Raw genomic sequence first — 144,179 nt, 5'->3', positions numbered from 1 at the left:
TTTTCTTAAAAACAAGGTACGGAGTGTAGTAAAGTGAGGATGATCATTATGCAAAGGGTACTTAAGTTGACCTTTGAAAGACAATAGCCATTTGGATCTCTGTTCTCAGCAGAAATTTATCTAATTATATCCTTCACTTTTGCAGCCAGTAGTAGGCAGTTTTGCTCACTTTGTTTTAAAATCATAAGACTGTAAGTGAATCAAGAAGTACTTCTGTTTCCTGGCACAATCTTTTCCCATGTTAATTGTTCTCCGTTCTCATAGCCGCATAGGGTAAGACAGATCCCCTAGCTATTTCCTAAAGAAGCATTTCAAAACTGTCATTTCTTCCATGAGACATGAAAGGCCTAAATTTGTTAGACAACTAAATAACATCTCACAAGATAAGCTCAGTTACTTAAAATGTAAAATTAAATATGTTAGCAAACTAAAAATTTTGCTAAAAAGATACTTGTTTTTAAACTTCCAAAGGAGTCCCTTATGCCTAAGTCAGCACATGCGAGGCTTATGATTATGTTTGTATCTACATAAGTGCAAACAGCTTCATCTTCTGCCTGAACTGACTGATGAATGTGTCTCCACCATTTGAAGAGAATTTCAGTAAATAAATTGGCCTATTGCTCAATTACCTCAACTGTTCCCTGGACCAGATTGATTAATTATTTATAGCAAAAAGAGTCAAACAAATTGAATAAGTGGACACAGCTCAGATAAGACAAGTAATTGTCCAGTCTCCATGTAAACACTCCGTACATGGCCATGAACCATGAAGGCCAGCAGCAGCTTCATGTCTGTTGTGTACACGCTGACAGTTCTTTTTGACTTGTGGTTTGAACAATATCCTTTTGACTCTTTGTCCCAAGTAGTGTAAAGGCTCAAAAGGCGACCTTTCTCTCTCTATATAACCATTCACCAAGATTCACTTTCATTTATGTGCTGAGAAATATCATTTTCACTTTCTGAAGTTTCACAGTGCTATTCTTGAATATATTTTCTTTGTCTATGACATTAACTCAACTAGAGGGAGATTACCATCATCAAGAATAGAAATTCTTGCCTGGTTTTTATGAAATGACCTATTCAACACACTTGTTCATGGCATTCCGAATGTGTAGTTTTAAAGTTTCAATATTCTAGAATGTCAAGATTTATAGTTGGGTTGCTTTAATAAATGAATTTTATGCTCTATAAGCTTTGAACCACTTTTTTAAAAAGCATAAGAACCTCTTCCTCTTCTTTTCCAAATCAGACCTTATGGGGAAACCTACAATAGGAAGCAGACAAAATAGTACTTCTGATTGGAATGTCAATGCTACAACACATTCCTTGCCCTGCCCCCCCACACCCCAGGACGCTTCTGATACCCCTCAATGAAACACCGGGAGGTCCAGACTCTGATTTCTAGATGCAAATCCTCCATCAGACTTGTATCTCACCAGAGTAGCCTCTTCATAGCATTCATTCATTGTGACTTATACTGTTAGGTTGAACCATATGAATTTGAATTTTTGTCAGTCAAAACCAGTCAAATAGCAATAATTTCATGTTTTAACCTAATAGGTTTGGCCTAACAGAATCAAGGTAAGATGATGGCTCTTGCTAATTCGGCTATGCCATTTTTGTGATTTGTTATTAGGTTGTGTTAGCCAACACATGTTTGTACTTTCTGTGCTCCTAGGTTCTACTGTTAAATCTACCCTTGGTTCTTTCATTTACACCTATTTTTCCAAAGGATGCCAGACTTTGTAGTGAAAGGAGGGATTTGCCCATATACCAGGCATGACATTGCAGCTATTTCCCCATTTATTCTCACCTTTCTCAAGACCATCATGGCTATCTTTGTGACCAGCCAGCTCACTTCTCATACCCACTCCAAGCCCTTCTGAAGTCTACCTCTTCATTAAAACTGAATGGCTGGAATAATTTGCCCACAAACAATTCTTGATGGCTATTCAAGGATACTTTAGAATTAAAACTATGACTTCTAACTCAATTTAAAATAAATAGTCAACTCTCAGTTACACCAATATAGGGGAGTTGAGTTCAGGATATTCTCTAACACCAAGTGATCAACAAATTATTTGGTTTACTGAGAAATACTTTTGGTAATTAGAGAGGAAAGTGTATTTGAAGTTTAAAGCATTTATTTCAGACCAAGTGTTGGTGCAACAATGTGAGTATGAGACTCAGTTGTAGCTATACAAATCCCATCCCTTCTGCATATGCCACTCTCACTGGTTTGGAACCTGTTAATAGCTTTCTTCATTGATAATGACACTGCCCCCTCGTGGTGGGAGGCCTTGGTAAAGAGGAGAAACTATCCACTATGAGACCTAGTGGCAATTTTCCCCCAGCTTAGAAAAAGCCTGGGTTGGATCATAAGTTCAATTTCTTGTGCCTCCTGTGTGCACTTAGCGACGACTGTGTAATATGTGTACACATGTAGCCCCGGATGGTTACAATTTGACAGTAACATCTGGTCCTTATAGTGTAAAAGAGATTTTGTAGTTCTCTGTACAAAGTCTCCTAAGAAGTGATAAATCCATGGGGAGTTTTGGCAAAATCAATAGAACTTCTGCTTGGTATTGGAAGGAAGGTGAGGTGTTCTTTATTTTCTACTCTATTTGGCTTTAATCTTAGACTTTAATGCAAAAGACAAAAGTAAGCATCATTTCAAAAGTATTTATTGGCTTATTAGAGCAAAGTGCCCTCACTGAGGCTGGCCCCATTTCATCTGTTTAAGGATGAGAATAGTTACGATCTGCTCTAGTTAGTGTTTGTTAACATCAGGCTGCATGTGTATGACTGCAAGCCACAGGAAAGCAGTTCTCGTGAAAACAGATTTTGGGGTTAATACTTCGGAGTCTTTGCCTTTCTCAGGTGCCTTTCAGACACCTTTGGAATGAAGGGGAAAGATCAATGAGGAATCCTTTAATATATGAGTGCCCTGATTAGTTTCAAAAGCCAGCCTTCTTATAATCTGACCTAAGGGCTCATCAAAGTCTAGCTGATACCTGATAAACTATACATGAGACAGGCATTGAATATAAAAATGAATAAGAAATGTTTCCTGATCTCAAGGAGCCTAGAGCCTAATGGGGGGAGACAAACAAGGAAAGAGATATGTGTAATTTTAGATGATTTTTCCCATGTCCAATATAATCTCTTATGTCCAAGGTAATCTTAAGAGTAGAGAGGCATTAACATGGAATACAGAGAATAATCATGGACAAGAAGACATGACTATTTTCCTTCTAATAGGGAAAATGAGAAAGTAGAGATAAGTTAATTGAAGGAAAAAATACAAGAAGAAATTTGAAGACTTGATGATGCAGGGGAAAAGTATCACTTCCCTTTCACACAAAAAAATAGAGGTAGAAAAAAAATTTTAGTTTTCATTTTGAAAGTTAAAGATTATAATTAAGTTTTAAAAAAATCAGAAAGCAAAACAAAACAAAACAAAAAGAAGATGCAGCTTGGGGGTAATATTGTCAAAACCATGGTTAGATTTAAAATGATACTTTGGTGTGTTCTCAAGTGACTGCATTTAATAGGCATTTTAATTTTATGGACAATGACTGTACTTTGGGGATATAAAGCATTCTGAAGTGAACAGTTACACACAGGTGGGGATAAAGAAATACATAGTTTCATGAGTTGACTTTCCATCTCAATTTTTATGATTTCCCACAATTTGGGAAAAATTTCACCCTTAGGCAAAGAAGCTGAATAAAAAATGTAAGATTAATGATACTTCATAGAAAAAAAATCAATCTGTTTCAGTCCTGTTTCCTTATCCTACAAGTTTTTAAACAGAAACACTACATGTTTTTTAAAGGCTCAGATTATTTATTCTCTACCTATTTCTTTTTCTTGGTATGTAGCCATTCACAAAGCTGGTTCACTTTGTATATGCACACATGGTTACCAGCATCAAAGTAAAATGAATAAATATTTGAAACACCATGTTGCCTGGCTTCAACAAATCAAACACACGTGCATAGATGCTGTGGACTAAGTTGAAACTTTAGCTAAGGTTAACTTTAGCCAGATAGAAATAATAATGTTCAATAATAGATTAAAGTAGACATCTATAATATAATGAAAATGAAATTACATACTATTGGAGATGAGCAATAATTAATACTCCAAGTTTGTTGGTGATATGCTTGAAAGTCCATTTAAGACATACATCTTAACATTAGATCTATTATTTAGGTAGTGGTTATATTAAATTGGATTTGGACTTGAACTATATAAAGACAATTTTTCACATAATATTTATATCTTTTTTGGTGTGCTTGCCCATATGCTTATGATAGAGATAATATGATTTTAGAAGTAGTTCTAATTAGTTTTATTTTGATGAAAGAGATTTAAAATCAATACTTAGTAAATTTCTTTTAGTTCCAAGAACATTTGTTTGGGTATAAGACTATAACATTTAAAAACAGCTTTACAAAATGATTGAGGATCCAGTATTTCCCAGGAGCTAAAATAGTTACTCATGGAACTGAATTTAAAAAGCTGAAACATTGTTTTAGTCATTTCCTTTCCTCAAGGAAAGAGTGGTAAATTTATTTGTAATCTATTATGTTCTCAAGGACTACAAAAAGATCGTTTGTGTGTTGAGAGCTCTGTGATAGGTGACTGAGTCATCTCTATCTTAGCACCCTAACTTCGCAGTATTTTCTTGGCACCAGTTTAGGGCTGACTTTAGCAGTTGAGTTGTTTTCCTTGGAGTAAGTTTAATATTCAATCCGAGAAATGTTAACTGTTTCTGAACATTGGCTTATATCCTCTAACTTTTGAAACAGTTATGGAAGTGAGTTCTCTTTCTCCCACATTCTCACATCTTCAGAGAATACTTTCTTCCTGCACCTTCCCTCAAGCTTTTCTTGGGATTAGTGTCCCTTTCTGCAGAATCCATAAATTAAAATGCCTCCATTCCTTCTTCAGAAAACCAAGCATTTCATTCAGCTTGTCTCCAAAATCTCTACTTCAAACTCAAGTGGAGTTTCAGGCAACCCACTGAACTACCTAAGTCAGCCAACTGCTCTAAAAATTGATGTTTCTGAGATCGGTATACTGTCATCTTAAAAACTATTTATGTTTGTGTAGGCTACTCCAGAAACATCTCTGTGAACTCTGCTTTATTACCATATCTATTGAATCAAACATTCTTTAATTACAATTCAGGATAAGATGATATGAGTCTTTATTTTATATTTACAGTTGTTTCCACTGATAAGCAAGAAACTGCAGATCCTGAATCCTATATAAACTATGTTTCTACACGTACATACCGATGATAAAGTTTAATTTATAAATTAGACACAATAAGAGATTAATAATAACTACTAATAAAATAGAACAATTATTACAATATATTGTAATAAAAGTTATGTAGACATGGTCTCTTTCTCCTCTCTCTGAAAACTGATCTGATAATCCAGTTGGCTACTAAGTGACTAATGGGTGGGGAGTGCATACAGCATGGACATTCGAGACAAAGGGATGATTCATGTCCCGGGCAGGATGGAGTAGAACAGTGAGATTTCACCCCACTACTCAGAACACTGTGCAATTTAAAACTTAGGATTTGTGTTTTTCAGGAATTTTTCATTTAATATTTTTAAACTGTGGTTGAGTATGGGTAACTGAAACCGTTGAAAATGGGGACCACCGTATATTGATTATATGATAATATAGCAATATAAAGTTTACAAAGTGATTTAACATGTACTGTCCGGTTTACCTCACTACAGCCATCCAAAGGAAGTATTGCCATTCGGATTTAGTACGAAGAAACAAAATGCTAAAGACAGTAAATGATTTGTGTGTACTGACCAGTGTGCACTGAAGCTACAACTTCAACCCAGCTTGTCCGGCTCTACAGCTTTTGCCATTTCCATTAGACCACACTGTTGCACAATTGCTTATTCTGTGCTTATTTGTGTATGAAATATCAGTGCTCTGTGGTCCACCTTCTCTCATCAATAAAAATAGCACCTGCAAAAAATAATAAAAATCCAGCTTTCTAGGATTACGATTTCACTAAGAAGAAAAATGACCAAATAAGAAAAACTACATTTTAATGTAACAATTTTAAAGATCCTAGTTCAAAAGAATGTTTCTAATACATTTAAAGGACAAATCAGTATTAGAAAACACTTTTGATACAGACAGCTTTGCTCTGAAAAAAGTTTTCTTGTCAAAAAGTTCAAGATGCCTTAGGAATATAAATAGCATCTTGTTCCTCACTTAATTTCTATAAAAACAGAAACCTCATTTTGCTATTCTTATCTTTGTATTATATATATATTATATATTTCCCTCCATCCTTTAATTTCTTTTATTCTCTTCAAAAAGTCTATGGGAAAAAATCCAGGCAAGACTGTGAAAGCTAATGAATCTCAAGTATTTCATCAAAGAAAATTTCTGTGATAAATGCTAATGAATTATTTTTGCTTTCCCCCTCCTCTTGTTTATCACTTGTTCTAATGTGTGATTCTGTTAAAAATGTTAGCTATAAATTCTGTAGGGTCTACAACATAGGAGATATATGGACACAGTTTCTATATCTATGTTGTTTAGAACTGCATGTGTTATATATTATCGTCTGTGAGCAAAATGTGAGGAAGTGAAGAGATGCCTGCTTCCCATACGGGCTCCTTGTCCACATCAGAAAACTCCCCTTCACATTCCCTGCACTTTTCTACTTGGGAAATCTGTAGGTCTCTTGCTTTTAAGCCCTGGTTCGGTATGGTGGCTGCATTCACTGGTTGTTGCTTTTGTGAAGTGTTCATATCTTTGGAATATGACCACCCATTACACTTATTTTTACCCCTGATATATGTAAATACACAGCGCCACAGAGATGGAGTCATTTAGAGCCTGCACATATATGTATATTTATATATATTTACATTAAGGCACAATTACTAGTCAAAGCTATTGACGCTGACCACTTCATGCTCCCACCTTGTGGAAGCTGTCTTCACAGACCCTGAGCGCACCGCATCACCAATGGAAAATCCCCAGGCAGATTCTTCACAAACAGGGCAATTAGTCATCCACCTGACTCAGACGCTAACACATGTCCTATCTTCTGCAAGAAGTAAATTTTCAAAAGAGGTTTTTGACTGATTTTTAAACTCCCTCATTGCCTGGAAGGAGTCTTGTTCCTCTTCTAGCTCCTCTACCTCAATGGTGGTGATACCCTTTCACAGATCTCATAAAAGGGTGTTGGTTGCAAATGCAGATTCCTGACTCCATTCCTAGATTTAGGAGGAACCCCGTAGCCTGCCTTAAAAATAAACAACCGAGACTTCTGGCCAAGATGGAGGTGTAAACACATACGCTGCATCTCCTCACAACTAAGAAGGAATTTACAATCACTTCAAAACAAACAAGAACAACAAAAACAAAACCCCAGAAAATTGAAATTACACGGAAGTTTAGCAAATAAATAAAGAAGAAATAATCAACCAGAAAGGTAGGAGGGGCAGAGCCGGGATGGAGAGGAAGAGGAGCCGAGCAGTGGCTGCAGGGGTGGTGCTTGGCAGGCACCAGTAGCTGGCAGGCATGGCTGGCGGGCACAGCTAGCAGTATAGCGACTGTAGCCATGGTGAAAAACACACTCATACAGTTTAAACCCAAGAAGTAATCCCAGCCCCAAACCAGAAGGATCCCAGCCCCAGACCAGACTGTGTGGTTCCAGCACCAGGGAAAATAGAGCTGCATTGCTTCTGACTGTTAAAGCCAGTGGGGGTTGGGGTGGAGGAAGAAACTACCAGTCTTGAAAAGTTGGCAGCTTGCTTAGTATGGGAAGGGGGAGAAATGCCTGGAAAAGCGGCGGCAACTGGTACTGTTCCCTCTCAGAACCCTCCCCCACATTCAGCGCCAAAACGCTGTGAAACAGGTCGCCAGAACTAACGAATACCTAAGGCTCCACTCCCTGTAACATAACAGGCACTATAGCCCTACCCAAATCACAGGGGCAAACACAGAAAGCTGTCAAGATGGGGAGACAGAGAAGTATGGCCCAGAAGTGGGGGGGCAGATCAAGGTTACAGTGACACAACTAAGCCACGAGGAGACAGCGAACCTAACAGATAAGGAGACAGTGAACCTAAGAGATGCACAGTTTAAGGCACTGGTGATAAAGATGCTCATAGACTTGACAGAAAAGGTTAAGCAGGACGAGGGAAAAATGAAGGCTATCTTAAGTGAAATTAAGGAAAATCCAAATAAAACTAGTGGTGGAAGGAAAGGAAACCAGGGTTCAAACCAACAAATTGGAATATAAGGAAGAAATAAACAGTCAACCAGTACAGAAGGAGGACATGAGAACTGAAAAAAATGAGAAGAGGCTTAGAAACCTCTGGGACAGCTTTACATATGCCAGCATCCAAATCACAGGGTTGTCAGAAGGTGAAGAGGGAGAGCAAGAAATTGAAAAATTATGTGTAAAAATAATGAAGGAAAACTTCCTTAATTTGGGGAAGGAAATGGACATACGGGTCCAGGAAGTACAGAGTCCCAAACAAACTAGACCCAGGAAGGACCACACCAAGACACATCATAATCAAAATGCCACAGGTTAAGGATAAAGAGAGAATATTAAAAGCAGCAAGAGAGAAGAGGAAAATTACCTATAAAGGGATGCCTATACGACTGTCAGCTGACTTCTCAAAACAAACTTTGCAGGTAAGAAGCGACTGGCAGGAAATATTCTAAGTGATGAAAAGCAAGGACTTACAACCAAGACTATTCTAACCAACAAAGCTATCATTCAGAATGGAAGAGCAGAGAAAGTGGTTCCCAGACAAGGTAAAGCTGAAGGAGTTCACCATCCACCAAGCCATTATTACATGAAATGTTAAAGGGACTTATTTAAGAAAAAGAAGGCAAAACTATGAACATTAAAGTGAAAACAGTATCACAACTATCAACAACAGAAGCTAGGGAATGAAAACAAAGGCAAACTGAGCAGACAAGCAGAGTGGGAACAGAATCATAGGTATGGGGAACATATGGAGGGTTATCAGTTGGGAGAGGGAAGTGGGGAGAAGGAAGGAAATGGCACAGAAATTAAGAAGCATAGTAGGAGGGTACAGAATACACAGGGTGATGCTGAGAAGATCTTACATGCATGACCCATGGACATGGACTAAGGGGGGGGGACTGCTGGATAGAGGGGGGTTGCTGGGTAGAGGGGAGGAAAGGGAAAAGAAATTGGGACAATTGTAACAGCATAATCAATAAAACATACAAAAATAAATAAACAATTGATCCTGTGGATGGCACTCTGAGAAGCACTGTGTCATGAGAAAACAATGCTTACATAATTACAATTCTCCCCTCCAAGACTGTGGTTGACACAAGAGAGCTACTTTTTTTGGAGATCCAAAAGTTGGGAAATGAAAATGAGTGAGAAAACATATTATATATGACTTTATTTCCCGTAGATCAGTGTATATGGGGATGGGGATCGACATTGAACAGATTTATGAAAATGTAGGTAATAAATTCCGATGAATCTCAACTGTCCCAAAGAAAACCCTTCTTGTGTGCTTTTGGGTACAATAGGGAACCCCAACTCAAATGGGCTCAATAAGGATATTATGTAATGTAACAAAAAGCCTGGAGATGATGAACCTCCAGAATTGGTTAACTCATCAGGTTAAGTCCTCAGGGGTTCAGATTACTTCGATCTTTTTGCTCTGTCATTTTAGATTTACTCTCAGTCTACCTCCCTCAGAGTCACAGAATTAGTACAGCCCTTCCTGGTGGAACTTCCAGGAATGTCAATGTCCAAAAGAAGGAGAGACGGTCTCTTCCAATGGTCCCAAGGAGACTGCCCTGCTCTCTTCAACAGGCCAGATCTGCCCTGCAAGGAGAAAGGGACTGCCTCTAAGAAATCAGATGGACCCCCCTGCTAAGCAAGGGCCACTTTCTGTGAATAAAGGAAGATGGGGAACAAATGCAGAATAGCAACCACTTTGGCTTTGAGTAATTTAATAGTCCCTGAACTGGTCTGTCTTTCAGAGCTGGTAAGAAATGTCCTCTTGACTCTGAAATCAGCTGCACAAGATTTTTCCTTGCATAATTTGTCCTGAGCTAGTACATAAAGCTTTTGTTTTTGTCTAGCTGTTTCAGAGGAGGTAGAAGAAGAGGCCTCTTTGTAGAATGAACACATTTCAGTTTTATAGTTATTAGGAGATGATGTTGGTGGTTTTCGCTTTCGTAGTCTGTTTGGAATTTTACCCCAGTGAATCTAGACTTGAGTTCATTTCATCGTGGACAGAAGGGCGTAGCTGTTCCCGACAGCTAGATAATGAGTATGCCATGCTGCCTAAAACCCAGCTGTAACTCACCAGTCACATCCAAAAGGAATTCCAGGGGCGGATAGTAAATAATTTATATGAGCTTCTGCTCACATTTTGGAAGTCAACTAAATGTCTACTGACTTTTAATAGGAGTCCATCAGAGTTCTGCTTGGTTAAACTGAACAGTGAACCTGAGGGTGTGTCTGGGGCCTTCGCTGCCTGGTAATAACTGCTCTCTTTGTTTTATGCTGCCCTTCTGACTCTCTGTCACTGCAGCAGGGGAGTGTCCCTACTCTGAGAATGAGTTGTCTGTTTAGATAAGATGTTTGTCTGCAGATGCACTGGGATTCAATTCTTGGCTCTAGATAATACATGTTTTAGTATGTCTGGGCTTATTGCCAGATACGTGTAGGTATCTGATCTTAGAAGGGTCTTTTGGTGGAAGTAGTTTTTCTTTTTAATTTTTTTTTAATAAAGGAAGGATGTTTGTAAGGAGCTATCTTTGATTGTAGTTGCTGTTTCCAGGATATGGAAGCTGCTTTGGAGTATTACAGAGGCAGCTTTTTGGCTTTGAGGAAATTCTCCCCCAAAGAACCCAATGTACTTGGTAAGGGCGAAGGTGACATCTTAATACCTGCAGAGGTCCATTTCCTTCATTGGAAAGTAAAGGAAGTTTTTGACATAATGGTGAAGAACAGGGCTTTGGAGCCAGAAAGGCCAAATAAGCATAAACTCTGACTCCAAAAAACCTCCGCTGCCTTGCGGCATACCTCTTCAGGGGAAAGGCTAAGGGAGTAAACCCCGACAGAAAATCCGGAGCCGGAGTCCCTAAGGCGGTTTGACGTTGTAGTCAACACCGGCAACTCCTGCGGCGCACCTGAAGCCAAGCTGTATTGACTCAGTCTTTCCCTTGGACCCTTCAGCTGCGAAGAGAGGGGGGTCTGCTGCATGGGCAACAGCAGACCCTCCATATCACCCTGCCCAGGCTCTGTAGCTTCAGCTTCACTGGAGAGGACACTCCAGCGTCATCGCAAGATGTCGATTCAACACGGGAGGAGACAGATACCGTGTCACTCCCGAGTCGGACTGCACAGCCATTCTCGGCGGTGCAGATAGACTCTTAAGAAGCTACACCATCGTCTCTCGAGACAGACGGCTGCCGACGATGTGAGTTTGTAGCGATTTAAAGCTCAATTTCATCATTTGTATAATGTAGGTATTTCAGGGGGTTGTTGGGGTTATTAAAAATAATGAAGGCCTCTAAAATATATGGCACAGTTGCTGACTATTAGAACTTATTAAACATTATTTAATGGCACTAAGGAGGGTGGTGGTGGTGGTGTATTAGTAACAGTAGTAGTAGTAATAGAAGTCGTGGTAATAGCACTAATAGCAGCAGTAGTAATAGCAGTAGTAGCAGCAGCAATAGTAACAGCAGTAATAGTAAAGGTAGGAGTAACAATAGCAGTAGAATAGGAATAGTAGTAGTAATGGCAGCAATGATTGCAGTAGTGGTTCCAATAGCAGTAGTAACTGCAGTAGTGTGGTAATGGTGGTAGTAGTAACAGCAGCAGCAGTAGCATTTCCAATTGTTTATGAATTGCATTGTTCGTTATCAAGCAACTGAGTATCACTGGTGAATGATTACCAGACTTTCTGCAAAATAAAATTAAATCCACCCCCTCTCACTGGCCAATGTGTCACTTAAAGCCTTGCCATTTCTGTGGCCTTTAAGATTCCAGTTTTGTCTGTACAGGCATGTGCATGGCAACGAGAACAAGGTTTTTTATGTGACTAGTTCACCTAACGTGCACAGCACAATGGCAATTTCCTTTGTATTGTGTGATGGTGTGATGTAGAGTTCATAGGCACACACTTTACAAAGATGTTATCTAGCCTGATTTCCTTCATTCAGCTCTAGTCCGGCTATTTAAAGCACTTGATTTGTGGATAGGGATGTCCTCCCTGCACATTCTTGTAAGGTAAAAAAAAAAAAAAAAAAAAGAAAAGAAAAGAAAAAGAAAGAAAAGATTTACAGAGAGCAAAGAACACACACATTCATAATATTAACAAGGCACCATGCCTTAATTGTAGAATGACTTAATGATAGTAGCTTGCAAACATCATCTGACCCACAGATCCCACCTGTTGAATGGTCCAGCCATGCAAACATTAAAGCTACATGTATTAGGCAAGTAGGAAGAGTCCCTGTAGCTTTTTTTTCAGAATATTCCTGTAATATGATTCTGCATCAAGCATGCAGAACCTGAAGCACTCAACAGGAACCCTGCAAGACTTCACAGCTTAAAGTACTTCCCTTGTTCTCCTGTCTTTAAAATACCCTGGGCTGCTGGAAAAGGGAACCAGCCTTTAAAATGTACTATTGTCAGGGATTTCTTTTGAAAAAACACAACAACAACAACAAACACCTTATATATTATTAAATAGAATTAAAAGATTACCAATTAGGTTCCAGGATTTTTTAAAAGACCCTCTTTATTTTCTTCAAAAAGAAAAATAAAACAAACAAACAGAAAACCTCTCTCCAAAAATAACTTTCAGGAAGTATGAAATTACTATTTCAATAAAAGCAATTTAAAACTGTCAAAATTATTTGTTGCTTGCAAACTACATCTGGGATGCTTAGGCAGTTAAAAGTGAAGAGAATATACTTTTTTAAAGATAATAGCAGTAAGTATTTACATTATGATGTCTTTACGCTATAAAAAAGCATGTATAACACACAGCAATTATGCAAACATTTCTGTCAAAGAGGTTTTATTTACTTAACAAATTTTGGAGTAGCTTCTTTGTGCTGAGAGGATTAACAGACTATTCTTGAACAACAGCTGTTAAGCTGCCATCCAGTAAAAGATGACATTCGACTGTAAGGTTATTATATAACTGGTAATACTCCTTGTATAAATATAATTTTAAAATTGAGCTAAATTTCCAGCCTATCATTTGACCTTAATAGAGCTAATGTGAAAGCTTGGCTATCTGAGCAATATAATTTTTCCATTGTTTCCCCAAAAGACGGAACAAGTACAGTATCTTCAGGATGCTAAGCCTTCCACACTGTAAGTTCCCTTCTCCTGGAAGGCAATACAACCACTACATCTAGCTATGGTGACAGGGGTAGAGGAAGGAAGAAAGAAGACAGTTTGGTTGCTACTCAGTTCAGACACCACCTTTTCATCTCGGCTGAAACCTGTAGCTTGCTCTTCTTTCTCTGTTCTGACCACGAGTGAGAGGAAGCACTCCTTCCTTCTCTTGTTCTCAAGTGCCTCCAAGTCCTGCAAGGTAACACCTGCTTGGCTGACAGAGAAGTGCCCAAGACAGGGTCTCTGAATGCCTTTATAGATGCTTACCACTCATTCAAGGTCTTCAGGGAAAAGATGAGGAAACTAGGAGACAATAGCATGAATAAAGAATGCAGATTTCCATTCCCAGTCCCTCAGCCTATTTGTAGATCACTCTCAACTTGTGAACTTTCGCTCATACCCATGAAGGTAAGCATCCAAACAAAAGCTTCTCAGTTCTGCTCATCACTAAAGGATGTTGCGCTCCAATAGTTTTTGAGGAGAAAATGGAAGTACAATGAACACTGATCTGGCAGAAAACATGAGGTCAGATTTTGCATCCTCCAGTTATAGCCACAACACGTTAAGTAGTGAAATCACAGGTATGTAAGGGCACAGTGGGCTCGGGCTTAAAAGAAACCATACCACATCATGAATTCCAGTACTCTTCAAAATATTAAAGCATAAAAAGATGCTACTGTTATTCAAGAACACCGTCATTGCCGTCCAAGTGGAAGGAGTGAGCACAGGAAATGCCATTGGACTGATGCCACACTGATTTATCTACCTTGTATTTAAAGTTCCTGTTGAAAATCTGTATAAGTTCTTGATTACTCATACTGTATGGCATAATATCTCACAATGTACCCATCTGAATGTGAACCAGAGCACTTACCCCATAGTATCTTCAAGTGTCTCTTCTTAAAGAGATGTGAGAATTCCCTTACCTCTGAGGGCTACTTGTCCAGACAACACACAAACAAATGTGAACATTTTACTGAGGAATTCAAATGGTTGGCAGAGAGTTGTATATCTTACAAAGAGAGACAATGCCATTGCGAACTGAGGCAGAAAGGAAGATATGGTCGATTCGAGAGATCAGAAAAGATTTCTGTGACTGCTCCTCAGAACTCCTTCCTGTGCATACTCTATGCCCAGGACAATTTTCTAATGTAAGTGAATCGTGTCCCTCTCAGTATAAGCAGATGAAGGACAGGTTACCTCTTCTTAGAGATGGTAAATCAAAATCTGGTGATTAGAAAATATCCTGCCCTAGTTGAGTGGCCATCCTGTACACCAAAAGGTTGCAGGTCTGATCCCCGGTCAGGGTACACGGGGGGAAGGAATGGATCGATGTTTTTCTCTCACGTGGATGTTTCTCTTCCTCTCTCTCCCTATCCCTCTCTCTCTTACCCTCCCCTCTTCCTCTCTCTCTAAAATCAGTCTAAAAATCAATAAACACCTTAAGGTGAGAATTAAAAGAAAAAGAAAATATCCTTGCTTTTCTTATTGTTTATTTCTTATTTATTATTTAAAAGGATAAAGGCATTTTGATGGTTAGTCCCTACCATTTTCTATATTTATTCTTTCAGTAAACAATCACTTCCAAACAACAGACTAACCTGTGAGTGGCTACTTGAGGAAGCAGGGCATAGTTGTGTGATCCTTTTATCTCCTTGCATTAATTACCTCTGATTCACTGTATGGACATTCAGTATATAAAATGTTATTAAAAGAGGATTTCATGAGAAATCCAATCTATCTTACAGACTTTATAGAGATTGTTTAGATGGGATAAATGAAAGGTGCACTCTGCTATATTGCTTACACTTAAAGGATGAATATTAATGAAAGTTACATAAAATAAAATAAAAAACCTTTAAGGCTGGTGTGTCCAGTCAGGTGTAGGTCATCTTCTGATAAAGGTGACAATAATAAAAATGACAAGCTTTCACGAAGCTCTGCAAAGTTTTCTATATATCACCAAGTTTATGAGGGCAGACGGGACACTGAGGCTCCCCAAGGTTACCCAAGGAGCTAATCATGGATGAAGCAGACATTCAAACCTATGCTTGTCCATCCCCAAGGCCACACTTTCCCTCCATATTATGCTGAACAGGAGTGTAATGATGATGAAGTATTTGTATGAATGCAATTAATTCACCCTCCAAATATCCTAGCCCAAATTCTCAAAGTGGTGAGGAATGTTTCTCTGCCACAGCCCAAGAATAAACCTAGTGCATGTGGGTCAGAGGCATGGCAAGGAAACCGGCAAGTTGGTATCTGTCATGTATGCTCAGGATGCCAAAATCATGGGTGTATTGAATGGCTGTGGCAAGGAAAAGTTCATGGACTGGTGTCATCACAACTATAGCTTTTGAGAAAGTGGGGAAATCCTTTGGGGAGAGGGTTGCTTTAGCTTTTGACTTGAACATGCATTTTGCAGGCAGTGGCCTTGTCATATGCCCAGTCTTGCAGCAGCACATGTTTCTTTCAATTTCATGAGCAAGTGGCCAAAAACCAAAAAGACACTCTAATGTTTGGAGTACTTTTCAAGGAGGGGCAGGGCACTGCTGGCCTGCTGATGAACATATTCATGACCATATAGCTCTATCTATAGTTTCAGCTAGCACTGTGCCTAGTCCTACACACAAACTCATTGAGCTTGTTTATTCATTCATTTCTTCAACATACATTCTTGGAGTGCATTCTCTCATATGGTAAGTACCCAAGAAATGAGAAAAGAAGAAAGGATAAAACAATATGATCTCTGCCACTTGACAAATCTAGTGATGCTCATGCCAAGGACCGAACATCATCAAGGAACACATAAAATTTCATTCAGAATGAATGAAATGTAGCCAGAGACACATGAACCATATACATTAGTGATATATTCATATACAGTAACAAAATTTAAAGTTAACATTTGAAGGTGTTAGTATTCAACTCTCTGGAAAATTAATATTTTCAACATTAGCTGAACTTTCTCTGTATCTGGTTTTGAATCCAGCTCTCACATTCCCTTTTCTCTGGGAAGAAGAGATGCAATGACACTAAATGTGAACCTTAAGTGAAATATAAGTATCTTACTTTATACATCGTAGGATAAAAATGTACATTATTTTGCACTTGAAAACCTGGACTTGAAGCCAAATTTGTGCTAAAAAACAATTAAAGAATGAAGATAACTATTTAAACTCATCAACAGTTTAAACTAAGTCAACTTTAAATTACTCAAACAATACCAATTTCTTGAATTTGGTCAATATTTTAATCTTCCATTGGTTGTGGCCATCTGACCCCTGGCAACTAATAGGTCTGCACACTCAGAATCTTTAGAGGTAAAAAACTATGGGTCCCTAATCAGCGATTAGTATATTAAAAATACTGTGTATATTTGGACACATGGAGCTTTGAATATATACAACACAGACATATATACACATGTGCATGCACACACACACTTCTATATATAAACTGTTAGCTCCTAAGCTCCATTTGTGTTGCCCTTGATAAACATGGTAGTTATAATCATAGAAAAGACTTTTATAGAATTAAAAATTTCTTAAGTCTTTCAACATTGGATCGCTTTACATGGTTGTGAGATGATGGTTTTGAGAGGAAGTAAAAAAGGAAATTCCAAAATGTGAGTGGTATTTAAACCTCTTAAATTTTTTCTTCAAAGGAAGAGGAAAAGAATAAAATTATATTTTCTTTATTCAACAAGATGGCATGCAGAAGGGCTGTTGGTCAGAAAAGTAACTAAAAAGAATACAAAGACTCTGTGATTTGAGTCCCTTTTATGAAATATGTGAGTTAAAAAATCCAATAACCATAAAACAAGTTTTTCTTTGATGCTGAACAAAAAACAAGCTTGAAATTTAGTGCTGCTGAGAAAATGAATAAAATATACAGATGTCTTTACCTCCAGCTCAACTCAGATTTGCCATCTGAACAGTTCCATGTTTAACTCTTTGTACAACTCACTAAATGTATCAAAGCATCAGATAACAGCAAAGGTTTAAAGGAAAACTTTGAAATACATAGTTTTTTTCTACTTTTTTCTCTCTCTCTCAAGGAACTAGGAAATTCGGCTGTGCATACTCCATTTTCTTGTCCTGCATAAATTACAAACCTTAGAATAACACATAAAAGTAAAATTTGTTATGTCTTTTCCTGGTGTAGTACTCCATTCAAATGTTTTCAAATTAACTAAGATATTGACTGTTCTATTTAAAATGTAGGGTCTTGGTGCTATTTTAATTTTCCAAAGTCAGCTCATGATACCAGTTTCCCCAAAAGTCAAAAACAATATATTAAGGAAACACCACCTGCTACTTAGAGCTTCCACAGGAAATTTGCATTTCCAACTTTGTAATGCATTATTTGGGGGAGGAAATGACAACCTACTTCATTATCTTGAAACACAGCATCGCAACAGCTCCAAAGCAGCAGAGCAAAAGAAAGAATGCCAGTGTCCATTTTCCCACTGACATTTTATGGAAATAAAAGATTCAGTAGAAGGCAAAAGGCATGCATTGAAAGGTGCCAGGCTCACCCAAACTCTATTGTTTTCGTTAGAGACAGGCTTGCTTGCCAACTCACTTGAGTGGGGCTAGTTCCAAAGAGGGGCAGGATGGGCCCTGGGCACATTTTTCAATCTTTTGTAAACAATCCCTTTAGGATTAAGGTGCTGGTCATGGTAGTGCCCTTCAACCGACCTCCAAGAGTGAGAGAGAGTGCACATGGAGACAGCCTTTCCAAAGTTCAACAGACCTTTTCTACAGTGTTATTTACAAACTAAACAAGGTCAAAGATAGATTACTTCCTACTGTCCAGCTCACAGGAAAGAAGCATTATGCTCAGGTGTAGTATACACATTAGGGAACAAAGGAGCTGCTGAAAGCATCTCCTCTTATAAGCATTCAGCTATATTGGATTTATATTTTATACAATATACTTTACTCTGGAATCCCTTTTGATTCAACTTTTGAGTGTATCATTTCCTTTCTCCTTTCTCATTCTTTTCCATCTTTCGTGGATTTTCTTTCTCCACAGTTCTTATTACTAAATACATAAAAACCACCAGCTATTCCCTGCCATATATCCCATACTTAGTATGTACGGTAGTTAAAGCAACCTATAAAACCAATTCAGTCAATCAGTGATTTTATCTGGCTAACAGCAAACAATGAGTTCAATCAATTGTTTCTCCTCCCCGAGTTGACTGACTATCCTGTTTAAAGTATAGAGGTATTCTTTCATTGAATTTTATTTAAAATTGAGTAGAAATGGGTATTTGTTGAAATACTTGATGTAAGGTACTTGAAGAACTGATCTTAGGTTTATTTTGTTATCTACCAGTATAAATAAACTGCATAAATATGCATATCTTCAGGAAAGATCAAGTTGGTAAGACTTTTCAAATTTTTAAAGCAAGGGTGAATTACAGGTCTTTAAAATTAATAATAGCTTCCATTTTCATCTAAATTTTGTATTCATGATGCACTAAAGCTAGCAAAAGAAGACACTGCTTTAAAAATCAAACGTGTTAAATATTCAACACTGAAATACAGGAGTTAAAAACATGAGGCAGTTTTGCTATTGAGAGACATGGTCCAACAAACTGATCAAAGAATGCCAGTATTTATCTGGGAAGCAGCTCTAAGACCAGAGAAATGCATAATTTGTCTACACAACAACCAAAGATCTATATAAAAACTTGGTCAATTTCATGAATGTTTTGGTTCAGATTCTAAAAGTTCTACTGTGCACTGACCAAGTTAAAAAGAGTAAAGAGATTGGAAAATAGAAATCCCAAAGTAAATGAAAAAGAATCGGACCATTTAGTTTGAAGAAGGTGAGAATACTGGCAACTTAAGAGCTGTCTTGGAGATGTAATATATATCAACACTCTGACTTCAAACCCAGCTATAAGATCTTGGGCAAGTTTTTTGAACACTCTAGGTAGTTTCCATTTCACAATCTCAAATGGAGATCACTATCTAATGTCACCGTTCTATAAGACACCAAGAGCTGTTGGTCCTTGCCTTCTTCAAAACTGAGAAAGTTACCCAATTTGTCTATAGCCTGGCCACTTTAAAGTACAAGATTGTCTTTTCCAGTGTGGTTTATGCATTTGGCAGTAAAAAGGAACACTCAACAGAGGTAGAATAAGAAATTAAAAATCAAAAAACTGTTTGTGGTAAAGTAGCAATTTATCTTTTCAGAAAGTTGTGAACTCTTCCTAGTGCCTGATGTGACCATGAATTATAGCTCATCAAATTAAATTTCAGAAAATGCTCTTGCTTTTCCTACCATGAAGGAAAATTCCTACAGGTAGAGCAATTAATAGGCACCCGATTCATCTGATCTGAGGGAAAAGGGACCATTTTGTAAAAACAACCCAGGGCTGGAACTCAGGCTTGCTGGAAATGGTGTTAAGTTGTATTTTTAAAATGAGTGATAAAACCTTCCATGTTTTGAAAGATGGCCATAAAATACAGCAACTCCTCCTTCCTTGATATAAAAGGAACATCCAGGCCTTCTGCCTAGGAGTCTTCAATGACACACTCTCCCTAATTCCACTTCAGCAGAAGACGACTCTGCTTATTTCATAGTTAATAATGATCAGCCTGGCCGTGCAAAGATTAAGTGCAAGAACACATTTTTTTTTCTTTCCTTGAATGAACACAGGGCTGCTTCTGGAATTAGAGTTTGATTTTTCTCACTACATCCCTCCCCCAGAGCAGAGTGTGAGTTGGGAGAGAGCCGAAGGAGCCTCTAGCTGGATGTTTCATGTGACAACGGGGGTGTTTCAGAGCTTCCTGCTGGTAGTGGTAATCCTGCTAACCTTTCCTCTGCAATCTTTGCAGTTAAGGAGACTGTAAAAAACCAGCATCCAAGCTGACTGAATACAGGTTTAAAGGGAAAAAGAAAATGACGGTTGTTTAATGATTAAGTGACCTTTTTTATTGCCGAACATTGAAATTTTTTTATTTTAATGTTTAAATCAATGTACATGAAGGATGCAAACTCAATTCGGGTTGAAAAAGAACTTTACCACACTCTTGTGCTTGGGGTGGGCAGTGGGGATTGCTACTATTACTTGAAAAACTCAAATTTGTGAACTAGTCTTGAAAATCTCCCCTCCATCACCGCTGCCTGCCTCACAGGAATTAATTTTAGAGACAAAGTTAAACAAGTAACTTGCAAAACTATTGAGAAGTAAACTTCTTGTTCCACAGCAACCAATGTAGTTGCCAAGTGCAAACAAATCTTCACCCCAGGTAGGAAGCTCCACACTGTTTTGAAAAACAATTCCTGGACTTCTCGGCTATTGAAACTGACTGAATGCTCAAACCACATGTCATCTCACTGTTCTTGCTCTCACTTACTGCCTTTAGGGGTGGAGTTGACACTTTTCAAAACCAGCAGCTTCCCTAATAAATAGCATGATTTAATGGAGATTTTGATTGTCTTGGGTATGCTTGAGAACAGAAGGTTTTATTTATTTTGCTCTAAGCAGGTATGTAATGAGAATAGAGGCAGTGTTGATAAGAGATCCCTGGGAGCTGGTAATATATTATCCTCGTAATTTCTTCCCAAAATAGACTTAATGGATGCATAATATAGCCCTTTTCAAAGGAAGCATTCCCTAATACAACAGAAGCAGTCATTCTAAAAACAGCTTTATGGCTCTTCAGTCAATAGCTCTATTTTCTCCGCTTTCACAACTTCCTTCCTTCTACTACGTAAGACTGAATGTATGGAAAGGCACACAGACATTCACATCTCAACAGAAAATGCCAAGATTGAATCCAGCCCCCCCCCCCGAAAGTTCAGTCATTATTTGATGTGATTTAACCTGAGTACTTTATAGTGCTCTTCCTTTAATTTCATTTTTCCTCCAAATATGATGGTGAAGAACCATTATTTAGCCTTGGGTTACATTCAGTTTAGGAAGCAATTACTAAGTGCCCTGCTCTGTGGCCCTGGATTAGACACAAAGACAAATAAGAGACAGTGTTCACGAAACATGGTGAGCTGCATGCAGATGCGTCCCTAAAAATAACAATGGTCTCAGGAGCAGCTGGAACTCTGCTCACTATTAATCCTCATCACACACATAAATTGCAAGTTGGGTTACTTTCCAAGGTCTCAGAAATAAATGTCCTTGCTATCCCTACAATGTCTTCCTTTAGCTGTATTTCTCAAGAGAGAAGAATATTTCCTCTTGCACAGGGCCAAACAAATCATCATTAGAATAGAAAGGACCCAAAAGTTGAATTGGGTGTCCATTTTTTCAAATTTGGAAGATGTTTTCCCCAGAGTGAGAAAAAGGTATAAATGGTGGTTAGAGTCTCAGGCTGGGTGACAAACATCTATAACCTAGAATGTAGCACATTTATAATAGAAATTATAGAAAAAAAATACTTTTGAGCTATTCATAGTTAATTAAAATAGTTAAACATTTGCAAGAAATATTTTAAAAATTCATCTTCGAATTTGACATTTGAGAAATACCAGTGTTTAATAAAAGACAGTGGATGGAAACTTTTAAGGAGGGTCTGAATAGGAGCTTCTGGGCATTTTCAAGGGCTGGAGATTAATGGCATTCTTTCTTTATTCTATTAAATCTTACCTCAAAACATATGGTTTCTCTCCTCTCTAATATGTATTTCTAGGGCCACTCTAGCAATATGACCAAATGTTAGATAAAAGTGGCATAGGAGAAAATCATAAGACTTGTTCCAAAAGAACTGGAGAGACCTGGAAGAAAGAAGGAAAAGGGAAGTAAACTAGTATTTGTGTGTATAAAAATATATGTGAGACCATTATCTTGGGGAGATGTAAAGGGAGGAAGAATCTCTGAGCCATGTAACACTATTTGGTCCACAGCAAAGTATCCTCTGCCAAAGAAAAGACCTCATAGTTACCACTATCTAGAATGACTTCCAAGGGTGTGTGTGTGTGTGTGGTGTGAGGCTGAGCTAAGATAAAGGGCAACTGTGATTTGTAATCCCAGGGTATTTACAAAACTTGAGTGCCTGTCTTATATTCAATTTACAGCCCAGAAATTAACATATTGAAAAAGTCAGAGACCACCCTCTGGCACAGCAAAAAGAGAAATGGGATTAAAGCAGGTCAGATGAAGGTGTATTAAAATATATTTTTACTCAACTTGGGTAGGTTCGCTTAAAAACTAGCTCCAATACATGAAGGAGAACAGGACATGGGTGAGGCTTCCACTGCCCGAAATAAACCAAAAACAAAATAGATATTAGTTACAGCAAAAGAAATTTCAGTTAGTATTAGGAAGTATCCTTTCCATGGCAGGCTAGAGATGAGTTTCTTTACGGCATAAAAGTTTAGCACCTCTTATCAGATAAACCCTAGAGCTCCCATTTGAAGGCATAAAATGGCACCTGTATCAGCATCCTAACATAATATTCTGGGCTTCCACTGTGTATAGGAACCTACGGGAACTTTAAGTATTCACTGAGCAAGTGAGGGAGTTGTTTTATCTTGAGCATCATGACAAATTTTGTTCCATTTAGTGCTCAAACTGGCAAGGGGAACCCACTACCATTCCAGCTTATTCCCTGAAAACCTGGGAACTGACAGTGACCTGTATGGAATACAAGGAAGCTCATAGTGGATGACAAGTGTTCCTTCATCAAAGAATCCTCCACTAGAATCCCCCTAGTCTTCCAGACACCAGTTTATGTGAATGATAAAAACAGAGCTGCTCTGGTTTGAGAGTGGGAAAGGACCCAAAATCTTGTCCTCTTATTCCCTGAGGAATGTTTTTATAAGTATGGACATAGGGATTTTTTGTTTGTTTCTTTGCTTCTCTATTACTTGACCAGAGGAGAAAGTGATCCTTCTTTGGGGCATGTAAGTTAGGGAGGAGGAGTAGTTTCACCTCGTTTCCTTGGCAACACCAAAGAAATTGTCAGACAGACTGTTCCCGAGACCACGTGGTTAGTAGTAGGAGAACTGGATCTAAAACACACATTTTACATAAATTGTTTATATTTTCCTTGTCTTTTTTCTTTTCTCTATAATTTCCTATTATATTTTAATAGTCCCTTGATGATTTTGAGGATTTGGCAAACCCCCAAATTCACAGTCTCTAAATTTGGGGATCCAGGAAACATTTCGCTCAGGTTTGGAGATTTCTCCTGAAATGATTACTATTTAGAGGCAAATGTTTCCTGTGCACATCCTCCGACCAAGGTTAACTCCTTCTCCAACTTGTACCAAGGATTCATTTCCTACTTGATGGCTATTTTCACAAAGAAACTAAAGCAATTGTTTAGTCTCTTAAAGAGAGTTACCATCTACACCCAAGTTAGGAAACAACGAGGTCACATTGGGATGTGACTACTGGTAAAGTGTTGGCTCACTTCATTCACAAACTTAATGATTTTTCTCCCAAATATCAACTTCCAGGAGCCAGAATTCAATTCTGTGCCTGAGAAAAATGACAAACTACTAAATGTCATGGACCTCAGAGTCCATCTTTGGTCACTGAAAACTCAAGGTTGCCTGAGGTCCACTGGGTTCTTTATATATAGCCTTGATTCTCTTATGGATTGACATTAAACAAGAAAATACTAAATAAGGCCACATACACACAGACGGCAGATGTGAACACCAACCACCTGGTGAAATTTTTTTTTTTGTTATATAATACTTTATCATTTAAATACATATTCTACTGCCTATTTGATTCTGTGGCACATCTTTCAGTGGTGTTGATGGACTCACAGACATTTTAATTCTCAAGAACTTAATGAAAAGTAGTAGAATGCCTCACGTTTCCACATTGTTTCTGTCTTCCCAGAGTTGGGAAAATGGCAGATTTGTATGAATTATTTTATTTACCTTTGAAATAATGTTCAGTTTCTGTTACTTAAATTCTATTTCATCTGCAAAGGTCTGACCTGGAAATACCTGTTCATATTAAATAAAATATCTCCTAGGTTGTCAATTCATTCACTCTTGCTTCTAAATTAACTGACTATAGGGACCCGCCTCTTACAATCATACACAAGTTTCCTCTGCAGCACTAACCCATTTTTAAGAAAATTAGACAAAGGTGGAAATAGAAAAGTGGATCAGTATCCATATGGTTTTCCATTAGGACTAGTGCCATTTTTTTATTAAATATCTTGCCTAATTCATTTTAGTTTTTTAGCTTTCTTTGGGGCCAGGAGCTCATGGCCTACTGCTGTGCTATTATTAGGGGTACCATCTGATGTATCATTTAACAAGCGCACCAAAATGTCTAATGTAAAGATCGGTATCAATACTAAAGACTGGCTATTGTTCTTCACAGGGCACCGATCTATATTTTTACAGTGTTTCCCATCTTCCATGTTGGAATTAGCAAGTCTACATTGCATAATGTACCTGAAGAGATGTGCCTGTAATATCTGTGAGGTCTGATAAACATTTTTATCTGATATTTGTTCTTTTTTTGTGGGAAGGTCCTCGCAGATGAAACAAGACTGTCTGGACCTTCCTTTCCTTTTTCATCCTGCTGAGAGATTTACCAGAGCAGTACCCCTTCCCTCCCACAGAAACCCTTTTTTACTTCTAAAGGTAATTTGAAACGTATGGTCAATCCACTGGTATCTCTTGCTCGACAGTATCATTAACAGCACTTCTAAAAATAGAAACTACTGCCAGGAAATAGATACAAACAACCCTTATACATTTAATGAAATAAGTAACATCATTGCCTTTTTCATCTTTCTCTTCGTTGCCTTTATGGAAGCACTTGTGACAGAACATTATAAAGTCATATACAGATTATTTTCAGAGTCTCCAGCTTCCTGACATTTGTCAACACTTTCCTCTTGATCTCCACTAAAAGATGAATTTCATTTTCTTAAAAGTTTGAGAAAAATGTGTTCAGTTTTTTAAATCATAAGAAGTTGAAAATTATATTTTTTAAGCTTCCAAAGCTATTTTTCATATTCAGATCATTACTTCCAGGTATTCTTATGAAAATAGAATAAAAATGGAGTAAGAGACAGAAGTATGGTTCACATCTTTTAGGCCCATTTCTTCATTTTGCTAAGATTAGGAAGGATGTTTGAATAGCTGGCTCTGAAGGAAATTTCACAAGCAATGCATCTAGACAGAGGTGGGGCTTTGAGTAAATTATTTAGAAAATCCAAGTTAAAAAGCCTCCTCTGAGTGGAGAAGGGATGTTTTAGTTTGATTTATCAAAACTGAACATTATCTGTGACTATATTTCTGGACATTTATACACAAGAGTAGTGCCTGTCTTTGCCAAGAAGCTTGACGTTCCAGCAGAGGGACAAAATGAATGTTGGAGAAGTGGCTGGAGAGTCAAGCAAATTAAAGGCCAAACTTATAAACTTAGGTTGTTCACCTCTCTGACTTCACACTTCAGGAAACCCTTGGCCTTCTTCGCTCACTACTCCTGTCTCCTCTCTTCCCAGGCTTTGCCGTCTCTCTTTTTTTTTTTCTCAAGTCCTTTTCTCCTTTCTGACTGTCTTAACTGTTAGGTCTATTAGTGATATTTATAGGTACCGTTCATTACTATGTTATTACGTATCTTCTCTCTCAGGGAAAAAATAATCATGATTACCTATATCTGCTTATTTGACTAATTCATTTGCCCATTCACTCACTCATCCATTCAGTAAACAAATGTTGTCTCACAAAGCACTGCGCTAGGCAATGTGGAGGGACAAGATGATCAGACCTAGAATCTGTCTCAGTTTGACCCTTTCTCTGCAATCCTCGCTTTTGTTCGATGCTTTTCTGAGAGCCATCAAACGCTGCAGTTCTTTACTGAACTTCTTGGTGGCTTCCCCATTCTAGGGGTCTGGGCCACCTTCCACAATGCAACGTGCTTCCCAACATCCTAAAGACCTCAGTGGCATGGGACTTAGGCCATGGGAATTCTCAAATAATTTCCACCTGCTTTTTCCTTTCTTCTTCAGCTCCTCCCCCTTCCCTCCAGGCAGTATCAGTTAGTGCCCTGGGGCTCAGCCTAGAGGGCCTTGCTCCTCTTTTCCCTGTTTATTCACTTCCTTAGTGGACCCACATGGAGTCAATTAGCACCTATGCCCAGATGAGCCCCAGATCTCTATCTCCTGCCCTAAACTTTCACCCTCTCTTCAGTCACATATTTTTCAATGCCTATAAAATATATAGACTTGATATTTTACTGCCATCGAAAGCAAACATGTCAAAACCAGATTTTATTATCTCTCCCCTAAAGCCGCCTCTGCTCACTACCTCCCCATAAGCAGCGGAAGTGCTGGCGCTACTGCCCCAGACCCCCAGGTCTGCCTTCCCCCAGTCTCCTCTCCCCACTCACTGTGCTCTTTGCCTGCACCCTTCCTTCAACTAAGCCCTGTTTACTCTTTATCTGCATTATTTCCTCAGACCTAAACTTTTCCCCAGCCTAAGGACTATTCCAGAATATTAAATATCTCAAAGCAATATGTATACATGCACTCAAAGAAGTAATAAAACGGAAAGCTTTCTTGGGGTACCCTGAACATCCTAAAACAGATCAGGAATGGTTCCTGTCACGTGGCTTCTAGTGATTTATAGAGTGTGAAAGAAATAATTCAAGCTGGATTCATATGCATATTTATTAGCTTTTGCGATTTACTTAACTCCATAGTTGTTTTATTGTTATGTTCCCAAGGAGGCTCTGGCCTACCAGGCACATTAGAAATGAAGAAAAATGAAGACAAGGCAAATTTAATAATGGCATTCCAACCATATCCATTATCAAGACTTTGCTGCTGCCCAGTACATCATGATGTCAGGAAATTTTGCCTCTGGGTGATCTTCATGTCTCTCATTTCTTAATTTCATGCCTTTTTACACAAACTTTTTTTCTGTATAAGATGAATTTGAGCTTAACTATCAGTCACTGGACATGAGAACAAACTGGCTGAGGCTTGTAACTCCATCGATCACCAGAAGGGATTTGGCTGAACTTTGGAAAATCTCACTGTTCACTGCACCCCCATTATTGTCCTATGTGGGATTTGTTCAAACTGTGAGCTTAGTACAAAAGGATCTTCTTGCCTGTTAAGGACGAGAACACCCACCGTACTCCTCTTACAACCTCCAAACTCTCACTTCCTGTTAAAGTCAGCGTGTGGATTGTCTAATCCCCCAGCAATCCCTCTCCCTTTTCCGTTACCTCGGGGTTTAGGCAATTTTAAATACTTATTGACATCATCTCCAGAAGAAAAGTAGAGGAGAAGGGAAGCAACACTGGAATGAATTAATTATATAAATTTTGTCAATTTGCTTTTAATAATAATCTGTTAATAGAATGTTGAGGGGAAAAGAAGGAGAAGGGTTTAGTCAAGGAACTAGTATAAATGACCCATGGACATAGACATAGACATAGACAATGGGGAGGGGATTGACTGTGGGAGAAAAAGTGGGACAACTGTAATAGAAAAAACAATAAATAAATAAAAAAAAAAAGAATGTTGAAATTTTTAGGAAAATCTGTTCGGCTTGATCCCAAATGGCCCAAAGTCGAAACATAAAGAGTAACGCCACAAAAAATATAAGTCAAGGCAGGTATTAAAAGGTGCATGTAAAGAAACAGCTAGAACAAGTAGAAGTAATAGGAGCAAATCTGAAGCAGAGAGTAAAATGTTACTCATAAATTATATGAGGGGTAACAGGTACAGAAAGAGGAGGAGGCCAATGGAAAGAGAAAGTAAGGTTGATATTAGATGACACCAAAGAGACAAAGACTGAGAATACTTCTATTTTATGAAATTAAACCACATTAAAGGCAAACATTGCGGCTTCTCCAAAAAGGTTAATGCCGTACAAGGGTGTCTGCAGTTCAGCCCAGCCACTCCCCATATTATCCTGCGACTGCTGAGAGTGGTGCCTTTTTCTAATTTGCACAGAGGTGCCACAGGGGGCAGCAGTGAGACAGCATCTGGGATTCATCTAGATCGGAGGCAGAAACCTTGGAACGAGTAACTCAGTGTTTTGCAATGATCTCAAGCACATCTGATGGGTCCTATATTGGAGAGAGTCACAGCTACAACCACATAGAGATAACTTGGAAAATTCCTCAGGGTGCAAATAAGGTTAAGAGCCATCCTGGACTCCTCCAATGCCAATTGACTCCTCAGAGTCAGCTCTTCTCAGGGCTGGTTCTTCAAAGTCGCTTGTTCCTGTGGACATAATGTCATAAGGTGTATGGAAATGGCATGAATACCTCAGAAGAGCTCCAGTATAATGGAGGGGGAGGCATGTTTGGGGGATGAGTAAGCTGCATTATTTAAAATTTTTAACACTGTGTTCCAAGTCTAGGTTCCATAACTAGTAGGAAACGGTGGCCTGATGCAGAGGAGACAGAGGGAGACAGAAAGAGAACTAACATTTATCAAAGCATTGGTTATACGCCAGGAACATTACATGCATCACCAATTCTGACAAGGACCCTGTAAGACAGGACCTATTAACCCCACTTGATAGATGAAGAAACTGCAGTTCAGAGAAGTTAGGCTCTTGGACTGAGGTCAAACAGCTAGTAAGTTCCGTGGCTCAGATTCAATCCCAGGTCTAACTACAAAGCCCATATTCTTTCAATTACACCACGCTGCTTATTAAAGGGCTGAACAATCGGCCCGACAAGAAAAAGCTAAAGGAAGTTCTATAACTCATGCTTGACAAAAAAGACTGAAAAGTGACATAATGGTTTTGAAGTACTGTCGAGGAAGGACAAACCTAAAGGATGGCAACCAGCTGTTTCTGAAACTCGTTCTGAAGAAATCAGAATAGGAAATGGGCTTCAACTGCAACATGAAGGAAAGCTTCCTTACCAGGGGGGTTGCATGTATTGGAGTGAGTGGCTGAGGAACACTGTGGAATCTTCTTCCTGTGCAGAAGTTAAGACAAATGACCCCCATAAGGGGATGAAAAGTGGAATTTGTTTAAAATGGTGGGAATCACTGAAGGAGTTGCTTAGAGTGAAAGGAAAAAAAAAAGGAAAACTACCACAGAATGGCATGCTACAAAATGGCACCACGTGGCAGCAGGAATGGAGCAATAGAAGGAAGGCTGAATGGGGAAAGAAATATAAAACAAGAAGATTGTGGCAATAAATAATTGATGAAAACACCTTGTTTTAATGTCTCCTGTAACTATCTTTGTGGAACAAAGTTCTATAGCATCTCGTTCTCTGGAAGGTATAGTCAAGCAATATAGACCTTTATCCGAATGGAAGAATTTAAGTGTGGTCCTGCCTCACTTCAGGAATACACAAATGCTAAAGAACCATTAGGGGCTTTTGTAATCCTCCAAGCAGCTTATTTCTTAACTTTACATTTGTATAGGTTCATAGATCTCAATTAAAAACATAATGCTACATTTAATTCTCATATTGCCCTATATGCTGGGCATTATCTTCCTATGACAATTTCCATTTTAGACTTATGAAAATTGAGGCTTAGAGAGACTAAGGGACTTATCCAGTTAATGACTGACAGAGCTAAGACTTAACATTAAGTCCTTGAACAAATCCCGAACCTAGGATGCTTTCCAGAGTCTTAACCTGCATGTCAGACACATTCTGAGAGTTGGCAATCTGTCAGCCATACCACCTTAGGTTCTCCGCTGAACTTTGATGTGAATCACGTGCAAACTCTAGAAACTGCTTGCAAGGGTGGAAAAGAACTGCTAAGTAAAACTGATAATTTGGAGTAAGAGAACATGAAAAAAACAAAAAAAACAAAAACAAGTCTCTAAAACACCCACGTCACTCCAGACATTGATGAAACTAGTTTTATAATGGTTGCAGTCAATGGGAAGCAGTGTCTAAAAACTTCTGTTCTTTATGTTGTTGAAGACTGCATTCAGAACATTCTTTCTTTCATTTGTGTATTCATTCATTTACTCAAATTTACAAGTGAGGTCACAGCTTTTTGTATATTTTTGCAGCTCTGAAAAATTTTAAAGGTGTGTATCCTATAGAAAAATAAATGCCAAAATATAAAAAAATCAAATTCATTTTAACATTTAAAAAAGTTTTAATTATTCAGCTTACCAAAATAATATGCATCAATTTAAAGAAAATTTTAAATACTTATAATAATTTACCTTAAGATCCATTCTGGGAAATGGGGTAAGGATTGCAACAGTTGGGTGTTTGGCAATTGTAAAGAGAACATAAACAGAAAAACTAATAGAAAGAAAGTATAGTTATATATAATAAGTGATAAAGAAGTTACAGTGCCTAAATAGGGAGCACCAGTCTAAAAACCCTGATTTAGACACTAGAGATTCCATGTGATGTATTATCTATAAGTGTAGGTACTCCCAGATCTATTGAGAGCAGAATTTAGTATAGAAATGGCACTATAACAGCCTAATTCCTGTTTGGACATGCTTATAAAATAATTTCAGGCCCCAAACTGTTGATAAACATAGAGCTCAATGTGGTAAATCCCAACATTGGAAATCTAATATCACTGGGCCTTCACCATGGTAAGATATCATTTCTGTACGAGTAGTCTGACCTTTGAGGGGGTGAGGAGAGGCTACAGTGTAAGGGATCACAGCGACAGAGTATGACAAAGAAGATGGACAGGGGTCTCAAATGAAATTGTCTGATACCATGGGAATTCAAATGATGAGTAGTTTATTAGGAGACTTTAGGGATAATCCATGTTAGTAGAATCAACCATGCTAAAGGAATAGGAGAAATCGACAACTGAGAGCATATGACCCAGCCCTGCTTCCTGCATCCCAATCTTGCTGTCATCACACAGCTTTCCTTGGAGCTCTGCCAAGCAATGTGCCAGCAGAGAAGCTGCTCCATTGGGCAGAGGATGTGGACGCTAACTATTCTGTCACCTGCTTCCGGGGAAAGCTGAAAGCATATTAAGGTTTTTAGCAGCCTGATCCTCCCAACAACAAGCCCTATTATTAAGCTATCTTTTGTATCTAAAATTAACCTTAAAGTCAAGTGATAGAGATAGCGTGTCTGCTATCCCCACCTTTGAAAATCTGTTTTTCTAACAATAAAACTAACTTTTTCTCAGACACAACACTCAAGCACAGTGGCATCTTCTAAACTTGCTTGTGCTTTTCATCTTGCTTATAGAAGTTACTGAAGTATTCCAAGTGATTTGGATATACAGGGTCTTGTCTGAAAATACAAGAATTGAGTTTCTATTAGATATATATCAGTTTTTAGGACCAGAAAATATTCCTTGTGCTTATGAAGCCTTATTTCTTAACATGAGTGCTCACAAAGATCTTGATCATTGCTGCAATCTTTGGGGGCTCCAATGCTAAAAGGAATAAACTTGAGTGGGGGATGGAGACAAGAGAAGGATAAAAACCAGGTCTCCTACCTACTGACGTTTAGTGACTACTAATTGCTACTTCTTAGTCGGTACAGTTAAAAAACCTAAGAGTTGAATTTGGGCCTTTGAATTCAGTCAAAACTTAGAACAAAGGGGGACTTAGCCTTTTTAAGAAAAAAAAGAAGCATATAAGAAAGCAAAAGAAAACCATAGGGGTGTGTGTTTCAGTTTAATTTGGACAGCACTCTAAGAACTAATAAGGAGTTACAGTAGTCCCTCTCTATATCATGGTTCACTTACCACGGCCTCATCATATCGCAGGATTTTTAAAAATATTATATTTAATTATTTATCACGGATTTTTCGCGATATTGCAGGATTTTGCGGTACTGTATACATATGTTGTTAAAGTTATGTAGGTTTAAGAGTGTAGAATATGTTAAAGAACATAAGTAGTGTTTATAAAAGTGTGGAAAAGGTTCATAAGGGAGTGGGAAAGGTTAATAAGGGACTGGGAACAGTTTATAAGTGTGTGGGAAGGGTTTATAAAGCCTTAAAATATATATAAATACCAAAATAAATGTAAGGTTCCTACTTCATGGATTTTCACCTATCATGGGGGAGGGGGTGTCTAGAACATAATACCCGTGATAAGTGAGGGAATACTGTATTTTAAAAAGAAAGAAAAAAGGAGGAAACTGTAAAAAGTGGCCCAGGATCCAATATCCAAAGTTTCTATGTGAAGATATCCATGGAAATCAGGGAACACAGAAGGGAGACAGACAGAAATGCATACGGGAGTAAAGGGAAAACAGTAAGGTCTGGTGTAGAATTATCACTATATGTGTTTATATTCATGGCTAACATCACATAACATATTGCTCAATAATTTGTAAAACTGGGACAATCTAACAGGAATGAGGCTTGAGTGAAATGTAAAGACTTTTTAAGCAAGAGATAAAATATTTAACACAGTGCTTCAGTAAGTGGTAATATTTCAGTAAGATTTTAGTATTTGTCTTTCAGAGAATATTTAGATTACTGGACTTAAAAAAAATATTCCAAGAAAGTATCTGTTCCTGGTGATGGGGACCTATCTTAGAAGAATGATAAGACAATGACTAAATTAAAAGATTGAGTAGCGGCCCTTTCCTTCCCCTGGGAGCAGGGAAAAAAGTATTTTTTCAGCTGTGGCCTGAACATGACAGAATGTAAGATTCATCAAGAACTCAAAGAGGGAGATGGTCATTGATTACTTTTATTGTTTTGGTCTTAACTCCTTTAGTTTCCTTCCTTCTCTCCCTCTCTGTTTCTCTCTTTCCCTCCTTTGTTCCTCTCTACTTTTTCCCTATATATTCTCTTTTGTACACATTCAACGCCCAAGATAATATGTACGTAGCAGTCTTGTATCCTAGGACCCCAAAGGCTGCAGGGGCTGACCACAGGGCATCAGGGATGTCAGCTGGGAGACCTGAGTCACCGAGGGTGTGACTACATGTGGAAGGCTGGAGTGCTCCATCTGAATACTTGAGCTGGCATGAGTTTCTGCCACATGTTGAAAGTCTCGCATCTTGGTCCCATCAGCAGGGTATAAAATTGTGTCCAATGGATTTAAAGACATGAGATTTATGTCTCCATATTCCTGCCCATGGATATTCTATTCCTCCATTAATGTTTACATAGGAAAAACAAAGGCATGACATTGGGTTTGATACATGATTATCTGGTTAAATTAGGTCAAAGCCCCCTATTTTTCCTCATTATTCTTTTCTAGGGGTTGGGAGGAGCTCTGTTTCTAAATAGACTTATTAAGATAATGGCAACTCTTTCCCACATCACCACAGTCAGGTAAAGCCTTCACATCCCTAGCTTTAGATAGTTTTAATTCTCAGTCCAGCTTAAAAGAATAACTGAATTTTTGAACATGTCTTACATATGAATTAAAAATTCAAAATATGCCTGTAAAAAGATTAAACAGAAATTAGGTATGTTAAAAATTCCATATTACAGGGACAAACCAAATTTTTTTTTGCGTGTGTATGTATGTGTTTTTTTAAAGTAAACCATAGTTTAAATTTCCTGTCTGCAGGGCTTGCCACACCTTGCATCCTCTTAAATTCCACAGGTAATATAATTTATATTAAATGGGACAGGTCCCAGCAGAAATTTGTACTGGTGCCAGGCAAAACAATTACTTTGATGTGCTGTTTTGAAAGTATTACAGCTCCCAGGTAGAGGTTTTATATGCAGACAAACAGTAGAAGATGAAGATGTATATTCTGCTATTAAAATTATTAAATTTCTAAGATGTAATTATTGAATATAATATACAAACAAAACTAATCTATTTACTTGTTTTTTTTAATAATCGACAGTTAAAAAAATAAGAAGAATTAGTCAGACAGTCTGATAATGTGCTAAGCTCCAGTTTCCTAGAAAAGAAAGCAAAACAAATCCTCTGCCAGCAGATGTGTTCAGAACTAAACCTTTTTAACATGATGGCAGGATATGTTGTAAAGGCAATTACAGTGGAATTCAGGTGGGACCAAAGTCCATCACGATTACAGTTCTGTAACACAAAGCCTTTTGCTATAGTTTGTGTTATAGGAAGTCCTTAACCTACACAGGAGTTGGGTTCCACAATTCTGTTTGTAAACTGACTATCTAGAAACCAGAATAAACTTTCTTACTGAAATTATGATGGTTAAAAAGAGACGCATTTATTAGGTCCCCATTAGATGACAGAAAAGTTCCTTCAAGGCAGAGACAGATGCGTAACCAAATAACTACAACGTGATGACCTTGTGCCTTCAGAGAGGTGCTGTGGATGAATGAAGAGAGGAATGTCTGACTCTGCTTCTCAGTAACAATTGCGGCCAGATTTACCTCTCACTGAGAATGCAAAGAGGGAAAGAATAAAGAGAAAGACAAAGGAAGGGAAAAGGGAAGGGATGTGGAGAAGAGAAATACAGAGAAGACAGTGAACAAGACTTGAATGAGATGAAAAAAAGGTCTAAAGAAACACGTTGGAATGTCTGAGTAAGAAACTGCACAAAATAGGAGAGGAGACAGACTGAAGCATAGAACTACAATGTGTGTGTGAGATTTTTCATGTTAGGGCTAATGGCTCACATCTCATGCCTGTGCCTATTCCTGAGGGGGAAGAGGAAGCCTGGGCCCTACGTGGGCTATGCCTTTGTAGTACGTAATGTCTGTTACAGAGTCCAGTACAAGTAATCCAGAGTGCCTTTTATACCATACCATAATGCACCTTAAAAATAAGGTAAGCTCCTGCAAATTTATACCAAATCTTAGGAAAATTTTTGGTTCATTTGATTGCCTAACCTGGTCTTTTACACCACAAGTAGAGTATTTAGTTTCCTCTAAATGCTTAATTGGCAGACTCCATAGATATTGCTATGGTCTGAATACATGTTTCCCCCACCTCCAAATTCATTTGAAATCCTAACCCCCAGAGTGATGGTATTAGGAGGTGGGGCCTTCGGGAGTTAGGAGGCAGAGCCCTCATAAATGGGATTAGTACCTTATAAAAGAAAACCCAGAGAGCTTGCTTCCCCCTCCACATGTCAAGATACAGGTCTGCAACCCGAAAGAGGGCCTTCACCCATCCACACTAGTGCTCTGATCTCAGTTTCCAGTTTCTGGATTTGTGAAAAATAAATCTCTGTTGATTATAAGCGCCCCAGTTTGTTGTACCGTGTTACAGCAGCTCAAACAGACTAAGCTGGTGTAGTGTCGATTTTATGTAAATGAGTATAAATTGAGTAATTTAGTGTAAAGAGATAGACAGCCAAGCTGCCCTTGCAAAGACTGGAAAGCAGTGGTAGAAGGTGAAATGGAACTTAGGTCACAGTAGTAGTTGATACCACCCCAGAAGCAGAAGGACTGGAAATGATGTTGGAAGCACAATTACATTGTAATTGTCTAGTGCAGCTGTGTAATTCCACATCTACCACATCCCAGAGTCACTTAGCCACAAAAGGACTGTTAACCTAGAAACATCCTTACTGGAAAAATTAAACGTTTGTCTGATAATTTCCCATTAATGACCAATTTCCCTAAATGTTGGCTTGTGTACCTCTTAAGCGGCCACTCCATCTTTCTGCTCCCTATTCTCAATGTTGTCATCAATGAAGAATCCCCCAAAAGAATAGACCTTCCAGGTGCTTCCAAAGAGGGGCATAGATGCACTTTTTAAATTGTCCATCATTTTAGATCATCTCTTAACTTAGGACAAATGTTGTGAGGCTCAGAACTCTTGGCACAGGACTCCACCAAGTGCTTATCCCTTTTTATTAGAGTTAACAGTTCACAAATTTGGTTGCCACTTGTCTTAAGCTCCAGGGACTGCCCATTCACCTTTGGAATGAGGTGCCAGCCTCACAAAGATCTGACACGTTTGTATAGGATCAGTAGCTGTGAATGAAACCCAATTTAACAAGGTCTTGATCTTTAATGTTGGTAGCAATGACATATTGGATATAGAGCCCCTGGAAAAACCATTAAGACTCTAACAGGCAGCTCCTAAGCATGTGATACCTTATAATCATGGTTTTCTATTCTCAGAAAATTTCCAATGTAAACAAAAAAATAACAAAAGAAAATTCAAAATCCTTATGCTATATGACTTACTGTTCAGCATAATTTTTTAGCCTCTTTCATTTTGACTCTCTTCTCTGATGTTCTTGCCCTTTTCGTTTCCACCCCGCTAACCAATACCATCAACTCTAATCAGAGTCAAACAAAAATATCCCGAAGACACATTTTGTAAGCTGAACCAACTCATTTCCAAATTCTAAGCATTGTCGGTGGGGAATGCTATAGAGTCGTCTTCTTGCTCAAGTATGGGAAGCAAAACCACACACCATTGAGACTTCTGCTTAGCTTTTTTCATCTAAAGCCACATAACCCATTAATAAACACAAAGATGTGTATAAACACTTACTAGTGAATGTTGCCAGGGTACTGCACACCCACTTCTGTAGGAATCAACCTTCAAGGGCTCACATGAAATGGCACCCAATCTGTATGCCTATAAGATGCTATCACCAGAGGCACTGACCCCACCACCACCAGTGACCCCTTACAGTCCCCCTCACCTCTCTCACAAGACTTCCAAAGGAACTCCCCCGCCAGCCCGTGTTATATGTGACCTCACGGCAACTTCCCGACATGAGTTTCGCTGCAGGCTGATGTCTAAAGGTTCAGGCACTATAAAAACAGGTTTATTGGATGCAAAAGAGAATCAGGACTTCAAAGACTCTTACTCTGTCAAATTAAATTAACATATGGAACAGCAACTAAGCTATGATTGGTATTCATAGCATCAGCTCTCTGGTAAGGCTCTGGCTGGTCTTTAATGCAGCTTGTTCACTGTTTTAAGTGAACTGATGCCAATCTATTCTGGTTACTTAGAAGAATAATTAATGACATGGGAAATGCTGACAATATATTGTACAGTGCAAAAAGCTGAACAGAAATTATATGTAAGGTATAAGCCAAATTTTCTAAAATGGGCTCTATATTATATTCAGTTTTTAAAAAGTTTACTTCATATCTTAAAGAATTAAACCAAAATATCAATGCTGACTTCCTCTGAATAGGATGAAGGGAACAATTTTATTTTATGAATTTTCCAAAATTGCTGAAGAGACTATTACTTTAATAACTAGAAAAAGAATATGTGTTTTTAAGGAAAATGCATTTTTAAAGGAAAAGATTCCTTATATAAGTAGAAACTTGCAAAAAATAATGGGCATAAACAGAGACAAGGACTTCTGTGGATTTTATTGGTAATGTGTGGCTATTTTCAGAGTAAGTGTAGTGGAGGGCTTATATGCCTGTTTAATATAGGCAGTATCCACATACAGGACAGATTTTGATATGAAGTATTTTATTTAGATTTTTTGTTCATTTTTCATTCTATTCCTCAACCTGGGAAACTAATTGAAGAACCAGAGTTTTAGAATAGTAGTAATATATTTTCCTTTGGAAGAGGAATCAATTTCAAAATCTAGTGGAAAACGTGATGAAGATTTAAAATCAGGAAGGCTGAAGCATATGATGTGGAAAATATTCAATAGATTTTGTTTTACAAAAATAGCAATTTCATTTGGTTTAACTGAATATGTATCAATATTACAAATTATATATAACAAATAATATTGATTTTAGTATTTAACCTTATTCCCTTGTCATAGGTATATATTTCAGTGACCAAGTCCATTTGATGTACCTACTCCCAAAATAATCAGAAAGGCAAACCTCTGAGAAAAAAGAAAATGAGGACATGCGTTTCAAAGTCTGACATAACAGATTTTCTATTTATCTGCAGGTTTTTGAATTTTTTAAACAGTTTCACTTCACAATTCACCTAATTAAAAGCAGACTTGGGAGGCAGTTTAATTCCCCAATATATCAAAATAATTGTTTGAGTTAATTAATAGATAACATCCTTCAGAATCATCGCAGCAACCAACTGCGGATATCAAAACATTCTGGCCCTGGTCGGTGTGGCTCAGTTGGTTGAAGTGTTATCCCATAGACCGAAAGGTTGAGGGTTTGATTCCCGGTCAGAGCACATACCCAGGTTGCAGGTTCGATCCCCGGTCGGGGTGCGTGTGAGAGGGCAGCCAGTCGATGTTTCTCTCTGGCATCGATGTTTCTCTCTCTCTCTCCCTCTCCCTTTCTCTCTTTCTAAAGGCAATGAAAAAATGTCCTTGGGTAAGGGAAAAAAAAAAAAGCCATTCTGTATGCACCTTGCTTTATTAATTTACGAAAGGCAATATTTTACTTGTAAACTGCTACAAAAAATTAGTTAAGAAACAACTGCTAAGGAGTTGGGAGTGGGGTGGCTTGCACTGGCATTTTGATTCTGGGTGTTTTCTATCGTAGAAAAATAGTACATGTTACAATTACATCTTGAAAGACATTACCTGATAATTGTACAGTGTTTGATACTAGAATTTTAAAATAAATTGCTCCGTAACTTGAAATTATTAGACAAATTTATAACCTAAAAGCAGATATAGTGACTTCAATGCTTTGATCACTTAGCAGATTGCTTGAGTCAAAGGACAACACTGGGTGGAAACAGTAAATCCAGATTCCAGTTCTAGCTTCTCAAACTATGAATTCTATCACCTTGGACAAATCTCCCAAACCTTCCTGGCCTGGGAGCCTCTGGAAAATGAAGCAGATGATTTGTGTGTTGAACTAGGTGGTGTTTTTTAAATTAGTCTACAAATTCAAGATATTATAATTACTACTCATGATAATAACTACGTGATGTGTTTGGTTTTGTTATTTCCTACAATTGGCAAATATAACTACACCCCCCCCCTCTTTATTTCCACCAGGAAATCGAGCTGCTCCAGGCAGTTACCATGAATGTGAACTTGTCAGTGTTGAGCCTTGTTTCATTCCAGCAACAAAAATGAATGTTATCTGTTATCTGCTAGTTGTCCACAAAAGCTCCTATCTCACTGATCAGGTAATCAGCAGATGTGACATATAACTATGGGTTCAGATATTCTGTGATTTAATCCAAATTAATTTTCAAGATGAAGGAGCACTGCCTTTGGAACACAAATAGCCTCTCCTCAGCCCACCGAGGCAGTGTTTGACAGGTCTGTCAGAAACATTTTGCTAACATTTGACTAAATAAATATTCACTGTGACACTTGGAACCCTTAATATTCGATGCTTTTCACAGTGGCGCTGGCTGACCAGGGACTTTGCTCTGCCCCGACCACCCTATGAGGTCTCAGTCTGCTTGGTCTGCTCTTGTGACTGCAGTCTTTTCAGTTTTCCCCAAAGCTATTTCCCCCCTCAGATCATTTTACTGTGCATTTCGGCATTTCTCCAAAATTTCCTAATAGACTGCAATTTATATTACCTCAAACTGATGACTTAAAATAAACTGATTAATTTTTTTTAAGTCCTGTTTTTCCCTTCATTTTTTAGTGTACATTGGCCATTTGTATATTTAACTTTGCAGCATGACTTTTCAGGCACTACTTTAGTAAAGTGTCCCAAGTTTCAGTCTTTTTTACCAGCAAAGCCACTAGTTCCAAACGGTGCGTTTTGTGGAAAACTTATATATATTCTAAATCAACTTACCTCATGCTCCAGTGCTTAAAAAAAAAATTTACATGTATATGTAATTGGACCAATATTTATAACATATTTTCTCTTCCTTCTTTTCTGTCTCACTTCAGCTTGTTTTATTTTCTTTCTAATCACAGCACCTCTTTTATATGTACACAATTGAAATATAAAATTTTGAATTAATACCCATAAGTAGCACACTGCAATTTTGTATGGGACAAGAGGACAGTGAGGAAGTTGGAGTTACACTAGACCTCACTGTGAATTTAAGAATTAACCTTATGGCAAGATCGAGTAAAAAACCTGGTTGTATCAGAGATGACCAACAAGATCACAGTCTCAGTCTTCCCTCTGAATGTAAAAGATGGACTAAAACACCCTGTTGTCGGTTTCATTCCCTGATTTCTGAACAGCTGTTTTCTCATCCCGTGCTATCTACTGCCGGAACAGATTGGGTCATTCAGAAGTCTCTTGGTTTTGTTCTCACACGTAATAGAAAAGCAATTCCCCAGACTCAGTGTGTTCGGTAATGATGTACAAAAGAATATAATTTATACTTGTTTGTTTTACTTCACTTTTTAGGGACTCTTGGGGTGAAAAATCTTTTTAAAGAAGAGAATTTTTTAATCAGAAAGACCTGAACTCAAATCCCTTCTCCATCATTTATTACCAGAATGATCCTAATTTCATATAAAATGTCTCATTTTGTGTAAAAATGGAGACAACAAAACCTAGCTCACAGAGTTCTTTATAAGATTAGTTTACAGAAATATGCCTGACATAAAATGTTGTATATATGTGATGTTCAATATTGTTGGTTCAGTACTACCATTTTACAGAAAACAAACTCAGATTATCATCAACCTTCACAAATTTATGCCAATTCTTCTTAAGAAACTGAGATTGGTTCTTAAATTTACTACTTATTGGGAATGGAAAACAAATCTTTAAAGTGGGATGATCCATATTGTGAGCAAACATTTGAACTTAACCTGGAAAACAGGCACCAAGTCTTATTTAGCTCTGTGTAGAGCCAGGTACAAAGTTTGGCACATAGCTGGTTCTCACAAAATAAACAGATTTTTTTTTAAGTTAATCAACATCATCTTTTTTTTTTTTGATTGTGTCTTCAGAAGTTTTATTTTTTATTTGTATTAAGAATATTTTATTGGTTATGCTATTACAGTAGTCCCAATTTTTCCCTTTGCCTCCCTCTTCCCTCCAGCAATCCCTCCCTTAGTTCATGTCCGTGGGTCATGCATATAAATTCTTTGGTTCTCCATTTCCTATACTATTCTTAACATCCCCCTGTCTATTTTGTACCTACCAATTATGCTTCTTAATCACTGCACCTTTTTCCCCTTTCTCCCCTTCCTCCTTCCAGCTGATAACCTTCCAAATGATCTCCATACCTATGATTCTGTTCCTGTTCTTGTTTTGTTTTTTGTTTTTTGGATTCAGTTGCTGATAGTTGTGAGTTTGTTGCATTTTAATGTCCATAGTTTTGATCTTTTTCTTAAATAAGTCCCTTTGACATTTCATATAATAATGGTTTGGTGATGATGAACTCCTTTAGCTTTACCTTGTCTGGAAAGCACTTTATCTGCCCTTCCATTCTAAATGATAGCTTTGCTGGATAGACTAATCTTGGTTGTAAGTCCTTGCTTTTCATCACTTTGACTACTTCTTGCCAGTCCCTTCTTGCCTGCAAAGTTTCTTTTGAGAAATCAGCTGATAGACTCATAGGCACCCCTTTGTAGGTAACTATCTGCTTTTCTCTGGCTGCTTTTAAGATTCTCTCTTTATCTTGAACGTTTGGCATTTTAATTATGGTGTGTTTTGTTGTGGGCCTCTTTGAGTCCATCTTGTTTGGGACTCTCTGTGCCTCCTGGACTTGTATGTCTATTTCCTTCACCAAATTTGGGAAGTTTTCCTTCATTATTTTTTCAAATAAGCTTTCAATTTCTTGCTGTTCCTCTTCTCCTTCTGACATCCCTAGGATTCAGCTGTTGGCACTTTTGGAATGTCCCAGAGTCTTCTTATACTATCCTCATTTTTATTGAATTCTTGTTTCTTCTTTTTGTAAAAAAAAAAAAACACGCTTTATTGATTATGCTGTTACAGTTGTCCCCATTTCTTTTCCCTTTGTTGTCCAGTGACGCCTCTCCCTCCAGTTGTTCCCCACCCGCTTAGTCCATGCCCATTGGTTGTGCATATAATTCTTCTCAACATCTTCCTATCTACTCCACTTCCTCCTACTATGCTTCTTAATCCCTGTACCATCTCCCTCCATTTCCCCCCTTCCCCTTCCCAGCTGACCTCCCCCCAATATGTTCCCCATACCTATAATTCTTTTCCCACTCTTGTTGCCTACTTAGTTTGCCTTTGTTTCGGTTCCCTAGCTTCTGTTCTTAGTTGTTGTGATACAGTTTTCATTTTAATGTTCATAGTTTTGATCCTCTTTCTCCTAAACAAGTCACTTTAACATTTCATATAACAGTGGTTTAGATCTGATGAACTCCTTCAGTTTTACTTTGTCCTGGAAGCACTTTCTCTGCCCTTCTATTCTGAATGACAGCTTTGCTGGGTAGAGTAATCATGGTTGTAGGTTTTTGCTTTTCCTTACTTTGAATATTTCTTGCCAGTCCCTTCTTGCCTGCAGAGTTTCTTTTGAGAAATCAGCTGAAAGTCTTATTGGGACCCCTTTGTACATAATTCTCTTCTTCTCTCTTGCTTTTAAGATTCTCTCTTTATCCTTAATTTTTGACATTTTGATTATAATGTGTCTTGGTGTGGTTGGTTCTCCCTGGGTCCAGTTTTTCTGGAACTCTCTGTGCTTCCTGGACCTGTAATTCTATTTCTTTCCCCAAGTTAGGGAAATTCTGCTTCATTATTTTTTCACATAATTTTTCAATTTCTAGTTCTTCTCCTTCATTTTCTGGCAACCCTGTGATTAGGATGTTGGCCTGTTTATAGCTCTCCCATAGGTTTCTGGGCCTCTCCTCATTTTCTTCACTTTTTGTTTCCTCTTTCTGCACTGGTTGACTGTTTATTCCTTCCCTATGTTCCAATTTGTTGACTTGATCCCTGGTTTTCCTTCACTCACCACTAGTTTCATATGTGTTTTCATTAATTTCAGCAGGACCAGCTTTCATTCCTTCCTCATCTTGTTTAAGATCTACTGTCAGGTCTGTATGCATTCTTATAACCAAAGCTCTGAACTGTGCCTCAGAAAGATTTGCTATCTGCTGATCTGTTAGATCAGATATTTGCTGACTGGTCAGCTGTGTGACTGGGATCTCTACATGATCTGTGCCATCCTGACAGTTTTGTGTTTACCTTTGCTTCCTAGGCAGGGCTGTCACAATTCCTATGCTATAGGGGGGTGGAGCCCTGTGCACTTGTCACTACCAGGCTACCCATCTCACCACGCTGTGTCATTTTTTGTGTGGGGGCAGAGGTCCAAGATGGATTCTTGCCGTTTACTCTCCACTGAGAGACCGGGAGCATCTTCCTCCATCCCCACCCTCTCCGGCCTTCACAGTCTGAGGCAATGGAGGTCTGTCTTCCCCGGCATTGGAATTGCGAGCTGACGGGTCTGGTCTGCAGCTGGGAGTGCTCCCCAGGTGCTTCTCGACTCTTTTTAAATAAGGGTGTCTGTGCTTACCACTGTCCCACCGCTGTCGTCGCAGCTGTCGCCACAGCTGCCGCTGCCAGCACAGCTTGACCTCTCCGCCCTGGCTTCACCCCTCCTACCAGTCTGGATGAGCACCACTTGTTTATAACTTCATACAATGGACTTCCTGTAGCTTTATTTTCTGGAACTTCTGGTTATTTCTGGTTTTGCGGTAGATGTATTTGTTCTTAGTTGTGGAGGGAGACGGAGTGTGTCAGTCTAGGCCTCCATCTTGCCCAGAAGTCTTGTTTCTTCTTTCTGTTCTGGTTAATTGTTTATTTCTTCCTATGTTCCAAATCATCGATTTGAATTCTGGCTTCCTTCCTTTCACGGTTGGATCCCTGTGGATTTTTCTTTATTTCACTTAGTGTAGACTTCATTTCTTCCTTTGTGTTCTTGCCATATTCAATGAGTTCTCTGAGCATCCTGATCATCAGTGTTTTGAATTCTGCACCTGATAAGTTGGCTATCTTCATTTCATTTAGTTCTTTTTCTGGGGTTTTGTTCTGTTCCTTCATTTGGGCCATATTTATTTGCCTCCTCAATTTGGCAGCCTCCCAGTTATTGTTTCTGTGTATTAGGTAGAGCTTCTTTGACTCCCTGTCTTAGTGCACCTGTTAAGTTATATGGGGCAGAGCCTTAGGTATTTGCCAGGGTGGGACAACCCGCGTCACCATTTTGTGGCTCTGTGTGGCGGGAGGGCTCAGAGGGGACAATGCCTCTGCCTGGCTTGTGGAGGTTTGCCTGGCACTAACCCTGTTTCCAGTCACTTCATCCACTTCCTGGTTGCAACTGGTGCCCTTCCAGCTGTTGCCCTTGTGGTGAATCCCAGAGTGCATGGTTTTGCATATGTTCTAAGCCTGTGTGGGTCCTTTAAATGGACTCTCCTGAGAAACTGGCAGTTTCTTCTGCATCTACAACTCCCACTGTTTTTTACAGCCAGAAGTTTTGGGGCTTTATTGCCCCAGTGCTTGGCTGTGTGGTCTGGCCTGGGGCTGGGATTGCTCACTCAGGTATCCCTCCTGATTTGTATTCACCACATGTGAATCAGGACTGCCTGTCCCACTGCTGCTACTGCCTCTCCATGCTGCACCTTGTCTCTTCACCTCTCCACCCCAACTTTGCATCTCCACTCCTCCTACCCATCTGGATGAATGTGACTTCTTTAAATCTTTGTTGTCGGACCTCCATACAACCCGATTTTCTGACAGTTCTGGGTGTTATTTGTTTTGAGGTTACTTGTATTTCTTCTTGTGGTTGTGTGAGGAGGTGAAGCGGGTCCACCTACACCTCCATCTTGACTGGAAGTCAACATCATAATTTTTTACTATACTTGAAGCACAGTTCTATAGGTCTAATGTAAAAGACTTCATTTTCTGATATACTTCAGTAAATATCAGATATAAGTATTTCAATTAGATTTTCAAAGACAAAATAGGTTAGTAGTGATGGCTTTTCTTAGACGCGTGCGTGCGCGCATGTGTGTGTGCATGAGCATGTGTGAGTTTTCATGCTGTTGAAAAGTTCTGCTGGTATCCTTGGAATAAAGACTAAAAACAGGACTCAACAGAAATTTGTGGAGATTTTATAGATTGGAGTTATAGGGTTTCCTTTGTCTTCTATTATCTATTAAATGATTAACACTGGCCTCTCTGGGTAAAAAAAGGTATATGCAAACAATGCGTGAATAATGTCAAATAATAATAAATATACAACTCTATTTGTAAATTCAAAACATCTATAACTTCCACTTGACTTGCTTTTTTGAAAAATTCACTATCAGTTATTTATAATTCTATCACCAAATATAGGTCCACAAAATAAGACTACAAATCAATGCTTGATTATTATTCAATTCAGCAAAGAAGTAGCTAGGTTGGTAAGAAATGAGTACAGTGCCAACATGAACTCTATATTAATAAGTAAGACCAAAGTGAAACAATGAAGTCAAAACTTTACTCATTCACCAGTACTGTGAGTGATTACTTTGCTGAATTGGATAATAGTTTTTGAATACTCAAAGAATATTTCCTCAAAATTGTTATGCTAATCACTGTGTAAAGGCTATAAACAAAACATTGTTAGGTTTAACCTGAAATTTTTAAATGTCTTCAGTAACTTCCTTAAGTCTGGACAGTCATCAGAACAATATGTTAAGCTCTATTTGTAGTATGCCAATTTCTGTGACATATATGCTCCTTCTACCATGGTTGATTTCAAGCCACTGATATGTCATCAGTGAACAAAGAGTTAGAAATGGAGGCACAGTGGCACACATTATATTCTGTTTTCTCCACACAGTTGCAATAAACATAAACTTCAAGAGTATAAATAATAGCAAAATCTAGCAAAATAATTTGGAAATCATTAGCTTTGTTTTTAACAATTTAATTATTAATTTATATACCTTAATTTTTAATAATTGCTATGTTTAACAACCAGCTCACAAAATTTCTGAAAATACAATAATCCACTCCAAATGGCCCCTAAGCACCACAAAATCTCCTTTAATAATGCTGGCTACTTTGGGCCTATATAGATTCATCCATAAACAGATGAATTTAGTGAGTCTTCACAAATGACTAGTGCTTCTACTACAAAAATTGGGCTACTTTTGTTTTTAGTCATTGTCTTAGTTGTCTTTCCAGGAACAGGAACCATAAAATTCTTACTGTGGTCTCTGTACCTTGCTCTGTGCATTTCTCACTGTCCACAGAATTGGTCACTCTGACAGAATTGGTTCTTGACCAGAGGCTAACGTGTGCTCACCATGGAAAAGTTAATCTCACTTGTCTGGTTCTACCTGAATTATGCACCAGACTGCAGTCTGATAAGCTCTGCTGCTCTCTGGTACTCAGCTATGTTCTGAACTAGGAACCAATTCTTAGCTTGAGAATTCCCAGAAATGAATCTTGGGAAGAAAAGCCCAACTACACCCTGGGGGGTGAGGACAAAAATGAGTCCTTGGGATAGTGGTGTGGGAAATGCTCAGCCATTTGGTAACTTAAGACCTAGTACTTTCGTAACGAAGTCTCATCGTACAGAAATTTAGAGTCTAGTAAGGCCCTAATACAGAATGTAGAAACTGATAATTCCTGTGCTTTCTCTCTGATTGACAGGTGGCTATGACTAAAATAATCCAAAGGGATGTCAATTCAAACAAGTCATTTTCATTGTCAACAGAGTAAACATACCTAACTAGCTACTAGTAATTAGCAAAATAATCTAAACTGCTTAAACAAAATAACCTAAAAGAGTGAAGTAATTATCCTATAAGTCAAGGTTTTGGAAAATACAAAACATTCAATAACTGAGACAAAAGTTTTTTCACCCTCATTTGATTTTATTATTTATTTGTTATTTCATTAAATTCCCTACATATCTGCCTCCATGTCTGCCTCTGTGAGAAGTAGAACAACCTGAGCATCAGGAAGCTAATTATGTAGATGGTAAAAGTCGTCGTCGGCAGCCGTCCGTCTCGAGAGACGATGGTGTAGCTTCTTAAGAGTCTATCTGCACCGCCGAGAATGGCTGTGCAGTCCGACTCGGGAGTGACATGGTATCTGTCTCCTCCCGTGTTGAATCGACATCTTGTGATGACGCTGAAGCTACAGAGCCTGGGCAGGGTAATATGGAGGGTCTGCTGTTGCCCATGCAGCAGACCCCCCCTCTCTTCGCAGCTGAAGGGTCCAAGGGAAAGACGGAGTCGATACAGCTTGGGTTCAGGTGCGCCGCAGGAGTTGCCGGTGTTGACTACAACGTCAAACCGCCTTAGGGACTCCGGCTCCGGATTTTCTGTCGGGGTTTACTCCCTTAGCCTTTCCCTGAAGAGGTATGCCGCAAGGCAGCGGAGGTTTTTTGGAGTCAGAGTTTTCCTTCTCTGATGTACCCTGACTGGAAGATCGAACCAGCGACACTTAGCTCGCAGGCCGACGCTCAATCCACTGAGCTAAACCAGCCAGGGCAAAGATGGTAAAAGTATTGACAGGTAAAATGTGATGGTGCATTCCATGATGGAATTAGAAATTTCAGCTTTCTAAAGATGCAGCGAGATATTTGTAAATTAAAATAAAAACTATCCAGAGATAAAAATTCTTCAGTTCTCATCATAAAAATAACACAATCTGGAAAATCACTTCCTTTCTCAGAATAGAAAATCCTAAAGGGTACAGACTGTGGTAAAATGTCAAGAACACAGGGAACAGTCTAGAGTGAATTAAGCTTTTCCTCAATGGGCATTCAAAAACTTGGCCGGAATTCTTCTCATTCAGAGATAAACTTGATTCAATCCCTTGTTTCTCTCTACTGAAACCTTTTGCAATTCAGAAAATATCTTGAGATGATCACATTATAAGACAGATTTTCTAAAGTGTGTATGTCCTGTGATGATAAGTAAGAAAGCCAATGAAATAATGGAGTGAATTTGGAAGCAGGGCAAAGTAGGATCAGAAAGCATGGGGTGGAGGGGGGGATTAAATGCATGTACTATAGTGAATAAATAAACATTGAAAAGCACTTGGTCCCAAATGTGCCATAAAAGCACAATCTATGAAATATAAGGATATTTGGAAACAGTTGGAAACCTTTAAGTTTTCGTTTGTTTCAAAGCATGACATAATCAGACAAGGGGCAGGATAGGAAGAATACAACTATTACAATTTCCCCATCATAGTTGGAACCTCCGTGAACCTCAGTTTCCTCATATGCAAAATGGGAAGAATCATAATACAATTGTAAAGGGCTTCTAGGAGAATTAAAGATAGTGTGAGTCAAGTGCATGAGAGAGTTGGTGCTAGATGTTTAGTTCTTATCACTGAGATCATGGTAGATAGAAATAAAATTTAGTCCTGAAAAGATGTCAAATATAGTTGGTAACCATATATAGGAAACACAAGAATATTATATAACATAGATATTTAAAAACCTTCTTAATGAAGCCTTCTTAATAGAAAAACAGTGATGCGTGGGTAGCAGCTTTTCGAGACTCATGTAACGGGGTTTTGCAGGAAACGCTGGCTGTTGCAGGTTTCTCTTGAGATTGGGAAGCTCTTGCCTTCTCAAGTTGGGTTGTGTGAGGTCATTGAAAAGATCTGAACACCAGCTCATGATTTACAACAGATTATACTAAACTGATTATAACAAATAGCACAAATCAAAAAACAAAACCTGAAAGAAAATTAATAAAACACAGCTCTGTCAAAGACAATGATTTTCTACCTGTTGTGCTAGCTGTCAAACTTTTCCCCCACCTGAATGATAGTACTTTTATATTTAAAAACTTACTGAGGTAGGCATCTTTGGGGACTATTAAACAGCATCACCACATCTTAGCTAGAAAGCAGTCTGGTATCATCATATTAAGTTTGTTATGTAATGGGGAATGAAGCCCATATTGAAACACCCATGTGAAACCAGGCCACATCAAAATGAAAATTAAGAATTAACATCAATGGCTTCTGGGCACATGAAACCATTGTGCTATTCTTCCCCATGGATGAATCATTAAACTTTCCTATTTCTCCAGGAGCAATGATAATAATTGCCCCATACCTACCATCACTCGCCTTGATATTCCTTTTGAACTCTAAAACACTGTTCTGCACCCTTTCTCACTTTACACTCATCTTGACCAGTCCTTTTTTGTCCTTTTCCCTGCCACCCCCTGTATTAAAATGGAACGTAAGAGAATGAGTGGAGACTAAGTAGAATATTGGTTGCCTTCCGTAGATGCCCCCACCAAGGATTGAACTCACAACCTAGGTATGTACTCTGACCAGGAATCAAACCTGCATTCTTTTGGTGTATGGGATGATGCCCCAACCAACTGAACCACCTGGTCAGGGCAAATATTTCCATTTAAAGTAAGATTTTTTCCTTTAATTTCCCCTGAAACTTATAAAATGATATAGATAACACAACTGCATGGTCTCTAGCTTGTATGACAGTTTCTTTTCATCCAAAACTGATGTTATGTTACCTAAGATAATTCTGAACTGTATGTTTCATTTTGCTCTTGCAGGGATCAGATTCTGGCTAATCAATTCTACATTCTCCTCAGACACACATAGGAAACAACAGTGACTGAAGCTGCCCTATTGAGTCTGACACTGACGACACAGATGCACCAGGCAGAGCAGCCACATGAAGCTGAGTTCTTATGTTAAGTGACAGTTTCCACAGACTCACCACAACTACCAGATATTTCTGGTAATTAAATGCCAGCATGTAAGAAAGCTTATTCACACAGTGTTCCTCTCATGTTTTATCAATTAGGAAAACACGGACCTCCCCACAGTCTGCAAAACTACTGTAGATCAGTTTATAGAATCATCTTAGTTCCAACAAAGGCCTGCAATTGGCCATTGACTTTCGAACAGCAGCCAAGGTCAGAAGACCTGCTTCTAGAAATGGCTGTGCTACACACACAGAGAAATGTACATTCACAACAAGAAAGGAGAGGAAAATCCTCAGAGGAAGGAGGGAAAAGGAGATGGAGAAAGAAAAAGAGAGAAAGCACTACACCTCTGAGAGCAGCAGCTTTGTGACCCCACTGGTAACATTACCCAGTTTTGTTTATCATGAAAAGATCCCATTAATGTCTCAGCCCCATCAAACAGCAGACCAAGTTTATGAATGGCACCTATCAGAGCCCAGGGTAAATCCAATGATTAGAGGGAATTCGCCAAAGGGCCTTTGTAGCTGAGAAAAATGCCTACTCCAGAGAGGAATGCAGAAAATTCCTGGGAGCACAGGCTCTCCTTTGTTGGCAGTCTGGCGGTATTCTGGAGCAAATAAAGGGACAAAAATGGGATCTTAGATGCAATGAACATTTGAAGAAAATGTTTTTCAAAGACCTCCTTGAAACAGTCCTTTTAAAAAAAATCCAAAAAGCTATTACTCTGATAAAGATAAACTACAGAACTTTTACCCAAACCAACATTTCATAGTATTGCATAACCTTGTAGATTTCTCAATAGGGATATAGTTTTAGTTAGATCTCCTTTGTCCTGCTAGGTTTCCTGGTTAAATATTAAGCTGAAGTTAAAACTTTACAGATAAGAAAACACACACACATTCACTTACCTCAAATGTACTGAAAGAATCAACTGAGATTTAGCATAACATAAAAGCATCAGTCAAGGCAATAGGATAGCATATAATACTGAATTGAGTATATTAACCACACTCAGACCAGAACAGAGCATAAAGAATATGCTGAGCTCTCACCATTATTAAAACATGCATACAACTGAAAAGAAAGCAAATTTGTCAGACAGACTAAACGGAATACAAAAGGGAAGTTAAGGCATAAAGACCCCGGGCATCAGTAAGTATTGCTCTCACCTCTTCTGTACACAAGAGTATCTGTTTACTGAGAACCCCTACCTAAATAATGGCAGAAATAACATGCCTTATATTGTTTTAATATTCAATAGTCTGGGTCTACCAATACATGCAAAAGGAATGCTAGGCCTAATATACTTCTTTTGGTAATTTTTTCTGGAGAAAACAGAATCATTCAATTTCATTTGGTGAAAAGAAGTTAACATGATAGAATATGAATCAGAACCTTCAGCCTTAAACCTTAGGTAGTGGTCAGGCATTTGGTAGATCTGAATTCTTCATTTTTCTAAAAAGGTGTCCCACCCCTTTCTAAGGCCCAAAAAATTTTAATGACTTTTCTGCCCAACGTGCACCCAAGTATAATACCTTTCCTCATGAATCTTTTTACAGACTTATTTTATGTTCCATTTTAATGTCTGCTGGGTTGAGAGAGGAGCAAAGTAATAATCATGTAATTCTAGTTGAAGGTTTTCCTCCCTTTTCTCTTGGGCTGAAATCTAATAAAATATTATTTATTTGCATCTTTGGAGAGCTATCCACTAACATTTTTCAAAACTGAAGTAAAGTAGTTGCAGAGGTGATATCTTTATTGCTTTGCAAATGTTGTTCCTTTTATTATTTGCTTTAAATGCCATTTTACTGATACCAGCAGATTTACATTATAATGCTGCATTAGGATATTATTTGGGGAATACACAAAGAATGTAAATCTCTGGACTGTGCTTCTCCATACTCACTTCTGTTTGCCCATGTAACCATATAAAACACTTCTCCTAGACATCAGTCCAAATAATTGAGCATACATAATTGTGGGGTTATGGAACCACTGTTTATGACCAACCCTGCCCTTTCTAAGAGCTATTTCAATATGTTTTCTACCTTGGGGTGTACTCCCATTAAACATATACATCTGTGCACCAAAAGGGAGAGGTCAATATTACTTTTGCATCATTTAATATATAGCTATGCAAACACTAATAAATACAATACTTTTCAACATATATGATGGCTTGAAAAACAACTGACATACTTTATGGATGCATTTTTGCAAATTTTCTCCTATGTCTGGACTGAAAAAGCTCTTATATGAATAAAATGCTTAGTTTTGCCAATGTAAAAAAAATAAATAAATAAAAAAGGAAGCATTTGAAAGAAATGTTCAGAGCAGAAATAAATTTAAGCACAGTGAAAAATAAACGTTCTCAGTGACCCTGATTCAGGATTCCCTATAAATGGAGTGTACCTCTCCACCAATGTCGAGTTCTCTGAAATCTTGCCAAATGCATAAATCCTGGAAACATCTTCTAAAAGATAAGAATGAGCTTGCAAAATAGATCATCAAAGAAATATGCAGTGCCTATAAAATAAACCACACACATACACACACTATTTCCATTTACCAGATCCTCTTTCAAAAATATAACAGATGGTAGTTTTAAAACTAAGCTTTTCAAACTGAAATTTTATTTTCTATTTAAACCAGAATCCTGAGCATGTTAAAGAGAACATGTAGTGGATATATTGTAACACAAACATCAGGGACGTAAAACCATGCTCATGTTAAAGTGGCCAATGAAAGAGGAAAAAATTAATAAAAACTGAATTAAAAAACATGACACTAATTTTTAGCTATGTAACTTTTCACTCACCCATATTATTTCTTTGTAGTACTACAATCTAAAAAAAAGGGTAAATTAAAAAATACCATCACAAGCATTCTACTTCAGCTAATGACATGTTTGGGTGCACTAAGCAAAAACAAACACAATAAAGGAATAGCTATCCCGTGTAGACTGGACTCTTAAGCAGAGTCAGAAAGTGAGACATCAGTCTTGCTTCTTCTCCTCTTGGAAGACTCAAACCATTCCAACATCTTTGATTTCGATCCCTGTCCCCCCCAAATTAGATGAATTAAACAGTTTGTCACTTAGTTGCTTTACAACAGCTCTAGTTTACTACAGCTCTGATTTGGCTCTCAGGCCAGCTATGAACCATGAAGGTGGAGTCCATACAGAAGAGGTTTCTAACCAGCCCTTGCTCTGGAACACTACAGTGTTCACTAAGGATGAACAACTTGAAGAAGGAAGTGGTTGCAAAAACAACTTTGGCCCAGCATCCATTTCCAAATACTAATATGCAAAACCTCTAACTGGACTCAAGGCTACTCTTTTCTTTTATAAGATTTTATTTATTTATTTTTAGAGAGAGGGCACGGAAGGGAGAAAGAGAGGGAGAGAAACATCACTGTGAAAGAGAAGCATCAATCGGTTGCCTCTCCTATGCACCCCAACTGCAAACCGAACCCACAACTCAGGCATGTGTCCTGACTGGAAATCAATTGGCGACCCTTCACTTTGCAGGGTGAAGCCCAACCCATTGAGTCACACTGGTCAGGGCAAGGCTACTCTTCTTTTTCACATTTTAAATTTGTGCTCTCTGGAAGAAAAAAAAAATCACATTGAGGATATAAAACCTATAATAAAATCGGTTATTTGTTCTTTTCGAATGTATACAACATCGAATTCTGGAGTGCACTGTCATGGAAGGTCTCGTCCTGAGACCAAGTGCCTGGGACCTTGGCTGTAGCCACACCAATGTGAATTGACAGTAGATGTTGCTGTGGCCCTTAAATGTCCTCCTGTACTAACGGCAATCCGAGAGCTGAGCTACTTCACCCCTCCTTGTGCAGGACCTCGTCTCCCCTTGTACAGGAAATGGGGGCTGAGTCAGTGGGGCATGACTAGAGTGGGAATCTGTGACTGTGGAGCAGTACAGCCATCAGTGTAAATCTGTCATAGACACACTCACAGAGGAAGAGGGACTTCCATGCACTGCAGTCTGTACACTTTTTGATGCAGATACAGATTTATGGCACACGGGAAACTGAGAGCCTTTGAGCCAAAGGGGCCCTGTGAATCAAGGCCATTTTGTAGGTTTCCGCTGCTCCAAAGAGCTACACATTTATAATTGTGCTTGAAGTCAGCCCCCTTCCAGCCCCAGGAGGCAGCACCATTTGGTTAAAATAAAACTGAGGACTTTTCCCAACAGCTGGTCAGCTCTAGTTTTAAGTTTTAACAACAGGATGAATGGATTGAGGACTGCTAGAAGGGATCAAAAAGCATTATGCCAGACTTGGAGAGACCCTTCCCTGACTCCACTATTCCCATGGATCAGATTCATTCAGAGATGACGAACCCACTTTGAAGCGTTCCCTTGTGTTGTTCACCCAACACAGATGACTCTTTCACCAAGATACTTAAAAATGATCCAAATGAAACTTTGAGGAAATGTCTAAAATGATTTCAGACAAGAAAAGAAAAAAAAAAAAGTCAGCTGAAAGTCAATTAAACACTGGTCCAGAATTGGTGTTAATTAATTGAAAACAATTTCAAAGCATCTCTAATAGAAAACTTCCTCTACGCAGCCAGTATCTGATTCAGTGAGTGACTCAAGCAATAAAATCACAGTTGGGATGACTCTCATGGTGCTGGCCGGCCAAGTTCAATATTTTCCCTATGAGGCATGCTTGTACTATAAAAAGAATGTGATGTTTGAAAATGAGTGTCTCTGCTCTCTGTGTACTGGTATTAAAAGCCTCTGGTAGCCCTCCTGCCACACTTGGAGAATACAGTGTGAGTCACAGTCATGTGGCGAGCACCTCCTTGCCAAATTCTTTCATGCCGCTACCATGGTGCATTCCCTCTCAGGCTTCTGCCAGCAGCCTCTGTCCCCAAGCCAAGCCCATCAGTGTGAGTGAGCATCGGTGGTCAGGCAGAGCTCTCAGCTCCACATTCACCAACATGGGAACAAGGAGGCACATTATCATAAAACTGTAATCACTGAATGGACTGAGTGGGCAGAAGGGTAAATGTCAGCTGAGAGATGAGCGGAGAGGCTGGACAGAAAGGATGAGACTCACAAAAAAGGGACTGCGACTTTTGGAGGATAGCCTCAGTGCCGGTCACGGGACTGGGCTCTTTAAATTCATGCCCCTGAGAAATGATCACCGATATTATGGGTGAGGAAACTGAGACCCATATTAGAGAACTGGCTGGTTGCATTACATAGTGCAGGCTGGAACCCAACCCAGTGTCCTGGTCACTGCCCGCTCCTTACCCTGCCACCTCGGATTCTGCAGCTCAAACTTGGAGAAGACAGAAACTGCTCTTTTGCTCTTTGGGGCTTTTTAATATTTAAGCCACTCTCTTAGCTACCACTATCCCCTAAATGCACATAATGCCAATTTAACAAGGCATGTTTATTAAAATATCTGTCAGCCAGATTAACTTCCATAGGACCCACCTTCCACAGTCATGACCACAGAACCCACCGTAAGCCTAATAGTCATCACCAAATGCTGCTTGGGCCAGAAAGGGAACTGTGAGAGTGTATGGAGAGAAATATCATTGCAGTTCAACATCGTGAATCACTACTGATGGAACCACTCAAGGTTTATCCCCTACTTACATCTACATTTCCTTTGTGTTCATTTATGGCTGTGGTTAACTACAGATTAATCGACTTGCCAGTTTTCTGGCTGAGTCTCCCATAAGCCTAGTATTGTCTGGCCCTTGAGAGGCAGAAATGGATCATGAAATCAGGAAACTCCCTGGAATCACAATGTTTGTTTATCCCCCTGCTGTAAATGGCCTGTTGTACATAAGGGTTTGGAATTTAAAAAAAAAAAAAACTGTGTGGGTGGGGCTACACTGTTTCTATGCTTCACAAGAAAAAGACAACTTGTTCCAATATCTGGCAAGAGGAAGACATGGAAAAGGAGGTAAAGGAAGGAATTCTGGTCTACCTGAAATTAGGGTCAGGGTAGGGTGGGATGGGGGTGGGGAATGTGGTTTTCCATGACACATGCAGTTGGCTTGAGTCAATAATGTAATATGGCTGTCAAAAAAGGAAAGTAGCATAGAACTATAATATTCAGAATAATACTAGGTGGCAGTCTCACTCTTCTTTGTATTGATCAAATCACAAGAATCTATTTATGAAAGATTAAGTCCATCATTTACAAGCATGAATTGTGCAGCTATTATGTCTTACACACTATGCTAAGGGCTCAACATACAAAGGTACATAAAACAAGGTCTCCGCCCTGTTGGAGTTGAATATAGTTGGATAAAACAACGTTTTAAGTGTTATACTTAAATAGTGGCCTGTAGTTGGTAACTTTATACTTTGTGGCATAACACTTTTCAAGATTTGGGCAACTCTCACCTTAGAGTTTTTGCTGATAAAATTAGGCCAGAGAAATTTGTAAGATTCTTTCTACTTCACTACTCTGTGAGTTGGTGATGTTGTTGCTGTGTGGATCCACACCTGTAACAGTTATGTAAGAAATGAAAGTGGATAAAAATTAGCAGGAAAACAGTTTGAATTTTCTTTAGTGAAGAAGGCAGAGGAATTTTTCAGTGATTTGTGATATAAATGGGGCTAGGATATAGAAAGAAAGACGTAGTCAAATACAACATCTCTGAAGCCAACCTGCCCTGCCTGGCTTTCCTACTTATTTATTAGCTGTTGAATTCTCCAGCAGATTACTTTTCAATCTGTACCTTGGTTTCTCCATCAGTAAAATGGGGATGATAATAGTACTACCTCGTTGAGTCGCTATAGGGAAAGAAATGAGATAATCCTCATAACAACCCTGACATGTACTCTCCATGACCTGAACCACTTTCAAACTAAGATTTATCAACAGCTACCCACCTTCCTCTTTAAAGTCATATCCTAATTCATTCACCATTCTGCTAAGCTAGAATATTCTGTCCCACACCATGCTGGCCTTGCAAACTGGGTTTTCAGTTAGCATTCTTGTAATGGAAACTGTCTAGAGTACCCCCCTGTTTTTATGTGTGATATAGTTATTTACTCTATATGTATTTACTTTATATCTACTATAATAGGTTGTCTGGAGATCTATAGTGCATCTGAGCACCCTAGAGTCAGTGCTCAAGTCATTTTATTGGGAAAGAGAAGGAACAAATACCAGATAAAAAAGGCAGCTTGTTATGAGCTGAGGATTGTTTGATTTTTAGGAAAAAAAAAAAATATTTTCTTTGTTGAAACTTGAAAAAACAAAAACTATGATTATACTGTATTATTACAACAATAAGTCGTACCAAAATCCAGATGAAAGAAGTCTTAAATATCTAGCTATATAGCAGTTTATGTGACAAGGGTAATTAAAAAGCTTAGGAAATTAAAATGAGCACAATTAATATTTCTTTTTCTTATTTTTTATTTTTAAAATCCTTGCCCAAGAATGTTTGTTGATTTTTTTAGAGATAGACATATAAAGAGATAGATAGATAGAGAGAGAGAGAGAGAGAGACATCGATCAGATGCCTCTCATACACACTCTGACTGGGGATATTGAACCCCCAACCTAGGTATGTGTCCTGATCAGAAATCAAACCCATAACTTTTAGTGTATAGGACAATGCTTCAACTAACCTAGCCACTCGGCCAGGGCTCAATATGTCTTTTAAGAAATGTTTAATACTTTGGATGTTTTGGTGTCAGTTGGGTCAAAAGTTGAGTAAAATAAAATATCAAGCTCATTATCCTTGCTAGTATGCACACGGAAGGCAGCTCATTACTGGTAGAAACAGCACAGGCTCTGAACTTAGACGAGCATCTCTAAAAGAGGGTGATGGTCCCCCTGGGTTCCTGAGCTATCTAAGTTGTAAGAATTAAGTGATGTAATCTGATTAAAATGCCTAGCACACTGTAGGCACTCCATACATATTGGTGAATGAGTCAATGAGTCAATGGTGTACACTAACTTCTAGTTAAAGGTTTCTTTTAAAGAAAATATCTGTGCCTCCTTAACTCACAAAATACATCCTATGCTTCTAAACCTTTAAGGAAAAGGGCATTCATAACCTCAGGAAAACCATTCTATGAAGGTGTGTGTTGGTGTGTATTTCCATGTGTTTGTGTGAGGGAGATCAAGAGGAAACTTTAAAACCTAATGGGTGATTTTGAAGACACGTAATGCCTTGGGGCAAGAAGTAAGTAGTTGCCTTTTCTTTCTTTCTTTCTTTTTTTTAAAAGCTGATCTATAGCAGGCTATATTGACTACAATTATCTTCCTACCAAGAGGTCCTAGTGAACAAAGAATCTCTACTGTTAACATTTTGAATTATAAAAATTAAGATCTATCACCCTCTAATTTTTTTTTTAGAATTTTGCAGACTCTAAGTATAAAATATTTTTAAAATACTCTTCCATACAGTATTTCACTGGAATGTCCACTTGAAGAGTCAAGATAAGATTTTTGCTGCCTTCATCAAACTGGCTATAGAGCAAGTCACCAAACTTCTGTCTTTGAAATGCCACTAAAATAACACTGATTGCACCAGAGGCCATTTGTGTAATGAGCTCTTTATAGAAAAGGCATCATTTAAATTGCCGAATAAATAGAGTGCAGTAATTGGCCTACAATTCTGAGCCATGAGGAACATGCCTTACTTTCTAAAAGAGCTCAATGTCATTAAATTTCATAATCTGACCTGTAATTCAAGAGAGTCTTGCTTACTTATTATTACTTATGAAGGGGTGGTGGAGTAAGATAATGAATAAAAAAGGAAATGAGGAATTCAATGGACTGTGCCTTCAAAGAAGCGAAAGTGTCGAAGATAAGGCAGAGAGTGAAAGTGACTGCTGCCAGTTGGCTCCTGGTTGGCAAACTGAAAAGCTTTGTCTGAAAATTTCTCTTGAATTCAATGGCATGCCCTGGTTGATTTATGCCTCCTTCCCGGAACACCTCTATGTTGTCTTTGGATCATTGCCCTTCTCAGGAATTCCTTGCTGGAATGATGGATCAGAAGAAGCTCCTCACCAGGAGGAGACAAAAGAAGTAAGGGTGCTAGAGAATCTTTAACTTTAAGTGAACTGTCAGCTTGAAAGCATTTTGAGAACACTGCACTTTAAATTCCACTCAACACCCCAATCTCTTAACACTCACACTCCTTTTACACAATAAACATTTTTAAAGAATGGTGACAATAGAGCAAAAATATAAATGTAAGCCAGGTTTAAGAAGTCTGATCTTTTGACCTAGTAATCTGCCTTAAAAAAAAAAAAAGACATTTTCATAGCATAGATATTTGATATCATCAAATCAAATGTTAAAATAATTTTGAAAATGTGACTCTCAGGTCATAGTCATTAGTTATAAAAGTCTTTTAATATCATTGTTGTGATTATTATCATTTTGAACCACGAAATACGAGAGACACAACCTGCTTTGACATTTTTTTTTTAAAGAAAATTGGTTTGAGATATTTAGACGGTGCTATAAGGTGCATGAATGATCCTGTTGTCCCAAAACGAAGTACTTTCCAGCATGTTATTTATTCCCAGGGATTGCACACAGTCCAGATGACATCAGCAGGGCCACCAGTACACAAGAAAATAAGCAAATGAAACACACATTGGCTCATGTGGCACATCACTGGGTTTACCAAATGGAAAAGAACAAAAACGGGGAGGGAAAACATTTTGTTTTCAATCTACAAAGATATTAATAAAACTCAAACACAGCATTCTGTGGCTACATTTCCCAGGAAGAAGAGTCTCTTCTGGCCAAAAGAACATAACAACAAACTTTTGTATCTGAGAAATTTGTATCTCGTGATGTCATTTACCATGACTAGGGCTGGAAATATGTTTCTCTGAAACTCAGACACTATGAAAAAAAACCTGAGAACAAATTCTACCCAAAATAATCTGCAGTTCTGAATAAATCAAGTCGATGAGGGTAACTTGACCCATTTTATGTCACAGCTTAAAATCACAAGCTTCTCTAGATAAAATATTAAAGAAAAAATTGACAGTAAGCCACCACTCATTGTAGTGCCAAAGAGAGGATAAAATAGAAGACGGTAATTTCTTTAAAAAGACTTCCTATGCAAATGTAATTTATAGACAACAGAGAGAAATGAAAATAACAAACTTTATAACATCAAATATTAATTCAAAATAGAATCAGTTGGAAGGCTTATAATGATGTCGAACTTATTGGGCACAACTGTAAGAAAATTCCAGGCTGGAAATCATCAGTGATTAACAATGTCAGTTAACACTGGGATAGCACTCAGTATGTGCAAGGCACAGTTTGCAGCATTTTACATAATTAACTCATTTAATGCTCTCCACAAGCCATTATAATAATATCACGATATCACTCCCATTCCCATTCTATAGCCGAGGCAGCTAAATCCAAGAGAGATTAAGAAATGTGTCCAAGGTCACACAGGCATTTAATTATTAGCACATATTAATCTACATGAGGTTAACTAACAAAATTTCTAAGATATTAATAAATATAGAGCATTTAGAAGTACCAGTCCATTAGGTCATGTAAATTTTGATAGAAAAATTTCATTTAGTAAAGTAATAATGCTGAACTTACTTGTATGGTTTACCTTGGGAACATAAATTATACAGGGTTGGGCAAAAGGTTTCCAGTTGTTCAAATGAAAAATAATATGATAATTAATCAATAATAGTACAAGAATAAACTGTGTTTTGTGTATTCACAACTGTTAAACCTACTTTTGCCTCACCCTGCGTGTATAAATTCACAACCTTCCTTAGAAACAGAGTAAAGGCCAACACTAATAAAGTTTAAAATTTGCCCTTGACAGCAAAGGAAGATACACTTGTGCATTAATATTGATCAGTAATTATCAACTAAGCAGCCACAATTTGATAAAATTATTAATTTTTACCAATAGTTACTGGGCACTCATATATATCAAAACAGCATGTGAAATTATTTTTCCCTGTGTAATCCCTTCTTGAATTCTCTAACTTAACTGATACATACATGCAAAAAAGACGACTGGCTCTTTGATTTTAGTAGAGTAGAATTTACTTGGAAAGCAGGATTGCTTATTATAAACTGTGCTTCCTTCTGGAAATGTTTAGAATTTTGAAAGAAGTAGCCTTGGCAATAATATCTTCCAGCTTTTATTTACAGGGAGAAAACAGTGACCCACAGAGATGAAATTCAGGTTAGGATTCACATGAAGCAGGAGGCAGGCCATAGCTCAGTGGCTGAAAGCATAGCAGCACTTAGCTGGGTGACTTTGGACAAGTTACCTAACTTTTCTCAGACGCATTCTTCTCACTGCTAAGTAGGAAATATTTCATGGGGTGGTTGTGTAAATTTAGTGAAAAACCAAATATGAGAGTACTTTGCACAACACTTGACACCCAGTAAGGGGTCAATACATGGTCATTGTTGCTATGTCATTATCTTTATCAAATGATGCGCTACCAGTTACTGTCTGAGACAGATGTAAAGCACTTTTGGAATAAGGGTCATTATAACCTGGCTCCTTATCTCTTCCATATACCTGGGTCTAAAGGGGAAAAATCAAATATCATTAGCGTTTACCCAAACGTGGTACAATTCACCACCTCCTCTCTTCTTTTACCTCCAGGACAAACTTTCAGTCTTTTAGGAAGTAGTTTTCCAACAGAACATAACTTCGAAGTTGAACATGTTCAACTCTGGGTCAGGAAGGTTCAGAATGGGCTCTCACAGAGGGGATAAACATAGATTCAGGAAGTCTGAAGCCACGATTCTACGGCTCACATTAGCCGCTTCCTCGTTATTCCAGTTGGGCTCTTCCTGAGAGGGGGAGGAGTGCCTACTATTTGATTAAACCTTCCAATAACAGCAGAACTAAACAAAATCATATAATCAGCCTGTGAAAAGCAGCCCTGATGGAAAAAACAAAACAAAACATTTTGCTAACAGATCAGGTGTTTATGAACAACTCCCTACCTTTTCTGCTTCACTTGCATCTCAAATCCTTGTTCAAATGAAACAAGCCAACATTTACTAAAGGCGTCCTAAGTGCCAGGCCTCGTGCCAAGTGCTTCATTTACACTCTCTCGTCTAATTCTCACAACAGCCCTTAAAGGGAGGGAGGTGTTATTCTCATCCCCATTTTACAGATGAGATAACTGAGGCTGGGAAGAAGAGTGTTCCATCATTAACAACAGAGCTACTAAAAGCGAACAGCCCCCAGGAGCTCTGGCTGGGCCACTGCTCAGATATAGCATAGCCCATCTTTGAGAGGATGCAGCCCTTCGAAGTTCCCTTCCCGCCTGCCGTTCCTCGGCTGGCTGGCTGGCTGGCTGGCTGGCTGGATGCTGCTGCTGCTGCTGGAGGCAGGCTCCTTTGTTTCCATGCTCAGCTGCTCTGGCTGGCCTCCCGGGGCTCTGCCCTGTTTTGTTTTTGCTGCTGGACCTACTACAGACGCGCTCCTGGCAGCACAGCCCGGAGCAGAGCCGAGGCTTCCTCTTTCGCTCAGTTCCTGGCCGCTGTAGTAAGAACAGAAAAGGTGGGCAGGGGCCAACTGGCAGAAGCCACAGAAATAGCAGCGCATGATTCTCATAGGAGCAGCGGAAAGGTCTGCACGCAGGACCCCGCCGTCTGCCGAGCTCTTTCATTGACTAAGGTTGCTTTTGGCACGCACGAACACAAGGGGTTTCCACGCTCATTTCCCTTCAGTCAGAGCAGACAGCTTTGGTGATAGACAACTCCGAGGCAGGCCAGCAACTGGCTGTCCAGGGACAGGAGATGGAGACATTCAACTGCCGCATGGGAACCCCACCATCTGAATCTCTCAACGCATTCTGCAGCCTGGAGCCTCCCTGGGGACCTACCAAGGGCTCAGGCCACCTCTGAGCACAGGGGGAAAAGGTGTGCAGTTCACGGATGTGTAAGCGGCAGTGACCCAGCCACCCCAGCACACACGTGAGAGGCGGGTTCCCGGATTAGCAGGCTTGCTTCATCAACATGCTGCTCTCATTAGCAACGGCCAGGAGGGAACATGGGCGGCGCGGTCTTGCAGGGAGCCGGGCAGCAAGTGAGTCAAGCTCTGTCCTTGGCAAAGTTTCTCTTCTGCCTGCCATCCTCTCTAGCTCTCTCCTGGTGTAGGACAATACTCGAGGCCAAGGCAGTTCCAGTCATAGCTCGATCTCTCCACTCCTTAGTAGCACACATGAGGATTTGTTTTGCTACTATTAAGCAAAATGGCTTCATAATCCTTTAAGTGTTTTTTAGCCAAGTTCTATTTACACATCCTGGCCAGCAAGCACGTGATTGACCCAAAGACATCACAGGAGTTGGGGGAGAAGAAAGCAGATGCTACAACTGAAAAAAGGCCGATGCTGTTTCATTCAGGAGACACAAACAGCTGAGCTGTCAAAGGACAACTGTCCCCTGGGCCATCACCACGCAGAACTCTCAGACTTGGGAGACTCTCGGAGACGAGGAGGAGGAGCTGCTGAGGTAGGGGCACTGATGCACAGTCCTGCTCCTGTCTCCTTCTCTTCCTTTCACTCTCCACTCCATGTGCAGAGCTCTAGGAGAACCAGATGCCCAAAGCACCTAATACATGTGAACGGTGGTAAACTGTCAGTCCACTGTACCACAATGAGACACATCAAATGTGATGTCTCCTTCCCAAGTTACATACCACACTGAAAACAAGCTGCCTGGGCATCACAGAAAGGAAATTTGAAGCATGTCGCTAAAGAATATTTCAATATCTATTGAGTGGTTGAATGTGATAGGATCGTGTTAGACAATCAAGGAGCTTTTCATATTTTTACCCCATGATAAGGATAAATAGAGCCATTCCTCAAAAATATATCTAATGATTTACTAGAAAGTTAAATAGATCCTGATTTATCAGTTTTTTAAAAAGTAAAAGAAACTTAAAACTCAAGACCCAGACTCTTAGAAAAAGGATCTCTTCACCCATGAGAAATCCTTAAATATAAGCATCTACCAGGAGATAACAGTGAGGTCTTAGCTACATAACATCTGATTCTCAGGCAAAACATACTACCACACAAACAGTAACTTTCTATTTCTAACTCTTATCCCTCCGCACTGCTGCACTAGGCAACTTCAAGCAAGTCATTTATCTTCTCTGAGTGTACATTTTATTATCTTTACTATGAAAGGACTGTGTTAGGGATTTCTAATTTTTCATCTAGTTCTAAAGTGAAATGTTTAATGAAAGAATCTATTAATACAGTCAATGGCAGTTTTTATTTTATCTTTACATACAAAGGGCAGTACATGCTGCACAGCACAAAAATATCTCACTGCCATAACCTCTGGGAGAAATACTGTTGCAAAAATTGCCTTGCTTTTCTCGGTTAAAAAAAATAAAACCATGTCATCAGGCTTTGTGAGTGAGGCAATGCCAAGGATACAGAATGGGATAGAGGCTGCATTTACTTGCTTTAAACTGAAGTACTTTGAAAGTGTTAGGATTTTCCCCATTGGCCTCTAACATTATCTGCAGTGATCAAGAGTCAGTGTTGAAGGTTTGTGAATGGATTTCAGAATGTGCAAGTGGCACCTCCCATCGTTAGCTGTCTACATTTTTTTATAACCACTTGCATACTTTTGGTCAACCACTGTAAAATAAACAGTCTTCCCCAAATGTTTTTGTTTTCTTTGACAGCACAGCAATAATTCACTTGGAATGCTGTAGAACAGAATAGCACTTTAATGCTGTTGTAAGGCTAGCTTTTTATGATTTCTATTCATCAAGTTGTTTTTCTAGTTAAAAGATGCCAGACCGAAAAGCACATAAAACACTCTGGAGACGTGTTATGCTTATCTGCTCTCCCTATCCCTTCAAAATATATATACGTATAATATATGTATAACCACACATGCACATGTGCATATGCATTCTCTTTTTATACATATATTAAAAATAATATTCACCTAAAGTATCTGCTGTTTTTCTTTTAGCCGTTTTGTGGTCATGAAAATGGAGATGTAAATTAATATTTATTCCTGCCTAGAAAAGCTGTTTTTTTTAAATGTCCTAACACACCACTTACTTGGTAAATACCCTTGATATTTTTTTCTCTAGTCATGCATATACTAAAAAGTAAGTGTAGAAAAATATATATACAGTTTGATCAAAAGAGCTTTATTTCCTTTTTGGGGGTGGAGTGGGGGATTATTATCTCATATTATTCTATTATCTAGAAAAAATATATATCTAAGTGTCAGAAATGTAATGATGAAAGTTGACTGGGGAAACTGCACAGTCTCTGTGCACCATTACAGAGGATATCTTTATATAGGACAACGTTTGAAGGGAGCAGTTGGAGTTTGGGCAGTGTTTCATTTCATCTTAACCATCTTCCCCTGTAAGGAACCTGTCCCTAGTCTGCACAGCATGGCTCTTCAACCGTGATCTATGACCAGCATAAATAAGTCCTGTGTTGAGTTGAACTGCAGAGGCCCGGGGCTTATCAGCTGTGCCATCTCACCTGCATTCCCTGCAAGTGATTGTAGCTCGGGAAGCCTGGCCTAGCTTTGGGCTCCTCCAGCAGAGAGCAGTGAAACACTGTCAGTAAATTTAATTCTGGATCCCAGAGTAGCCTCCAAGCTAAGAAAAAGGCAAAGGCAGAACTGGTAGGCTCATCAGAGTTGCAAAAAAATGGGGAAAACTGGGCTTTTAAATTTTAAAAACTGCGTATGTTTTAGAAGTTTGATGCCAGTGTTGACAGCATTGCATAAATTTGGCCGTTGAAATGTTGTCAAAATGGCACTTTATAGCAAGACAGATGTCAGAAAAGAGAACACACAAACATTCCCAAAATGAGTTTCTTATTTTAATCATGAAACTACTGTATTATTATTATACATTTATTAGGTCGCTTTCACTCGCATTCAGTACTATCACGTCATCTTTTGAATTCCATTCTCTGGCCACCTACCTTGGCTGTTGTTCAAGCATCTCTTGTTTGCAGCATGGTAACTGCTTGGTAAATCAAGTGCTAGAGTAGCTTATTCATATGCATTCTACAGGAACCCTGGCTGCAGAAAGCCATTTTAAGAAGCTTGGAAATGGCTTCTACGGCTCCACTTCAAAATGGGATTCATAGTGGGGATGTGTGAATGTCAATTCCAGGTGAAATGATTTATGCCCTTACGCATAAACCTGTTAACAACGCAACACAAAAATGCAAAAATTCCCTGGGCACCTAGCCCTTGGCTGAGGTGTGAACGGGTTATTCTCCTTCCAATTAACAAACCTGATGACAAAGAATATTAGTGAAAGGAATATGTTGATGCTAAACTGTTCTCAAAGAAAACATCTATTTTCACAAAGGAAGTAGAAACATTTACAATCCTATGTGGTAACATATGATCTGACCTGTTAAGTTTCTCAGATGACAAGGAGTTTCACAAACAATCAAACTCACAGACACAGACAACAGTATAGTGTTTACCAGAGGGGAAGAGGATGGTGGTGAGAGGCAGTTGAATACATGCTAATGGAAGGAGACTAGACTTTGGAGGGCGAGCACTCAATGCAATATACAGATGATGTATTATAGCACTGTACACTAGACACTTATATACTGTTATCAACTAATGTCACCCCAATACATTTAATTAGAAAAAGGAGTTTCATTATTTTTTTTGAAGCAAAGACATCAGAGAAATTCTAAAGACATCTAAGAAAAACAGGCAGATCATTCATTTGCTCCACTGAAGTGAAAGATAATACCCTACATATACATCATAGTGACTTTTAACTAGTGGCTTGATGAGTTCTCATTCCAAAACTTGGCTGTCTTCAAGTATTGGGCTCAAATGCCAGCCTCTGTGTGCAGGCTGCCAAAAGACTGAGTGAGGCGCAGGGGAGTACACATTAAAGGGGAGAGGTCAGCATGGCGCAATGCCCGAGAAGCACGCTGTACAAAGGATGAACTTCGAAGAGACGGGCTCACATCAAAAGTCACCGCATGTTTTACATTCCCCCAGTGACCAGGGTCATTTTACCTTCCACTGGAATCTCCTCTCAGCCATTCTATCTCCCACTTCTTGAAGGAAAACTCCCTCCCTAAGCCCCTCTCCACAGTGCCAACACCTCACAACCGGAAAACTGCCTTCAGAGGGCAAATAAAGCCACAGCTGGCACACCTGATGGCAAGCAGGCGTCCTTGACAAATGCGGCCAATGGAGGGGCTGCATCGCTTGGGAAAGTGCAGTCCTGCTGCTCCGTGTCAACATTCCACTCCCTCTGCCTTTCCCAAGGTCTCAGTAAGAAACCTTTCTTTTCTTCCCCCCTCCCTTTTTTTTGTTCTTATCAGTTCAAACAAGAACAATGAATTCCTCAAGCCCTGCAAGAATGTGACAAGGTGTCAACAAAGCCAACCAGGAAGGTGATGTATGGCCCATGGGCTGCAGCTCCCATAAATCACTTCCCAAACCCTAGAGTTGCAAAGAATGAGCCCTGCAACCAGAGCCCAGAATGCCAGCTCCCTGCACCCTCAGACTCAGTGCACCCCACACCCACCCTCCTCCCGCACCCTCACTCGATGGCACCTGTCACCCTCCCACTGACAGACTGGCCTGCTCAAGGGTTCAGTTCTTTTCCTCTGTGGCAAATGCTGCTCACAGGGGAGTGCTACATAATTCAATGTGCTTTAGGGATGTGTGCTGGCATGGCTTTGTTGAAGGCTGTCTGGAAAGTTCTACTTGAAATCCTAATTCAATGGTTTATAAATAGCAAAAGAATTTGTTCTGAGGTCAAATTTTGATTTAGAAAGTTGGGGCTTAAGTAGTGAAATGATTTTATGGTTTTCAGAAACTGAATACAAGAAATTGTTTTGTCTGCTTTATAAATAATACCAAGAGAAACTGAGAATTACCAATCTGGAATTCCTTTCTGGGTTCCTAGGATGTGGCTTTCTTGTAAGAAAAATTGGATACATAGTTGTATATACACTAAAATTAGGGGAATGGGAGTAGTTAACATTCTCTTATGCAGACTAGCTTATTGGCAAATATAGAATACCAAATAAGATATTTTCCATCATTGTCATAATATATCTAACTGATTTTTACTTTACACCATGTTTTGGGCATGAGTACGTAGTGTACACTCCTAATGCAAAAACTCCTAAGAATATTTAATTAGAAAGGAGTGACTTAATTTTAAGTTGCTTTGAATCCATTCTGTGAAAAACAAGCTACAGAACTTCTATTGTTTTTCAAGAAGTGTCTTAAATATATATTTAATTAATAGACCAGAACAGCCAAGTAAATCATTTATAAACATGTATTCATATGACAGGCTGATCTGTAGCTACTGCATTCTTATATAACAAGTTTAGAAGGAAAAGAAAGAACTCCCAAAGAAAGTTGCTGAGAATGAGAGACAAATACAAAAGAGAATAAACTCACCAATGCCCATGCTAATGGAGACCAGGGTCAGCCTAGTTGAATGCAGGTTCATTTCTTCCCTCCAACTACTTTATTTTTTAAATCAAAGATTCTAAAAATAGCTGGAACAGCAGAAATGAGCTCATTCTCTACAACTATCATTTTCTACAACTAACCTTGCACATTCTCTTATGATGGTAAAAATAATTCAAAGAAAAAGCAAATTTAAAAAGAAAGTAACATCCACCAAATTGGTAGTTCAAATTCATAGGAAATTGACTTCTTTTTAAATTTTATTGTATTTTTTTTCCATTGCAATTTAGTCCCCTTATACTCCCTCCCTCCAGCAATCACCGCACTGCTGTCCGTGTCCACGAGTCCTTCTTCCTTTTTGCTCAGTCCCTCCACCCCCTAACCACCAACCCCTTAGCTGTAAGCCTTGGTATTAAAAACTAAATATACAAAAACCTGAATAAAGGATTATTTGCATTATGATCTTTGAAATAATAACCTAAGGTTGTTATAAATGATAAGTGCTTCTAGTGCATGTAAATTGATCAACTTTGAATAATATCATCTACTCATTTAAGACACAGCTATCCAATTAACTGAAGTACATCTGGTGTTACTACCAATAGGACAACTGAAGAAAGTACGCACTGAGCCACTGCCAGAGCATCTTCTAAGATGAGAATGGAGGAGTAAACATTCAATTTGTAACTACTTTCTAAGAACTCTGTTTGAATATAAACACTTCCTTTATTTTTACATGTGTGTGATTTTGAAAAACACAAAACTCACTATGGCCATAGTGTTAAGGTACATGGTAATTCTATAAGAAAGTTACTGGGGAAATAAAAACAATCTGGTTGAGTAAAGGGAGACAAGAAGACAAAATAAGTACATGCAGACTTGTGACATTCTAATTTTCTTGCACTGGAAAAACCTGTAGAAAGATCTACCTACATCTACTTAAAATGTGACTCTATTTTCCTGAGATGGAGGTCCAAGTTGGAAAAGGTAGAAATAAGAGGGCATTAGAGACAATAATTTCAAATCTTCTGATATTTTAAAGCAAACTTGTAAAAATATTAACATTTCTATTTATCTATCTATGTATCTATTTATCATCTATCTACTTAGATACAGAAAAACAGATGAGTTGGAATCATGATCATCCACTCTTTGTAAAAAATAAAAAAAGAAAAGAAAAAGATACCTTGCTAAGTTTTATCTGTGGGCAAATCTGGGGAGCCTGGTGCATGTTATAAATACACCTATACGCCGCTACAATGAAGCTGGAGAGGCATCTGGAATCATCTACACCTCCTTCTGAAAAAGACTCTAAAACAGTTTCTAGAAGGAACAAGATCTTCAAAGTTTCCTTCCTACTGGAAACGTAGGCTTTGTTTTATGAAAGCAATTTGTTTCTATTGAAAGAAGATGGTTAAAGTTTCCTGAGTATCTGACTCAGATCATAAAGACTTCTATCTACATTTTTACCCAATGGGTTTCAGCAACACTGGCGAAGCCTTCAACTAAGTAGCAAATTTTAATAGCTCTAAATTTTGCATCTTTATATATATTTATTACTATATCTTTTACAGATCTTTACTATTTACCATATATTAGATATTTATTAATTTTGATTTTAAATTTGAAAAAATAAAAATAAGCTTTATCTTTATAGGTAATACATAAAACCTATGAAAGCATTAAAGATAAATTCTCATTCTATTCACAGCTAGTTGGTGTCAATGAATACAGACCCAGACTCAACTCCATTTTAATGGATACAGAGAAAAAAGAACAACTGAAAAATTACTACAAATTGGCTTCTGTTCCACTGTCACTTCATTCATTCAGCAAATACTTACTAAATACCCAGTGTGTGTGCAAAAATGTTAGTAGGGTAAAGAGAGATAAAAATGGAATCTCACTTATTATTATATTTGTTATTAATTGGCATACTTCAAAATCCTTTTTATTGTTACTTATCTTTTTATGTTTGTGATTTTTTAATTCCATAAGGCATGGACCATATATTAAACTCCATGGGTGTCCTGCTCAGTCTCTGTCTTTCTTGTTGGCCTTAAAATGATAATTTTCTGAGGATGAATATTTTTTAAAAAGAGTAATATGGTAATGATCACATTAAAATACATATACTTTATATTACACTTATGTAAATTCTTTATATGACTTATAAGACACTGACTTCCTTCCAAGCTCTCTTAGTATTAATATGGGAAATTAAACTTTATATCTAATATATACCACTCAGTAACAGTGACATTTGGAAGTCTCTTCTCTACCACTCTATTAAAATAAGTACTATTCCTCCCACATCTGACTTCATGAATGACATTTGGTAGCCACATACATTTTAGCCTAGATACAATACAAATAAAATATATAGAGAAGAAAATAAATCGTTTCTGCTGATAGTAGCCCTGCTGGGTGTTCCCAACACCATTCATTTCTAATATGCCTTGGAATGGAGTCTAGAGGGCTCATGGTATAGGTATTGATATATAGCTGAGTCACATTCATTCCTTGGGTACTTATGCTAAGATAAATACCATGCTATGCACTGAAAATACAAAGAGGAAAAAGACAGTCTGCTGTGTGAAAAACATGTAAACAATTAACAAGTACACTGGGAATATTTGAACTAGGGCTTGGGAGATACAGGTAAAGAATATGACAATTTTTAGAGCAAGGTGTGTAGGTTTCAGAAAAACTGGTCTTTCTACATTCATGAAGTGAAGACTAAAACTGGCAAAGGACAGTGGGCAAAGACCTAATGTTATAATCAACATAAGAAAGTTGGACTTTATCTCTTTAGTAATTGGATGACATTGAAGGCTGTTGGTAGGATAGTGATAAGGTTTCTGTCTTGAATACAGCACTTGCTATAATATTGGGTGGTCAAAGAGAGAAGACTAGAGACAATAGAGAAACTAAGCAGGAAACTAGTGCACACAGTTCAAGTGGGGATGATATGGGCCTGTAAAGAGGAAGGAGCAGTGGGAATAGAGGATAAGAAAACTCAAAACATATGGTGCAATAAACGACAGATGAAACAACAATTTGTGAGTGCTGAAGATGGAGAAAGAAGGGAGTTAAGAACGATCGGGTGAATTATGGCACTTTCAAGTACCCTAAGAACACAGTCATTGAAATGAAGGTAGTAACTAAAACACAGATTGTCACCAAGCTTACTCAGAATGGACATATGGAATGAAATATCGAGGCCCTCTGTCGTAACCCTGGAGACATACAATGAGGAAAGGGCAGGTAGAAAAGAGAAGAGCCTACCAGATACAAGGATCTTTCAGATAAGAGAAGAAACATCAGGACTGGTTTTGTTCTGGGACTCAAGCACAGAGAGTTTGAAATAAGGAAGAGTGGTCAAAGTGTCCGATATTTCAGAATAGACATCAGCATGATGACTGAGAAGTGCCCCCTTGCATTTGAAGGTTAAGAAGTTGTTGGTGACCTTATTTAGAGTATTTTTTGTGGGAGGAATGTTTGGAGGCCAGGTCACAATGGGCTCATGAGTGAATAAATGACACAAAAAGGTGAGGATATTTTTCACTTTGCATCCAGTTGCCTCTCTGCCATTTTGGAGTGGCTTCAGCCCGCAAGAGACAGGGTATCTCACCCCTTTTTGCTATGCCAAAAGGACCCTAAATCCAAGAAAGCCATGATGCTTCCAAGCACAAACAAAGTTGCAGAACCCAGGAGGCAACTGATAGGTTACTGGGGCATTAGCATACCAAACAGAAGTTAAATACACTGTCCATAACCAAAGGTTATTCTACGATCCCTGAGCCTTTCTGAGGAAAACTACCGGACCAGGATATGGACAGAAACCAAACCGGAAGAGATTTTCTAAGAGATTCTAAGAAGCTCATTTGGCATTGTGCTGTAGAGCTGACAGCCAGAGTGTGAACTAAAAATGGAGTGTGACTAGAAAAGGAATGTAGCTCTCTAACCTAAAGGGAAAACCACACTTTTAGAATCCCCATAGTAAAGGGATATGGTAATGGATAAAACATATTCTACCTCATTATTCTTTAGCTTTGAGAATCTAGATATAGAACATTCAAGATTCTCAAGAGAAGGAAAAAATAACATCTGGAGGCAAAGCTATAGGTTTCTTGCTTCTATTAATGAACTTAAATTCATTTTCCATTTGCACACTAAAGGAAGAAATGAATATAAATGGATTAAAAGGGCCAGAAAGACATACTCAAGCATGGGTCAGCAAACTTTTCCTGTAAAGGGCCAGATAGCGAATATTTTAGGCTTTGCAGGCCAGGTGGCCTCTGTGGCAACTATTCAACTCTGCCACTGTAGTGCGAAAGCAGCCGTAGACAATCCGTGAAGAAGTAAGTGTGGCTGAGTCCCAGCAAAACTTTATTCATGTATACTGAATTTGGTATCTCATATCATTTTTATATGTCACCAAATTTTATTATTCTTTTTATTTTTTTTCAACCACTAAGAAAAATGCATAAACTGTTCTTAGATTGCTGATCATACAAAAACAGGCGATGGGCTGGATTTTGCCTGTGGGCCAAAGTTTGGTATTACTACGCTAGAGAGCCTCATCTAGTTCAACCTCTTCCATCAACCCAGATTTACTATTTTAGAATTTCTGGGTGTGGGACCCACTGACTTGTAGAGACTATGAAATTTATATATTTGGCAATTTACAGAAACATATTTTTCAAGTCTCACTGTGACCTTGGACTAATCACTCACGCTGAAAATAAGAGTGAAAGTTATAGTTAATTAGGGGGTATCCATTCAATTCTTCATTCATTAAACAAGTATTCATTGAGTAAAAATTTCTCCAGTGCTGTGGGAGATAGTCAATAAAGCAAAAATGAGGCCCATATCCTCTAGAAGTCTACATCTATTTGAGACAGTACACTCATGCATTGAACTAGTGGTGCAATTTCAGTACAAGTTAGTAAAATTAAAGGGAGAGTTCTCAGGCTGCTAATATTTAGACTAGATTTCTAGAAGGAGATAAATCTTTTCACTTTCAAGTTAATCAAATGCAGGTGATGATTACCAGCCCCTGGTATTAAGAAAGTATTAAATTCATCTTATAAAGTGCTAATTAACTGTATTCTAAATACCTATTTTTAAAACTGATGTTTTAAAGAAGAAAATTATTATAGCAGATACAGTTAAGTATTGCTTAATGGTGGGAATACATTCTGAGAAATGCATCGTTAGGCGATTTTATCATTGTACAAACATCATGGAATGCAGCAATATAAACCTAGCTGTTATAGCCTACTCCACACCTAGGCTATATGGCAGAGCTTATTGTTTCCAGACTATAAACCTGTACAGCATGTTGAGTTATTGAATACTATAGGCAATTTTAACACAATAATAAGTATTTGTGTGTTTAATCATTGAAAAGGGGCAGTAAAAGTACAGTATAAGAGATAAAAAAAACTGTACACCTATACAGGGCACTTATCATGAATGGAGCCTGGCTGGAAGTTGTTCCGGGCAAGTGAGTGAGTGAATGGTGAGTGAATGTGGAGGTCCAGGACATTAATGTACACCACTGTAGACTTTATAAACACTGTCCCATAAGCCCTCAGCTGCTTCTTTCCAACAGGGTCAGAAAGAGAACATCAAAGCCGTCAGTGCTGGGTTGACTGGAAATATTCAGAAGTTGCCTGGGTAAGGGGTAGACCACCACAATGATTATCAGGAGGGAGTAAGGGTGGCCTGAGATCAGCAGGAATAAGAAACCAAGAGGGAGAGATAAAGAAACACAGGATTGTAATGGCCATGTGGCTTTGGCTATTGCATGTTGGAACAGTGGTCAGATTAGGGAACTTAGTTGCATTCCATTTTTTTAAAGGGTGTTTAACATGGATAGGGAGTAGAACTGAGGACTGAATATTTTGACTTTGGAAATTTGTTTTTGGTTCCACTGACTCTATTTGGCACAAGGGGCTCTGGCATTGCATGGATGGAAGAAATAAAACTTATCTGTGCTTTACATAATTGCAACCTGAAAATATTTCCTGTGGGCAGGCTGGCTCCAAACTACCACAGAAAGCCTTTACTAAAGCGGCAGTGGCACTTCATACTTGTTAAGGTAGTTCCTGTGGGCCTGCGCCCTTGTATAGGATCAACAAATAATTTACAGCAGTGCACTCTGAAACCCATCAAGCTAAATCTGGGAGGGCTATAACACCCTCTGAACAGGCAGTGCTGGAGGCACAGGCTCCTATGTGCTGAATCAGGTCAGTAGCTGACTGACTGGGATGGAGTCTGTGCAGGCGAAATTGAGGTGCTGTGAGTGAGGAGTGAATCTATTGCCACGCTGTTACTGCTCCCGTCAGAGAAAAAAAATCTTTTTCTGAACCATATGTCCTCCCATATCTTACAGGAAATGAAGCTCCGTTACACTCTCATGGAACCACCGTCATATATGCGGCCCATCATTGATCAAAAGTTGTCATCAGGCAGTGCATGACTGTAACTTTCATGCGTCTGTTATGAGACTATCTATGGCTAGTGATACAGGCATCTGAGTGAGCTTCTATTTTTTATAAACAGTACAATTCCATTATTGTATCAAAAATAACCAATAAAGACTATTAATCATCTAGTTGGTAACTTATTAAAATTGATGCTAACATTTCCATGGATCTTGATGAAGATTTAGGTAAAAAGGGTGAGAACAAGCAAGACTGACTAATGATACTACCTGGGTTTTTCTGCCATATCTCCATTCCCTAAACCATCAGCTAAGATATACTGAACTGGATGAGAACCATGGAGAAAGATACAGAGAACTCTTGCTTCAATTTTAATCCTTATTCAAGGTAATGGTGCTTTGGGCCCAAATGAGGTGACTCATTGCCTTAGTTCTCCCTTTCCTGTTTCACGCTCAGACACAGCCAAGACTGGAGAGTAATCCGACTCCTCCCTGATGGTAGCCGGAGGACGGATGGCCTCCAGGATGATACTGAGTTTTCATTCTCTGTGTGCTCTGTAAAGCCACCTACCACTCAGAGAAGCTTTAACAACAAATGAAAATGGCATTTTGAAAAAAATGAAGCCAGAACAAAGTCAGAAACCTGATACTGGAGAGATCAGGCACTCATCTGCCCTGCAAGTGTAAAAAGCTTGGGACTCAAAGAATTTAGCAATTTAACCACTAGTTTTCTCCTGAGACCTTACAGTCACAAGAGAACCTTACATTTCCAGTGGTGTTCAACAGATTCGCCCCTTTCAATGAGGCCCATGCACAAGGTGACTGGATATTTGTTCCTTTTCAGATGGACAGATTCTTTTGTGAGCAATGTTGGAGGGAGAAAGAGCTCAAAAGGGAGTGGACACTGGAAGACAAAAGGGACAGGTCTACAGGTGTCTGTGACAGTTGTTTCCATTCTGCAATTTAACCACAACTAAGGTGGCCTATCAGTGGCACAGTGGAAGGCCAACCTTTCATCAATTTAGTAACATGGCGCCCAAGTCCAGTCACTCAAGCTCTTGGCAAATACAGCTACAGAGTAACGAGCGACCTCAGGAAATATATAAGAAAGAGAAGTCACATCCTTGCCCTCCAGGTGCTTCCAGCCTTGTTCAGGTGACAAGCTTTATGTATATTAACTCAAACCTTTCCCTCAGTTCCTTCATAACATCACCCCAAATTCTTCTTCTGCAGGTAGCCTTAAGTACTGACTAATCAGTCATGCCTCAGCTCTGTGTTCCCCACAAGACTCCTGTCCTCCACTTTTACACAGTTGGAACTTGGCAGAGTGTTTTTTAGTTGATTGCTGTGTGCTCAGTGCAATTGACTTGTCAGTATCATGAGGATAAGGTTTTGGTTTTCTTTTTCCTTTGTGTCCTTTCACAATAATTAGTTCTGTCGCTTAAATAAAATGAATGCTCACTAAGGGAGGGTGGGCCAGCCAGTTCCGAGTCCTCTTGCTCAGATACCATTCCAAGTGTGCTGGTTCCTGGCCCTCCCCATGACAGATTAAGTTCCGAAAGGTTCCTTTTCCTGAGAAGGTCTCCAAACTTTCAAGCTGCCTTTGTATCCAAAAACAAAGAGGTTCTCAACAGAGCAAAAAATTAGAATTCAGTGCCTCAGTGGGCTAGACGTCTGTTCATCCAAACAACTGGACAAACAGCTGCTGCGACACAGTTTGTGTCATTAACTACATTCTGGAGCGCCAGTTAACAAGGGCAGGTCCCCAATTTAGTGTCCACATCTTTTGTTACACAAACTAGTAATTTTACCCACAGCTAAGGAGTCTCGAGAATCTCTCTTCCCACCTCTTTTTTCACAAATTCTGTTTTCTACTTTACTATGTTTTCCCACAGGGTTTAGAAACCAGAAAATCAGAACTGCGTTCCCTTCCCCCGTGCCCACACTCCCTTCCTCCCCGCCACCGCCTCACTCTCACTGTCTCTCTCTCCAGGGAAAGCGGAGGCAGAAGCAACAATGGGACTCAGATGGGTCAAGAGGACACAACGCCAAGCAGTGTTGATGCAAGTTGGCTACATTTCAGCTAAGTACCAGTTATTTTTTTCTAAGTTAGCACTGTTAAAAAGAATGACTATTTTAATTAACGCTACTCTAGTGACTTTCTTAAATCTGTGCTAAAGAATAAAAGGTGGCCTCACATGGCAGAGGCAATATTTATTTCACTTTGAAGCTTGCAAATAGTCACATAGGTATCACAAGAATAGATATAATGAGTTATCTTGCCTTTTACCTGCCTTTTATGATATTTGCAACATATCCTTGGGGGTTCTGTCCAGTCACATTTTTCCTAACCCAGGGGATAAAAATAATAAAGTTGAATGCTCAGTTAGCCTCTCCTAACTCCCTCCTCCAATCTGCTGTTAATGCCAGCCAACAGGTCTACCAGCCACAGATCTACCTTCTTGTCATTCGGGGCTCTAAATTCACACAACACCTTCCCCGTGATGCCTAGATTGTCCAATGTAAAGCTTCTCTCCCACTCCAATACTCTACATCACATTAACTTGGTTCATTTTAACTCATAATGCTTATTACTAGTGGAAATGATCATCTTTATTTTTCAGTAACTAGGCCATTATTCATAATTCCTCTCTAGAATATAAGATTGACGAGAGCAGGGGCCTTAAAACTGTGTCTCCAATATCTAGCACAGTGCCTAGAATTAGCATGGATATGGTAACTGTTAGCTGAGTGAACAAATAGATGACTCCTTAGGGGTAATCCTCAGTTTCCATTCTTTCTCCTATGTCTGTAAACTGTTTTTCTCTTTCAAATAGAGGCTCACCCACCTTGGACACATAGAAATTATATATTTGGTGTGATCCCTAGAGTTTGAAAATTTGAACTGTCCATCATTTTAACCAGGAACTATAGTTGAATATTAGTGAAAAATAGATGGGGACACAGGTGTTTAAATCAAGTGTCTTCTCATCTTGAGAGTGGAGGAATGGGAAAATGTCACTCTGGTGCATTCTATTCAAATACGAAAACTTCATAGAAAGTGTTGAGGACTCAGGTTTAAATAGAATAATTATTTAAACACCAGCTATAATATTTTCAGTACATATATATAGAAGTGTTTTAATTTCTGTCTGTTAGGCATATAGGGTAAAAAATTCACCCTCATGCAATTAAACAAAAATATACTATGTGCAAAAGAGCTGAAATGAATAAAATGGATCACAATATTTCTAATCACAGTTAAGTAAACTAACAAATACAGGCCAACGAAAATGTTATGCTGGTGTTCACATGGCCACTGTACCTACCTGCAAACTAAAGGAGAATACTATGGAATCATTTGTAGTGTGCCTTAGGAAAAAAGAGGATGTATTAACATTACAATGTTAATACCAGTAATTTAAACCACTTTTCTAGTATGTTAAATATTTCTCTGTATTTAAAAAATCATGAACATTAATAGGAAATTGAGGGATTTCTGCCAAAGGCAAGATAGTCAGCAATGAGGTCAGTAACAGAATATTTCAAAGAGGTGCAAGAAAATACTGGTATTGTCCTGGCACTCATAATTCTGATTTTGACTATGCAACTTTATAACACTGTTCAGTTAACAGGTGAGACAAAAATTATCATCTTGGGTGTTTTGTGGCATTCTTCAAATCTCTTAAAATCCCTCGTTTAAGTTTGCTTTTCTGACAAGCACTTATCCACATCTCTGGGGTGTTATATGAATTAAGAATCCCGAATCCCATAATACCTAACCATGGCCAACAGGTTGGAAGCTAATAAGCACGATGGAAATGGGCCTGGCTGGTTACTATGGATACGTCAGATATAAAGGATTTCTATTTGTGGTACTCATCAGCAACTACTGGCACAAAATCCCACACGCTGCTTGGGCCTAAATATGGTCATAAAAGTTTACTACGCATACATATTATTCATGGAACTAGTCTAAGATGGCAGAGCCACGACTCAGAAAACAACATGTTCCTTTCCTTCATTGGATTTGCCCATCCCATTTTTCACCTGGAGATGTTAAAGTTTTGTTCTGCAATTAGCTTTACAGAATGGAGCATTTTTATTGGATTACTAAAACTGCTTAGCCAAAATAGGGTGTAAGTACAAATCCTGTGCCCAGCCAGCTTATCTAGTGACACCATACCCTTCAAAAGGTTTGAAAACTTCATATTGTTTGCTCAGTCTGGAGGTGGCAACTGCTGTGGCCTGAAGACCAAGTCCTCTAGCACGTTAGAGAAGACTAGCTGGGCACAGAGCCTGGAGTTCCTGACTCTGATTGTCCTATTCATGTGAAAACCTTTCAGACTTTTTCTTGTGAATGAATCTCAAATTACAACACAGTTTCTCATCATCTGATCCATGCAATGAATATCACCTTGATTTTTTTTTTTTTTGTCTTTGAAATCTAACGATCCTTGAAGTCAAGGTTGTCAGTTTAAATATACTAGGGACATTTCACCCTTCATTACAGAAGTTCACTTTGTTCCTCAGAAAGGAAGGTGCAGTCAATTGCTGGGAACAGGCTTTCCACTTGTGTCCTGTTTTACTTAATAGTTTCAGTAAACCAACAGAAATGCCCCATTTTCTAAAGCAATTGCACAACAAAACTTTAACTTTTTCAATTGGGAACTAGGATGTCACTTGATATGAGTTAATGATCTGGCCCAGAAAGGACTCTCCTTGGTTTCATTTCCCTGCTCTCCTTGAGTGCTGATAGCAAGGCCAGGATTTAGGGTTCACTGCTGCCCATGGCATGCCCCAGTGGTGAGCTTAGTCTAGTGAGAAGTAACAACCAGGCCAGTTATCAGGAGCTGAGCATGGCGGAGGAGACGGCAGGGGGAATCATGGGTAGGTTCTTTGTACAGTGGGACAACTGGGGGAGGCTGCAGAGATGACCACTGGTCCACATACCATTACTGGCAGCTAAGCACCTATTTCATCTCCTTTGGGTGACATGAGCTATCCCAAATACCCTTTCTTCTAAACTTTCTGAATTAGTTTTCTTTTTTCCACATTTTCTTGGGATCTTCAATTCACAGCCACAGCTACAAATACTACCACCACCAAGGGCTCCCACATCTTTACCTGCAGCTAAGCTCCTTCTCCTAAGCTTCATACACACATAACTAAGAATGTGAGTGTTTCATTTCCACCTGCAACTCTAAACCCGTCTCCTTCTGCCCGGTTTTTCCTCTTAGTTGAAGACATGGCCATCCTCCAAGTGACCCATGCTTCTAGACCCTGACACCACTTTTTAAATGTTTGAAGTATAAGAGATTTCTAACAACTGGCTTTCACTTTTGTACAACCAAGCAAATTAATTGTTCTAAAACAGTATGTTAAATATGCTTTCATACATATTTAGTTTTTCTTGAATTCCTATGCAATATAAATATATAAAAGTACTTAAAATAGTGAAGCCTGCTGGTAGTTGTAGCAGTGAAAGTGATTGTAGGAAGCAGCGAGAGAAGTGGGTAAAGAGAAATTTTCTGTTTTTTGGGGGGTGTTGTGGTGTGTGTGTGTGTTCTGGTAACTTTGTTGTTGTAAGATTCTGAGAAAAAGTAAATATATTCAGTGCTTATTCTTTTGTTATTACCCTTTAAAATCTAAAGTCACACTGTGGAATTAGGAACAGGCTCATGCATAAGGTGATTTTTTTTTTTCAGAACAAATATATTGGTATATTAAAATTTAAAATATAGTCAATTATAAAATAGTTATAATATTTCTTTTCTGAATTTATTCTAATACTATATCAAAGTGCTTAGGTTAAATACATAGAGTATCTAAGCTTTTACCAGTTTAAGAGAAGTCTACATAACCTAAAAAAGGCTCAAACTACTGAAGAAATATTGAGAAAAAGAAAACTAATTTATTTTCTGAACTCCATGCATAGATAGTGACCCACATACACAGAAAGACAATTAAAAAAAAAATTCACATACAAGTTTTGCCTTGTAAGCGAACTGTTTTTTACCACCCGAATTAGCAAGTGTTGTTTCTTTGAACAATCTTTTAAAAAATCAATCACAAATACAATGCTTTTCTTTTTTAAATTTGGAGGAAAACTCTCCAAAAAGATACATACAATTCTTTCCAATTGTGCAGAAGAACATGCCAGCATATTGTCAATACCACACTAGCAGCTTTACCTTAGACGGTGTTCCTAAGCTAACCATAGCAATATATTCTACATTTTGTTATCTTTGAAGGTATTTTTCCAACATCTGCTTCTAACTCTACTTTCTATTTTGTAATCTCGTTGAATGCAGTAGCAAGGCTAATGTCACTTATATTTATGTCTCTAAGTATTGGATCCAAAAGATTAGCAGAAGCAGTAATTCCTCAGGGTATAGTAATTAATGACATAATAGTGTGGAAATACTTTTTTTTAAAAGCTTCCAATTATAGTTTTAAGAAATCATCTTGTGGGAGTGACCTAAGTATCCTAGCCATATACTTCTTTTTCTTCATTCAACAAATATGTGTGTTAAAAAACTATTGTATACCGCTGTCCTATATTTTAAAGAAAATTCTCCAGGAGTTTACAAAACTGGTAAACAAAGATAAGAGGTGTTCGAAAAGTATTAGTACAAGAGGAAACGAATAATGCATGTTACAAGCAAGGCATTAATAATGTGTGTTCTCATGTTCCAGAGGTGAGACAGCCACCCTTCGACTCAGGGGGTCATGTGATTGGTGTCTAAACTGGACTTTGAAGGTTTCAAGCAGTTGAATGTGGGACAAAGAAACTCCAGGTAAAAGTGATGGTGAGGAATTGTCTGTCCTATTTATGGAACAGAAAGTTTACTCACTTGGCTGCGTATGTATGTGTTTTACATGTATACATCTGAAAATGGTAAAGAGAGCACTAAATATTCTACTTATAGGACCTGAAAATTTTGTAATTTATTCAGTCACTAAGGAGGAGCCACTGGCAGTTTCTGAACAAAGAAATGACCTAATAGAAAAATGGCCTGAGAGAATAAGCTGGAAAGTGGCCCAAGAATGCAAATGCAACAAGATTAAGGGAGGTACAAGGTGTGTGTGTGTGTGTATGTGGTGTGTGTGTGTGAGAGAGAGATAGAGAGAAAGAGAGAGAAATTTGGGCAGACTGTAGGAAGGACCCTTTTGGGAGTGAAAAGGTGCTACTGGCAGATGCACTGGAACAATGGGCATAAACTGGGACTGTCCTGATAAATCCATGACCTATGATGGTCTTAATTATGGGGTATTAGTGTGGCAATTTTAAGAGATAATAATTTTATACTGTATAAAGTTCCTCATTTAAAAATGGTTTGAAAGTTAACCTCTTTAGAAGTAAACATCACATACAGTAGTCCTTCTCTATATCACGGTCTCACTGTCTTGTGGGATTTTAAAAAATATTATATTTATTTATTGCGGATTTTTCACTATATCGCGGGATTTTGTGGTACTGTATACGTATGTTGTTAAAGTTATGTAAGTTTAAGAGTGTAGAATAAATGTAAGGTTCCTACTTTGCAGGGGGCGGGGTCTAGAATGTAATACCCATGATAAGTGAGAGAATACTGTATTTTTTTTGCAATACCTCCCATCTCAAAGCCCTAAATTCAGGAGAGTCCACATCTGGCTTACTTGGGGCTATTGCTGAATCCTATCTGTTCACTGCCACAAAGAAAACCCTAGTTCTTTCTATTCTGTAAACTCTTCAAGGATATCTCTGCATTTCCTCCAGGACCAAGCACAGAGGCTTGCACATAACAGCTATTTGATTTTTGTCATATTGAATTAGGCAAAAGACCAAAGGCAGCATATGGCAAGATTTGAGTTAAAGGGCATTAAGGTCTCCTCCAGGGGCAAGAGACAGTTGGCGTCGATATATAGTACTATGAAGGGAGAAAGGACAGCAATGAAGAACCGCTACTTGGAGTGAGTGTGGTGAACAAGGAAAGAGCTTAAGGGCCAAACATAATGAGACTTCTTAGCCTGATTCCTCTATTTCTTTTGATGCAGATCTGTGGTCCTGTAATTTTTCAAATCCTCCTCCAAGCCTGGCCTCTATATTTGAAGCTTGATAAATGTGGAGTCACTAACTGGTGATGTAGATAAACATGGCCCACAAGATCACGTCTGGGTGATGCTGTCCACACCCACAAGGTCAAGGACAGCAATATGCCAGAATTCTCAAGATTCTCCCTTTTATGATGCTCCAGAATGCTTCTAGATTAGCTCTGTTAATGATTTAGACTAAAAATAACGCAATGGGTCAATTGATGAAGATAATAATTAGAAATATGACAAGGACTAGCTTTTTAAAAGAAACAAAGTAGCATGACAGGTAACATTTCAACACTTTGGCTTTTTAAAGAGGGTGTGTGTGTTTGTGTGCGTGTGTGTTAAAGGGTTCCTCTTTTTTGCAATACTTAATGTATTGGCTACCTAAGCTGTTCATTGCTTTCTCTTGGATTCAATATGTAATGGTATAAATCTAAGGCTGCCTATTACACAAAAAAATGACAGAAAAAAAACAAAGAAACAGCAAAATTATTAGAGGCTTTTAAAAAATTCTTACATTTCATTCTAACAGAAAAAGAATTTTTACAAAAATATAAAAATACATTTTTCTGTTCAGACCATATGTGAAACCTGAATATTATTTGAAGTTGATAACAGAAACTAATGTTCCAAATATATTAGTGAATACACTTGTAAGCCTTGAGCCAATGCAGAAATTTCTGAATCAAATTCTCTTCTTTTTTAAAGCGGGGAAGATAGGGAACTGTAGTCAGTCATAAAACATATGGAATACTGAGGGATGATTCAAACAATCTGACCTACTACTGTATGTAGACACATTCATTTTCTTGAATTAGTCCAAACCATTGGAAACTGCATCAACCCATAAAAATAACTCATACACCTATTATGTTTTTCCATTTTAAGCTTATAATAGCAATAATGACCTCAGCAAAAGACATTTCCTTAGAATTAATGGCCGGCTGGGAGGCAGAGCCAACGGCCACTGGTTCCTCCCAGCTGGTCATTAATCCTCAGGAAATGCTTGTACCTTCATCATTATTGCTAAAGCACCATTATAGAAAATTCTCACAGTTCCAATATATGGAAATTTGAGGTTATTATGCAAGCTCGTGGTGTTCATGTTAGTTAATAGGCCACCACTGAGCACAGAGGACGTAATTATCAAAACGACAGAAGGGAAAATATTGTTCTCCTAGGTCTGTAAGGTTATAGGAGAGGGGGACTAGCCTTATGGGAAAAAGTGTATTTGAAGCTAAAAGACATTAATTTAAAGGGAGATTTGGAATCACATATATAAAAGTTAATAAAAACATGGCATCCGTTCCCATTACTTAGTTTTAAAAATACTTTTTAAAGATACAAATTAAGGATATATGGACATTTCCTCCAAAACTGATGAAATAATATTAAAGAGAACAAGGACAGGAAGATTGCTTATGAACACAAGTTATTATACTCCACTAGGAAAATGAATGCATATAGAGAGTGCTGAGTGAGAGCAGGGTTTCCTTTTCTTAAATCGTACTTAAAAATTGTATACACACCGTTAAATATTATTTAGCAAATATTTTGTTCCAGGCTTTATGATTACAAATAGTTTAAGTTCAGATTTTTTTCATCTTAGCTAGAGGCTTAGCACATGCAAACAAGTATCTAATAACTGCAGATCAAAATGATAAAAAAAAATACACTGCTGGTGTTCTGCAACAGTTTTCAATTCTCTAAAAAAATTTTTTTACTGGATTCCAGACTGAAATGAAAATGAAAATGAGGTGTTTTCAGGTCTATTCATTCCCTCCTTTAAATAAACGGGGCCCAACAAATGGTTTCAAAGCAGGGAATTAATCCAAAAATCACACCCAAAACAGTCTATAAATCTTTTCAATGTGTTATTGTAACAAACTACAAATGTTGGATGTGATGCTTTACATTTAATGAAATTCATTGCAGGCTCTCATTGTGTGTTACAAATACCTGACTGGTTCTAAAAATGGTTTGAAGCTAATGAGACCTGTTACGGGTTGAACTGTGTTCCCAAAAACGATGTTGAAGTCTAATCCCCTGCGTATTTATGAATGTGACCTTATTTGGAAGTAGAGTCTTTGAAGATGTAATCAAGTTAAGATGAGGTCCTTAGGGTAGGCCTTAACCAAATATAACTGGTGTTCTTTTAGGAGAAGAGACACACAGACACACAGGAAGACTGCCGTCTGACGACAGAGGGAGAGATTGGAGTGACACCTAAAAGCCAAGAAACATCAAGGATTATCAGCAACACCACAAGCAAGGAAAAGGCATGGAACAGCCAGCCTCTCCTCTGAGCCTTTAAAAAGACAATGGCCCTGCCTACACCCTGATTAGAACTTTTGGTTTCCAGAACTTTTAGAGAATACATTTCTGTGGTGTTAAGGCACCCAAGTGTGCACTACTTTGTTACAGCTGCCCAAAGAAACTAATTAATACAGGACCCAAAGGAAGAGGTTTGTCAGAAGAACTGTCAACATTACAAATGGAAAACCAAGGAAAGACTGTTAGGGTGACAGGAAGCTGCTCTCTACAGTGGAAAAGCAATGGACTAGAAGTCAGGAAGCCTGGTTTTTATCCAAGCTAACGAGGTTGTGTGACCTTGAGCTGGGCACATTTAATTGCCCTCAGTTTTCATTTTGTGACCCTTAGAATATGAGAGAATTGAACTGCATAATCTCTAAACTAAGTCTACGGTTATTGTTGGACACATCAAACACCAAACAGATTAACATTTTCATAGTTACAAAAATCACAGTTCTGGCATTGCTTAGACAAGGCCCCAGTGACAGACAGAGGGACACAGGAAGCAGGACTGCAGGTGTCCATTGGCCACTTTCATGGTCACACCTGCAGTTCAACTACATTTATTTGGGTCAAGTAAGACCCGTCAAAGTTTGCTATGGAAGTAATAGCAGCCTGTCCTGATAATCTTTTATAATTTTCCTTTAGTAAGTACTTTTTTCTGCACTTCCAAGGTTTTCAAAAGGTCTCCAGCTGACTAAAAGTAAGCTTTTGTTTAAATAAGATAATTGTCGCCACCAAAAATAAGTCACTTGTAAATCATGGATTTTTGAAGTGCTCATAGGAAAAGTATTATTAGTTCAAAGAGGATAAGAAATGCTTTATATACCAAGGCATAGTTGAGATTTAGAAACCAATAGGACATTGGCAATAAATTTACTAAACTTATTTTCTAAAAGGATCTCATAGTGATCAAATTTCCATGTTTTTGTTCATTGGTTAATATGCCCAAATATCATCATCATAAATTTTGGTCATTTAATTAATCAAACAGATTCCAGGAGTGATAAGTGGTATGCAACAGATCTTTGTCATTCTCAAATTTTAATATTCACAGTTTGAGCTATTTACAAATCCAGTTTTTCTCAGACCCTAGTTCAGCTTGGTCATCTGTCAAGTATTTGCACCTCAGCACAGCTTTGGGGTGTTTGCATGTGTGTGACAGATAGCTGCAAATTTCTTAAATCAGGGAATCTAATGCTATTGTGGCATTCTCAAATGTGGATATTCCTAAAGGTCTCAACATAGCAGAATTCTGCTAAACTTCATTCTAGAGACTGCGCCAGAGAGCCAAAGTACAATTAATAGGACATTTCCCCCAATAAATACCTGTCCTTGTGGACATTTAAAATCTGTGTGAAACAAATTTCTGGGGGTGGGGGGAGTATTTTCCACACTTTCAGGACTCTGGAGACGTGTTTCAATATATCCCAGGAGAGCAAACAGGTATTCAATCAGCCTGTTGTATGTGGCCTCAGGAAAAGCAGGTGTGTCACACTCCTAGGCCAACTCATTGCTTCCTGGTCTCTGAAATTGGCAGAACTCTTAACACAGTACAAAAGCATAAGTTACTCCAGGCAAGTAGTTAGCTGTGTGCCAAGCCCACCTATGATTTTGCCTGGGCCAGCCAGCCATTTCTAATGAGGGACTGTGAAAGAGTTACTACACAGTCAGAGATAGGAACCAGAGGCCAGATTTCCCCTCTCCACCTTACTCCAGCCGTGCAAAACTCTTGTGTGTTTAAAAGAAAAGACACATCTCAATGTCTGTCAGCATGGCATATGCCCAAACTCTGAAGCAACTTCAAGTCTTAGAAGAGAATACTTCTTGTGGTGCATACATGAGCTCGCACAGGTAGTAAAGCTCTGTGGCACTTAATCCACACACACAAATGGGGACACATAACACTGGGACAATCTGAAGATGGTGGGTGGATTGTATTCATGCTGTATCCTATTTGAGAGACTGTACTACATAGTTTTACAAAATGCCACCATTGGAGGATCCAAGATGGCGGAGGAGTAAATGGAAGCTACACTAACCTCCTCCCAGGACCAGTCTGGGTTTACAACTTAATTTTGGAGAAATCATCTGGAACAACCAACGAACACTAGCTGGAAAGAAGTCTTATAACCACGGAGAGACAGAAAAGGCCGCTACATCACAACGTGACCGGTAGGGAGTGCGGAGACGCGGAAGGGCTGGCTGGGCTCACATGGGTGGCAGCTGAAGGGACTGAGAAACAGCTCAGCAGCCGGGGATTCCCCCTGAGAAGGGCAGGGTCTAAACCCCCAGCTGGGCTTCCCAGCCTACAGCAACAGAGTGGAAAGTAAAACAGTATCAGCTGTGAAAAGCGAAAAGCCACAGGGTTTCTTGCTAGCCGGAGAGAAACAGCAGGAGAAAAAGAGCTCTTAAGTGGATCACATACGAAAATATTTTGGCCACCACGTACCCTGGGCTCAAGCAGAGGGAAGGCAGAGAGGACTGGAGACACTTGGGGAGAGTTTGGCACGGTGGCTTTGAGGGAAGAACTGGAGGAGCAGCCGACTGGGTCCCAGTGCTGACTCATCCCCAGTACTGCGGGTAGACCATTCCCCTCCAAGTGGCGTCAGCCTGAGGGGAAGCAAAAGCCCTGCCGACGGGAATTAAGCTGCCACACCCACAGTCCTTAAGCCTGACAGCTAATCACAGATTGAGCAGATTAACAATCAAAGAAGACAGACAACAGCAGTAGATCCCTGGAAGTCTCCAACAGGCTGCCTAGGGCCAGACTGGTACATGATCTGACACCACCAGAGGCAGATCCAGGAAGTGCAGATCATTCTAGGAAGCACCAACAAACAATAGGAGTCAAAAAAATGGGGAGACAGAGAAACAACCTCCCATCAAAAGGAAAGGTAGAATCCCCAGAAAGAGTGCTAAATGAAATAGAGGGGAGCGAACTATCAGATATGGAATTCAAAACATGGATTATGGAGAAGCTGAATGAGCTCAGCGGAAACTTCAAAGAACTCCAGAAAAACTACAAGGAACTCACAGAAAATTACGTGAGCATGAAAAAGGACATAGAAGCTATCAATAAGAGCCAGGAGGAAATGAAGAATACGATCTCTGAATTGAAGAACACAGTAGAAGGAATTAAAAGCAGGCTAGAGGAAGCAGAAGATCGGATCAGCGAGCTGGAGGACAACCTACACAAAAACTCCCAGACAATGCAACAAAATGAAAAAAGACTGAACAAGACTGAAGAGGTTCTAAGACAGCTGCAGGACAACATGAAACGTAATAATATCCGTATCATAGGAATTCCAGAAGGAGAAGAAGAAGAGCAAGGGATAGAAAACCTCTTTGAAAAACTAATGACAGAAAACTTCCCTAACATGACGAGAGAAAGAGTCACGCAAGTCCAGGAAGCACAGAGGGTCCCAATGAAGATGAACCCCAACAGGCCCACCTCAAGACACATCATAATTAAAATGGCAACGTTCAAAGACAAAGAGAGGATCCTAAAAGCAGCAAGAGAAAAACAACTAATAACATACAAGGGTACTCCAATAAGGCTATCATCAGATTTCTCAGCAGAAACACTACAAGCCAGAAGGGAATGGCAAAAAATATTCCAAGCAATGAAAAACAAAGGTCTACAACCTAGAATACTATACCCAGCAAAACTCTCATTCAAAATGGAGGGTGAAATAAGGAGCTTCCAAGACAAAAGAAGGCTAAAAGAATACATCTCCACCAAACCAGCAATGCAAGAGATGCTAAAGGGTCTGCTCTAAGAAGATAAAGAAACAGAGAGAGACAGAGAAGAACACAAGTACAAAGGGGAAAAATGACAGTGAATAAGTACTTATCGGCAATAACCTTAAATGTAAATGCATTAAATGCTCCAATTAAAAGACATAGGGTAGCTGAATGGATTAGAAAGAATGACCCACATATATGCTGTCTACAAGAGACCCACCTTAGAACAAAAGATCTACACAGACTGAAAGTAAAGGGATGGAAAAAAGTATTTCAAGCAAATGGGCATGGGAATGACTGGGAATGACTTTCAAAGGTAATAAAAGCCCGCGAAATAAAAGGCCTGCTGCCATGGTTGGTTGTGCGGTCCACAGCAATCTCTCCAGGGAAAGAATGAAGGTTGTTTTCCTGAAAGATGGCTAGAAGGGACCTTAAGGCACAATGGAAAACCAGAAAGACTTGGAAAGGACAGGTGTGTACAGGCAAGGATGAATGCCAGGTATGTGGCCCAGCTTCTGTGCCCTGAAGAGCAGACTGAGGGCCACCCTAAATGTTCCTTGGGTAAGTTCCAGCAAAACAGAACTAAAGATCATAAGTGATCATTTGCTGCTCTTGTTATGTTTATGCAAACGAACAGGATAAATTAAAAATGGACTTAATGTAGCCCCTTTAAAGACAAGGAGAGTAATCTTAGGGAGAAAAATCATTACTCAAGGAAAATCACAATGATCAGTGGCAGACTGTAAAGTAGGGCAGCTAACCGTCTTAAAAGTTTCTTCTCACTTAAAAAATGGTTTCACTTGAAAATTAAACCATATCTGTGATATCACCAAAGAGATTCAAGTTGCAGGCAAGTAGAATGTCAAGTGCCTTGCAACTGGATGTCTTCCCAATAAGACAGTCTTACAGATTTAGAGACTTGTTTGTTGGCTACGTTACATAAATTAACATGTGTTTTCTGTTTTCAAAGGGCATAAGCCTATGACCGCATTACCTCAGTGATTGTCTGTACGCAAAAGGCTCACTTAATCCTCTCTGCAGCGCTGCCTCCTGAGACTCAACGGTTTGGCTGAACTAAATGGCTGGGTTGATGAAGAATAGGGTGGTCTGTGGGCTTCACTTTAAAACTGAATTCTCTTTTCTATCCTAATGGCTTGGACAGAAAGGGCCCAGAGGTCTGAGAAGGGGGAAACATAAACTATTTCCCTCAGCCCAAACTAAATATAATGGGCAAAAGGGTTTTGGACAGGCGAGATGTGCCTAGCACACCTTCCTCCAAAGAAGCCCCCCCCCCCTTTTTTTTTCTCCTAATGTGGAACACTGAAAAATTAATCCCTGCCTTTTGTCACCTAGTAGTTATGGATTGAATGATGCTTTTTAACCCTTTTTGCCAAATCTGTTCCCCCCAGAACACAACAAGGATGCCAACCTGCTAAACCAAGCACGCCGTTGTCCGGAGACAGCCAACTGACCTGGAGTCTGCACAATCCTTCCCCATGTGGGAAGGCCACCCTCCCCTCCACACCCCCACTATTATTAGGGATTTCTGGACCCAAGGGTAGGTAGGACGACGACCATGTCCAGCTTGAAGCAGCTAGAGGAGCTTGAGACCTTCGCCCATTGTCCTTTACAAGATTACAAAGGGTCTTAATATCTGAGAGGGAGGGATAGTTATTTTTTACGAACCATGGGTACGGACTTGGGGGGGATGCTGGGGGAGGGAGATACTGGGTGGAGGGGAGTAAAGGGGAAAAAATTGGAACTACTGTAACAACATAATCAATAAAATATACTTTAAAAAAAAAAAAATGCCACCATTGAGGGGAAACTAAGCAAAATGTACAGAAGATTTTTCAGCATACTTTTTTACAACTGTGTGTGAATCTGCACTTAAATGAATTTTTTAAAAAAAGATAATATATTTGTTGGAATTTGGGTTAAAGGAAAAAGAGAAAAGGCAAGAAAGATACTTTTTATTTTAAATAATATAAATATGTAAGACTATCAATAGCTTGATCTTTCTTCTATCTAGGAATCTGGAGATAATGCAAAGGACCTTCCTTCTGACCTCTTTTTTTTTTTTTCTTTTTGGAGAGGGTCAATAAAATCCAAACAACTTTGGCAGAATACAAAGTGTCTCAAAATACATACCCTCATCAGCTACTTTTTATACTGAAGACCTTCAAATGTCACAATATTACACATAGTTTATCAATGTTGCATTAAGTTAAAACTCATCAATCCCATGAGATATTATGATTCATGAGCATGGGAAGCCTAGCTGTAAACCCAGCACAATCTTTCCTAGACTAGTGAAAGGATCTGGAACTGCTTTCCTACATATCTGCCTCAGCTTTCACTATGGCTATTAACTGGGGAACCTAATCCTAAATGGAATTTGGATATTCCTATTTGAGAACCAGAGAGAGACAGGAAAAAGAACTAAATTTACTGAGCACCCACTATGGGCCAAGCACTGTGTATTGAACTGCCTAGACCAGGAAGGGTGGGACCCATCTGTGGTGAGGGTACAGGCTCCTGCCCCAGACATGACATCACACTGCCACTCTGCCCACTCAGAATCACTGACTTAGGAGGCCAAAAATGATTACATGATTCAACGGCTAAGGTCACAGAAAGCCATGGAGCAAAGGGCCACAGGAAATCAGTATCTACAAATCCCAAATGGACAGCTGGGTCACTATGGCTAGTTTTATTATAATACAGAAACACATAAATTTATCAACAGGAATATTTAACCAAATTCCACTTTCCACTACTCAAACTTAAGTAACTTTCAGCCCGAGAATTAAACATGAAGCCAAACAGAAATGAGGCAAAAAAGACAACAACAAAAAAATACAGTATAAATACGAGGAAAAGCTTCTCACATCTACAAACTCTATATTCAACAGAGTTAAAAACTAAAACTAACAGCACATGTAAAGAGTCTTTTAAACATGATTATATTCACTCTACTTTCTTTCCCCCCAAATTTTAGCACTTTTGAACAGTCCCTATGGTTCAACTCACACAACTGTGACACTCAACTTTACCACTGGTCTTCTCCAATACAACATTCTCCCTTCCTCATGTTATCAGTCGGCCATTGTCTCTACTGCCTGGGATCACTGCAATCTCCAACGTCATTTCCACTCCAAGTAATCCCCAATGTCCCACAATTCCCTTATCCTTCAGATATGTTTTGACCATGGTCATGCTTCTGTTTGGAACTTGGCAGTGACTATCTTAGGAAACGCAGATCTACAATCCTCTCCATTAATGTCCATTACTAGAGAGATCTCTCTGCTCATCTACCTCTCACGACTCCCTTTACCTCTTTGTTCCTACTTAGACCACCTGGCCCTCTCTTAATATCACCTAACTTTTTGCTATTGCCTCGCTCTTTGCACACAAACTCAATACCAATAATGTTGGAATTGTTTTAATATGTGTCTGTCATACATCTGGAAGTTGTCAATTTTGGCCTTCCAACCACAAGAGCTGATGAAAATGGAAATTTAAAAAAGAGTAAATGCCTCATAAGTGTCATGTAGGACAAGGTTGAAGTGGAAGATGGTGACCAACGTTTTAAAAGTCATATAAATAAGAAGACCAATTTAATTAACACTATTATAAAGTATTAAATTTTAACTGCTGATTATATTTACTGCTATCACCTTATGATTGTACAGTGCTTATAAATTACTCTCTTATGGTATCCTCACTACAACCCAGAGAGGAAGGCACAGAGATATGATAATTATTATCCCTATCTTACACATAAGCAAACAGGCTCAAGGATGTTAAGTTACTTGTCCAAGGTCATATACAAGAAACTCATTAACTCAGAAAGCAAGGCAGATAGGTCTTTCATTACAAACCTAATGTTCCATCTACCACACCATCTGAAATCTCATTTAGAACAATTTTTAGTGGATTAGAAAAACAGAACACAGTCAGAAAGATCTGGGAATGTTATTAAGGAAAAGGAAAAGCTGACAATAAATTCTCACAGATTTAAGCAATAATGATATAAGGTACCATATTTTGAGCATTTATTAGGAACTGGATTCTGAAGCTAAAAGTACAAGGAAGAAATTATCAGCCTCATTTTACAAAAGAAGAAATTTAGACTCAAAGAGGTAATAATGGCCTAAGGCTAGTAAGTGATAAGGCTCAGAGTCAAACCCAAATCTGTTAGGACCCAAAGTGTGTACACTTTACACTACCCCAAGGAAGAAGATTTACTTTGAAAAGGGACATACCACATGTTCTCTGTCACCATTAAGAACAAGACAAGAGGAAATGGACTGAAAACCATTTAAGGAGAAATTTATGTTGAACGTATTAAGACCCTCCTGTCACACTATTACCAAGGGTACTCACAAAATTTCCTTCCTAAGTGTATAGGAGATTTCTCTATGATATTTAAGGATATTTTTATGTAAGTAAATTTTTCTACCAAATATACTTTCAAGACTGTATAAATCAATCTAAACATTTTCTCAGACTCAAAAAATCAGAAAAAGATGAAACCATAAAATATGACATCTAAATTTTCACACAAATTAAAAAGTTGTCTTTGCCAATGGATATAAAATGTTAGCTTCCCAAATTGGGCTAGGGAGAGAAATCTAAATTTTAATTGTAACATACTTACTTAAAAGAATCACAAGTAGTAATGCTGAATACATACCACATTATAATGGTTCCAGGCAGAAAACTATTATTTCAGCCAAAAAAAAAAAAAGTCAGTCACAAGGGAATTCTTTTTACTGTGACCATGTATGGCCAAGTCCCTCACACTATACACTCTCTGCACATCAAGCATACTATTAATCTCATAGCGTACGTAAGTTCAGTTGCTTTATCACAGTAGAAAAATGTGGTGCATGTCAGTATGGCATGAGTTAGTTCCCTGTGAATACTAAGGAGCCACTAAGAGGTTTTAACAATGCAAGATTTTGTTTTGCTCCAGTAGGTGCTAACTATTGAAAAGGGGTCCCAATTGATATTCACTGAGATTAGTGATTTAACAGCAAAAGAAGATTAAAACTATGTGTTAGAAAAAGTCACTATTTTATTGTGACATTAAATTATGGACTTTAGATGATTTTATCAGCACATCAACTGTCTAAACAGGATGCAAAGCAATGTGCAAAATCATAAGCCTGGCTGGTTTGCTGATAAATGTTAAGTCCACAAAAAATGTAAGCTCTCAGTGATAGAAGAACATTATTAAATAAAAACACAAAAATACACAACCCATCATTCCTTTGGTATGAAGGCTTGCTAATGAGCACTCTAAATGGCTAATTCAAAGAGAACATCATTAAACTCTGTACCATGTCTCTGCGAGGATTATGAGGAGGAGAATTAGGGATGGGAATGAGGTCATTTTCATCCCATGCATGTAGGAGATATATGGTCCAAAGAAAAGAAAGAGGAATGAAGGATGTAAAAAACCAAACTTTATTTACTTCTAAAAGAGAAATTTTAATTTTAATACAAGCCCAGGAAAATAAAAATGTTATAGGATGGACTGCATTATCATACATTGTCTTTTCATTTCTTCCATTACACTCATAAGGTGCACGCCCAGTGTCACAGACAGTACCACCTGCTGAGTGTCAGCCTCTCAGGAGCATGGGAGACCAGAGGTGGTCATGCCCATACATTCCAAACCCACCTCAATCTACCTACTGGGAGAGGGCCCGGGCCAGCAAATGCTTCACCGATTTCAAATAGAGAATTTAAAGAATATTAAAAATGGACCATCTGAGAGAATAATAGTAAGAAATAATAAAATGTAAAGACTGAAATTCTGTAATAAGAAAATTCTATTCCAGAATCAACTTCTGATATATGCCTTTTCTGACATCGGAACAGAACATGATAAAAGACTGCAAAACAAATGGTACTTTATGGAACATTATCAGCTATAATCTTATGATTCCCTGGTCTTCTCTCACCTCTCTCTGGGCTTTGGTGCCTCCTGTGATAGGGTGCTCCCTCAAGACTGAAAATACCTGGATCGTCTGGAAACTTGGCAGATCTGCACTTCCTTTATTGGTGATGTTAATTGAACTTCTAAGCTATACGATATTGCTACCTATGTTATTCTGACTGTGAAGTCCTTATTCCTATAGTGGCATAAACCTAGGATATTAGAGTTTTTCCTCAATGAATCCTTATTTGTATACCCTGCTGCTTTCTGTGTCCCTTGAAGGACTTCAGAGTGCCCTTGAAAGACGTCAGAGAAACAATAGAGTTACCAACTGATGTTCCTCCTGCCTTTATTTCCATGTTAGTACTAAAATTAGTTATAAAGGAAGAGGAAGACAGGCAATTAAAATGTGGGGTTTTTTGTAGAAAAAATTTTAGAAACTACCTTAGAAAATTATTTTGTGCCAACAAGGCTTTCTTCTGTTTCTCTGATGATCTGAAGCTGTGACAAAAATTCTTTTAAGGTACAGCACTAGAGTCTATTTTGGAAAGCAGAATGTTATTTCCAGGAGTGAGGGAATGGAAACATTAATATAGGGCAAGGCATTCAAAGTCGGCCTGGGTGATAGAGGCTCACAGCTTACTTCTGAAGTGGAAAGACATAAGCTGGAATTCAAAATTATTACAAACACTGCTTTGATGCCGACAGATTGTACTTTTAACCCTTGTGTAGCTTCTTTAAAAATACAGATTAAAAATAAAAGCCAAAAAATGCAATTCAATTCCACATTCACTACCAGAAAACAAAAATTCAAAGACCACATTTTATACACACTACAGAAATACTATTTCATTCGCCAAACATTTATTAAATCCTGCTATGAGCCTGGAACTGTACTAATATCAACAACTATGATCTATTGAGTGCTTGCTATATGTTGAATAAATTTTTTTGATGACTTGTCATTAAGTTCTTACAAAATAATCCTATGAAATGAGAACTATTATTACCTTTTGTCTTACACAACACAGGGAGACTGGAGCTGGTGACAATAAGTAAGTTGCCTTGTTAAGCTGATAACTAAACCTGTCTGAGCTCTTAATCACTTTGCTGAATTCTCTCCTATGTCCTCTAGGTGCTGAGAGTAAAAAAACAACTATAATATGCTTTCTACCTTAAAGAGTCCATTTTCAATACAAAGGGTAGTGCTATTCAGAAATATTAAAGTGTGTGTATAATTAGTTGCTTTAACACCTAGTGATTCGAAAGTTATTTGATAAACATAAACTAAGAGAAAAAAAATAAGATTAATGTATGTTGAGGCGGTGGCTCAGTAGAATTATTCTGGTCTTTCTGATTCCTGGTCACCTCCTCTTTTTAGAGCTGACATTTTTAACATCTCACATTTAAATACCTATCTTTTTAAACTTTTCTTAACCAGATCAAATTTGATTCACTACTTCAATAAATCAAATATGTATACATTTGCTATCTGCCTGGATGTTTGCTATGGTGATAATGAGAGAATGGAAGCTCAGGCCCACTGGAACACAAATTCATAAATTATATATAGTGAAATTCAAATAATGATAGTGTTACTAGGATTTGGAAAGCAACATCATCACTTGTATGGAAGGACTGTTGAATTCTCAATAGTTCAAAAATACTTGAAAACTAGTATTTAATTTAACCTCAAAATATCTGAAGCACGCAGCAGTGATCTAATGGGCCGGCATCAGATTTTCCTTCTCAGATCCCAAGACTGCAAGCACTCTAAATGCAGCCCACATCAACCTTGTTGGCTTCCATATATCCCCAGGACCTAACAAAGGGCTTGATCCATAATACTGTCAGAAAACTTAGTAACACTTTTAGACAAATAGAAAAGCGCAAAATCAAAGGGTATTACAACTAGAGTGCTAGGTTCTACATCAGTGGTTCTCAACCTTCCTAATGCCGCGACCCTTTGATACAGTTCCTCATGTTGTGGTGACCCCCCAACCATAAAATTATTTTCATTGCTACTTCATAACTGTAATTTTGCTACTGTTATGAATCATAATGTAAATATCTGATATGCAGGATATATTTTCATTGTTACAAATTGGACAGAATTAAAGCATAGTGATTAACCACAAAAACAATATGTAATTATATATGTGTTTTCCGATGGTCTTAGGCAACCCCTGTGAAAGGGTCGTTCGACCTCTGAAGGGGTTGTGACCACAGGTTGAGAACTGCTGGTCTACATGGTCCAGGCAAGCAAGAGAGAAGCAAATACGTGTACAAAAAGTGTTCAAGCAGTTTCTTCTACATCTGTGTTTTCTGTCTTCCATGCTGAGCCTTCTGCACATACTATGTTGAAAGAGACACTCAAGTGAATTTTCTGGGTTAATGCGATGAAACCACAGGACAAAGTGATAACATGGACTTCTATTGGTCATACAGCTAGAGATAGCTATAGGATCTTTTAATACCCAAATAGGACTCTTGACTCTTTCAGCATCATAAGGTAACCTTTCTTTGCCTGAATTTAAAGAACTATCATTCCATAAATTGAGTCTAATATGAGAGTAAACCTGTGAGATTCTTCTGGGTCTGAACAAGGGGCAAGGACTTGCTAAACCACACCTATTCTGTAGCCACTCATCAATACTGACATTTTGCTTGCTATAGCATTCTGAAAAAGATGTTTTATCTTCTCAAATCACACTTATTACAAGAATGAATAAATAATGAATGAAAATCAAATTTCAGTGTTCTGGCTGCACTGAATTACTCCTGAGGACAGGGTTTAGGGGGAGCTTGGATGTGTAAAATTGATAGGTAATCTGAAAACCTTATGTCTGCCATTACTCCCAGTCTCTTTCCCTCCAAATCTTTTACCAGAGTTGACACCCTGCTCCTGGGCCTGTCCCCAGCTGGTGGAGGCGCTAATGAGCAGTGAAACGGCCAAAGGGCAGGCAGCAGGTGGGAGCAGGGAAAAGAAAGCTAAGAAGGGGACAGGAGGCTGGATCATCTACAAACTCAATAATCAGTCCCTGGATAATAAAGCTGGTTGTAGCAATAAAGGTTTTTGTGTTTTACAGCCCTAAATGCTTGACAGCCATTAGTTACAGACAGGACATTTCTGTCAGACACTTAAACAGGAGAAAAAGCATGGATAACTGAAGCAATGTGCCCAAAGGTACTCAGCTCATTAACACACAGAGGGCCTTATTTCAGTCGAGAATAGAGATAGGAGGGACTAAATCTCATGGGATTGAAATGTTGCCAGAAATGGTTAACTATTTGTGTCAAATATTGATGAATTTGGAGTAAAACATTGACTTAAAAATATCTTTAAATAAAAGCATACGCCACTCTTAAAAACAGAACAACAATATTCTTTTAAATATGGAGTAATAGTTTTACCTATCTTGCCTAGTTAAAAAGTATATATGATATATTAATTTTATTTACAAAGGACATGAGGATATCCAATATTTTGGCAATATTTACCATGAATACTTCAGATTTGGGTAAGCATCAGTAAATATGTATATGGTAGTATAGATAAAGGCTGAAACACACTTACTGTTATACAAAATGGTCACTGACGTCCATAATACTTGTCATCTAATTAGAATGCAATTGAGATAACTCTCTTGGCCAGGATCCAATCGATCTGATTTTGTTTTTTGTTTTTTGTTTTTTTTTGTAGAGGAACAGAACATTTCTCTGAACCACCTCCTGTCTATAATTTGCCATTCAACCACAAGTGGGGAAAAAAAAAGTCTTTCTTGATAATAGTTTAGTAAGACCACATGGCTACTGGGGTGCTGTGGCAGGGCCACTCAAATGGCAAACCCCAAGCTCAATGTCTTTATAAACCTTAATAGTCAAGAGCTGGTAGAAATTGGCCATATCAAACTGAACTAGATGACCAGGTAGGGCAGGTTACCAATCTCTTTTTTCAAGACTTCATTTAACAGAATAATTAACAACAGCACTTCAATATTTAAACAAGCAAAAAAGAGATTACTCTGTAGACAAACCCAATTCTTGCCTTCTGAGTATGATTTATTAGTGTTTCCACATTAAATCTTAAAAATTTTAAAAATCATTTTAGTAAAATTTTATATGCTCTTAAAAAACAAAATAACAAGTCACTTTTTCCCACAGAGTTCTGTTCTGCAAAGTATTCCATTTCATCACAAAATTTTGCAAAGGACAAGATAATTTCAGACAATATTGCTCACTAATTTTGAACATGTTATGTGCATCTGAAAAATTTATAATCTATTTGCTGAGCATAGATCAAAACATGGGCTTCAGAGGGACCATCTCCCAATTTTTAACGCCTATTATTATTATTACAAGTTTCTAAGGGAAAATGATTTTGCCTTCGTACACTCCACTAGCAGAGAGTTTTTAATGTTAACTTAGTCATTTCTTTCCTTCTGACTCCAGTATAAAGTCACAATTATCTGCAATATGCATTATTTTATTCCTTTCTAAACACTGAAGTTCTATTTCAGTTTAAACAAGGAAAGTGTTTAATTACAAATGGCCAAAACTAAGTTTTTAAAAAAGTAACAAACAACTGGAGGGGGAAAGTAGTGGAAATGAAGACCTAAGGTTTTAACTTCAACATTGGATTTCCAAGTTTCTCAAAACGGTAATGGTTGAGATCTTTAGAAGAAATCCAGTGTCTCAATCTGTCTAGTTGTAGTAGGTTTTAATTCTAATTTAGTTCCCTTACTTGATTTTCAAAGCATCGCTTAAGTTTCTAGATTTCCGTAAACTTAGAAAAACAAAAAACCCTTGTTGCCTATCTAGAATCCTCACGTTTGACTAACAAATGAAATTACATCACTTTCCTGTGTGTCACAGCTCTTTAATAAAAGAAAGACAACTGTCCCCAAAAAGAGATGAACTGGAACACATATTTTTAAATTGACGTACTACTGCACACACCCCATCACCAAATAAAGAGAATCAGCGACCCCAGAAAACAGCTGGGCTTTGTTAGTAAGTTCCTAGTGACCAATTGAACTTAAGCTTCAGCATCTGGTCCTTGGGTCAATTTCTAAGTCAAGCTCAGTATCTCCAGAATGACTTTTTTCTTTAAAAACCATTAATTCATATTGGAAAATATTTCCCTTTTGTTATTAATTTCCTTTCTCAAAAAGATATTCTGAAAACAAAACACCTAAAAACATCTTTTTCCCATTGATTTATTCTTTATTATTTTGTACTTACTTCTTTTTCTCCAGAAGCACCAGTTGCTTCACAAAGCAACATCTGGATGGAGCATTTCATACGTGAGGTTAACATCTTTATTATTCCAGTGTAGCCTTGAGCCTTAGCTCCACTCTCTAAAACTTTTTCCAAATATTTTCCATCACTAAATCAGATATGTGATGAGCTCCTTTCCTAGGCAAATATTGAGAAGTGCAAACATTAAATGCCTAGATTCAACTGGCAGAAGGCCTGACTAATGGAACTTCATACAGGTTCTGAGAAACCAGAACATCTCTCACGTGCATATTGAGGTCAATAGCAGAAACACTTTTCAAATTGATAAACAGCACAAGACACCAAACCTCTACAATTAGAAGAAAGGCTTATAAACCATAATTTAAAATGTTCCCCTTATCTGTAAATAGATTTATGATGTACGTACTTTAGTATTATTCATGAGCAATTCTTAAACTTGATGATATTCAGCTTAGATATACTGAACACATAATGATACCACCAAGCTACTTGATTAGTCTGGTGCATAACTGTTACCTCACTCCATGTGTAACTACTGGTAGCTATAAGTAATTAGGGTGTAGGCTGTCAGTAATATCTACCTGAAAGTGTATAGTGAAGTTAAGCATAATTTCTAACATTTAATGAGCACTTACAGTGTGCTATGCCTTTTTATTAAGTCTTCTGCATGTATTATCTTATTTAATTCTCAAAACAACTCTATAAGAAATGTACTGTTCTTACCACTTTTTTAAAGATGAGAAAGCTGGACCTTTAAAAGATCATGTAACTTCCTCAAGATTACATGGTTAGTAAAGTGATGGGCCACAATTTGAACCCAAGCCATCTCAATCCAGACCCTGAGTTCCCAACTATTAAGACCAAGAGAAAAGTTAGGTCCTACTTCTCCCTCCTTCTTTTTTCGCACCCCCCCCCCAATTCCTCCTTCTAAAAAAAAAAAAAAAAAAAAAAGTGAAGTCCAGACTAACTCATCAAAAATAATAGATCTAAAATCTAATTCAAACGAAGGGGAATAACCTAAACAGAAGTGCTCTTAACCAAAATCTTGTTAATGTCCTCACTGGATTAGCCAACCCTTCACTGCCTACATCTATACACTTTCTCCCGTACATCTGTACACTTCTAGTTAATCAACCTTTTAATAACTTACTAATTATGGATTCCAATCACATCAGATGAGAGGGTTACACTGTGGATATGTTTTTCCAGGCCTATTACACGGGACTATCAGATTTACAAGACATCTTTTTTAAATCAAAAGAACCTTAAAACAAAACAAACCAAAAGAATAACAGGGAAGCAATTTGGCTTTTAGGCTATGTACTTAGTAAATCCAGTCAACCGAAAAATATATCTCTGATACAAGGAAATCAGTGAATGACATTGTTGGAAAGAACTGAACTTATTATAAGGTACAAACCCATTTCCTATGGAAAATGCAATAATTTATTTCTTTAGTACAAGTTTTCCAGTAAAGAATGCCATTAAACGGGATGCCTTGCTGTGACTGGCTGTATACTCTACCCAACAGAATATATACAAGCAAAGAGGAAACACAATGTCTAGAAAAAATATACAATTTCCTTTTATTTCCTCTTCTGAGTAGAACAACTCTTCTTTGGGGAACAAAGCAGGGGCTTATAACAATTTACTACATAACATTTTCCATTCTGACAGCCAGTAAAAATTAGAAACCACGAGAGTCAATGAGGATGACCCAATTATTCTCAGAAAGACAGGGTTCCATGGTGGATGCCTCACATGGGCTTGTTACCCCGCAGGAACATCAGTTGCCTGGAATCCGTATCTCCACCAAGTGAGCAAGAATCCATTGAGAAAAAATAAACATAGATGCTTTAATTAATCCATATTTTATTTCAGCTTGGATGAAATATCATTTGTGTGAGGATGAGTAGTAGGAAATACTAGTTGTAAAGATAGGTGGATGTAAACTGCAGGAATCTCAAAGTGCTAAGACAGGCTGTAATCAATTCAGTGGCCAGCTGTGGAGCCACAGAAAGATTCTGAGAAGTAACACGACTCCGACCTATGGAGATTAATGAGCAAACATTACAGGATAGCCCAAATGTAGAAGAGATGAAAGGCAGAAAGACCAGTTAAGAAGGAAGATGTGGAAACAATGTAAGTGCCCATCTGTGGATGAATGCATCAAGGAGATGTGGTATGTACATATTAAGTATATATAAAGTATTAGCCATGAAAGAGAAGGAAATCCTGCTGTTTGTACGGGTAAAACTTGAGGGCATTATGCTAAGTGAAATAAGGTACACCAAGAAAGACAAATATTGTATGATACCACTTATATATGGAATCTAGAAAAGCAAAACTTCTAGAATGGTGATTGTCAGGGCTGGTGGGTGGGGGGATGAGGAGATATTGGTCAAAAGGTACAAACTTCCAGTTATAGGATAAGTTCTGGAGATCTATCATGGTGATTATAGTTAACAATACTGTGTTATATACTGGAAACTTAAGAGAGCAGATCTTACATGTTCACACCACAAAAAAAGAAATGGTAATTATGTGAGGTGATGGAGGTATTAACTAATGTTATTGTGGTAATCATTTTGCAATATGTATAAAATGTATCAAATCAACATGTATTCCTTAAACTCACACAATGTTATATGCCAGTTATATCTCAGAAGAAGCCACACTTGATAGCTGTTGTGATGGTAAACGTTCATTGTATTTTCTTATAATTTATTTCATTTCAGCAAAATTAATTTCATGACTTCAAAGAACTTACCTATTTTCTAATATGTAAGTTAGAAAGTTTATACAGGTCTTTCTTATTGATTAGTTCTGATGCTTGAAAATGGCAGGCCTATATTTAATATATGTGCCAATACCAACTTAGTCAACCGAGGGCTCACTAGAGAGTGTATAATGCAAGTAGAACTTTTTGACATCTGAGACAAAGTCAAAAAAGGCTTTGCAGCTTCCTCCAGCAGGCCTGAGTGCATGTCACAAAGCTATCTACTCTGAGACCACAAAGCTAGACAACTGCATGTATAGGTACTCCAGTCACTCCCAGGTGCACCCAGACTTCAAGCCAATCCTACGAGCAGATCTGTGAGTGAGGAAGCCTCCAGATTCTAGACTCCCAGCACTGGAGTCACCCTCTGTTCCTTGAGTCCTCCCAGCTGAGGCTGTAGACATCCTGAAGCAGAGACAAGCCTTTCTTCAGTGCCCAGCCCATATTCCTGACCCAAAGAATCCATGAGCATAATAAAATGGCTTGTTTTTACATTATTAACTTTGGGGGTGGTGGATTAAGCAGTAATAGGTAGCTAAAACCCTATGTACAAGAGAGGTTGTGGAGACCACACCTAAAACATGACACTTAATTCTGGCAACATACAGTAGTCCCTCTCTCTACTGTGGTTCACTTACCGCGGCCTCACTGTATCGTGGGATTTTTTAAAATATTATATTTAATTATTAATTGCGGATTTTTCACTATATCGCAGGGTTTTGCGGTACTGTATACATATGTTGTTAAAGTTACGTAGGTTTAAGAATGTAGAATATGTTTAAGAATATAGTAGTGTTTATAAAAGTGTGGAAAAGGTGAATAAGGGAGTGGGAAAGGTTAATAAGGGACTGAGAATGGCTTATAAGTGTATGGGAAGGGTTTATAAACCCTTAAAATATAAATACAGTAGTCCCTCCTTATATTGCAATTCACTTATCACAGCCTCACTGTATCACAGGATTTTTAAAAAATATTATATTTAACTATTTATCGTGGGTTTTTCGCTATATCATGGGGTTTTGTGGTACTGTATACGTATGTTGTTAACGTTATGTAGATTTAAGAGTGTAGAATAAATGTAAGGTTCCTATTTTGCGCGGGGGTGTCTAGAATGTAATACCTGCGATAAGTGAGGGAATACTGTATTTCAAAAAACTAAAAATCAAGCATACTCAGAACAGTCACAAGAATGTGCATTTATGAGGGAAAAACTAGAAGAACTGGAGATATTCAAACCAGGAAAAATAAAAAAGGTTATATGTTAACTGTCTTCAAATATATGAAGGGCTATCATGAGTGAAACTGAAAACAATTATTCTGCATATTCCCAGAAGATGGGCCTATGGACAGTGAGCAGAAGCTAGAGGGAGTCAGATGGAAGAATTTTCTAATGTTCAGAGCTTTCCGGGAAAGAAGAGGCAGGCTTAAGAAGTAGCAAGTTCCCTAATATTCAAGGTAATCAAACGTAGTCTAGATGATCATCACTTGGTGAGTAAGTTTGGAGAGAATTCATTTATTGACCAGAACGTTGAATGAAATGCTCTTACTTTAAGGTTACACTGTAACACTGAGATGTGTTTAATCTAAAGATCAACCCCATTTGCTTGTGCTGAGAAATCCAATCCCAACACATGTTGAGTAGAGGGAAAAAAAAAAAAAACCAAGATGAATAAATTAAATGAAAGGCAATACCCAAGTATAAATAAAAAGTGATGGAGAACTTCAGACAAAGAAATGGCAAATTAACAGGAAAATATAATCCAGCATAGCAGCAAAGAAACTTGTAAAAAGATGAAGCATGAAGCATAAACCAAGGAATGGAGAAAAGGAAACACAAAGATCCCATCATGGACGATACCAGGTAGAAAAGACGCCTTTCTTTGTATTGAGAAATGGTTTTATTCATTGTTAATACTTTTCTCTTCTGTCCGTGGGAAAGGCAGACCAAAAGAACATGGCAGAGTAGCAGCAAAGAGAACAAGTTCAAGTGGTAAAATGAGCAAAGCTCTTAAGCGGTCACTGAATTTCTGGCCTCAAATAGATCTGTGTGCCCAGAAGGTCAAGCGCACTTGCATGGAAGCCACTGTTGATACCGTCAGGATGTAAGAATGACTAAGGGAAGCAAGAAAAACTGGAAATTAAAACCTGGTTCTTTAACAAAGCTGATGGGGGGTGGGGGGAAGGCGGGGAGCAAACTACCTAGAAAATGAGATGTGTCTAGGGCAAAGCCACAAAGGAAACAAAAAAGAAAAAAAAAAAGAAAAACGTTAAAAAATTATCTCAAACACATTTCATCTGAACTTTATCACCATTTGTAATCAACTTCTAAGGTTTCATAATAGCCTTTAACCTTAGTTACGCAATCCACTGAACAAGTCATCTCATTGTTACTCCATTGAAGGAAGAGTGGAGACTCTTTTCATATTGATAAGAGATAGAAAAAGGAGTCTCTCCCAGGAAAGAAAAGTGTTCTGAGTAAACTTCTGGAGTCTAATGGTAAAGGTGGTGATAATCTTTCGCTTGCCTTAACCCTTTCAAAGATTAATGGAAGCAAAAGTTAAAAATTCATGTAATTGATAAAATAAGCTAATTTTCATTTAAATAAACAGAAACTTTTTATTAGGAAAAAAATAGAAATTATATCTTATTACTCACCCATTTCCTAGGTCGGCCTCTTGGCCGTTTTTCTCCAGTGGCTTCTGCTTTCTGCAAAATGAAAAAGGAAGTCATATGGTTTCCTACCTGACATAATTTATAAAGTGCTGCACCAAGGGACATGTTTCAAGTGAGCATGTTCCAATTTGCAGAGATGGTATTAAGACTGTTTTACTAATCTCCTTCTCTTTTTAGGTTCATCTTCTCCATTTTTGATGATTCTTCTTTGTTCTTCATTGTATGATGTAAGTAGATATCCATACAACCCTCACCCTAAAAGGCTCCCCTGAAGTGAGTTTCTTTTATTTCTATCCATAATAAAAAATTATTGCCACATATCCATAATTATATAAAGTATTTTAGAAAGTTAATGTTTCTTAAGTGATGACATCGTTTCTAAGTCACTCAAGTTACAAAAATTAATATTGATATATTGTTTTACAATTTACAAAGCACTTCTACCCACATTGTTAGTCAAAAACAAGTCTAAATGTAAATAAGTCATAAAATTCAGACTTAAAAAAAACTTGCATATTCCTACATAGCTAATTTCCTATTCCTTGCCAAAAAACAATCACCTGTCAGTCAGCTCACCTAAAACAGAGGGAAAAAAACTGGAAGAAATCATCAGTATTTGTCCCTGAAATGGAAAGTATAGATATTAAAAATAATAGTTAATAAATATGTACATTAACTATAATTCTGCACTCAACACAGACCTAATCACCTTGAGAGCCTGTTTCATTGTTTTACTTCATGGAAGACTTTTCTGGTATCACAGTTATTTTTTCCCTTTTGAATCTAAATTTAACATTGTCAATTAAGTAATTTCCCTGTGTTTATCATCCCTTACACACACATACACATCACATACACATCACATACACACACATCACATACTCCTTCTATAAAAACAGGATAAAGAAAACTTAGTATACATACTTCTGTATATGAGGATCATCCCAAGGCTATATAAATGCAAAAATATAGGTAACCTGGAGTCAGTATAACTTGTTTTGCATTTTACTTTTGTTACCTGGGTATCAGCCAGTAGGTACTTGATACAATGATACTGAAATTACTGGTTATAATTGTCTACAGTACCAAATAGGCATCTCCTTTTTCTCTCTTCAATCTTCTGATAAAAATAGATGGAGACAGATGATACATAGATGATAGATAGATGATTGCTAGATAGCTAGCTAAGATACATACATACATACATACATACAGAGAGACAGACAAAATAAGCCACAAGATTTCTCACCAAATAATATCTCCCTGGCCTGGCATTAGTATCCAACAGGTCCCATGAATTAACCCAAATGCTGAATAATTAAAATGTTAGTTCATTTATTTAGCATCTAAAATAACCTGGGCAAAGGGCTGAATCATTCACATGTTATTTTAATCCTTACAAAGCTTTATAAGGTAGTTATTTTTTTTTCTCTTACTTTGCAGATGAGCAACTAGGTGTTAGCCAGGAGTGGTAAATAACTCAATGTCACACACAGAGCTGGTAAATGGAGGATCTGGGATTTGAACCCAATTCTGCTGGGCTCTAAGGACTGGCTCCTATACTCCCAACAGTGTTGCTGCCTTTCCATAGGCACTTGCTACTGCAAGGAGACATTTCAGTTAACTAAAATCCTCCCTGATTCAGCTAATTTCCCAGAACAGAAGGAAACTTGGCGGAGCCTTTGCCTATTTGACCATCAGACTGGGCACTTTGAATGGCTGCGTACTACTTTTCAGTGACTCCACAAAGGAGTCATTTATTGTCAGGGGTTAGTGGCACTGTCTTAAAGTCAGTCATAAGGGAATGAAACAGATTAAGTGAAAGCGAGGAGGGTTCAGTGAATCACGCCCTCTTTCCAAGTGTTGTCGCAGGGAGAGAGGGAGCTATCTTAGGAGGAACACTGACTCCCCTTTGGAAAGCTTCGATTCAAATTCCTGTGCTGGTATTTTAGCTCCAGAATTTTGGGCTGGTCCCTGAAGACCCCAATTTGATTTCATACGTGAAATGGAGATAATGCCTCCTGTGAGGAGTGAAGCGCCCATCACAAATGATGGTGCTCAAGAAATGTTTTTTACCTTTTAATAAGATGGAACTCTCAGAGGGAAAGTTTTCCTTTAGGTTAGTCCAGTCTCACAGAAGGTTCAGTCAATGGAAATATTCCATTACACCCATCACCTTTAGAATGAAGCTTTTAAGAAACCCTTTGGCTAGTATATAGTGAGTTATGCAAGTACAAAATTCCCTAATACAGAAGCAGTGTCTGATTTAGTCTTTGAGAGCATAATTTGCCCAGTAGTAAATTCCACCAACATGGAAGATAGAAATCCTTCCTAATGGGCATGGCGATGACAGATGGAGTTGAGGGGAGCAGGCTATCAACCTTAAAGACTAGCAGAGCTACACCAGGCTCTCTCTGCACAGTTGCTACGTCTCAGGGTGAATCTAAATTCTGTTGAAGAGAGGGTTGTTTTCTAAAAAGGTTTCACTGCATTTCAAAGTCAGAGAAAGCATATCTCTCAGAGAGAAAGCCCTACAAATAAGATGATTTTAAAATGAGCATCTCATTTACAAAAAGCCTATTCAAAAACAAAATTCACACCATTAACTAAAGGGCAAAATATCACAACTGTCACTTGGATTTGTTAAAAGCAAACTTGCTCCATGATCTTCAGGCCGGTGTTACATGTAAACTGAAACCCTCTTCGGAGACTGCATCTAGAAGAAACACATTAGCTGTGCTGTGTGGAGTCGATCTGGGAGGTTTTCATTGTTCCTTAAAACCCACATTATTTAATCATTCTGATCAAACTTCTCAAAGGCTGCAAAACAAGTTAGGATTTTAGTTTATAAACCAGCACAGACCCGAGGTTTTTACATAGTGAAAAACACAGGCTTTAGTTTTTTCCCCAGTATTTAATGCTCTTCAGGATATTATCTTTCAATAGAAGACAAACATTTTGGAGGCTCCTTTTGTTTTTAATGTGTCAACATATGCAATGCCCGTGGAGGTGTATGTTTGTTTTTCCCTTGCCAAAGTGGAATTTTGTTCTATACTGCAAACCCATGTATCATTGAGACAAAAATTCATTCTACGTACGTCCTTCTTATCTGAGGGGTGAAAGGTGGGATGGGATAGAAATTCTAGATTTGCAAGAATTGAAATTTCAGACTATGACCAGCACTGTTATACTAGTATATGCAGCTATCATATTGTATCTTGTTAGAAGTGGTGTTTCTTCCCTGCTTGTCTTCATTCATATTGATGTTTTTTAAAAGTTTAGGTTAAGAACTGTATCTTTAATTTTATAACATGCTTAGAAGCAAGTTCATGAGGGCTGGAGGAATGTTAAATGGGAAATGTAATTATTTCTCTAAGAAGTTCTGGTACTCCAGGCTTTTAAATGCACTCTGCACTTAAAAAAATAATTAAGAAAGGAAATTCATCTATCAAACATAACTCTTGAATTCTGAAACAGTGCTTTGCCTGGTGCACAAGATATGCTCACTACATATTCACTGAAGAGGGAAGGAAGGAAAGAAACACTGCTGTTTATATCATGTATATATGTCTTGTTTCCCTCTTGCTATCAGAATTCTACAACTTTGTTGAACTTCTGAGTAAGGCTTTAGAAAGCATTTAATCTAGCTTCTTCGTTTAACAAATAAGAAAACTTCTAGATGTCTTATGATCTCCAAAAGCATAGCCTGATAGTCTACTTGGGGGCCGGAAGTCTGTGGGTATTGGCTAAAGTATATTTGCAGTCCCTTCATAAGGCTGTAGACAGCCGTCCTCCAAAGGTGTCTCAAAACCTAATTTCCAACCTGCATTTCACGTTATTGGAGATAACAGTTTACATTCTAGCAAATATTTTATAAAATATTTGACAACATATAGTAGAGGAAAGATCATAAGCTTTAGGATGAGATTTGAATTCAAACCCAGGTGCCACCATTTGCTAAAGTGGAACATTAGATATGTCAGTTTCTCATTTCTGAAATAAAGACTGAAATGCCTGCATCAGAGGCTAAAAGGAGCTAATATATATATATGTAAAGTGCCTGACAAAAGCGATAGCATTCAGTAGGTACTCAAACTTAATTTCTTCTTCCCTTCACATTTTAAAATGCTACCCTTAAAAAATACCTTCTAATTCTTTAAGTTTCCATAGTGATTTTTTGAGCATCATCTCACTTAAGTATGACACCAATGACTTCGCCTGTTTCACAATTGGGAGAGTAAGCCATCTGCCCATATTCACAAGTAGCGGAACTAAGACCCAATCTATTTCAAGGCAATAAGGGTCTGTTCTTCTGGGAGATGCTCCATATAAAACAAAATAGCTATCAGCAAATTTTTAAAAATCAAAACCTTCTGGGGTGAGAAACAAATGAGTAGTTAAAAGAAAAACATTTCCAAGCTAGACAGGAGCTGAGATTGCGAACCAAGAGAATTATCCAGTTCTGACTTCTGGGTCAAATTTAGATAGCTATTAACTTTTTGCTAATCTAATTGTTCTCTTTGTGTTTTATATGTACTGTGATAATGCATGAAAGCCAGAACTCTCCCATCCTTAATCAATCAGTGCATCTGAATAACAACAACAACAACAAAAAAAAAGAACTAAAAAAAATATATAGGCATAGTAGGGTCCTGTTTTGTTTCCGTGTATCTCTATGTATGTATATATGTACAGTACGTATGTATAGATAAATAGGCAGATAAAGTTTAAGACTAAGACCTGTAGACCTAAGAGTATATGGAGCCAACTATCCAAAGTATAAAAAGTTTCACACTTTGTTTCTTTCAGTTGTTCTTTTAAAAATATAAACAATGTAAATCAATGTGCACTGGCATCAAAATCACCTGGACAAATCAATTAGTCTAGGCCCTAAGCCTCATTTCACCGTCTTGATAATCCAGTTCTAAGTATTTCCAAAGTTTAAGTGCAACCATTTTTAGTCTTAAAAAGATGTTACAAGTTTGCCATCACTCTATATTTTCCAATAGGAAATATAAGGAAATTCTATCCTCTACTGAAGTTTGTGCTCATTTTACCCAAGGAAGCCCTCGTTATCAACTCCCATATCATTATTTACACACCCATATTCACCTATAGAGACACTAAATTAAAGCCAAGGCCAAAATGACCAGAAAAGTTATTTCAAAGTTTAAGATTATCTTCCTTTAAATTGTCCCTCTACCTCTTTTGTAGTTAAAAAAAAAAATCAGTATCAATGACACAAGCGTTCATAGGAGTTACCTTTCAAGCAAACTGCCCCCTACACTACCCTAGAGAAGAGAATGACTGCACTTCTCGATGTGAAATCAATTAGAAGATGGCATTCAAAATTGTTGTGTATTAAAGCAATGCAGAACAAAGCAAGAGCCTAAAATATAATAAGTCCTCCATTCACCTTCTCCTATTGGTTGGCAGAACAAATATTCATAATTAAAAACTTCAGAATCTAGAATAGTGAAATTCACTGTTTCACCCTTGTGCCAAGCTATGTGGTTCCAAAGTGAGCTCTGGAAACTGCAGAAAGTCAACTAAAAGACAAGATAGGTTTGAATGACTTAATTGACATAAAGCGCTTTCTATCATCCATTTAATCTCAAGAACTGAGATGCAAGAGAATACCAATCTGGTATGTTTTAATTCTTTCACAGAATGATCTGTTGAGAGCTGGAGATAAAAATGAGCCAGGGTTGTGGTCGAAGTAATGAGGAGCTTTGATGAAAAAAGCTGATAAGAATGATAGCTTGCAGAGAATGAGAATTATGGCTCCCTTGAAATAAAGTTACTTCATAAAATAATTCAAATGTACTTGAATCTCCTATATTTGGTTCATAATCTATAATAGCTCAAAGGGATTGCCAGATAAAATTTACTGATGCCGTAAGGCTTGGTCCTCCCTGGCAAAGTAAAGTGAAAAAAAAAAAAAAAAAAAAAGTTAATTTTTCAGGTAAGTCAGCCTAAGATATCAAGATAATGGAAAAAATAACTGGGCTTTACTTAATTCTACCTGCCTAAATTCATTTGCATACTTACATAGGGTCCTGGATCCCAGTGAAAATTACCTTCCCACTAAATCATACCAGTAACAGCCCTGACTGGTATGGCTCAGTGGGTTAGGAGTCGTCCTGCAAACCAAAAGGTCGCCGGTTCAATTCTGGGTCAGGGTACATGCCTGAGTTGTCAGCCAGGTCTCTGGTTGAGGGTGTGCGAGAGGCAACAGATAGATGTTTCTCTCCCTCTCTTTCTCTCTCCCCGCCTCTCCCTCTAGAAATAAATAAAATCTTTGAAAATCAATAAATCAATCAATCATACTACTAACGTAAAACCACAGGCGGGAATTGTATGATAACTTCCAAAACCATCTTTCCCCGACTTACCTAAAATTATGCTTTTGGTTACTGTCTGTAACTGAGCCTAGTATTCTGAAAAAAATCTTGTCCTCACTCAGAATTATGCTCTAACATTTACCCGAAATGATGAGTAAAACCCACATTCTCTCATCCTAAAGTATCTATGATTGGTATTAGTAATCATTCATGAAAAACCAAGCACATTTCTGGGAATGTGATTAGAAGGAACACAAATCTGCCTTTTTATTATCCAATAAATAGCAGGCCTTCTTTGCTCAAGCAAATAGAAGATGTAACTTAAATCTGTACCTAAACACATTATTTAAATCATACATCTAGACATTTTCTTCCTGCACCTTGCTCTCTCAGTCTGGTCAAAATAAGCTCAAGAAAATCTATGACATTATGAAGTAGGGCTACCTCACACATCAAATCTTTTTTTGTATGCAATTTCCTTCTACTAAGATTTAATTCCATCTATTTTTCCCTAAAAGTACATGAATGAGAACTGGCTTGGGGCTTAGACATAAATTTGACTTGTGACCTTAAACACTGGAGAATTAATGACAACCCCATTTGTATTCTCTTATGATTAAAAAGCTACAACAAAAATTCGAAACCAAATATAAAGATCTTCCTTTTCCCCAAACATGGGTAATGTGAAAATATTTCCATACAGCACAAACATGAGGGAAAACAAAACAAAACAAAAATGAAATTAAGAGGAAACTGGTCACAGGTATATCTCAAAGTAAAACATAAATAAAAGAGTCAAGACTCACATACATGAATAAATTATGTATTCAGGAAAACATTAACTTCTGGTTTCTTTTATTAAGATAACAATGTGAAACTGGTTTGGGGACAAATTTTGAGCACTCAGATTGGAGTTCTAAGGAATGACAGAATTGCTACACAATGGTCATCTATGGGAATTTGTCATAATGGAATATAAACAGATTTAAGAAGATCTATCTTCTCACCTAAAAGTTCCAAGCATAACAAATTGTGTCTTCAGAAGTGTTTGTTTTATATTACACAAATCAATTTATATTGAATATGGTCTGAAATTAAAATGATTGCTAATGTAGTAGTCAAACACTTGGTCTTGCAACACTCTGCATGCATTGTCAAGTTTCACATTGCTAATTTTCCAACAAGCAGTTTTGTTTTCAAATGCCCCAAGGCCAGTTACTGAGACCAAACATAAACTTTGTAAGTAAAGAAACTCCAAGCTGCAAGAAAGTTTAAACATACAACACCATCAGGGTTCCACTGTTCACTGCATCTCCTCTGATTTTAGAGTTCCATTCTCTTATATACTTACCAATTTTTGTTATGTAGTTTTCATTTTGATGAGTTTAAGTTCTCAGAAGAATATCCAATTTATTAACCATAGAAGACTTCTCATATCTACTCTGATCTGTCTAGCAGGGTATATTTATCTTACATGTTATGAACAATATCATTATTTCTTTAAAAGATTCCTTTTCAAAATCATTACAAACATATGTTTTGTTAGAATACAATATATGTTTGATAAGTATATGTTTGATAATCATCTTTATATAGGGTAGTAGCAAACTCAATAAATACTGATTTGAAAGTGAAAATACCTTAAGTTTACACATGCCATGAACAATTCATCAATGTCATTCGTTGTTTTGCAAAGTATTATCTTCTCCAAATGAAGCGTAATTTATAAAACTGAAGAACTATAACAGTGATGTTATGGGCAAATATATTTATTCACTTTTATTAGAAGGGGAGCTTTTATAAACAATTTTGTCTGGAAGAATGAAATATTTCAGGGAAATATTTCTTTGGGAAAAAGAAAGTTTACTTTGTTTTGGAAGCTGTAATATGTATGCACACAGAACTAGCAGAGAGATGAGTAGTCTAGTAAGGTCATTGTTAATGCCTATCTTAAAAGTAACTAAAAAGAAATCAAACCTTAGTTGAGAAGAGATCAACTTTTTTGTTATGTTGTTTTAGGTGGTAAATTAGCACAAGTCTCGGCTCTCCTTGTCAATCAAGATTTTGTTGTTCAGTGATAAACTGTTCAAAATGAAAGGTTATGGAAGCATCTCTTTACTCACTGTAAAACATGTAATACAAATGAAATATATTCCTTTTTCTTTTTTTTGGATTAAATTTTAAATTATTTACTTATGATGAGATTTACATATTTCCTCCTATGAGATGTTATAATGATGCATCTTTCAGAACAACTACAACACAGTCTGTCAGGCTACCTATCAAATATATCCCTTTGCCATCTCATTAAAGTAAATTAAATTAGGTAAATCCCATATTATGCAACATAAAAAAACTTTTAAATTAGCCATTTTAGTTAATTTAATAAATGAGATAAAATGTAACAAAGTATTCATGTCAGAAATATAAGATTATATATTGTCATTTTTAAATAAGGTAATTTAGAGCTACTTGAAAATTTATTAATTAAATGTAAGTCACAAATCTTCATTCTGAGAAGCAGTTATATTTAAATATATTAGAAATCTGCTCCTTCAACTCTGTTTAAGACTGTTAAAATAAAACAGACAAGAAATCATAGTTATACCCTAAATATGTATCACTGGTTGCTATGACAGTTTACAACATAAAAACCATCGCATATAATATGGTTAGTGCCCAAAATCACACAGAAAACCACATAAAACATTAATCCCCCAAAGATGAGCATATAGTCCTTTTTAACAAATACTGTACATGGTGTACTCAAGAGTACATCAAAATTTACTTCTGAATTTTTAAACTTTGTTTTTAACTAATATACAAACCTACAGATAAAAGAGAATTTTTTCATTTATTTAAAAAGCTAAAAGAAATGTGAATTTTATATTCACCTTCACTTCTCTATACCTGTATTGACCCTGAGATATTTCCTCTTTGCTAGCTCAAATAAAAGCAACATGAAGTTATTTTACACTGCAATGTAAATTTTATAAAGAACACTGGAAGTTGTACTTGACTGGGTCCTCTCCTCCCCCTCTCCCCAGATACAATAGGTGAGTCAAATTATTTGTTAAAAAAAAACCTTGTCATTGTCCCATTTAAAGCATTTCCATACAACCTGATGGAAAGGCTTTTTAGGAGATTATGATATGTTATATTGCAAGCTTATTGTAAACAAACAGTATACTTTATCATCAAATTTAAAGCTGTAAAATTCATAAAATGTTTCTAGTATCTCATAATTGGATTTACTTCTAATTATTGTCTATTTGGCAAAGCACTTAACTTTAATAGGGGGATTTGGATTTGTAGCAGTCTTGTAAATAAGCACAAAGTAAATTAATCTTTTTTATTTTAAAAGGAAATTGCGAAATCTATAGTCTTGATTTGTATTTAACTATTTCACAACTGGCCCAAATCTTAATTGTGTCATTCTTTACTCCCCTTTCTCACCTTCCCACCTCCATTTTAAGTTTCATGTTATTTGGTGATTGCTTGTTTAAAAACAACGCTGAAGCCTCTTCATGAACTTTTTAGGTGAAGCATTTTCTTAGAAACCTTACTAATATTAAGGGTAGGAAATGAGACTTGGGTTAACCAGTTAAGACAAATACTTAGATGCAGATCTAGAATGGGAAAATTATAGGGAGGTTCCTGTGGTCATTGAGAATATTGGGAGGACTTGACTTGAGAAATCTCACCTTTTGAGCTGCTTTGGAGGGACTCTTGTTTTTGCTGCCTTTGGGTCTTCCCCTGGGTCTCTTAGGAGAGGGCTCACCAGTTGGCTCCTAATTGTGGGGGAGGAAAAAAAAAATGCTGCTGTGGCAAGAATGTCTGCAAGAAATTGACCCTGACTCTACAGATATATTTTCTTCATGTGTTGCTCCACCAAACTGTTGGAACACATTCAGTTCAAGCATAAACAGTGATAAGGGTACAGAGTTTAGGGAAAGGGGTAATAACTCTAGTTTAGAGAAAGGGGTAATAACTATACTTTTAATCCAAAGGTTCAAAGAGGAAATTGTATTGTACTAGATTCTATTCCAACCCTACAAAAGTGACAAAGGGTGAGAAGTTTGCATATTCTAGACAGAAAGTCACACATCTTTGAGGTGAAAAAGTTGCATGATTATGCATTTGGCAACTCAACAGTAAGCATTTTACACAAATACTACTAGGCATTGTATGAGCATCTCAAACAGCAATACGAAGCTAACATCATAAACATTTCAACAATCTTCCCAAATGAAAAGATGGTTTTTAATCATATCTGTATATCTGCATTGTAGGTCAACACATTGAGTGATGTATTGGAGCAATTATCCAAGTTCTTCAACTCCAAATAACTCCATTCCCCTTAAAATTTCCAAATAATTATGGTAAATCTGTCGTGGGAGGTTTTGCTTGAATTATCTAGATAATTGCTTCAATTCTCCACTTCCTTTTGGAGATTCAGGCATGGACTCGAGTCTAAATTTAAATTTTTTTATAAAAATGAACAATTTCTCCAAAACTTTCTTTTGAGAAAACTCCTAAAACTCTAATGAGGGTGAACTGGAGAAAACAAACAAACAAACAAACAAACAAAAAAGGGTGGAGGTAAAGAAAACTAGAAGTGTCTGGGAAGGAGAAATTGAAACTATCAATAGGTTTAGCAAAACTTTAAATGGCTTCTATGCCAAGTAGTAAATACTCAAGTGGTTAAGAGAATGCGATGATTAATATCCCAGTTCCTAAATATTTACCCAATGAATCACCAAATTTCATTTCATTCAGATTCGGTGATTAAATGAGACTAATTAACTTAAAACTCATTAAAGTCTTCAATGAAAATTCATATCCTATTTAGAGAATCTGGGGAAGGTTACTGAAAGCTTCTGTGGGACCACTAGCGCCAGTGGGCACATCCGGAGCAAACACATCGGAGACACATTTTCCTTTCTTTGTGAACTCTGCCTTAACTCAAAGGTAAAACCTCCAATCACCTCCAGACCCCACTGCAATTTCTTTTGGATTATTTTTTGGAGGTTGGAGGCAATTAGAAGAGCTAGAGAAAGCTGGGTGGCGGGTGGGAGACAAGGGCGGGGGGACGGGCAGAGACTTCCTGGGAGGTGTAAAACAGGATCCTAACGCCGTATAAAGTGTCGCTTGGCAGAGCGGGAAAACACGGGGGCCCCTGGATGGACTTGTTTCCTCTGATGATTTCAGAAAGGTACAACCCTCTTAGTAGTTTTCTTTTTCTTTTCTTTTCTTTTTTTTTTTTTTTTAACCCGTTGGCAAGCAAACATTGTTCGATATCCCTCCCCACCTTGCTCTCGGGTAGCTTTGGGACTCTAGGATAATTTTCTAATCGGCCTATTTGCCATAAAGGAAGTGCTTTAAAGCTAAGGAACGAAGAAGTTTTAAAAGCCTGCGGAAGCGGAGTTTAAATGTTCTCTATAGTCCCGTCCCGCTCCAGCCTTGCCCGCCAAGGCTTGGAAGTTTAAGCGAACAAAACCCCCCGCCCTGGGCGCTGCGCTTACCCCTGCAAGCGCCGGCTGCACGCTTAATTGGTTGCATCCTCAGACAAAACCCTCCACTCCGCGGGGTCCCGGGCGCCCCTTGATCGTCTCCTCCCAACCCCCGGCCAATGGCCCTAAAGTAACACATTTAATGTCTGAAGCTCTGAGGCGCGGAATCCAAGAGCAAAAGGGAGATTGAGCGCCTGGCGAGGAAGTGACCCTAAGCTACGGTGCACCCTCTCGGACACACTTTCCTTCGCGCCCTTGGCCATATGAGCTAATGCCGTCCCTTGCGGACCCAGGCGCTCCCGTAGCCCCTTCCCAGGGACACCTCGGCTGTGGCGCCGCATTTAAAGAGCCCTAAGAGGTCCGGGCGGGCCCACGAGTTCTTTGTCGGGAGGGCGCGAGTCTCGGGCCACCGAGAACTTGGGGAAGACGCCTAGGGGGCGGCTGCGGCGTGCCAGATCCGGGCCCGCGAGCAGCCGGGGTTGGCGGGAGAAAGAGCCAAGGACCCCCAGGACTTCAGCCCCTCCAGCTCTGCCCCTGCAGAGCACTCTTGCCCCAGGGTCCTTCTTTCCCCCGGGACAATCGTAAAGAGGCTCGGAAAGCTCCTGGGGAGCCCTGGATTGTTGGACCCCGGCCGCTTGCATTCGCCAGGAGCCGCCGCGACACTCAGAGGGGGGCACAATAGCAAAAGTCCGAGGACCGGCTTCGCCCGACCCCACCTCCTGCCTGCGTCCGGCCGCCCTCAGAGGCTCCCCACCTCCCTGCCCAGAGGGGCGCGGGCACCCGGGGGGTTCCACCGCGCACTGGACGCGGCGAATGGGCTCCCGCGTTTCGCGGGCCCCTCGCACAGAGAGAGCAGAGGTGGGCTGGAGCTCCCACCCCGCCCGGGAAGGGTACTGACTTGCTGCTGCTTCCTGGGTCGGCCGCGTCCCCGCTTCTGAGGCGCCGGGGTGGCAGGTTGTCCCTGGGTGGAAGTGGACGGCTGCCCGGCGCCTTCGCCGCGTGCGCTCATCCTGCCTCGCGCCGCCGCCGCTAACGCCGCTGCAGCTGGTTCGCCTCCGCCGCCCCCAATCGGCCCAGCACCTTTCGGGAGAGCGGTTGATGGGGCTGGAGAATGAGACGGGATGAGCGAAAGCTGGGTGCTTGCGAGGGCTGCTGCTCAGGCTGCCGCCGCTGCCACCATCCACACCGGACGTCCAGCGGCTTCCAAAAAGAGAGAAGAGGGGAGGAGGAGGAGAGAAGGAGGCGCTGCCGGTGGCTGCGGCAGCGGTGGGTGGGTGCCGGAGGTGGCGGTGGCGGTGGCGGTGGCGGTGGAGGTGGAGGTGCCGAGAGGAGGAGGAAGGCGAGGGAGAAGAAAAAGAGGGTTTGAAGCTGAGAGGCTCCCCTCTCGGTTTGGGATCAGGAGTGGCGATCACCGGGAGCACTTCGGAAACGGCTTGGAAAGGGAAGAGCTTGAAGTGAATTGTGTCCCTTGCAATGTTAGGCGGGGAAAGAATTCCTCCTCCTCTTCCCCCCCGCTCCGCTTTCGCAGAGCAAGAAAGAGAAAGAGAGAGAAAACAAATAGCGCCTTGGGCAGTCGGAAAGCGAGGGAGGACGGGTTGATTCTGCCGAGCCCGCGTTGGGCACTGAGCACAGGCAAGGGACGAGCAGTGGGTGGCACCGCGCCTCCTTGGGTAGCGAGAGGAGGCGGCAGCGGCACAGGAGAGTCGGAGAGGGACGGGGCTGCTCGCTCCTGCGTCCTGCACCAAGTGCGCGCTGCCCGGGCTGGGAGTTTTCTGAGTCCCTGCCCCAGGATTCAAGTGGGATGAGTGTGTGTGTGTGTGTGTGTGTGTGCGCGCGCGCGCGTGTGCGTGTGTTTGGGGAGGGGGTGGCGGGGTGGGGGTGAGGGGTAGTGCCCACCTCTACTCGTGGGCGGATAAAGGGGAGGGGGCTGCGCAGGAGGAAAAGTAGGAGGAGGGAGGCCAGGCGGACCGCCGAGCCAAGGCGCCTGGCCGCGGGCCAGAGGCAGCGTTCGAAATACAACTGCCTCTGCGGCGGCGGCGGCGCCCGGGTGCCACCCGGAGCCCCGCTCACGTGCTCCCGCGCGGCGACGGGGTTAAAGGGACAGGCCGGGGATCCCAAACCGGTTTGCTGCTGGCCTCGCCGAACCCGCCGCCCAAGGTCGCCCCTGGGCGGTTGTCCTAGCAAGGCGCGGGAATGTGACTGCCGCAGAGCCGCCTTTACCTGCACCTCCACGATGCGTAGCCGACACTCTGCAGGAAGCGTTTAGCTGCAAGCGCGGCAGAGTTCTAGGTCCCTGTGAGAGGAAAGGAACTGAAGAGGAGTAGGAGCCGGCCCCCGCCAGCCCTGCTCTGCCTCGGAATGCCCTCATCACAGATCGCAGGACCGGGCGCGCGCGCACATTCACAGACAAGCACGCCGATACTCACGTGCACACTCTCACAGGCACATACATGCTTAAACTCCGGCGTAAACAGACATTCGCGAACTTGCGTGCATACACGCACATTTGCAGATACATGCACACGTGCAAACAATGTGCACACACGCACTCGGAGCGCACCAGCCTCTTCATTTTTCTTGGGGCGAGACTGGAGGCGATGCGAATCCCCCGCTCACCACTACCACCTCCCACCCCCTCACCCCCCGGCTGGCGCACTATGCACACGATCCCAACGCTAGCAGAGTGAAAGGTTTGCCCCTCGCGGGGACCTCGTAAGCTTCCTAACACCGCAGATGTGCCAACTGCCCAACTCTCCCATCAATTTACCTCGATTTAACCTCCTTAAGAGCTCCCTTTCTGCCAAGTCCTAATTTTATAGCTTGGGCTGTTTCAGAGTTATGTGAACACCATCATGACCACAGTCCGTTTTAAAAAGGTGGAGGACATTTTAAAATGTGCCTCTTTTTATCCTTGAATAACAAAAACCTCTGAAAAAAATTAAGTTCAGATTTTCACACATCAAACCCAAAATTATTTTGGATTAATTCCAAAATAAAAACTTTCACTCGAGGAAGCATTTTCTTTTTCCAAAAACACAGACCACCGTGGAATAAAAACCGCCTGCTTTACAGCCCTAAGCAAGGAGTAAGGCACTGCCAGGTTCCGCTGAGCCTGTGGAGGAGGTGCGTATAAAGGTCTGCTTCGGCGCGGCGGTGCTGATTGGTCCGCGTTGCCATTTTAAATCCATTTCCAGCTGCCCTTTGGAGAGCTGGGACAGTTCGCTGCACGTTGAATGCCCTGCAGAAATCCAAGGTTCCTCCTAGGTCTGGGAACGCTTAGCTGTGATAGAGAGGGAGAACCCCCATCCCTTCGGATGGACCGATGGAGCCCGGCAGCTGACTGGGGAGGGAGGGATCTAACAGGAACCAAAGGTTGTCTGCCAGGGCTTGGCGGAAAGATGGTATCTTCATCAAAGGGTTTGAAATTTCAAACAATTGCAGTGACATTGCCTACCTCCCAAATTTGCACGTTTTTTAATGGGATTACATTCGCACTGTGGTGTGCACGTTTTACATACACGTACAAAATGGGCTTCTGGGTATGTTTTTGTTTGCTTCCTTTTTGCAAGGACTACAGATAAAAGGCTGAGGTCGAATGTAAGAGTAATCATTGACTATTTCAGCCAGCAAGTTTTATACTGGGTTTTGTTTTGTTTTTCATATTCACATAGGCCAGCAAGGAGGAGGTTCCAAAATTTTCTTTTTGTATTAATCCTTGACTTTAAGAAAAGCACAGAAAAATTGGGATTGGGAGAATGTCCAGCCACTTGATTTCAGGCGACTGTCACCTACCTGTCAGACTATTTGACCCCTTTTGAATTTGTAACAAAAAGAACAGGAAAAAGGTATTGATTGCATCCAGTTTTGTATTTAATTTTTTCAGGTTTCTGTGTATTTTCTGTAAGGGAGACATTAAAAATTGTTTTCATCTTTGAAATTACTTGAGACTTTAAAAACGGCATTATATATTTTAAATTAAATGGTTATACTTCGATTTAAAGAATGAATTTTTTACATTTACATTTGAGGAGTTTTTTTTTCCAGTTTAAGTTGCTCAGTTGTTTACTTCCTCTTCTTTTCTCACCATATTTCAAGTCTAAACTCTTATTTCTAATTTGAAAACTTTCCAAGTGGTCTTTGTCCACATAAAACTATTTTCTTCTGTGTGTAGTATGAAACTGAACAGTTAGCACCTTGGGTGCATATGTTAAAGGTTTCTAATCACAGTGTATCTGCAATACATGATTTAGTGTTTGGGCCAGGTTCCCTCATTAGTGGGTGGTAAAGTGAACCCAGTGGGCCCATGACATCATTTAAAAACAAGGAATTGAATGCAATAGATAATATCACATGTAAAAGTTATGTTTTAATTATATAATACCTGTGTGTAAAAATTGTATTCAGATGCTTTTTTTCACCTTTTTACATTTTGGAAATTGGGATGTATCTTAGAGTCCAAGGTATCTTAGCAATAGTAGGCATTATCTTTTTTATTTTAGTGGTGTATATAATACTGATGTGTTTTATAATCAACACCACCATAGATCAGAGAAATATATATGTATGTAAAGTCTATTTCTTAGTGTGAGTTACAGTGTAACATGTATAAATGACACTGACTTAGACAGTTGTGAGAACTGGCTTCCTTACAACCTCACTAAACCAGCTTTGTGGCCTTTGGTAAATCATTTCTCCTCTCTGTAGCTCAATGTCCTTATCTCTAAAATGAAAGAGGAGTACAATCTCTGAAGGTTCTTCCAGTCTTCCAGTTCTGACAGGCTTTAAAACATGCATAATATCTTGTTCTCTAATTCTGTCCTGTGTATATGTAAATTGTACATAAATTCCATGGTAGTAACTAGTATTTATAACACCTCTTTTTTGTACTAGCTGTGTGTTGGTAATGTTCTGTTTATAATAGACTTTTGGTACTTACTAATTTATTGCTATGACAAAGTTATTCTTACTAAGTTATCATTTTACAAATGTACCACAGGATGAGAAAAGCATGACATATGTTAAAATATCCTCAGAATTCTTTTGACCAAAGGAAGATGTATCTGTGAGGAAGTGATTGAAGTTCTCACATTGCACTCCATCACATTACAATTATACTTTAATATATTCATAAATTAAAGAATAATTTAAGAATTATCTCAGATTAGGACTGATTGAATTAATTATGGATATATGTATTTTATATGTAATGAAACATTTATTATAACCAGATATTTTGGAAGTGAATCTACATAGAGCCACAGGAAAAATAATAATAATATTTATGAAACAATGCATAACATAAATATACATGTACACACATCCAAAAATATGTATGCATGTATAGAAGCTCAGTGTAGTACAAGGTAAATATATATTTCTAGAAAACATTTCCAGTGTTTTTACATGAACTCATTTATACTGCTTAAACTCTCAGTTTTAGAGATTGTGTCTTTTAAAATATGCGTAGTATTTAATGACATGTAGGAGAGATAATTTCTAAGAGCTTTCCTACAGTATCACCAAGAAAGAAAATATGCTGCCAAGTTAACATTTTGGTGATTGGTGGGAAGGGAGGTGTTGTGGACAGCCTTTCTCATTCCATAGACAGAGGATCACCAAACAAAATGAATTTGTCCACTGACATTCAGCAAACATGTATTGAGTCAGTTTTGCAGTAATTTCACCTATTACTCTCTCAGGACTCAGGACTGTAATTCATTCAGAACTGGAAAGAATCTCTTGAAATAGCTAGGTAATCATTTAAAATCTATTTACCTCCTATGTTAAGCCTTTCATTTACCCTTACAAATATTTATTCTCAATCCAATTCATAGTTCATTCAACAAATATTTATTGAGTACCTGCTATGTGCTAGAATTCATAGGGCATTCTTTTGGATGAAAGTCATGGAAGCAGAACAAAAGTAGAATGATTTCATTTCTATCTCTCATCTGTTGATATACTGTCTGCCCCAAACAATCTTGGTATAGATATACTACCAAGTAGCTTTGAGTAGAGGGAGGAACATGGGTTTTTAAATCAGATTTAGGTATGGGAGGAGTGGTAAGCAGAATGCTAACATGGCACCTAAGATTTCCTGCCCCACCGGTGTACATGCTGTACATAATCCCTGGGACTATAATATGATGAATTTTATCCTGTGGTTAGGCTATGTTAGATGATAGAGCTGACCATAAGATAAGAAAATTATTTAGGTGAGCCTGACCTAATCATGTGTGCTTTTAAAGCAGTTTTCTGTAGCTGGTTTTAGGGGAGGAGGTTAGAGATTTGGAGCTTAAGAGGATTTGACTCACCATTGTTGGTGCAAAGACAGAGAAGAGTCATGGCAAGGAATGCGGGCAACTTCTAGGAGCTGAGAGAAGCCCCAGGCAACAACCAGCAAGGAAACAGGGGACCTTCTTTTTAGAACCACAAGGAACTGAATTCTGCCAACAAGAATAAGCTTGAAAGTAGAATCTTCCCCAGAGCCTCCAGAAGAGAATTCAGTGGGAGCAAGACCTCGATTTCAGCCTCATGATACCCCCAGCCAAAGACCCAACCGTGTCATACTTGACTTCTGAATTACAAACCTGTGAGCTCATAAGTGGATATCTTAATGGTATTTCAAGTCATTAAGTTTGTGATAAACCTGTTATGCAGCAATAGAAAACTGATACGAGAGGGATCTGGTCAGATAAACTCCTTTCTCCATCTTATAGAATGCTTCCAAAATACAATTACACATACAGTTTGTCTGGAGATGTCCCAAGTGGTTGCACCATACCAGCCTACCAAGCCACCCACTGTGTCTTTTTGGGCTTGTAGTAAAGCAATGATCAGCATGAAAACACATCACCTCGAATTGCTTTTCATCCTTCCCTCTTTCCCTCTTTCTCTCTTGCCCTGTCTCACTGTTTCTTATCTAACTATCTATCTACCTACCTACCTATTTATTATCTCTGTGTATCTCAATACCTTAGAATTCCTGAAGCCACCATGCTGGAGACACACAGGGAGAGATCACACATTCAGATAATTCCTCGTGCCTGAAACCCCTGCTGCTAAACTACCTCAAGCTGGTGTGAACTAGATCAGAGTGGAGAAACTCCTGCTGAGCCCTGCCCTAACTACAGGTTTATGAGTAAATTGTTTTGTTTTGTTCTTAAGCCACTAGAGATTTGACATAGGTATATATATATATATCCATAGAAACTGGCCCATCTTCCCCCCCACCCCCAAAGCTAGTTTCTCTCTTTATTTACATCACCCAAATTAATAACTTCAAATGGTGGTTTGCTTAGCTAGAAACCACTCTTAGCTGGGACTTACTATAAATCATCATTCCCTTTCCACATCAAATGATCATCAAGTCCTTCCAGCTCTGCCTTCTAAATATTTCTTAAATCTGTCTGCTCTCTCCCTCCACTATCATTGCATTAGAGCTCTCTCCATTTTTCGTTTGGATAACTCCAATGTCTTTCTCCCTGGTTTTCTAACCTTCAGTCTTATATTTAAGAAATCTGTTTTCTACAATGCTTCTAGAAGAATCTACATTTTTATTAGTTATTGTTATCCTTTTTTATCACAAGTACATTATAAAATGCATTATAGAAAATGAAGATGACAGAAAAGCAAAAAAAGGAGATTCCTGTTATAACCCTGTAATATTTTAATCCTAGATTTTAAATGAAGTATTACAGGTTCATAATGCATTTTCATAATCTTTTTTATGTGAAAAATATATCATGAATGTTTTTCCATGTCAATGAATATTCTAATGGTTCCACTGTTGCTATTGCATACATCTATATAGAGATATAGATATAGATACAGATATAGATATAGATATAGATATTAGAACACCTGGACTTAGGTAAGCATTTGATAAAAATTTTTAGGACATCCTTGTGAAAAAATGAAGAAATATGGCTTGGATGTTATGCATTCCTTTCTGCTGTCATTAACTTCAAAAGTGGTCTCTTCTATCAGCATCTTGGCATAATTTTCAAATTTTCAGATATTCTACAGTTAGAAGGGATAGGTTACTCTATGAATGCCCAAATTAAGATTCAAAAAGATCTCAACAAGCTATAATACAATTTAAAAAGATAAACATGAGCTATGTAATTAGTTTCAAAAGAGCGGGAAAATCAGCCATATCAGTATAGGGTAGAAAAAGTAACTTAAAATCAATTACTAGTATTACATATAAGATAAAGAAGCAGATACAAATATCAAATCATTATGTCGTACACATGAAAATAATATAATGCTACATGTTTATTATGCCTCAATTTTTAAGAAAGTTTAGCAAAGAAAAAAGTAAACCCAAAAAGCAGATATTGCTTTTTCCCCACCTAATATCCATTCCGCCCTTCTAACTTAGTAAAAGAGCACCTACAGTGTTGAATATGGCAATACACCTGGCCAGAAAACTACAATTCCCAGTCTCCCTTCTAGATTGGGGCACTAAATGAAATATAAACAGAAGTTTTTAGGAGGTACTTCTGGGAAAGTTCTTTAAAGAGAACTGACTCAGCTAAGCAGCTTCTACATTTGCATAAGGGTGTTCAGTTGCTCCAGTGACATTTATTGAAAAGGCTGTCTTTGGCCCTGACTGGTGTGGTTCAGTGGGTTGGGCATTGTCCCACAAACTGAAAGGTCGCCAGTTTGATTTCTGGTCAGGGCACATGCCTGGATTGCAGTCCAGGTTCCCAGCTGAGGACATGCGAGAGGCTTGCTCCTTTGTCAAAAATTAGCTGATTGTATTTGTTTGGGTCTGTTTCTGTGCTCTTTGTTCTGTTCCATTGATCTATTTGTTTATTCTTTTGTGAATACCACACACACTGTCTTGATTACTACAGCTTTATAGTAAATCTTGAAGTTGTATAGTGCCAGTTCTCTGACTTTGTACTTTTCATTCAATGTTGAGTTGGTTATTCTGGTCTTTTTCCTCTCCATGTAAACTTTAGAACAAGCATGTTGATATCCACAAAATAACTTGCTGTGGTTTTGATAGGGATTATGTAGACTCTACAGACCTACTCAGAAAGACTGATACCTTGATTATATTATACTTCCTATTCATGAACATGGAATACCTCTTCATTTATTTCTTTGATATCTTTCATCAGAGTTTTGTAATTTTCCTCAAGTGGATCTTGTACATATATTTGTTAAATTTATACCTAAATATTTCACTTTTGTGTTAATATAAATAGTAAAGTGTTTTAATTTCAAATTCCACTTCTTCATTGCTGGTATATAGAAAAGTGATTAATTATATATATATAAACCTGGTATCTACAATCTTGTTATAATCACTTATTAGTTCCAGGAGTGTTTTGGGCAACTGTTTTGTATTTTCTACATAGCTAACTATGTCATATGCAAACAAATGCAGTTTTATATTTTCCTTCCCAATATGTATACTTTTTTTTCTTGTCTCACTACATTAACAAGTTATCAATTACAGTTCAGATTTCCTTACCCAGCACTGATTTTGTGGTGGTTTCAGCTCTGGGAAGTTGTGATTTCTGTATTCACCTGTCTCTCCAATTTTTAAGGCAGCAATTTGTCCTGTGGTTTCCCTTCTCTTATGCATCTAAGAAGGATTGTTTTTTCAGTTTGTTCAGCTTTTCACTTGTTACGACAGAGTGGCAACTTTAAGCTCCTTATGTACCAGACTAGAAATTTGTAGTCTCAGAACTGGCTTTAAAATACCAGAATATGCCCTGGCTGGTGTGGCTCAGTGGATTGAGTGCTAGCCTGTAAACCAAAGGGTAGCTGGTCCAGTTCCTAGTCAGGGCACATGTCTGGGTTGCACACAAAAGGCAACCACACGTTGATATTTATGTCCCTCTCTCCCTTACTTCCCCTCTCTCTAAAAATAAAAAAGTAAAAAATCCTTAAAATACCCAGAATAGAGAAGGTAATAATATTGCTCTATCGTGTCCTTGTCAGTGTACATCTGAAAATTATTTTCAGGTCCAGGAATTATGTTTTAAGAGGGATTTTGACAAATAACATGACCCAAGTGGGTTTTCCACACATGTCCTATGAAGACGATTTGAAGGAAATGGGGTTTTTACCCTGAAGAGAGACTTTTGGCAATATGATCACCATCCTAAAGTATTGTTATTTTTGAGGACACATACTTACATATACTCTTTATTGTTTCAAGTAAGAGAAGGATGGGTAGCCAGATTGCAGTTAAGGTTACTTAAAAACATGCTGTATAATTGTATTATGCAGCAAGTGAATTTCCAGTTAGTGATGTTTAGGCAGAGAGTTAGCAACTAAACAGAGGGACCTTGTAGGGATGTTTGGAGTGGTAGGTGAGGTTATAGGAATTGTTCTTTTTTTAAAGATGGAACTCTTTATTCCAATTAAAGCTTACTGAGGACTTATCAGTCCATCCCCACCCCTGGAAAGACTCTCTAGAACTTCCCAGAACAGAGCTTGAAGAGACCAAATTAAAAGATAACTCTATCACTCTGATTCCAACTTGTAAATAGCCTCAGTTACAGATGAACATTTTCCCATATATGATTTTTTTTCTTCGCTACCCAAGAAAAGTGTTGGGAGAAAAACAGGTTTATCACCTGAAAAGTTTTAAATAAAAATAAAATTCTCTATTTTATACATAAATGGCGAATGATTGTTGTATATTTTAAATATACAGAGAAGGAAAACTCTGATTCCAAAAAACCTCCGCTGCCTTGCGGCATACCTCTTCAGGGGAAAGGCTAGGGGAGTAAACCCCGACAGAAAATCCGGAGCCGGAGTCCCTAAGGCGGTTTGACGTTGTAGTCAACACCGGCAACTCCTGCGGCGCACCTGAAGCCAAGCTGTATTGACTCCGTCTTTCCCTTGGACCCTTCAGCTGCGAAGAGAGGGGGGGTCTGCTGCACGGGCAACAGCAGACCCTCCATATCACCCTGCCCAGGCTCTGTAGCTTCAGCGTCATCGCAAGATGTCGATTCAACACGGGAGGAGACAGATACGATGTCACTCCCGAGTCGGACTGCACAGCCATTCTCGGCGGTGCAGATAGACTCTTAAGAAGCTACACCATCGTCTCTCGAGACGGACGGCTGCCGACGACGACGATTTTAAATATAACAATCACATTATCACCAAAGGGAAATTTTACTCTGTGCCATTATTTTCATATTTTTTTGTAAAGTGTACATTGTAATAAATTAGTAACTGCTATCTATTATAATACAATAAGAAGCAGTAATAAGTAGCAATAAATAGTAATAAGAATAAATGAGAGAACAGCCATTTGGTACCAGGCCTTGTTTCAGGTGTTTTGGGGGAGAGAGGCAAAATTCAGGGAGGAACCCAAAGGAGAGAGAGAAAAACAAAAACAAACCAGACCTGGGTGTGGGTTCAGACTTCAAAGAATTTACAAAGTGGCCAAAGTTACATGTACATAAGTCACTATAATTTAAAGCAGAGAAAGATAATCACTCTCAAATATGTGCTGAGTGAGTTCAAGGAGAGAAGAGATTTCCACGGTGCAGGGATTAGGGAGGCTACTTGGGAGCAGTGGTGTTTGAGAGGGCCTTGAAGGACAGCTAGACACAGAGGTGGGAGGAAAGGGATTTCAAGCAACAGGATTATGAGAAAAGTTGCTGAAATGCAAACTTGAAATGCATATACCAAGAAAGGTTTTACTACATTAGTCAGATGCCAGCTGGAAACAATTCACTGCAGATGGTTCCTGCAAAGGTACTTCACTGTGAGAACCATATATAGATACTGGGCAGAGTTATAGGAACAGGCAAGAAATGCTGAGACACCCAGATACTGGCAATATTGGGGAGCCATTACCACTGTAGGGATAAAGGAGTAAGCAGAGGAATTTTTGATAAAGGACCCTGGAGGAAGGGTGATCTGATAGAAGCTGAGGTCAGGGAGGTGTGTGACCACCACCAGAGGGGAGGCACCAAAGCAGGGAATGGATTCGAAGAAATGTCCTGACTTCTCTCCTGCTCTGCCTTCTTATGTGGGTGCATCCCATCGGCCAAACTCAGTCAGCCAACAAGCAAGGGATCAACCTCCAGGTAGGGCACAGAACAAGGCAGAGAAGGACAAAGAATAACCCTGAGATGGACGATTAGAAGTTACAGCAGACTTTGGAACATCTTAATTACCAAATTAAAATGTTTCTAAATTATTTGAGAGTTCATGTAGAGACACTGATGCTTATCAACAAGAGTGTGTGATAAAACAAATATTCCATAGGTGGGCAAGCCAGGTGGGGCAGAACTCCATGCTGTTGCCAGTGTTCCCTATTTCTTCTTCCATTTTGCACCCCAGTTCTTAGCATGTGGCTTTCATCTGTGTGGTCACCTCATGGCTAAAATATGTCCACTCTACCTCTCATCTCATCTCCACTTTAAGACAACAGTAAAAGGAAAAAAAAATGACACAGAAACCAGACTTTTTCAGAAACCCACAGCAGATTTTCACCACAGGGTCAACCTTACCTGCAAAAGAGGGAGGCTGGGGAAAAGCACATTGCTACACTAAATGAAGTTATGTTTTGGGTTTTATTTTGAAGAAAGAAGAGGAAAATATTATTGCATAAAAGTTAGCAGTATATGATATAAAAGAGAAAAACTCTTGACGGGAGAAAGCCCTCTAATTAATTTTTTGAGTTTCTAGTAATTCCGAATGTGGGTCTTGTTGCCCAGATGGAGAAGTTGGGAGGAGGAGTTATTTAAAGAATAAAGAGGGTTTCTGAGATTTGACACATACTGAATTTGGAGTGACAGCAACATATAACATAATGACTAAGCCATGATGGAAAACAAGAAACAGGATAGAGCTGGAGATAAAGAATTCAATAGTAAGATAAATGGGATTATTGTTTCCAATTCTTTACTTCCATACTTAATAAAATTATGCAATCATGCCCTTTGCCACTACAAGCCAAGTTTACTTACCAGCTCCACTGAAGTTTTTGGTAACATGAATTTTTTGGATGATCGTTTGAGCACAGAAGTGAAATGTACCAGGTTCAAGTTAGAATATTTCTGCTTGCTATTTGAGGTTCTAACTCCCTTGTGAGCAGAGAACTCCCTGGTCTTAAGATAAAGATTCATGAAATAAATCAGGGCTAATGCCCAGCCAAGCCCAGTGGAGCCACAGGCAATGTGCAAACCCATGGGAGAGGCATAGATACTTGTGGTTCAAGCCCCTGAAGTTTGAGGTTGTTTTTGTTATGTGGTGCTATTGTAGCAGAAGTCTAATTAATACAGCTGGTCATTCTCAAAGACATAGGAAATGTGGAAGCCACTTCAACTCCATTATGATGATTATGATCAAAGACAGATAAAATTAGTATGGGTAAGGACATGGAAAAATTGGAACCCTTGTCTATTGCTGACTGGAATGTAAATAGAACAGCTTCTTTGGAATATAGTCTAGCAGTTCTTCAAAATGTTAAAAGTAGAATTTCCCTATGGCCCTGTAATTTTACTCCTATATTACCAAGAGAAATGAAAACATAGGTCTACACAAAAAAGTATGCATGAATGTGGATAGATAGCAGCATTATTCCCAATAGCCAAAAAGTGGAAACAACATTAATGTCCATCAACTGATGAATGGATAAAGAAAATGTGTTATCTTCATATAATGAAATCTTATTCAGCAATACAAAGGAATGGGGTACTGACATGTGCTACAACATGGCTGACCCTTAAAAACATAATGTGTTTTTAAGAATCCATACCAAATAGGTCACATATTGTATGATTCCACTTAGATAAAACATTCAGATTAGGTAAATCTAAAAAGACCAAAAAATAGATATGTGGTTTATAGAGGATGGGAGAAAGGATGAGGAATGAGGGACTTCTTTTTGGTGTGATAAAAACGTTCTAAAATTGATTGTGGTGATGGTTTCACAACTCTTTGAATATAAAGACCATTGAATTGTGTACTCTAAATGGATACATTGTATAGTATAGTTTAAAATGAAGAATGAGACTTCCGGCCAAGATGGAGGCCTAAGCTGACACATTCCATCTCCCTCCACAACTAAGAAAGACTACAACTACCGCAAAACCAGAAATAACCAGAAGGTCCAGAAAATAAAGCTACATGGAAGTCCAGCGTATGAAGTTATAAACAGGTGGTGCTTGTCTGGACAGTTAGGAGGGGCGAAGCTGGGGCGGAGAGGTCAAGCTGTGCTGGCAGCAGCAGCAGCAGCGACGATGGCAGTGGGACTGCAGTAAGCACAGACACCCATATTTAAGGAGAGGTGAGAAGTGCCTGAGGAGCACCCTTGGCTGCAGAACAAACCTGTCAGCTCGCGATTTCAATGTCGGGGAAAGCAGACCCCCATTGCCTCGGACTGTGAGGCCCAGAGGGCAAGGGGACGGAGGAGGAGGCTCCCAGTCACTCAGCGGGGAGTAATGGCAAGAATTCATTTTGGGCCACCACCTCCACGCAAAGCGCCACAGCATGGTGAGAAGGGTCACCCGGTAGTGATGAGTGCACAGGGCTCTGCTCCCTATAGCGTAGGAGATGTGACAGCCCCGCAGAGGAAGCAAAGGTAAACAAAAACTCTCAGGATGGCAGGGATCATGATAGAGATCCCAATCACGCAACTGACCAGACAGCAAATACATGAATTAATGGATGAACAGATAGATAATTTTTCTGAGGCTTAGTTCAGAACTATAGTTGTAAGACAACTTACAGAAATAACAGTGGGACTTAATCAAGACAAGGAAGGAATGAAGGCTAGTCCTGCTGAAATGAACGAAAACACATACAAAACAAGTGGTGAGGGAAAGAAGACCAGGGATGAAATCAACAAATTGGAACATAGGGAAGGAACAAACAGTCAACCAGTGCAGAAAGAGGAAATGAAAAGTGAGGACAATGAGGAGAAGCTCAGAAACCTCTGGGACAACTATAAGAGAGCGAACATCCAAATCATAGGGTTGCCAGAAGGTGAAGAAGAACTAGAAATTCAAAAATTATGTGAAAAAATACTGAAGTAGAACTTCCCTAACTTGGGGAAGGAAATAGACTTCCAGGTCCAGGAAGCACAGAGAGTTCCAAAAAAACTGGACCCAGGGAGAACCACACCAAGACACATTATAATCAAAATGTCAAAAATTAAAGATAAAGAGAGAATCTTAAAAGCAGCAAGAGAGAAGAGAATTACATAGAAAAGAAGAAAAGAAACTGCAGGTAAGAAGGGACTGGCAAGAAATATTCAAAGTAATGAAAAGCAAAAACCTACAGCCACGATTACTCTATCCAGTGAAGCTGTCATTAAGAATAGAAGGGCAGAGAAAGTGCTTCCAGGACAAAGTAAAACTGAAGGAGTTCATTAGATCCAAACCACTGTTATATGAGATGTTAAAGGGACTTGTTTAGGAGAAGGAGGATCAAAACTATGAACATTAAAATGAAAACTGTATCACAACAACCAACAACAGAAGCTAGGGAATCGAAACAAAGGCAAACTAAGTAGGCAACGAGAGTGGGAAAAGAATTATAGGTATGGGGAACACCATGGGGGAAGGTCAGTGGAGAAGGGGAAGGGGGAGAGGGAGGGAGATGATGTAGGAATTAAGAAGCATAGTAGGAGGGAGTGGAGTAGACTGGAAGATATTGAGAAGACCTATATGAACAACCAATGGGCATGGACTAATGGGATGGGGGGGACAACTGGAGTGGGGGGGGTCACTGGGTGGAGAGGAGCAGAAGCAAAAGAAATTGGGACAACTGTAACAGCATGATCAATGAAACATATTAAAAAAAGAAGAATGAATGAAAAAGCCACAAAATAGCCAATAAGATGCATGCTGTGAGCAGAGAGCAATAAACCAATTCCACTCTCTCACCTGATATGACAGTAACAAATGGCATATGTGATTGCAAAATCCGGCTGGGATTAATGGGTACTATCTTTGTCAGACAGAGGTTTTCTGTCTGTGGCACTTACTTGCTTGGGTAGAAGCAAAACAGATATTCATGGCTTTGTTAACACCATTATCTAACCCAATGGTTTTCAAACTCTTGTAATAAATGTTTCCTTTCATTTTGCATGCAGCTATACTTGAGTAAAATCTAACAGTAGGACATTCAACTAGTTCAGAAATATTTGGAGTAAAACACAGAAGTGTAAAAGTCTTTCTTTACCAGCCTACCAACTCTACATATTCTCCTTCTCAGAGGTATAACCGCCAGAAACAGTTAATGTACAATGTTCTAATCATTTATTCTAAGGATTTGAATTAATATATAGGCAAATAAACAGCCCTGTTTTACATAAATTGGACCATACTATGTACAATGTCCTGAAACTTGGTTCTAAAAACGTAACATGTCCTAAAGATCTTTTCATGCATTTTTATCACCTACATAGTATTTTCATAGTATGGTTATACAGTAACTTGATTATCCACTCCCCTATTGGAAAACATTAGATTGTTCCCAATTTACTGCTACAGTATTCCCTCACTTATCACGGGTATTACGTTCTACAGCCCCCTGCAACCCCACGATAGGATGATAGGTGAAAATCCACGAAGTAGGAACCTTACATTTATTTTAGTATATATATATATATATATATATATACGCCCTGGCTGGTTTGGCTCAGTGGATTGAGTGTCCGCCTGCGAGCTAAGTGTCGCTGGTTCGATCTTCCAGTCAGGGCACATCAGAGAAGGAAAACTCTGACTCCAAAAAACCTCCGCTGCCTTGCGGCATACCTCTTCAGGGGAAAGGCTAAGGGAGTAAACCCCGACAGAAAATCTGGAGCCGGAGTCCCTAAGGCGGTTTGACGTTGTAGTCAATACCGGCAACTCCTGCGGCGCACCTGAAGCCAAGCTGTATTGACTCCGTCTTTCCCTTGGACCCTTCAGCTGCGAAGAGAGGGGGGGTCTGCTGCATGGGCAACAGCAGACCCTCCATATCACCCTGCCCAGGCTCTGTAGCTTCAGCTTCACTGGAGAGGACACTCCAGCGTCATCGCAAGATGTCGATTCAACACGGGAGGAGACAGATACCGTGTCACTCCCGAGTCGGACTGCACAACCATTCTCGGCGGTGCAGATAAACTCTTAAGAAGCTACACCATCGTCTCTCGAGACAGATGGCTGCCGACGACGACGATGATATATATATTTTAAGGCTTTATAAGCCCTTCCCACACACTTATAAACCATTCCCAGTCACTTATTAACCTTTCCCACTCCCCTATTAACCTTTTTCACACTTTTATAAACATTACTTATATTCTTAAACATATTCTACACTTTTAAACCTACGTAACTTTAACAACGTACATATACAGTACCACAAAATCCGGCGATATAGCGAAAAATCCGCAATAAATAATTAAATATAATATTTTTTAAAATCCCGCTATACAGTGAGGCCATGATAGGTGAACCATGATATAGAGAGGGACTACTGTATTACAAAACAATGACAAAAGAATTCTTCATATACATATCTTTGAGCATGGATACAAGTATATCTACAGGATAGTTTTTAAAAGTTGCATTTCTGAGTTGAAAAGAATATACATTTTAAATTTAAGTCACTTTTTTTAAAATAGTAGAAAATCTTTTTCAAATTAACCTTTACACAGAATCCCACTATATTGATGTGGGACAGGGAAGCAGAACTCTGGAGCTCTAACCCCTTGGCTTCACTCTTAACCTCTGCCTTCACTGCCCAAGACATCTTCACAGAGCCCTAAGGTTCCAGAGTTCAGGTTGGAAATCATTGCTTGAATCAACCCAGTTGACATGTTATATTTCAAAATGTAAGGATGAATTTTCACGCAGGGTAGATATAACAAATTAATCTCAAATCAAATAGTTTTAGCTACTTTTATGTTTTAGTCAACAAGTTGGACCACATAGTCAACCAGGAAGACTTGCGAAAGCAGTAGTAGCGCCACAGTTTCTAGAGAGGAGGGCTTAAGGGAGGCAAGCGGATTGCAAGAAGGGGCTGCCGCACTCACGTAGAGAACTGCCTGTTTAAGGTGGCTTTGGGAGCTCATTGATTATGGGGGATCCAATAAAGCATCCCTTTTCAAGCTACCACTTGGCTTGGCCATGTCATAAATGTTTCATAAATCAAAACTAGATATCAGGAAGACTGCGTAATTCAGATGCTAGGTTTTATACATTTTTTAAAACCTATAGTTCTGAGTTAAATCCCAGTCTTAGAAATATGAACTTTTAGAATGCTTATATTACCATCAGCTAAAGGAATACATCTGGAGAGCAATGAGTCTTGCATTCCAACACAAAACATAAGGGGATGTTATCTAATTCTAGTGAAGTCTTCAAAAAAATTAAGTTTGAGAACATAAAATACTTACACAAAACCTCTTTCAAAAATGACAACATTATTTAGCTTGGAAACTGTCTTGAAGATGTACAACTTACAGTTCCCAATTCCATTGTTTAGGAAAAAAACAGTAAAGCTTGTTAAAGCTGCATAGTTGAGGAACTTAACTATTTGAGGCTAAAGTTTGGCCAATATTTTAAAAAACAAAACCCACAAACATCCAAAGACATTTTATTCCCATTTCTTGTCACAACCACTCATTCTTCCTTGAGAGCAGAAGTTGTATCTTCTATCTTTATATCACTTGGGCCTTGCATACTATTCAAAGAATCTTTGATAAATGAATGAAAAAAATGAATGGTAGCTACCAAATCTGAAAAGAGAAGGTACATAATTTAATTAAAACATTGTGCCCTCCTAAAAGCAGTTCTTAAAAAAAAAAAAGGTCTTTTAGAAAGCAAAGTAGTGCTTTAAAATTAAGGAATTGTATACATGTCCCTTCTAAAATACTACAGAAAGATATAGAATGAGAAGAATATCCCCATCTCCCACTTCCTGAACTCTAGCTCTAATTCCACTTTCCATTGGTAATTTCTGTTAACAATTTCTTGTTAATTCTCAATATTTTTAATGCAGTTGTGAATCCATGTGTAGTAAATACCTCTTATTCTTTTTGGTCATGCAAGATCAGCATCCTCTCTCCATATTTTGCAAATTCTCACTTAATATGTAATGGGGTACATCTTGCTTCTTAATATAGAAGCTAAAAATGGCAGATATTCCTTTCATTGGCCCCTTTTGTGGTAGAGTTGTAAACACACATCCTAGCTTCCATCACTTAGCCCTCTAGCCTTTAGAAGATAGAGACTCAAAGAACAGGTGCCCAGGAACCTACGCTGGTGAAGGTGGGACAATGGCTGCAGTCAGTGATTGGAAGCAGTAGTGGGTTAGTGGAGATGGCAGGTAGCAGCATCCAAAATTTCCCAGGGTAGTCCCTTGATGTGGTCAGGAGCATTGTTACTGCCTGTGTCATTCAAAACTGGTTGTTTGAAACTGGTTGTCCCAAAGTAGTGCCTCCTGTTTGCACACGTCCCAGATTTCACTGAGTCCCTCTTTACTGTTTTGTGTGCCTCTCCTCCTCAGAATCTCAAGGTGTTCTCTCTTCTAAAAACCAGCAATTCTCCCTTATCATTGGAGGATATGTTCCAAGTCCCCCAGTGGATACCTGGAACCTCAGCTAGTACTGAACCCTATATATGCTATATGTTTTTTCTGTACTCCTGTACATACATAGCTATGATAAAGTTTACTTTATAAATTCAGCACAGTAAGAGATTAACAATAACTAATCATAAGGAATAGAACAATCATATACTGTAATAAAAGTTATGTGAATGTGGCATTATGAAGTAAAATAGGGTTATTTGAACACAAGCTCTGCCATACCAGGACAGTAGGCCTGATAACAAGGAGGGCTACTAAGTGACTAAGGAGGGAGCATCTACAGTGTGGATACTCCAGACAAAGGGGTGATTCACGCCCTGGATGGGATGAAGCAGGACAGTGCAAGATTTCATCACACTACTCAGAACAGGGAGCAATTTAAAACTTATGAATCGTTTATTTCTAGAATTTTTTATTCAATATCTTCAGTTTATGGAAGTGAAATTGCAGATGAGGAGGTGGAGCACCACTGTACCTTTGTTCCTCAGTAGCTGTCCATTGGTTCCTAGAGCTAGGTTTTGCTAGAATGCAGGGAGATCCAGAAGCCCTGGGAATTTGCCCCTAACCAGTGACTTAGAGGTGCAGAGTGGAACAAGCCCAGCTCCCAGGTCTGTGCAGGGAAAACACTGAGGAGTAACTGCTGCTACAGAATTAATGTGGGACCAGGCTGAAAATACCCTGGGAAACTGGGCTTGAGACAGCACTCTTGCTGGACTTCCTCTCCTTCCCTTCCCAATTTCTCCCAGCCTCTTTAGTAAACCACCAGCACGCATCTTCTAGGGTCCAATTCCCAGCAATTTGACCTAAGACAGCCAGCTTCCTCGAGACTGCGAATCAATCAAAACCTTCGAAAAGAAAACCCCCCTTTCTGTCTAAATTAACCTAAGTTAGTTTCTCTTGCTTGTAATTCAGAATAGATACAAGCACATGCATATATACATATATGAAAATATGCATATACTGCTAGGCCTGGGATCAATATTGTTCAATAAAACAAAGACATGAAGAGAGGAACACATTTTCTATGCCTTGCCTGAAAGACTGACTATTCATTTGTATGACCCAGCACATCTCCTGTTTTGTTTAAGACAATGTAGGTCAGGCTTTCTTTGACTTTCACCCTGTAGGTTTGTCATGAAATTAAGTGTGTAATATATGTAGAGTGCTTAGAATCATGCCTTACATGGTATCCATTAGATTATGGTAGCAGAAGCAGTAGGTATAGTACCTCAAACATGATACAAAAATCTTCATTTTGCCTTGTCTCTGATGCTCACAGTAGCTTTATTCTATTCCTTATTTCTTTGTGTTTTACCCACTCCTGAGCACCCCCACTACTTACCCACCCCACTTCCTTCCCATTTCCCCGTCCTCTCCCCAACACTTAATTTTCTGTCCTTCTCCCTTCCCAGAGCTTGATGTGGGTGGGGACACAGAGACTAGAATCAGAGACAAAAGCTCTGGAAGGAGACAATAATGTTTTCATGCCTCTTCCAGCTAGATCTCTTTCTGTCTTGTGCTTAAGCTAATTTCTCTCTCTTCCTTCTTCATACTTAGAGTCAAGCTACTCCAAAGCCTTTTATGTTAATTAAAAATAATAATAAAAAGTTAAAATCATGTCTTACCACACTGTTTGTGAAAGTGCACAGCTGCCCCCATGTTCCCTGAATAGACGTGCAGTAGAAAAGGCAGGCTGTTCTTCCTGTGAATTCAGTCATTTACCTAGGGGTCTACACTGTTTTACACTGTTTTTGGTATTATCCTTTTCAGTCAAATCTTTCTATCAAATATGTATAGTGTGCAGATGAGTAGTCATGTAGCACAGGAAAAAATTCCATTGAGTTGTTGGGATGGTCTCACAGAAGAGGCAACTGAATTGATAGTAGCTTCGCATCAGAACCTCAGGATAGAATTTCTTTCGTGGTACAGTCTCACTTAGCTTTAAAATGTACATTTCTTCAAACTCTCATTACCAGAAGACAGCATAAAAATTACATTGGTATTGATATGCTAAAATGTCATTTCATGACTATACTACAGTCTTGATTACTGATTTGACTTTCTTTGGGACCTGTAACATCCATAAGCATTTTAAGTGGGAACATTCCAATTTAACTTTTAATGCAAAGAAAAGACACAGAATGATTCGGAGGACAGTATTTTTCTCATGAAACATTAACTACATGTGAAATTCAAATTTATTTTTCCCAGTTTACATCTTCACAAATAATTATTTAAATTATTTATTGGTTACCTTCTGACTTCTTTCCACTCATCAATTATTAGCTCCTATGTGCAGTAAACAAATAACTGTAACGTGTCTGCACTGTATAAAGCACTGTGCTAGGTGATAATGGGGGGAGAGAAGGGAACAAAAGTGAAAGTCCCTTCCCCTAAAGGGCCTATAGTTGATTAGGAGAAAGACCCAACATACAAATAACTAAAAAATATAATGTAAAGGTACTAAAAACAGGACAGGGGGACAGAAGAAGTACAAACCAAACAGAGAGAAGCAAGAAAGTACGGTGCATATGTGTGACTTAAAATTATTTCATCTAGAACAGTATTTGATTTTTAATTTTTTTAATCCTCACCTGAAGATATGTTTATTGATTGATAGAGAGAGAGAGAGAGAGAGAGGAAAAACATTGATGTGAGAGAGAAACATCCATCAGTTGCCTCCTGTACACGCTCTGACTGGTGATCCAACCCACAACCTTTTGGTGCACCAGACGACACTTCAACCAGCCACTAGGCCAGGACAAGACCAATATTTGAAAGGGAGCAGTGAAAGTTAAGGGTAGAGAGCTGTAGGTCGGACCAGACCATGGAAGGTCTTGAAAGCTAGTCTAAGTATTTCATGGCTGACAAAACCAAAGGTTATTTACGGAGTCTTGAAGGATCAAATCTGGGTTTTAGAGATTTAAATCTGTTGGAATTGTACAGAATGGAATGCAAATGATTACAAACTAAAAACACTATGGTAATATACCAAATATTTAATTTTCCTTAAATACAGAGTTTTTACCAACATTGGCGCACCACTAGACAACATTTTTGTGTGCATATTGGGGCTGGTGGTAGATGAAGAGATGACACCTGAAGCACAAGTCAATTGTCGCAAATCTAGTCATTCTCTGGAACCCAGGGATTCTGAAAGATTTGCTGAGAATGCTTAAGATAGGGCTACAAGGAGCACAGTTTTCACCACTCCTGGGACATTATGGATGGAAATGGCAAATTGGATCCACCATTCTTTTAATTCCATCAAGGTGCACCATATGTTTATAAACAGTGTTTTTGTTATAACCCTAATCAAGGGAGATTTAGTTCTGTAACTGGCCTATTTATGATTCACTATTGTCTAAGATCTTGCATTCTTTCAAAAGTTGAAACAGAAAACTAGAGTAAATTACATATATCTGCTGCCTAAAGGATTTATATTTTCCTTTTGTTTGTTCTTAAGTACCATCATTCTACTCATCTGCTGACTGTTCAATTGCAGGACATAGTGGCAGAAAGCCAGATATCCTGTCCTGTGGTTTCCCCTCCCTTAACTCATGAGATTAGAGGGAAAGTGGGCAGGGGTGTGGTGGGAGAAGAGGAAAAAGGCAGAGGAAGTTCTTCTGTTTTACTAAAGACCTCATCCAAAAATAAAAGAAAATATGTTAGTGTAAACATGACAAAGAAAACTTACGATTAGCCAGAAGCTTTCAGTGCTATACCTGGGACTGGTTCACTGACTCTATACAATGAGAAATACAGACAGCACACATTCCAGCAGCACGCTGAAGCTCTTTGCAATGGCACGAAATCTCAGCCCACTGTGCTAATGGAAGTGGCTCACCTGCCTGGTTGCTCAGGGCTGGGTCTGAGTTAAAGTATGTGATAACTTGCTGCTGTTCTTCAGGGGCTGGGCTGCTGGCCTAGTTCCTAAATGCTTCCCTTGGGGCTCCTCTATTTAGCAGTGCCCAACTGTGTCTGTTCATTTACCTTTCTGTAGTCCACTAAGAAGATAGTCAAAGTTTGATTTAACAACATATGCAAATATTTTTCTCTATGAGCATTGCCAAAAGAATAATCTGATTTTAATACTTAATGCGACATATTTCACATTCCATATATCAATAGTGGTTCTTTCTTCTTTCCTCTTTCCCCTTCTCTCTGTTTTCCTTCTCTTTTATTCATCATTCTCTGCTTCCTTCCTTCACTTTTTCCTTTTCTTCTTACTTACTTCCTCTCCCTCCTTCCTTCTTTTCATCTTTTATCCTTCTTTCTGAGGGGCGATATGTCATTTCATAAGAGAAATCGAGGAATTGTATTATGCTCAGGATAATACTGCCTCCAGGAAATGGTAGATGTCATCTGACTTACATTGTCACAGAAAACATGGGTTTGTTGTCTTAAGCAGCTTTGTAACTGCAGGTAGTTGGTGTGGCATTCCTGCTCAAAGAATTCTGTAGTTTGAAGGCATAGGAGAAATCGTGTTGTTTATTATGACACTTATATTTGCAAGTAAACCATAGGCTTTTATCTTGGCTACCTATTACTACCAACTGCTGCCAACAAATGATTGTGTGGACACCCATCTCCATGACTATAGTAGCTGGTAATGAAACATCAGCCCTTCTGCCTTCTGTGGTTATAATAGTAACATATTCTGACAGCATCTAAAAAAAAGAACAAGAACTACACAAGAGACTTATACTGTGTATTTGTTTCCTACAGCTGCTGTAACAAATTACACAAATTGGGTGGCTTAAAACAACAGAAATCTGTTAGCCCACAGTTCTGGAGGCCAGAAGGCTGAAGTCAACATGTCCGCTTGGTTAGTTTCTTCTGGAAGGTCTGAGAGAGAATCTGTTTTGTGCCTTTCTTGCTTCTGGTAACTGCTGGCACTCCCTGGTGATCATTAGCTTATAGACTCATTACTCCAAACTTTATCTTCCTCTTCACATGGCTTACCCTCTGGATATTTTTGTCTCAAATGTTCCTCCCTTTTCTCTTATAAAGACAGCAGCCATATGATAGTTCTATTTTTAATTTTTTGAAGAACCTAACATATGACCCAGCAATTCCACTTCTGGGTATTCATCCGGAGAAATCCAAAACACTAATTTGAAAAGATATAGGCACCCCTCTGTTCATTGCAGGATTATTTACAGTAGCCATGATATGGAAGCAACATAAGTGTCCATTGATAGATGATTGGATAGAGAAGATGTGGTACATATCTGCAAAGACATATTACTTAGCCATAAAAAAAAAAAAAATGAAATCTTACTATTTGCAACAACATGGATGGACCTAGAGAGTATTGTGTTAAGTAAAATAAATAATACAGAGAAGGCAAATAGCATATGATTTCACTTATATGTGGAATCTAAAAAACAAACAAACAAAATAGAAACAAACTCATAGATACAGAGAACAAACTGATGGTTGCCAGATGGGAGGAGGGTTGAGGGCCTAGGTGGAAAAAGTGAAGGAATTAATATGTGCAAATTGAAAGTTACAAAATAGTCACAGAAATGTAAAGTATAGTATAGGGGATATAGTCAATAATCTTATAATAACTATGCTTGATGCTAGGTGGGTACAAGACTTATTAGGGGAATCACTTTGTAAGTTAAATAAATGTCTAACAACTATGCTATACATCTGAAACTAATATATTATTGAAAGTCAACTGTAATTGAAAAAATTTTTAATGAAAATTAAAAAAAAAAAAAAGACAGCCCACCTTAAGTCCAGGATGAGCTCATCTTTTTTTTTTTTTAATATATTTTATTGATTATGCTGTTACAGTTGTCCCAATTTCTTTTCCCTTTGTTCCCCTCCACCCAGTGACCTCCCCTCCCTCCAATTGCCCCTTCCCCATTGGTTGTGCATATAGTTCTTCTCAACATCTTCCTGTCGACTCCACTCCCTCCTACTATGCCTCTTAATTCCTGTACCATCTCCCTCCCTTCCCCCCTTTAACCCTCCCTGCAGACCTCCCACTATAATGTTTCCCATACCTATAATTCTTTTTCCACTCTTGTTGCCTACTCAGTTTGCCTTCATTTTGGTTCCCTACCTTCTGTTGTTGGTTGTTGTGATACAGCTTTCATTTTAATATTCATAGTTTTGATTCTCTTTCGCCTAAACAAGTCCCTTTAATATTTTATATAACAGTGGTTTGGATCTGATGAACTCCTTCAGTTTTACTTTGTCCTGGAAGCACTTTCTCTGCCTTTCTATTCTGAATGACAGCTTTGCTGGATAGAGTAATCATGGCTGTAGGTTTTTGCTTTTCATTACTTTGAATATTTCTTGCCAGTCCCTTCTTACCTGCAGTTTCTTTTCTTCTTTTCTATGTAATTCTCTTCTTCTCTCTTGCTGCTTTTAAGATTCTCTCTTTATCCTTAATTTTTGACATTTTGATTATAATGTGTCTTGGTGTGGTTCTCCCTGGGTCCAGTTTTTTTGGAACTCTCTGTGCTTCCCTGGACCTGGAAGTCTATTTCCTTCCCCAAGTTAGGGAAGTTCTACTTCATTATTTTTTCACATAATTTTTCAATTTCTAGTTCTACTTCTTCACCTTCTGGCAACCCTATGATTCGGATGTTGACCCACTTATAGCTGTCCCATAGGTTTCTGAGCCTCTCCTCATTTTCCTCACTTTTCATTTTCTCTTTCTGCACTGGTTAACTGTTTGTTCCTTCCCTATGTTCTGATTTGTTGATTTGATCCCTGGTCTTCTTTCCCTCACCACTAGTTTCATATGTGTTTTTGTTCATTTCAGCAGGACTAGCCTTCATTCCTTCCCCGTCTTGTTTAAGATCTGCTGTTAGATCTGTAAGCATTCATATAACCAAAGCTCTGAACTGTGCCTCAGAAAGATTTTCTATCTGCTGCTTCGTTAGATTAGATATTTTCTGTCTGGTCAGCTGTGTCACTGGGATCTGTATCATAATCTGTGCCATCCTGACAGTTTTGTGTTTACCTTTGCTTCCTGGGTGGGGCTGTCACACCTCCTACGCTACCAGGAGCAAAGCCCCATGCACTCGTCACTACCAGGCGACCAGTCGCACCACGCTGTGGCATTTTCTGTAAGGGTGGGGGTCCAAGATGGATTCCTGCCATTCACTCTCCACTGAGAGACCAGGAGACTCCTCCTCCATCCCCACCTCCTGCGGGCCTCACAGTCCAAGGCAATGGGGGTTTACCTTCCCTGGCATTGGAATCAGAAGCTGACGGGTCTGGTCTGCGGCTGGGGGTGCTCCCCAGGTGCTTCT

The 144,179-nt window shown here is 38.7% G+C and overlaps 1 protein-coding gene across 1 annotated transcript; it reads right to left on the bottom strand.

Moving 5' to 3' along the window:
* Window positions 1-38,259: 38,259 nt before the first annotated feature.
* On the bottom strand, window positions 38,260-119,694 carry HMGA2 (high mobility group AT-hook 2). The gene is made up of 5 exons (XM_090275147.1): window positions 119,548-119,694; window positions 118,226-118,431; window positions 115,519-115,605; window positions 105,453-105,503; window positions 38,260-38,493 (listed from the first exon to the last, which is right to left on the bottom strand). Exons 2-5 carry the CDS (start codon window positions 118,334-118,336, stop codon window positions 38,260-38,262), a joined length of 483 nt encoding a protein of 160 aa, XP_090131273.1. The 5' UTR covers window positions 118,337-118,431; window positions 119,548-119,694.
* Between the last annotated feature and the right edge of the window lie 24,485 nt (window positions 119,695-144,179).

The sequence above is a fragment of the Furipterus horrens genome, unplaced genomic scaffold (genome assembly GCF_987537825.1).
Source record: "Furipterus horrens unplaced genomic scaffold, mFurHor1.1.pri manual_scaffold_4, whole genome shotgun sequence".
Lineage (NCBI taxonomy): Eukaryota > Metazoa > Chordata > Mammalia > Chiroptera > Furipteridae > Furipterus > Furipterus horrens.
The sequence above is the reverse complement of the archived record's forward strand: the minus strand, read 5'-3'. Positions and strand labels throughout refer to the sequence as shown.

Coding starts and splice junctions, on each gene's coding strand:
- HMGA2 (XM_090275147.1), bottom strand. CDS start 118,336: ATGAGCGCACGCGGCGAAGGCGCCGGGCAGCCGTCCACTTCCACCCAG. Junction 115,606..118,225: donor GACCCAGGAAGCAGCAGCAA/GTCAGTACCCTT, acceptor CCCCACAATTAG/GAGCCAACTGGTGAGCCCTC. Junction 38,494..105,452: donor GAGGCCGACCTAGGAAATGG/GTGAGTAATAAG, acceptor CATTGCCTTTAG/AAAGAGAGAAAGGGAGAGGG.